Below are 140,882 nucleotides of genomic sequence, written 5' to 3' on the forward strand. Positions count from 1 at the left end.
CCCAGCCCTGGACCAATGGATCTCTACAGAGGCAGCTAAGATACCTCAGCCCTCATGGCCAGTTTACAGCTCCAGCCTGAAATGTGCACAACTTTGGAAGTATGAGCTGACAGCCTGTTTCTTTAGTGATGTAGGTGGCTATCCAATAAAATATGGGCAGACCCCATCAGCTAGTTTCAGATAATAAATGTACATCAGGCTTTCAGTCCAACACCGATCAGCTGATCAGGCCAGCTGATTTCTCTCAGCTTAAAATCAGGGGCATACAAGCAAAGAATTTGTAGCACAGTCCTCTGAGATTTGTCTCATACACAGCCTTGAGGCTTTTACAGAGCTCCCTAATTGTCTTTTGCTGTCTTGGAAATCTGTACTGCTACTAAGTAGCCAGCTATTGGAAAACATGGCTGGACACTGCTGTTGGCAGAATTAGGCTGGCTTGCACCAGTCTGTCATTGTCCTGCATGGCTCTAGAGATGGCAATTTGCTGTTGCTGGCTTATATGGTAGCAAGACGCTGAGGAACTTACAGCTCATCTTTTATATACTTAGAAAGGACTGTCAAGATGATGCAGTGTTGTCTCTCACTCCCCCTTTTCTTATTTTATGTAGAATTAGAGCCCACAAATGTGAGGAAAAACAGCCATGGCTGCAGTCAAGGCATTGTGCAAGTCTTCCTCCCACAGCAGTGCTGGTGCAACTCAGTCTACTTATATTTTTTTTCCCAAATGTGGCCTCCCACACTTTGTGCTAAAGTCCCTTTCCAAACCAGTTTTCAAATGTCTCCTTCTCAGCTCTGACATGTGACAGCACCTCAGGTGTGCTCTCACAGGCACTCTCAGTTAATACCTCAGCAATCCAGGTTAGTATTCATCTTTTGTGAATGCACTTCTCCACCTCCATTCCTAGATCTTCGCTAAAAGGTAGTTATAACCCCAACAGAGTGTGTAACAGCAACTCTCAGCTTGGTTTATTGAGCCAGGGTGGCAGATTGAACTAATCAGCCTGCTTTATACTTATGGTGAAGGCAGGAGAGAAAATTTGCTCAGGACAGAACAGGCAGCCCTTGCTCTTGTCTTACTAATGACTGATCTGCTATTGTCCTTTAGCCCTTCCTTTCTGCCTGCTTGGAACACATTTTCTGGAGAAGGAGATCACAGAGAGGTGACTAAAGTAATCTGTGGTTCTGGAAGGAGTCTAAAAGCAGCAATAGCAAGGACTTAAAAGCTCCTTATTGAAGTGACCATGCTGCACGTTAAGATGTACCAAAAGAGATGGACTAAAGCACTACGATGGCTACAGGTATCTCATCACTTTTTTTCTAGTCCAGCTTTGTAATTATTTTTTGTTAACTAACTATAACCACATAAAATACGAGGAGGTCTGTGAAAAGCAGTTGCTGTAGCAGACAAAATGACTTCTGAGGGGACAGTTTCAGCAGTGTTATTAAAGCCATACTTTTTTGCATTGTTTTGAAGTGAAACATGAAATCTGTGACATCCTTCTTTTGGTTTGACAGAACTGCAGGCATGGTGACAGCTGTATGTAATGGTGATCATTTGACACCTTGTTAGTCCTTTCCGACCTGTGCAGAATTAAAATTGTGTTTTACCAGCGATATGCACACAGGCAGTGGCATGAACAACTTCCAGGATAATAGCTGTACTGCTAGCACTGGCTTTAAATGTTAAGGGAATTGTGTATCTCTATTTAGGTAATTATTGAGTATCTATCACAGTGGCATTTCTGGAATTGCAGTCTGTGTTAATCAGGAGGCCATTATTAAACAGCCACAAATCACAGGCACAAGTAAGCAACCTTTCACTCAGCTTTGCTTCCCACTTAGTTTCCTGTATTTGGCCAGGCCTACACTGGGTCTGAAGCTGCACAGGCACACAGAGGTATCTAGCACAGAATCACAGGCAGGAACTGAACATGCCATTTCAATATCTGAGGGCTAGGGCTTCCTTAGCAGCAAGGTGGGAGATTGAGAGAGCAGCAGCAAAGGGGACAGCGAGACATGAAAGGACAGGAAAGGGAAAAAACTAAGGAGGGGCACCAGTTAAAAGAGAATAGATAATCACCTAGAGGAAGGAGCTAAACAGAAGCATGAATGTTTAAATGAGACAGGGAGAGAAGGATGGATAGAGGAAGAAGGATTAGAAGGTAAAAACTGGGAACGGAGAATTTCCAGAAGTAAAGCTAAAATAGAAAAGCATACAATAAAAAGAGAATTCCATTAAAAAGAAAGAAGGGAAATATCACAAAGCAGGCACAGAAATGAGCACCTGCTCTAAAGAAAGCCCCTGACTGCAATATTGCAAAGAGAACAATGAGGTGACCCATGGCCAAAAATTTGCACTGTTTCTCATTAATACTGAGATGCTAATGTCTACCTTCCCCAAATCTCCTCTTTCCTGGGGTACTCTTTCTTTTTGAAATGTTCTGCTTCAAATACAAAATTGAGGCAGTTTCACCAACAGGGAATCCATCCCTGCTGTGTTGAGCTTTCAGGTTGAGTTGGCTGTTCCAGACAAGTCTAAGTCTTTATCAGTCAACACCAGGCTCTTCCTTTAATGTATATTACCTGCTTTCCTATTATTGTTATTGCTATTATTATTACCACTACCATTTTGTTCCAAAAGTTCATTCAGACCTTGATCATGGTCAAATTCAACTGTGATAATCATTATTAAAAAAATTTCAAGTAGTAATAAGGAAAGGAAATAATGTTATCCTTCAGTCCAACAAAAAGATTATTTGAACAATGTACTTTTCATCAGGAAACTTCCATTTACTGAAGCTGTTCCTGGAAATTTTTGGATCAGCTAAGGAGACAAGATGGACATGTAGCAGTTCAGTAAAGCTGAGCTTTATCTGGAAGACTGTGGTTTTGCAGTGTCAGACAATCATGCAGTCTGATGGCTACAGGCAAAAAGAAAATTGGGCTTGTATCCCTGGAGAAGGATCATCTCTGATAGCACAGTGTTTCCTAATATACTGTGGAGGCATTAAAGGAGAAGTGCCTCCTACAGACTTCCTGCCTCCACAGCTCCAGGGGATTTTGAGCAACCAGAGAGGACTGCCTTGAAAGGCTGATCTGCTTCAGACCTACAGCCCTGTCAGATCTCAGCCATTGTCACAGAGCTGAAGTCCAGGGGCAGAGCAAGCAGCTCCCAATGATGCCAGCAGATAGAGAGCCCCTGTGTGCATGTGTTTGAGACGGAATGTGCTCTCTTGGGGTGTGTACAGTATCAGGATATGGATGTATGTTGCTACTGTAGTTTTTATTTAAGTTTTCCTGGTTGTTCGGCCTCTGCTCTTTTCAGTTCTTATTGTTCCCCCCTGACCCAACCAAACAAGGCCTTGGGTTCAGCTTTCCAAATCAGCCTCCACAAACTTGATTAGCCAGATCTCCACAGGGAACAAAGTCACATAGATTTCTGTGACAAAAACCCATTGATCTGACAGGGGTTGAGATAAATCTGCCTCAAAAAGTTAAAGCAATAGAAATCTGGATCCACAGTGCAAGATTTCTGTGACAAAAACAGGGAGCTGACAGGGACTCAGACAAATCCATCCATGCTGAGTGACTATGCATTCATTGCACACACAACTGCCTGCTTAAAGAGATAGTGATGAGAGATCCCCACACAGCATCTAACACAGCATCGGCATTTGTTAGGAGATTAGTGTCGGGAGGGAGAAATACCCAATTAAAGAGGTATTACTCTGTCATTGGGGGATTGGGAGTAAGTAGCAATAATCGTGCCAGCCACTGCCACAATAACAGTGCTGTGAAGGAAAAAAATGGAATGTAAAAGAGTTTGAAGAAGAAAGAGAAAAGCAGAGCATATTCACAGGTTTGGAACTGTGGCAATGAAATAGCTCCAAAGAAGATAACCAGCTCAGACTCTAATTTAAAAATGTATGGGATCAGGACAAAAAGCAGTCTACATAGCAAAATGGCAAGTAGATCCTTCAAGGTCCATGTGTTCCTGTCCAGCTGGGAGAGTTACAGCACAAAGAGTGACTGCAGGGTGGTAGAAGCTGGTGCTCAGAGCAGGCTATTGGTGCATTTATACTGCCACAGCACAGACTGCTTGAGACATAAGAACATGAGAGCATGAGGAATTGGTTCCTGGAGCAGAGCACTGGGCCATCTGGTCAAGTGTTCTGTCTCCCCCACAGTCAAAGCACATACTCTTCAGGGAGAACCTGGGAGCTGTGGCACTTCCTGCTCTTTCCCTCCACATTCAGAAATGCTGGTTCAGCAATGCTAATGAATACATCTCTGCCCTATTTTCAGTAGCCACTTGTAGATCTGTTCTTGAATTTGTCTAATAACTATTGAACCTGATGGTATCACATTTCTCCTTTGCAGGCTGGCTGATGACTTTTATTAAAAAAAAATTTTAAAAAAGGAAGGATTAAGAAGAGGATCTATGTCTAGAGCAGTAGCTTCATGCTTGGAAAACTCTGACTCCATTTCCTGCTATGTTCTAGGCAAGGTTCTGAAATTGAGGCTTTTGGGTTCTTAAAGATGATGACTTTCAGAAACAAACATATCTAATTCCCATTGATATCAATCAAAAGGAAATAGACTCCCCGGGGCTTTTCAATTCAGCGATTTGAATTGCAGTTATGCATTTCATGGTTTGAAAAGTGTATTAGCCAACTCTGCATCCCTAAATTTCTTAAGGACCTTTAAAAACTTGCCTTTAGTCCTTGTGCCCTAACCTCCAAGTTCTAAGGAGAAGGCTAGAGCTGCCCATCTCAGAGAGGTGTGATAAGGAGAAACACCTCAGAGACCGTGAAGGGTTCATCTGCTAAGGCCAAGGAACGGTCTAATGAAGATCAAGAACTGTCAGAGGTTCACATTTGCCAGGGGCACTCTGCTGAGGATCAGCCAGTGAAATGACCTTTCCACACTCACAGAGAAGCTCTGCACACACGACAGTGCAACCATGGTGTAGTTGGAGGGGAATGGAGGTGTGGAGGTGAACAGTGAAATATAGCTGCAGGGATGCTGCAGACAACTCTCCCTCTCTCCCTCTTTCTCTCTCTCTCTGAGTCTCAAATGCTCCCTAGCTAAAGGGAGTGCATGAGTGCTATATGGTCTTTACAAATTTCTCCAAGACCCACATCAGCTCTGGTGTTAGTGCCAGCTGACCTGAGACTGCTGAGGTGGAATGGATGCCAGTGGCAGAAGGCTACCATGCTAGTGAAGGTAACTCCATATCCTCAGGTGACAACAGATGTCACAAAACTTGTCACCAACTAGAACAACCCTGTTCACACATGCTTGCTGTGGAACCTGTCAGGGAGACACTGCCTGTGCAGTGGCAGAAGCTCCTGTTGGATTTCCCTCTGATTGCCCCTTCCAAAGGCGCAGGCATTTGTCCTGCTTGCTTGCTTTATCACTTGCTGTTCTATCTTCTAACCATTCCAACTGCCCATCTGCTTTCGAGTTGCTCATCAGTTTTCTTGCCTAGGAATGTGAAACAGCAAGAGCACTTCACGCACTGAAGTAATTTTTCTGTAATGGATAAAGAACCACTGCAGCCAGGTACTCTATTTCCAGCTTAGAACACAAACTCAGCATCCCATTGCTGTTACTGTAAGCACCAATCTCTGCAGATGAGCAAACTGAGAGTGACTTGGATATAGGGATTTGCCTTTCAGGGAGCATACGGTATTGGTTAAGGCAGCATAACCCACAGACCAGAACACTCCTATGGGATGAGTGATACACTTTTGGCTTGCCAGATGCTGGGTGAATCTGGGCCAAGTTGCTGAGCAAGCGATAGTTTTTCACTTTTGTCTTCCCAGCAGGTTTCAGTGCTAACTGGTTTAAACAACTCGGTGCCCTTAGACTCAGGCAGATCTGATGACTGAATAGAAATGCAACTGACGTGTAACTGTGTATCAGAAAAAGCCCTTCTGCTAATGCTGCCGTACAGGTGATTCCCCTTTTGACCTGGGCACCTGGGACTCTGGTTTTGTATCTAAAGGAGGTGTTTGTGATTCAACTATTAATAGTATCCACTTCTAGTGCCCTTCTTTGTGGCGGCATTTAATCCTTAGAAGCATCATGGAGCCATCCTGCTGCTGCAGCCCATCCATCAGAGTGACTGCGGATCCAGAGAATTATTGGAATGGCTGAACATCATCCAGAAAAGGTCCTGTCCCGAGGGCAAGCTCTGTGATCCAGAGTGTTTTGCTGCGGTGCAAAGCATGGTTCGGGCACAGCAGCCCCAGCTCCCTCCCCTCCCGGCCGCTGCCGGCACGGCTCGGGCACAGCAGCCCGATGCTCCCTCCCCTGCAGGCCGCTCCGGGCACAGCGATCCCGCGTGGTTCGGGCACAGAAGCTCCACGCTCCCTCCCCTCCCCTCCCCTCCCGGCCGCTGTCGGCACGGCTCGGGCACAGCAGCCCCAGCTCCCTCCCCTCCCGGCACGATTTGGGCACAGCAGCCCCACGCTCCCTCCCCTGCAGGCCGCTCCCGGCACGGCTCGGGCACAGCAGCCGCAGCCCCAGCTCCCTCCCCTGCAGGCCGCTGCCGGCACGGTTCGGGCACAGCAGCCCGAAGCTCCCTCCCCTCCCGGCCGCCGCACGGCACGGTTCGGGCACAGCAGCCCCAGCTCCCTCCCCTCCCGGCCGCTCCCCACACGGCGCTGCCCCACCCCGCCGCACGTGCCCGCGCTGGCCCTTTAAACGTGCCCCATCGCCGGCTAGGCCCAGGCCTCTGGGAGCCATTTGGCGACTCGCTTCCGGATCGCTCTGTGCCCTTCCTGTGCTGGTAAGCGACTTTAGCTGCTCTAATATCCTGCGTCTACTCGTCCTGAAAGAGTTGGTGTTTTGTTTCCCTGGTGGTTTTTGTGTTTTTGGCGTGCGCCAGAAACAATATCAAACAAAGAAAGGGCTGTGGAAAGGGAAGCTCTAAGGGCCCCAGCATGTAGTTCTCTGCCTTGAGGTGATGGAGGGTTTGCTAAGAGACATGTGCTTTAACCTAACATGTCTCCTGGGATTTGAGGGTTCTGGTTAATATTAAAAGGATTATTTTCGCAAAATATCTGCCCTGTGCCCTGATTTAAGTGAAAAAACTTCTGTAAAACCCCAATACTTGCCGCATTTATAATGCTCTTTATCAGTTCAGAATGTTCTCTGCGGTTGTATCCTATTTGCTTCATATCACCAAGTTTCTAAATTTGTGATAACTGGCACCTCTGTAATTATAGAAAATAAGTGTTTCACAGTGTCGGGCACCCCAGCAGAAAGAAGCTCTTAAGTTGTAGTCTTGGCTCCCCCACAAGTATTTTATCTTCTCCTCTCGGGTTGATTTGTGGAGGTGCCAGTGCTGCTTCAGCTCTACAGGCCGACTGCTGAGCTCCCTGAAAGGCCTGTGAGGTTCCAGAGCTGTATAAAGCATCATTATTATGTCTATTTTTATAGATAAGAAAAAGCATGTTTGCAGCAAACAACAAAAAAGTATTTCCTAGCTTTGAATGTGATGTATAGAAAAAGGTATATTGCTCAGCTATTACGGTACCTCATATCAGTGAAATATAGGGTGTTCCTCAAGTTGTATTACAGCTGCAAAATCTGTTTCCTGAAATATTAAGCATGCCAGCCAGTTTGGATGTAAATAATAAGCATGTCCATCGTTAGCTTTTTAGAGGCACAGGAAAGTGATTTATTCAAGCGCCATCTTGAACCTTCACTCTCTGGGAGTAACTGTTGGGTGTTTCTGTGTCCTGGAAATTTAATTTATCTGTAAACAGGTTTCCTTTGCTCACTTTGGGCTATTCTCTCAAGAGGGGTTAAGCTGTACTTCAGGCAGCAATGAGCCCTGAGAACAGAAAACAATTTATTGAGAGTTTTATAGCAATATTAATCTGGAGTGGGTGTCTGCTTCAAAACATCATAAGCCAGGTCTCCTAAAACTAAGGTACTGACTTAAAATCTGATATGTACTAAAACTGACATGTAAAGAAATCGCATTTAATTTTTTGAGCACAGGAGATGTATGTACACTCTCAGGTTTTTTCATGCTTTCCTTTTCAATGCAGTTATTCTAGCCATTTTATTTTAAATTAAATTACTGTTTAATTATGTAATCCAGAAACTGGTGCTTTAGTGAAAGGGTCAGGTATAGCTATATCCTTTATAAAATAGGTGAGATTTGACAGAGCCATTTTAGGAATTTGCCTGGATTGTTTTCTTAGGCTTCTTTTCTCCCCATTGAATTTATTGTAATTAAGAACTTGTGCTGTGGGTGCACTGTTGGATTGGTATCAGTGTTTAGCTGTACCCTAAAAATAAACATGTTCAGAAATGTGTTATTCTGACCAGCAGGTGGTTTGGTCTGAGGGAGGGAGCAGACTTTTGAGGACAGCAGATGAGCTGTGTTTTAATGGGGTTGGTTTTTGTTCAGGCTCTGTAGTTAAAAGTCTGGAGGCCACTGTCAAAAGCAATATCCTCTCTCATGCTCCAGTGGGATGGGATTTTATGCAGGAAACACTGCCATTTTCGACAAGCCAAGGAAACTGTTCTTGCCCCATTACAGATGGGACTACGTATAAAGGACTTACAGGAAGAAAAGGCATGGGCATCCAAGTGAAAAGATAGTTTTTTCATTCCCCATGTGAGACCTACAACTCTCAGGAACATGAGTTAATTGCAGAGTGGTCAAGAAATGAAGCAAATATGGAAATGCATAGTACTGTACAATCTGTAGTCTTCTCACTTCATCCACCCCCTTCCCTCAAGCCTGAGCACTGATCACAGCAGAGTACTTGGGGTTTTTTTCTCTCTTTGCTGATCCTGTCAAACCTTCCATGTCCCAAACCCCCTGTGTATAGCACAACACCCACTGGAGCTGGTGAAGGGCATTGGTGCCTACAGTCATAGGGGATACTCAGCAGCATCCTCACTACTCATCCTCTGCTACATGGGATGAAGAGACAAAAGTAAAAACTCAGGGGAGGAAAAGTATTGGGTTTATTTTAGTATCATGGTGCTGGTATGGCTGTCAGTGTTTCTTGGAATATGTGCGCATTACAAGATGTGTTCTGTATGAATTTTTTATTGATCTTGCCTCAGTGACGGTGATTAATAGTATTTTCATCCAAAACTGTCACCTCTGCCAGTAAATCTGAATTTTATCCTGTCCATGCTTCTGTTCCTTCAGTCCCTGGAGAGGATTGATATGAGAGGAAGCTGGAGCTGAGGGGGAACGTTCTGAAGGACCACACCATCACCATATGTGACTCCATTAACCCAATCAAGTTCCTTTATTATTACCTCTTACTGTGGTGGTATTTTGCATCTGCTTAGTGGGGGCTTCTGTGTTAGATCTGTACATGGATGACAGGAAAGGGTTTCTTATTTCAAAGATTTCAGTGCCTAATGAGCTGTGCACAGGGATTGTATGAAACTCTATTCAAAGATTATTAGGACTACAGTGCTTGGAGACTGAAGTATTTTACAGCTTTTAGAGGAATATATGAATGCCATGTTTATTTCAAAAGAACTCTGCCAGATTTCATCTCTTGGGCAGAGAGGCAATTACTTCCTAATCACTAATCAAACAAAAGGTGATGCAACAGCAATACATCACCTGCTACCTACAGCTTGCCCCTCCTAATTTGTGTGTTGAGATGTAGTGTCTACTGGTCTATCCCTTAGTATTAAAGCAAGAGGGAAGCTACAGTTCAGTGGTGGATTTTAACTCAAAGCAGATAATTCATTAGAACTGGAAGACTTGTTTTCCAATCACTTGCCAAAATTGCAAGAAGAATTTTTTTTTGTTATGTGCAAGTTCTGAGCTGTACAGTATTTAGCTGGCTACCTTCTTTATGGAGCTCAAGGTAAACTGAGGTACCTAAATGTCTTTGTGAGCTGTCTTAAACACCCACTGGAGAGGAAGAATAAGCAGAGTGTGCATTACTGCTCTGCTTGTGAGTCTGCAGCTAAACTATTAAAGCTGAATGCTGTGCAGGGTGAGGCTGTTTCTGGAGTGAGAAATTCTCTGAGCACTGTGTGGGATACCAAGAAAGGGGAACCAGCTGTTATCAAGTGAAATTATTTCCCTCCAATTTCTTGATTAGGAAAAAGTTTCAAGGAACAAAGCAGTTTGGCATTCTTTTGCCTCTGAAGCTGAGAGAATTTCTGGATATCAGTTGAGAGAACCAATCAATAAGTAAATTGATAGAAGATGAAATTGAGCACTTCTTGCTTTTGCCCATCAGAAAATGGGAATGTTGTGTGGCTCCATCTGCCTGCTGTGGACACAGTTCTTGGTGTCTGCCAGCAAGTTGGCAGTGCTGGATTTGTTGCTGTGTTTGAGAGGGGAATATCTGTATCTGTGGCTCCCAGTTGCTCTGTACACGCAGCTCATGTACAGCCAGCTGTTTTGTCTCTGCTCTGCCTGTGGCTCTCAGCCAGCAATCTTGAGGTGCTGAGGTCAGAATTAACACTCTGCATCAGTGGCTGTGCCCTCAGCAGGGATTTTTCTCATTAACTGATTATGAAGTTCTGTCTCCTAATAGATTTTCTCATGGTTGTGTGGAGTCTCCATGAATGATTGTATTCAGCATGTATCCCCAAAGGATGAGTATTTGTTATTTTTCAGTAGGTGTGTAAAACCATGCTGCCAATTTCACACAAAAATATTTACTTCAGATACATCTTCTGAGATTGAAAAGGCAAATTGGAAATATTTGTGTAATAATTACTCATGGAGGGCTAGCATCTGAACATGTCGGAAATTAGTTTGGTGGAATGTCTATGTGATTAGTCTGGATGCTGATGCTATCTTGATGAGTACTTTCCTTCATTTTTACTGATTCTTTTTCATGAGGAGTATACAACAACACTGTAATGTTGAGTTAATGAAGGTTGGGTTTTATTTTGGAGGACATATATATAATTGCAGGGAAATAAAACATCTGTGCAATGTATATTGCATATCTGTATCTGTCTTTAATTGTTACAGTTTTTATCCTTCCATTTTCAGAGCTGGAGACTGTGGAGTGTTATTGAATCTTTATTGCTTTTGAGATCCTAGATTGATATTTGGTAATAGTGAGCTATATAACATCACTGATCTGATTCTGCTTTCTGTGCAATGCTACTTTAAATTTCTAAAGAGTCAAAGCTGCATCTTAAAATAAGATGCGGGTGCAGACTCCACTTCCTGGATCCTTCACTTTTGTTCTTTCTTGTTTTTAGTTTAAAATAAGTCATTCGGAATAAAAGGCTATTTTTGTTCTTTGTGGGTGGAAAAAGACTTGGCTCCCTCAGTTCTCATCCTGTGCACATCAGCGTGATGTATGTACACCCAGCGTTAGTATCTGGGAGATACCAGATAAAGCCTTCAGTTACTTTGATCTACTAGTCATGTGTTAAAAGTAGGAATAAAAGTTCCTTTCTAAAATACAGAGATTTTGAGATATTTGCAGTATGGTGCTTTCCATCCCTCTGCATTTTAAAAGTGTAGAAAACTAATGTAGAGGGACCACTTGGACCATCGCATGGAGCAGGCCACCCTTACTGCAGAACAGAGATTTTGTAACACATGAACACGAAACATTAGGGCTTAGAAGGTGTGCTGCCCCCAGCTGAGGGGTCAAGTGGAATTTCTGTAGTCCCCAGAAGTCATATTTAAATTACAGAAACAGAAAATAAAGCTTATGAGGTAATTTCTTCCTTTCCCTCTGTTCCCCAAGGCAGGGTTTTTAATACTTAAACCATTTTTGACAGATGACTGTTTAGCCCGTTCAAAAAAAGTTTAAGTGATGGAGACTCCACAAATTCCCAAGGCAATCTATTCTAGTGCTCAACTGTCCCAATCATTATTTACATTTAATTTGTGGAGGACAAAGGCTGACATAGCTTCCATACAAAAGGAAAGGACTTTTAGAAAATACAGGATCTTTAATTTCAGCGGGCTTGTTTCCCTTAGGGCTTGTATGATGCTTCCTTTGAGCACACAGAGGTGTGGCACTGCTTGGGCATTTCCAGAGGGCCAGTTTGTGAGCCAGAGGGCTCAGGAACTCACCCCTCCTTATAGTGTAAGACCAGAGCGTGGGTGCCAACACATTCCTTGTTCTCCCAGAAATTTTGTATAGGTAGAACTTAGGAGTGTGGCCCATTTTTCTGGGATTCCTGGACATGTGCAGGACGTATGCAGTAAACATGAAACCCCTGAGGAGGGCAGGACAGCAGCTCGTGAAGAGTAACTGCAGCTGCAGGGATATTTAGCATCCACCTGTAATGTACGCAGGAAAGGGAGGGTGAAAAAGAGAGGAAGCGTATTAAAGAGGAGGGATATTAAAAACATTCACATAAGGAGGAGTTGGCAAAGATGCACAGGAAGGGATTTCAAGTCCTGGTAGCTGTGTGCTGGTGTCAGAGTAGAAATGCAGAAGCTCAGTATGCTTTGTGTTTGTGTCAGTTCCCCGGTGCAGAAGTGCTGCAATGTGAACTGGCTCTGCTGATGTGTAAGCTGTCACACAGGGCGTGTTTCAGCCACGAGTTAGGACTCTGTTACATTTGGGTAGGATGCTGGAGGAGTGGTCCAACAAGGTTCTTGGGGACCAGCAGCTGATAAGCTTGTTCTGCAGGGCAGGAACTGTCGCTTACTTTGTGCCACACTGATCCATGTGCTGCCACCAAACAAACTGAAAGAGGAATTACATTATTTGTTTTTTTTCTAGTGAAATGTATGCTGGCATGAAAAAATGCAGGTGTAGGAAGGTGTGCTGTTAAGGTTTGTACTGCCATAGATGGGGAGTGGCCAGAGCTCTTGACACAGCTTGGATGAAAAAAGAACTTGCTATGCTGCCTTGCTCTTTAGATAGTTGGATGTCTCAAAGAACAGTTGTGTGTCTTTGGACAGTGACATCTGGATATATTCAGATGCTGGGCTAGAGTGAATAGCTGGACTTGTGCTGTTTATCAAGGCATTAGTGGAGATTTGGAATCTGAAGCAAGCAAAGCCACATGTGAGACCCTGGCTTTTTCCACTGGCTGTGATTTTTTTTTTTTTTTTTTTTTTTTTAATTTTTTAAAAATTTTTTTTCCCTAGATGCACACTGGGTAGTTCAGGTGCTTCCACTGTGTGCCTAGTGTCTGTCCTAAAACATCCTCTCTTAGGTGGTCTGAAAGCTCTCCCTAGCTAGTACCTTTGGTTTTCTTGGTAGAGGAACAATGTATGTGAACATTCAGACCTTCTGCCCCTGCTGTACCTCATGCAAGGGGGATACTGAGTTGGGAGCAGCCTAGAGCTATGTTCAGCACAGTCTCTGACAGGTTGCTGGTTTTGTTAGTGGTTTCCTGGCATCTTGGACTAGCAAGCTGTTCTCAGCTTTCAAAACTTTATTGTCAGAATTTTAACTGATGACTGTTAAATTTCACTGTTGCATTTGGTTTGGATCTGCTGCAAATTAAATCTGACTTCCTGAACCACTCTTTACAATGCTGTCTGCTGGAAGGGATCCAAGAGCACCACCTGAGCCAATCTCTGGGTCAGCTTGCTTTCCCTGAGCTCTCTTTGTGGCTGAAGCAGATAAAATTTTCCCTGGGTTCTCATTCTGTCAGGTGTTTGAGAGCATCCATAATATTTTAATTAAAATGGCAAAATGGAGTAAATCTAATGGCTAGCTCTAGGTTATACAAATACCTTAGACCTGAGAGCATTTTTAGGCACAGAAGGGTTAACTGCACACAGTTTCATACTTGAATGGAAAAAGAATGACACCTTTTTGTTATCAGCCGTTTTGGTCCTGTCTTTTTTAATCATTTCAGGCTTTGAACTCCTGCTCTGAAAGGGAGTCTCTGTCTCTTCATCTTCAGCGGCTGCCAGGTCTGGAGGTCTAATCAATGCAGGTTATTGATAGCAAATCAATTAATGCAGACAAAAGATCAAAATTAAGGGGCTTTCACTAAATTAATAAGTGATTCCAAGTCTTTTAACAGAGTGCCTGAGATAAGGGCAGCTCAGTCTTCTGGGACAGTAGCCTCCAGTCCTGTTTCCAAAGACAATCAGCTGGAGAGAGTGAGCTGTGCTTTTTACATCTTTTCCCCCATTTAAATAACCTGTTTTGTTCAATAGGAAGTGTTTAAAATCTGAGTCCAGCAAGGTTGCCAGGAAGCAGGTCCTAGCTGAAAAGAGCAGATTTATCTGTGTAAGAGTGTCATGGTATCATTCAGGGTTGAGGGAGGACCAGTTATTTCAAAAGCCAAATTTATGTAAGATCCCAGCCAACACCAGAGTTAAGGTTTGTTTCAATAGCAGATACATGTGAAATTGAACTAGAGATACCCACAGAAGCAACTAGGTGCAGAATAACTAGAATAATTTGGAGCTCCTGCCAGACCCAGCCCTTCTCCCTGTGGCAGGCCCTCCTGGGAGAAGGTGGGTCAGGCTGAATCCAAACTTCTTGCAGTTGTTTTTCTTGCACAATTCCCTGCCAGAAATGTCAGACAAGATGCCTGACACCCCTAGTACTGCCAGTACATCCAGCCCCATGGCCTTCAGCCTCTCCCAGGAGACTGGGTGGAGACCTGGGGGTAGGAGTTGCCTACCAATTAAAGCAGCTTTTCTACCTTTCCTCCTGCTTTAACCAAAGGAAACAAATGAACTGTGCCACGCAGGAAGAAGAGAGCATCTCTGGCAGTTTTCATGTGTGTAGTGCTGTCTGCTATTTCTGCCTGTTTTCCTGCTGAATAAGAAGGACCATGCTTTGAAATGCCAGAAACTCTCCTGCTGTGACAGTAATTAACAGGCATGAAGATGGAGCTGGGAAGTGGATTACAGAAGCACAAATACAGTATAGCTCCCTGAGGATGAAGAGTGGCTCAAGTCACTCCATGTATCTCACTTGCAGTGTGGTGGAAGCACTGTCTCCCTGTCTGGGCTCTGTCAGGTCCTTGTGCCATTGGTGCACAATGTCCAGTGGGCCTGGATTCTGTTCCCAGGTGCTGAGCGGGCTCTGTGGGTTGGGAGCAGAGGTGACAGTGCTCTGCTGGCACTTTCAAGGTGCCACAAGAAGGGATCCAGTGGTCTGGCTTTCTCTATGCATTTGATCCTATGATGCCAGGGCAAATTTTGAATTAAATTCCTGTAGGTTTTGGTTGTAAGCCTAATTGCAAGCCACTATATGTTAAAGAATACTTTTTATACACGGTGTGAAAGATTTCTCATGACTGAAATGGCTGCAGCTTCCAAAACTTCTGACTAGAAGGTTATGCCAGAAGTGCTAATGTTTGGATGAATATATGGAGATTTACAAATGTAGCCCTTGTCACAGCCATGTCTGTGATAGCAGAATTGTACCTGAATGCCAAGCTCTACTGGGTCAAATTTCATGTAATCAAGGGTTCATCTTTGCTGCTTTCTGCTGCTTTGTGTACTGAGCTCTGCCTGGCTGTTGCCACTCATTCCCTGTTCTATTGCTGGTGCTGAAATCTAGTGTGTTATCTTCATCTGCTTTCCTCTGGACTTAAAACAGCAACACAGCTGATGTTTGTTGGTCTAATCCACCGGTGATGATCTGCTCCCATCACAGAGTTGTGGAGCTGGACTCAAGGTGGGGAACAATGGATATTGTAGTTGGCACTGCAGCCCAAAGCTTGGGTCACATCTGAGAGAAGGACTAAGTTAACTTCCTAGCCCAGATCGGACAGATGAATTGTAATACTGTGAACAGTGACTCCCTGAGGGTATAGTGCTGCTGTTCTTTGTTTCTGTGCCTGCTGGGAATGACTCTTTGCTATCCTGTGTCTTGCTTACTTCAGGCAGGGTTTGCAGCCCTCAGATGTGCAATCCTTTGCCTTTCTTCCACTGCTTTCAGTTTCCTCCTACAAACGCCCGCGCTGACTGCAGTTCTCTGCAGCCACATGTCTCAGTAACTGCTTAACCTAGAAATTCATTGCTAAAAAGATCTGACATCATAACACCCTGGAAAAAGAGTTCTAACTCCCCTTCCCCCTCTCTGGTCCTTCTCTTTTCCCAGGATATATGAAAAGCTGTAACTACTAAATCAAAATCTATTTGATTTTTGTACTCCCTTGATAACTGGGCAGCTGATCCCTATCACCCAGCTAAGGCTTATCTGCTGCCTCCAGTCTCCCTGCTGCAGCAATTGGTTCCTGCGGGGACAGTGCTGGGTTATAAAGTGAGACTGATATTGTGGTCAGGGCCTTTTGCTTTCTCACTGTGACCATTGTTGGCGATATGTTCCTGAGCAAGTGGCTTGGTTTTCTGGGAGGACTAGAAGGAAGAACTGGGCCTGTGGGATTTAGAGGTTCAGAGATATATTTTTAATCCCCTTATTACTTTTTTTAAGTTGTGAAGTGATGTCAGGTAATGTGCAGGGTCAACAGCATAGGCTAGAGCTAAGGTAATGGGTTGGTGGTTTTGCTTTAGCTCTTAAAGTTCCCAGATGAGATCCTGGCCTTGTTAGGGAAACACTGACCTACATGTGTGTTGTTCATTTCAGCCTGTTCTGAAAACAGTTCTAGTAGAAGGAAAAACTGCCAACTGCTGTGCTTGGTATATTACATGCTAATTTTTAAAGATAATTGTATTTTGTTATGAGTTTTCAATGAGCTTACCAGAGTGCTGAAGAGGCTGTAGATCCATATCTGCACAGCTGGTTGTAGGTAGCTCACTCCCAGCTACATAGCACTAGTAGGATGTGGGAATAAGAGCGTTCCCACCCCATCCCTTCTGGCTCAGTCATGTCCTAACTGCAGTGATTCAGCTATCTGGAGCCACTGGAAAGGCTGCAGTCATGTTAGCATCTTTTAATAAGCAAGATGGGAGATGAGGAAGCAGGGACTGTCACAGCTATAACCATGCTGGTATTATTTAACTTGCTCAGCCATCATGTGTAATTAGAGTTCTGTTACTCTAATTGGGCACTAGCTTGAGGTGAGAGGAAATAGAGTTAAAGCAAAGTGCCTTTCTTCCCTGAAACTGAGCAGTCTGGGCAGCACACAGAGCTTTCTTGGCAGTTTGGTTCAAGATTGGTTGGCAGCATAGATAAAACTGCATTTTGCAGTCCCAAGGAGAAGAGTGATGCAGGGTAGTTCCTGCAATGGGTGGTCTAAGAAAAATGCTGAGCTAAGGGCAGTGAGGCAGCTGGTGAGACTCAGCCAAGTGACAGAGATCAGCTGCAAGAAGTACGAAAATAAAAAATGAGATAGTAATTATAACAGCTTCTGGGAAAGGCCTTTCTTATACATGCTTATTCCCAGCAGAAATCATTGGCCTATATATCCCATCCCTGCTTTGGCAGCAGCCACTTGGGTTGTATAGGGCAAAATAGAGGGTCCACCGCCATCCTGCCCCTCAGCTCTCCTGATCAGCTGCTGCTTTGATGAAGTGTAAAGCCACCCCACACCTCTTTCATTTGTTTGGAGTTCTGGTTTTAAAACTAGCACAGCCGGGCTCACAATATGTTTGTATGGTCCTGCTTACAGGGGAAGGTGAAACAGAGACTTAACTCCTCACTTTTCAGTTTCTCCCTCTCCAGAATTGTAAGAGTGTTGATACTCTCCCCTCTTTGCTAAGAAAACCTCCTGGCATGGTGATAGCCATGGCAAGCTGCCCCAGTTGGATGACAGGAATATTGTCTGATCCTCTCCTTGCTGGGTTGGTCTGCCATCTACACGCAAGCAGATCAGTTCGCAAGTCAGCTCACTTCAAAACTCTCTTACTTGTGTCTAATAACTAATAAAAATGAAATAGTGGAAGAGCAAGTTGAGTATTCCTAGACTGGCTGCTTGCTGTATCAGGGTGTTTTCTGTGATGTGAACTTACACAGTTGAGTTATAAAACCTTCAGCTAGGCTGATAAATATTATTTGGCAGTGCTCCCAAGCACTTGCATTGACCACTGAGATAAATGTAGGATTTTCTTGCTTTCAAGTGGGTAAAACTGTTTCAGTTGGTGGTTTTTGCAACAGCCTAGAGCAAGCCAAAGTCCAGATGTCCTGTAGAGCTCCATAGTTTGGCTCTGCTGACATTTGTACATCCAACAGGATCAGCTGGGTTGTCTGAACTATTTCCTGCTACTGAGCAGGTTACAGGCCCCTTCTCTGTGCCCAGATCTTGGACAAGGAGGCATTGTGGTAACATTCTGATAAACCCTGGCAGTTTAATAGTTTGAAACAAATTCAGGAATAGGTGTTTGCAACAGTGCTGCACTCAGAAAAAAACAACTTCCTATGTAGGTAGTACTTTCCTGTAGTCTAGACAGATTATTTTACACTCCAAGACTATATAATTGTATGTGGTTAAGATACCAAAGCTCATCTCTGGCAGCAAATGGCCATGGACAGTGTTATCCTCACTGAGCAGAGAAGTGTCTTTCTTTGAACCACCCGAATGAAAAGCTACTGCCTTCCCAGTGATTTAAACCAAAATGCCTTGCTTTGCATTAGAGTTGAATTAAAAGGGAGTGTTGCCACAGCCCAGTGGACACACAGAAACTTGCCAAGCCAAGGAAACTTCACTGTTTGCAATCACATGGCCATGCCGTGGTTGAATTAAAGCAACTTGATCACAGCTGCACAAACACTTTAGTTTTAAAAAGGCTTTTAAAATGCATGTGCAGGTATTTGTCTGCATCTATCAGACCTCAGCACCCAAGTGCAGGAAGTGGATACGCAGACATGTTGGTTTCCCATCTGCAAAACAATGTGTGCCCATTCCAGTGCCATCTAGACACCAGGAGGGTGTCTTGGATTTGTGTTCTTCACCAGTGGATTTTTGTGGCACGAGTAGGAATGTAGTCCAGGAATTCCTTGCATTCATTTGTCTGATATTGCTGACTGGCAAAGTGTTATAGTGGTGACAACGGGAATCTTTTTTCCTGTAAGAAATGTTATGTATCTGCCTGTCTTATCCTGTCACCCAGTGCCTTCTAGGTCAAGTGTAGAGACCACTCAAAATCCAGAGAGCACCATGTGGAATTACAGTTCTGCAGGCCTTAGAGGGGCAGAGCTTGCTGTGTTACAACTGTGATTGAACTTTCCCTTTGTTCTACTTCTCCCTTCACACTGGTATAGGCATCCTTGTATTCACCACCCTAAAGCTTATGGAGAGCTGAGGCAGCCTGGTAGCCCAGACTTGCAATGAAAGGTCTGAAGTTCCACCTGTGTTTGGGTCAAGCGAGCAGAAGTGAGTCCTTGCTGGCTGTTTTCTTTTCTATCAGAAATGGCAACAATAAACTCTCCTGGGACTTTGTTCTGCAAGCGTTCCCTGGTGGTCAAAGGGTCAGCTGTTGGTGGAAGTCCCATATCTCGTGGCATGGCCCATTTCTGCAAAATGCAGTTAGATTCCAAATCTGGAATGGAAATACAGCTTGTATTATTCTACTCCTGGAAAGAGAAAACAAGGTCTAATAAGTGTGGTACAGAACACAGATGCATCCCACTATCATTTTCTTTCTGTTGTGGATACCCCAAACAATGTTGCCTTCCCATTAAGGCAATGAACTGAAGTCTGCAAGAGGCAGTAAAATGACTTCAGGACTGTTGGAATTTCTCTAGTGTGGCAGCAAGCCGTTGTAGAGCAGTTGACAGCAGTAAAACCATTTGTCCTTACAGTATGGAAGCATAGAGTGTGTCTAACCAAAATGCAAACTCCCATCAAATAGATGTGTTGGGTGAAGCAAGGAGGGGGAAGGATGGCACAGGGACAGTGGCAGAGCTAAAAGGAGACCAGCCTTGCTGACCACTGCCTGCTAGAGCCTTGTTCACTGGAAGGTACAGTTTTGGCATGTTTAGTGTGCAGGTGGGCATTATTTTATATCTAGTGTAATTTGAAACCAGTCAGGATCTAAAGAGTCTTCAAAAGCAGTGATACTGAGCAATTGGAACTGCTGCCAGCATTGATAGAAACACAGATTTGAGCTGGCACGAGAAACACAAATCTGTGCTTTAAAAAAATGTGTTTGACACTGGAAAATAAAGAGTTTGCCACCATTATCCTGGGTCAAGTAAGAACCCATCAGGAAACACTGGACACAGATGACTGCTACTGTCCAGTTTGTGGACACCACCCGCATTGCCTGTAATAGAAGTGGTTCTGATTTTTGCTTGTTTAGCAGTTCTCAGTTTTGCTTGCAGGAAAATGAACAAGATTCCTTCCCCAACCCAGGCAGTGAGTGATTCCACATATATCTGTCAAAAAAACCTGGTGTAGCAAGGGATTGGGTTGGGCTTGCCCAACTGGCTTGGGTTTCTATTTCTTAGGCCATGGAGAATGTTGCTGAAATTCTCAGCACTGGAAGTTCTTTGATTTCATTGGTAGCAGAGAGTGTGGCAGGGGACAGTCTGTTCCCTGTCCAGGGGAGGGGAGGGAGCTATTTGCAGGTGGGTAGGAGATGGTACTGGTGCAGTTAAAAAAATAATAAAAGCAGGGACAAAATTACTCCCCTGCATATGAGTACTTTATAGTGCCTGAATGGTACTCTTAGGGCTTTGAGACACAAGGAACTCACCGTTACACACCCTGCTTTTCTATGCATTAAGGCTTTTAAAAATACCACTTTCCTCCTCTTCCCACTCCTTGCAGAAACAGCGTCCCTTTATTCCTTGTAGAATACATACATACACACACACAATTCTTTTTTCAAAGTGCACAATCTCTCTTTCACCTTACTAAATTGAAATTCAAAATTTCAGCCTGACTTCCCAGAAAAGGTGGTGATGCTCAATGCAAGGCAGTTTATTCTATCTGATGACTTACCATCACTCACTTTTCCTCCTTTATCTCAAAGTGTTTGTTAATCAGTGCACCTATACAGGCCTAGTTAGCAAGAAAACTGATGTCTCTGTTTAGCAGCACAGGCTTTGCTAAGACTGTCCTTTTAGGCTGCATTTAGAAGAACTGGCCATGTCATTGATATTTACTGAACTGCTTGATATTTGCATTTAGTATAGTCTGAATAGCAGTAAAAAATGTGTAGTGTGTTTGCTTGGAACAGCTCTGCAGGGACATCCATGAGAGGAGGAAAAGACTGGGGTGGAAATGAAAGACCCTAAATGCAGACCAGCGCAATTTTGGGTGTAGGTTCCAGTTCTGACAGAGAAAGAGAAGGGAGTTGAAGCCTGAGAGAGGTGATGCTCTATTTCTGATCTGGATGAAGACATCCAGAACATGACTGTTCTCTTTTCATGCTGTACCTGTGCTCATTCCTACCTCCTGCAGTAGGATGAACTACTTGCATGGTGTTACTCTCTGTATGCATATGTATAAACACAATATCTTCCTTCCAGTTTAAGAAACAACAACAAAAAAAGTTACTCTGTGGTAGCAATGATGGATTCCAGAGTGCATAAATGGGGCTCAGTAGAGCCTGGTGAAGTATAACCTCCCCTTCTTCTTGGGGGGAAAACTGAGCAACAGCAATGGGATGACTTGACTGAGACAATGTGTGACAGAATTAGGAACAGGAATCAGGAATTTAGTACTTAAGACTATGGCTTTCTGACAAGATTATCTGTCTGTCATCAACAGAATGGAAACATACGAATTGTGGCTTTGTCTTTAGGAAGAGATTAAATGCAAGTGGGTTATTTCAGTTTGGTCTGAAAGGCTCAGTGGCAGGTGCGAACTTTCTGCTTCCTGTCATCCAGCTCTTAATTGCAAAATGTCGTTGGCGTTTGCAGTAGCATTCTGAATTGCTGTGGTACTGCGCTGCAGCAAGATGATGCAAGCCTTGCTTTGCTGCTGTCTAGTACCAGCTTTGCTGATGGGCAGGGAACAGAGCACTGACTCCTTGATATTACTGCCAGCAAGGTGTCTTGGAGCACAGGGCTACCAGAATGAGGTGCCTCACTTGTGCCCATCTGTGCTGGCTGCTCAGGATGCCTCTGTTTCTAATCTGGAATGCAGCAGTGAGGCTGGGCTCAGCTCCACATGAGTCAGGTTTTAGCACTGAGGCAGCTTGTTTTAAGGGAAAAGGGAGTTACCACAATCAGCAGCAAAAGTCCTGACTCCATGCCCTACTCTAGTGTAAGCTGGTGAAACTTTTTGTGGCTTCAGGAAAGCTTTGGACTGGTTGGCCTCTGGGGTCTGCCAGGATGCTGCTGTTGCTGTAGGCATGTGGCTACAAAGGAAAGGGGGGAGAAAAGCAGTGATAGAATGAGTGAGAAGAAAGGGTCAGAAATAGATATTGAATCCAGCTCCATATTCTACATGGGAAAATTAACATTTCTTTTAAGCCAGCAAGATGGCAGAGCCTGGCTGCATAGAGATAAGTGTGTACAGCAGCTGCCCAGTGGGGTTTTACAGGTTGACTGTGTTTAGCATGATGCATTTAACAATTTCATAGCAAACTTTTCTCAGTGATGTGACATCAGGCAAAAAAATCTGCAACAGGAAGGTGAGCTGCGTGTGCTGAATCCTACAAGAAATAGCTTCTCCCTTCTGTGGCCTAATGAATGCCTGGGTGAAAGAAGAGGTGAAGCAAGCATGTGTGAAGGACAGGTAGCTCACATCACCTCTGTCCGGTGAAGTGACAAGGGGTTTAATGAGGATACCCTGACAACAGACTGTGCTGTGCTGTTTGTACAGGCAGATCAATGCTTTCCTGAGGTGGCTGCTCAGAGTTTGCATGTCTTAATGAGGTCCACCCCATTGTTTGCAGTGGTGAAGCCAGCTTGCCTATTCCTGCCTTCCTGGCTATTTGTCACCATGCAGTAACTGGAGCACTGGTATGGTCTGCCTTAAAGGGAACTTTTTCTTCTGGGGGAAAGGGAAGAGTTGTTTTGATGTTATCTGTAACATCTGGAAAAAGGGGTTTTGTCTTGAACCTCAGGTGGTTCTGAACTTCTGCTTGGAGATTGGAATGAGGAGCCAGAGGGTAGATCCAACAGGATTGAGGTTAATATCTGAGTCCTGTTCCACTACCCCATCTCACATTCTGAATTTGGCTTGGGAAATGAGGACAGCTGAGATGATTGGCTAAGAGAGACCCAGTCTGGTAAGAGAGTGCTAAAAATCTGACTCAGTGTAGCTAGCAATAAAGAAAGTCTGACAGGTCTGTGAAAGTTGTTTACTAATGCATCTTAGGAAAAGGTACCAGGGAAGGAGCTGCCTTATTTAACTGAAGGGAAGTGCGAGCATACATAAGAATGTACAATCTAGTCTTCAACAAATGGAGGCTGCCAATGCAAAGATTGCTTCCAGCCATGAGAGTGAAGTTGTGAAGCATCCTTCCCATAGGAATATGGGAGAGAAAAAACTAATTGTCTAGGATATCGCTGATTAATTACAGGGCATGAGTACCAGCAGTAGCAGAGGCTGGTCTTGAAAACACAGAACATTGCTTCTGAGCCACACCCCAGATCATATATTTTTAAATTTTTCATGCTAAGCTCCCAGCCTGTGAAAAGTGGTGAGAAATAAGCATTGCTTCTATGCTCAGGTTTTCTACCAAGGAGCAGAACGAGACCACTTTGAGCATGTTGTCAGCAAAGTCCGAGAACTTAGCATGGAAGCTTTGGAAAGGAAGCAGTATTTAATAATAATCTGTAGCTTAAACCTGTTTTATCACCAGTGTCTTGCTGTGTAAGGAAATTTCAAGATGAACTATCTGCTCTAAGTACAAATAAGTATATTTTGCATGTACTTTTTTTACAGATCTGCAGGGCAATATTGACAAGCTGAAGTTAGTCTGGGCAGAGGAAATGAACCATCAAATCTCTGCAGAGAGTATGAAGACTATAATGCTGACTGCTGAGAGCAGTACAAGATCTCTCCTGAATACCAGGGGAAAATGATGATGAGAAATTTTCACAGGGTGGATATGCAAAACAAAATAGTGCATAGTGAAACACTGGCAGGAATACCTTGATATTGGGAATCATCTTCATGTCTTCTGGGATTTTCTGAAATTAAATAGCTGATGCTTTAGAAAATTGACCTGTGTTATTTCAGGGATGTATCCCCCAAGTTTGTATTAACACTCTGTTAGTAGAATGTTCTGATTTTCTGCAATTAAACAAAAATAAGTAGCTATTTAACATTCTGTGACTGAAGCCAGAAGCTGTATTAAATTACAGTATGTGCAGAGACAGATACCATCCAGAGAAATGGATTTGGCCAAAATGAGATAATTATGAAGAATGGAGCGATTTGCTGCCTTTAATAGATTAGCAGCCAAAACGTTTGAGAAAGGAAAAGACCAAATACCAGGTTTTGCTTTAACATTTTTGATGGCAGTACTTTTTCTCAGCATCTATTCCATCTCAAATCTTCTGACTTTTCTTTCAAATTGTTGCTGATAGTCTTCACATGTGAAAATGTCTTGTATGGTCAAAAACCTTGTTGCTCTTTAACAATGGGTACCATGTAAAAGGGACTTGTCAGACTGGTGCTCTGGTGCAGTTGTTAGTGCAGAAAATGTTGCATTGTGTTTCTGTAGTTGACAGTCTGGATGTTTCCCTGAGTCAAAAGCTCCCCCTGTGTTGTTACTCGGTGCCTCTGTGCAGAGCTAAAACCAGAGCTTAGCAAAGTCTAGCAGTGTTCTTCCATCGCAGGGCCTGCCTGAGTACATGATCACCAATAATCAGCTGCACAATAGCAGCTTGTTTTCTGCTCTCTGGCTTGTTGGAGATGATATATGAAGTATGAAGAATAATGTGAGATGTTTTTCTTAAGCTACGTTAAGCCCACTGTGCTGACAGCAGCAAAACAGAACTTGTTTTGACAAGGAGTTGAGTTAATGTGACATAAAAACTGAACACAGGAAAGATGAGGATCTCTGTCAGACCCTGGTGATTTTTTCTTTTTTCTCTGTTGTGGGTCACTTTAAAAGCCTCACACCAGTACTCCTAGCTTCCCAAGGTTTATTTTCTGAGCTGTTACCTTTTCCACAGTCTTTCAGACTCCTTGTTTTTTGTTGCTTCCAGCAAAAAGAGCGAAGTTTTATTTTGAGACTTATGGATCATTACAATATTGGTAGTGTTGCATCTTCATGTGGTTGTGACATGTCACTGTGAGTTGTTGCTTCCAAGGAGACAGATTCGGCTCGACAGGAGGAACACAGTGTCACATCTCATGACATGTTTTTTCTGCACCATGGGGCATATATGAGGAGTTGAGGACCTCAACACAGATGGCTTAAGCCTGTAATCCTTTTATGTCTTCTCTCAGGCAAGCATGGGGATTTCAGATCATCTTCGGGGCATGGATCAGACAGGACTTTCTGTTTCTGTAACCATCAAGGGGCAATTGCTATCCCAGTAGGTCATTGAACCAGCTCATTCTGCCACAGTCTGAGGGATGGATTGCTTGAGGTCTGGCATTATTCATGCTGGGATGGGTATGAATAAATCCTGTGCTCCAATGTGTAAACTGTTTGCATAGCAGAGGTTGGAAAGGTGGTGTTCACCCTCTCCCCCACAATGTTGCACGAAGGCTTTGCATTATTCTGAAGGTGGAAATAAATTTGAGCTTACAAAAACCAGGTGCTGAAGGTGAATGGATTCTGACAGTCAGTGACAAACAGCATGAATGTTTTTCCATTGATCACCTGTACTGTGGGACCCAATGGGTACATACTGGGGTTTCTCTGGGCTTGCCCAAGCTCTCTTGCTCGAGGAAGGGTGCATGTGCTCAGGTATCTCCCCAGCATGATGCCAGTAGGTTGAGGTGATCTACACCCAGTAACTAGGGTTGCAAAGCCAGTTATAAAGTTTCTGCTCCACAGTTTGGATTTATTGACTTAATCCTGCTGCTGGATATTTTAAATTTTTTTTACTATGGATATTTTCTGCTAGGTTCTCTCCTCTGGATAATGGGCTTGTACCAGTGGTCCACAGGAGCTGAACTCTACAGGAAGGGACCTTTCTGGTGTTGTCAGTAGGCAAAGGTGGCTTGAAAAGTGCTCACTCATAGAAGTGTGCTACCCTTGCTCCCTCAGTGCTTGTTCAGTTTTCACCAGTCACCAACATGCCGTAACTGAAAATCATTTTTTGCTGATGCCATGGGGTTTGGATGACAGTCCAGTTCCTGATGGCCAGGTCACAAATGGCTCCTCTGTCACTACTGGGAACCCTTCTCCAGGGCTACGTGAGCCAACGAGGGCTTGTTCCTTCCCAGGCCATCCTGACCAGATTGCAGTGAGCTGAGCTTGGAAAGTGCCTCCATCTGTTGCATCTCTTTTCAAACTGCTGGTCCTCAAACACAATATCGAGTAAAGTGGTAAATGTTGGTAAAATACTCTGGGATTGTGAGCTGGGAGCATTATTGAGGTTTATTAGAAGTGTGTAGCAGACTTTGACCTTCATAATGCTGATCCTCTTTCTGCTTTCACTGAAAGTGGCTGCAGAGCTCACACTGGCCTCATCTGGGGGTGTCACTTGTCTTGCTGCCTTGCCCAAAGTGGTGTCAACAGCATAGTTCTGGCAGGTAGATAAAGGAGGAGTCCCATAATATGCAGGAGAAATGATAAATCAGCTTTGTAGTGTGTTATTGTAACAACTAGCTGTTTGGGTTTTGCCTTTGTGTGTCCATGTGCAGGTGCTTTTTTATCTCCTCCTCGCCCTTCCTAGCTAAGGTAGCACAGACAGAGACATGCTTCTCAAATATGGAGAAGCTTTGGGGTTAACATTGGTGTACAATGCAGGAGTGGGGACTGAGGCCCATGGCAGTATTGCTCTAGGCTTTGCAAGAGCACACCGACAGGCCTGGATGAAAGAAAACATGTTCACTACAGTAGAGAAATCACACTAGCAACCACTTCTGAATGTCAGAGGAGCAGCTAATATTATAACAATTGCTAAAATTACAGTAGCATCTTTTCTGGTGGTGTAATGGCAGATGAATGTTGGGCAGCAGAGGTGCAATGGACCTGAATCATCTGCAGTGGGTGATTTGTTGAATAGAGCTCTGTGTGTGTGTGTGGTGAGCTGGATCTGCTCTGTGGTTTTCTAAAGGACTGCTGTGCCCATCAGTGGCCAGCATAATCTTATTGCTGCAGTGCCCACGCCAGCTCAATGCCCCATCCATCTAGAAGCCAGGTGATAAGAGAGGATGCTGTGGCCTCACTTTCAAAGGGACTTTAGCCCCTGTGAGAATCACTCCAATTGCCCTGGGCATTTTCAAGTAGCACCTGTGTGCAAGAACGCAGGTGCTGAGTTGCATTTCCAGCCTTGCTGAGAGCTACTAGCTGCACACTGGAGTTTGACACTGTAATAATAGATTTCTTTTGTCAGATGAAATTAATCTTGGATTATCTGCTTCACCAATCCAAATACAGGCTCCCACATTAGCATCCACTTTCCTTAGGCTTGAATCTTCCAGGAAATAGATGCAAATTGGAAAACCTGCGTTAAGTTAACTGAGGTTGTAAATCCCAGCCACATCACACGTGAGCCTGGGAGGTAGAGAATAGCTTTCAAGCCATTTCCCACAAATTGAGAGTGAGTGCTGCACTCTCATACATTTTATTAGAGGTGTGGTGAAAAACACACTTGCCAATTCAGTGCCCCTGTGCTTGAAGCAACCACTCCCATTTAAAGAACAGAATGCTGTCATCTACCTCCAGACAGTGGCATTGAGATTAACTTCTGCCCTCTGAATTAACACACAAAACTTCATAATGAGTTACTCCCGGCTCAGCATATCTGACCCAAGCTTGCTGTGTCAAGAACTCTACAGGGAATCAGAGGAGCACTTCGCTCTGCCTCTCCTTACCCCTGCCTCCATTGCCTGGAAAATTTTGCTTTTAATTGCCTGTAAAATTTGGCTAGTTGGTGAATCCAGAGGGAGAAGGTGTGAGTGGATGTGCAGTGAGGAGTGTCAACACTACATGCTGCAGTGCAGAAGTGTCTGAGCTACTGAAGAGTCATTCACAACTGGAAGCAGGATTGCCAATGTGAAATATTTTGAGGCCTTGACCATTTGGATGTGGAATGAGCTGGCACAGCTTTCTGGATCAGCTAAGATAGTCTGTCCTTTGCTCTGCTGTGTGGATGTTTAACCACAGTGTCTCTGCACTGTGTCGTTGCTAAGTGTCAGACATATCACAAGTGTCTGAGATTTAATTTCAGGAAGTGCTTATGTTTTCTTGGTCAGGTTGGTTGGGGTTTTTTTGCCTTTTTGCAGTTCAGATGACATCCTTTCAAGTGAAGCTGTAGAAACTCCAGAATAGTAGTCCAAGCATGATTTAAAAACATGCTAGGAGTGGAAATGCAATTAAGGTACCTTAACCTCCTTTACTCTGCCCTGCAGCAATGCAAAGGAAAACAATTTGGTTTTAAAGGTTATTGTAATCTAGAGCTTTAAACTCTAACATGCCTTAATCATTACTGAGTGGTTATTGAAGAAGTTTGCCTTCATCACAGCCATAAACAAGTGCTAAGTAAAATGTGCCTTTTACATTTTTATTAGACGAATAACACAGTAACAATGGTTGTGGCCATTTTGTGAAAGACTGAGGCAAGTATCAGTCAGCAAATGAAATTAAGTGAAGTCTCAGCTGTTGCTATTAAATGGAGACAGTCATACCAAGCACAGGTACTATGCTCCTTGCATTTTTTGGCTTCATCTGAAGAAGGAAAATTGTTATATTGTAAGGTACATTTCAATACAAAGTACATGTTTCAGCCTTGTTTCAGGGGCTGCTGCTCAGGTTGATGCTCCTGGGGGCTACTCACACATTTAATGTGAAGACTGATGTACCTGTTATTTTAGCATGAGGGCTGGGTCTGTATTCTCAAAGCTTCAGTTTCCTTCTGTTTTAAAGCACAGGCATGAAGGGCCAAGGAAGGGTTTTTGTCTGGTGTGCAGCAGGGCTGATTTGCTTGTCCCGCTTGTACCCTGGGTAGCTGCTGCCAGCCTGTCCTCACCTGATCCTGCTACTAATTTGCCAGTATGACTTGTAGGTTGTACAGGACCACACAAGAGAAGAATATATATGTTTAAGTTGATTTGTCTTAATGAGATGGAGAACTTGGACTACATGGTTTTTCCTTTTTTATAAAGATCTTGCAAGACAAAGAAGAACCTGCTATCTTTCTCCAAGGACAAGGTTTTTAATTTTTGGTTTAGTAAGGTGAAATTCTTCATGCAACATGAAGGCTTTTATCTCTGTGCCTTTGCTGTTATAGATCTTCCTGTGAGCCAGAGGATGAGGGTTTCAAAACCTGTCACTGTTGGTCTTCATTGTTATCTGTGCTGTTAGGAAAGCTGACTCAATTGCATGCTTGGAAATTTTCCACCTTTGTAGGAATGGAAGGACAGAATGCCAGGTGGGTCTGTGCTGCTGCAAAGCCCTGTGCTGGCTGTGTGTGAGCTGTGGTTGTACACCTGCAGCTCAGCCGTGCTGGGCAGGGGGTTCACTGCACATGGCCCTGCTTAGCAGGTGCACAGTCTTTTAGTGCCTGGTCTGACACTTCATTTGGAAAGCATTTGCTGTCCTCTCCTGACAGCATTCTGTGATCCATATTTTTTTATGGCTGGTATAATCTGAAAATCAAGTACTTTTGGCAGTTTTCATAGCTCCATACAGTACACTATATTTGTCTGAGCAACTGCCATTTGTCTTTAGTCTGTCCAGATCCAATTATTTTAAGTGTCCACAGGTGAAGCATTGGAGACCATGTGTTCTTTCTGTTTAAAAAAGGAAATTCTTTATCTGTTATGGCTGGAGGTGAGAGCTCAGCTCCTGGTCATCCAGTGGCATGTGATGTGACGAGCACTTCTCTGTGCCTTGGTTCTCTCCTATGGGCAGTAATACTCCACCATTCCTCCATTTGTAACAGGGCTGGAATTCTACAATGTGCTAAGGTGACCAGGAGAGATTCACGTCTGAACTCTGTCATTAGTTTGGTTCCACTGGAGAACAAAATTTATTCACTATTACCTTCATTTTGAAAGTAAAAGCAGTGATACTGGAGTCTCCTGTAGCAGGCATGGTCTGGGTAGGGACAGTGAGGAAAACAGGAAAAAATAAATTGTTTGTTGCTCAGTGTTTCTCAAATGATTCATGTTGGCAACACAACCCGAAGGGATGAAATTAATAAAGTCCAGGCTCTCTGTTCTTACACTTGCCATGCTGGTGCACAGAGGTAATAATGGGAATGGTGTTACATTGCTATAATTGCATTTTATGTTTGTTTTAGGAGGCTGGCAAAGACCTCTTGGCTATAAAGGGTTAGGATGTTCAAGGAATGCAAGAACAAGATTTCTTTTGCCTGAAGGTGTAGCTGCATATTCAGCATCTCTCTAATCCTCTTCTCCCTGGACTGTGTTTCTTGACTTCATTGGGCGATTTTGATCCACAAGTGGAAACCCCAAATCTATTCCTCGGCCATAACTGCCTCTGGGGGATATACCAGTTAGAAAATACAGGCGCTTCTCTATGGAAATGGGGCAATGTCTGGAGAGAGACACAGGTACTGGACTTTGTGGCATGAATGTCCCCACCATGAGCCACAGCCTGTGCTTGGCTGATAGAGGATTTCTCCTTTCAGGAATTTCTGAGCTAGCCAAAGTTATTATCATCTCTTTAAGGGCTATTTGGTGATACTTAGCAAAAAAGCTTGTGGTCTCAGCTGTAAACCAGGTAGCCACTGCTGTGAGGGGGTAAATACCCTACCTTGAGTAATCGTCCACTCAGTCACTGGTAGTCCCTCTCAGCCAGAGAGCTGAACTGAGGCCATGGAGACAGAACCATCTTCTTGCTCTGCATCAGTTGTGCCAGCTCAGCCTGGGAGCTCAGCGGCAGCAAGGTGGAGAGTAGGACTTGGGCTGTGTCCCTTGGTGCCAGCAGAGCCCTCAGCCAGACCCCGTTAGGCTGTTGGGACACTCCATAAAGGAAGAGGCAGTGGCTTTGCCTGCCTCTGAAGGAATGAGCAGAACCAGGCAGTTATGACACACTACCACCTCTGCTGGCTGCCTATGAGGAGACCAGAGTTGTGGGCACAGGGCTGGCTGAGGGAGGCACCTACCCACCCGGAACAGACTGGGCCCATTAAGAGTTAATGCCTGCAATTAGAAATGAGCAGCAGGAGTTGGAGGGTTCAGAAAAATGGCAGTGGGTGTGAAACACTGTAGCATTCCTATTAATTTGAAATGTCTCCTTTCTGGCCAGAAAGAAGTGCCCAGATTTTTTAGTCAATATTAATTTTACACTTGGCACCACAGGAGAGTGTGAACTGCTGAGTTCACAAAGGGCCCATCTAATAAACAGACAATAGAAAATCAGAAAGGCGAAGATTGAGCTCACTTGCCCAGGCGATGAGAGTATAATAACCATGAGGGCTGCAGAGGGCAATGGAAAATTCTGAGCCATAATGAGGAGTCACAGCAAGCCTCTGTGCCTGGGCTCACTGGGCACAGGTAGGAGCCAGGAGAGAAGGTGGGATGGTGCAGCATTGTGCAGGCGGGAGGAAGGCTTGGATCTGGAATGAGAGACAGATGAGGAGGAGGATATCACGTCACAGGTGTGCTGTAGGAATGGAGGGCCAGATTAGAAAAGCAAATTGTTCCCCTGCAAATGAATCCCAAGCCTGATCTCCATGTGATTTCCTTTAGAAGAGGGTTTGAAATTTTAGATGGGCTGCCATGTGCATGCTTGGTGCCTGGCCGCTCCCCTCTGTCCCTCCCTGTTTGATCAGCTTTCCTTTAAACCAACCTGTCCTGTCTCCTGGTGACCTGCAGGATAGAAGACATCAGGCTTTCAAAGCTGCCATGGTTAGCCAAGTGAATACTGCAGAAGTAAGGGATGAACTTGATTCCAAGGAGCCAGATGCTGCTAGCTTTCTAATAAACCCAGAGGAAACTCTCTGGGCAATGGAGATAATTGTAAGGAAAACAGATTGCAATGTTTGTCAGACATGCTTGCCTGTTTTCCTGCCTGTTTCAAGCAGTCTGCAAAACTAGTTTCTTTTATTCAATCTTGTTGCTAGCACAAGATTTTCCAAAACCAGAACTACTTTATTTCAAACTAATCCATGGGCACTTAAAGTATACCAAGGTCCTTGTGCTCCATGCCTTGGCCTCTCCTTTCTTCCTGGGATAGTAGGGTCCAAAGCTCGATAACAGGCTGAGGGCTTTGTTTCCTGCTGTGCCTGAGCCAGTGTTTCAAAACAGATTGATTTTTTTCTGCAGGATTGTTCTTTTAGTTCCCTTCCCTTTTCTTCTTAATGAATACTTTTCATATCTGTGGAATCTGAATTCTACCTCGATTGAAATGGCACCAGTTATCAAAATTCAAAGCCTGTATCTTAAACCCCAAGCCACTTAAATCCCTGGCAAACCTAGCACCTGGTTAATGAATACATCTTGAGGAGCCCAGATACTTTATTTTCATTTCTGTCACACAGTTAGTGTTTTTGATCTGCCCATTAAAGAAGCAAGGTGAAGGAGTAAGAACTTGCCTGTCTCTGCATTATCTGCCTGTGACAAGATGCCAGTGGCTGCTGCATCTGATCAGCTGTAATATTCGGGACTGATTTCTGGATAGAAAGCCCCTGATTTTGTTTAAGATCAGAAGAGGGAAAAGAGGCATGACTTTCCCAGCAGTTGTGATCCTGTCAGTGAGATGAAAAACAATGAAATGCACAGCATGTGAAGACCTTGGAAAGAGAAAAAAAATCAAAGCCCTGATAAAGAAACAGTGAAAACGAAGTGTGGTTAGACAAAGGAATAAGGGGATACACGTGAAGTGCATGTGTTGGAGAGATGGGGCAAATAAACTCCTTTGGAAAACGATGAATTCCCAGAGCCTCTGGTGTAAAAAAGGAAAGGCTTGTGGAGAATTCATAAAATACACTGGGAATGAGGGCAGGGATGGGAGATGGGGAACCTTACAGGGGTGTGGAAGTAGAGTAGCTGGATGCAGGTGCCTCCTGCAGCATGAGAGGTCCCTTCTCTCATGGGTGACACAGTGCCAAAGCTGGAGACCTGCACCTGGGCAAAGGCAGCAGTCTGTGGAAATGTCCTGGGCAGATGGCAAAGTAAATCACAGTGAGAGACCTGGGCCCAATCTCTCTGACACTGCAGTTCCTCAAGTCTGTTCCTTTTCAAGCCCCAGGTGTGTGGCTGAAGTTGTCCAGCTGACAGTGTGAGATGAACAAAGCCTTCATGCAGTCTGGAGGTTTTACTGGGTTTTCAGTCAAGCTGTAAATACTCTAACTGCAGCCATCTTTTGGCACTCAAGTTTGCAATGCTCATGAGTATAACCAAAACACATGTATTTTGAGGTGCAGCCCAGGAGACTCATGCTGGAACTCTTGGGGTGTGAAGTGAGAATTTGGACCCCAAGCAGCTGCGTGTTCTGAAGGGTCCATGAGGCTGGGGCTGCCACTCATGGCAGAGGAGTGCAGTACAGTGAGACTTTTTATTCTTTAACCTTTTCCCGTCCCGTTTACGAAATGTCTGCTTGAAGGTGACTGGCTGTGTTTGTACCACTGGACTGTGGTGCTGTCTGTGCTGATTGTGGCTGTATCTGGGGGTGATGGAGGGATGGGGAAGGCAAGTAAATCTCTCTCTGTCACAGCAACTGCTGCCCCAACTGTCTTGGCACACAAGTTGAAGTCATCTTCCCATCTGCATTTCTTCAGTGGAGTGACACCTTCTCTTTCAGCCCTTCATAACTTGAAGGCTTAATAAATGCAACCTCTGACTTCTCCCTTTTCTTTCATTAAATACCTTTGTCCGTCTGTTTTAGCACCTCCCTGTGGTACTAAAAGACCACACCAGGGCCCTGCTGTGTTACATTTTTTTGATTAGGCTAAAAGGGTTGAGGTGAATTCCAAGATAACCACCCACTTACTAACATGCTTCCTTTGGCCAAATGGCTGGACAATTAAATTACTTGAAAACATACCCCTTTTGTGACTGCTGCTGCTCTGTGATGGGGGGAGCACGAGGCTTGTTACAGATCAGCACTGAGTCGATGCCATGTAGTTCCATTGTTAGGTCTTGAGTGCAGTGATCACTGTTCCTCTTAAATTTGTAATGAGGTCCACTCTCCCACACAGGGCATGTGCAAGGGTTTTGTGTAGGAGGATGTCTGGGGCTTTATACCCAGCTCTCACTAGGCCTCCTTTCATTCTGAGCTCCCACTGGCTGCTTGCTGAGGGTGTTGATAGCACTTTCTTGCTCCCCCACTTTACCACAGAACATAAAATGCTGGCAAAACAGGTTTCTGATTTGGATCCAGAATCCAACATTTGAGCAGCTGTGAATGCTAACAGATTGCCAGGACTGGGAGGCTTCACCTGAGGTCTGAGGAATTCAAGTATGAAATAGCTGTATTGCCAAAGGCAGTGTTTAACATTGCTTTTAAAAATTTCTTGGCACCTGAAGCATGGAGGGTGGGTAAATATAACATTAATCTTTAAAAAAAGGTTTGAGAGGATCCAGGAAACCAAGAGCTTGTAATCCTGGCATCTGTAGTACACAAACTAGTAAAAGCTGTAATAGACAAAAACATGTTTGACAATGAGATAAACACAATCAGTTTGGGAAAAGTCAGTGTGGTTTATATGAAGGCAAAATGTTTGTCTTGCAAACCTCTTGGAGCTCTTTGAAAATAATGTAGATAAGAGTGAAAGAGCTGGTACTAGCTTTCTGTAAGACTTTTGATGAAGTTTTTACAAAATACCTTATTGGGAATCTGTACAGACACTGCAAAGGAGAGAAGGTCCTGAGATATACAAATAATTGGCAAAGAGAGTGGAAACAAGGTGGGAGAGTGTTGCCAGGGAGTTTGACAGCGCAGTGCTGGGATTTGTAATGTTGAACCTATTCAGGAATGACCACTGAAAACATTCAGGGAGAGTGAGACTTCAAACTTGCCTGTTAAAATAAAGCTTTTCAAGACAGCAAAGATGATGGTTAACAGTGCAGTATTGTTAAAAAATCCTGAGACTGAATGGCTTGCCAGTGAAATGGTGGATGAAATTTCACATGAATAAATGTGTAATGAGGAATGCAGAGAAACAGGGATTGCTGTGCATATAAAATCATGGGCTTCATGTTGACCAGGATCTTGGGGTTGTCAGATTACCTCATGAAACACCAGGTCAAGCTCAGGAGAAAGACAAATGAAATGCTAGAAGCTAATAAAGAAAAAAGAGAACAAACCCGAAACACTACTGCATGGTTCTAGAGGGAGTGGTGGTGGTTGGTTTTAGTGTTGGTTTGGTTTTTTTTTTTTTGGTTCGTTTGTTTGTTTTAGTTTAAAAAAGCATGATGTGCTTGCACCTTGAATACAACATGTGGTTCTGCTTTCTTTATGCTCAAGGAGTATTCTAGACATTGGAAAATTCCAGTAACACTTCTGTATAGGATTGAATGAGAATTTGTCCTCAGCTTGGAGTAGATATGTCTGAGAACTACAACAAAGGTGGAAGAGCTGTTGACTGCCTTCCCTTACACAAGAACAAGGGGTTTCCAAAAAAAACCCTTAAGTTGAACCATCATGACTGTTCTTACCTCTTCTATTGTAGGATGATTTTTTTCATGGACAGCAGAGTTGTCTCTCCTGAGGAATACTGCTTTCCTATCTGTGTTTCTTTGCTGAAAAGGGAAGACAAAGTCCCTCTAGGTAAAGTCTTGTGTGATAATTTATGCATTCATTATGCTGGCCCAGCCTCCAAATAGAGGTTTGGCTGTTGAGGGAGTTTCCTCGCCCAGATGAATCACTCACTGGTATTTATCCCATACATGCATGATAATCCTTTTGATCTCAGTAGGCATCTGGGATTCTTCTGCTTGGGTAACTGGCAGCCAGCCTGGCTCATCACAACTGGCAGCTGCAAAGGTGGAGAGTGGCTAGAAATAGCTGGAAATTGATAGGACCCTTTCTGGAGACCCCTCTTCCTTTTGCTTTGAAGATGTTGCACACTTGATTGCTGTGTTTGCACCATTGCCTGCAGACTCCTCTGTGTCATCTCTGTCACCCCAGCATAGAGCCTTCCGTAAGAGTTGGGTAAGGGAGCAGAGTGAGAACAGGGAGATTGGAAGGGGCAGGGCTCAGTGTGGACTTCAGAGCATCTGTCTATTCACACATAATCTCTTACTGGATGCTAAATACACTGGATTTACTGTCTGCAAATGCCTATCAATATGACTTAAAGAACCTGGGGAAAGTGTTGGGGTGGCAGTGTTTTATCACTAGCAAGCCAGCTCCCACCTGCATTAGCACATGGCCCTATCCAAAGGTCACTTGGCAGGGCTGAGCAGGACTTTTCTCATTGTGTAGGCTTCCTCTCTTTTATGTGCACCATTACAGACACGAGCTCTGCACCTTGTCTCTGTGCAAGTGTGTGTAATGTTTAGGTCATAAAGATTAAGGCTTGCATTTGCCCCTGGACTTGAGGAGAAAAATCAACACTTAGCAGGAAAGCTTGTATAAACAGCTCTTTTCTGACTCATTCCTGCTTTTCCGTCACTTTCCCCTTACCTGGTCCTGTTTCTCTGGCACAGTCTGATCAGCACACTATTATGGTCCACTTCAATAAATCCATGTATGAAGTGTGTCTAGCAGAGAGGTGTTTTGGTGGATGTGTATTTGCTTGGGAGTTCTTGGGGCTTTTCCTCTAAGGAAGTTATGGAGAATAAACTGTTTGCCAGAGTTTAGAGTGGTTCTGCTGGAATTCTGGGAGAGAGAAGTGGTGTGAAGTACCTGAGATCTCAAAATGGTATAGCCAGAATGTTGAAGTGCAATTGAAGCATGCAGAGAAGAGGGTGGAAGGAAAAGTGATCCTAGAATAGATTTACCAGCAATTTTAAAATCAGATTTTCCTAGTGTTTGGTTTCTAACAGTTTGTAATCAGCTAATGCTTGTGCTGTCAAAGCAGGTGCTTGACCATCTCTGCGGGTTCCACGTTGTGTGTTTCAGTGACTGGTGGCTTCTGAAAGCCCTGCCTGCTCAGCCATGAGCATAAATTCTCGTGGGTATCATGATAATGGGGAAAAATCCTGCAGGTTTCCCTCTGGGAAATGTGTGGGCAGAGTGCCGCTGTGTGGTGACACAGAGCACGGCGTGCTTGGCACGGGGGTTGAGGGTTGAGAGAGCATCTCTTTGAAGTTAGTGGAGGAATGCCTGATTTCTTCCCAGGATTTGGGTTAGGCCTGGTAAAGGAGCAGGAGCAACACTCCAGACTCTTACATTTTGGTTGTTTATTGTTTTTCCTTCCCTTCTCTGCCCAAAAGCCTTTTGACAAAGGTAAGGCAAAACATGTTATTTTTGAGTTGTGTTACCATCACTGTCTTTCCTCAGGGAACAGTGAAATAAAGAGGTAAAACCAGGACATATATAGATAATAGTCTGTGTTCTGAATTTTTGTCCAATCAATGTGTTGCAAATCGTCTCAGTTATAGACAACACAAATGGAGGCATTCAGGGCTGTGCTTTCTTGTACCTGTGCCAGCAATGCCAGGGCTGTACTGGGATCATACCTCTATTACAGTGGGCATTCTACACCCACAGTGCTTATACTGAGAATAAAGTTGTCTTAGTTGCTTGTCCTAGAATCCTTGTAACTTGGTCACTTGGCTTTACTAATAATTGGTCTCACACCTTAATTCTTGCTCTTCAGTGCCTTTTAGCTTAAATATGCTATGTGGATAATTTGCTTTGGGTTCTGCTCCAGGGAAGGGAAGGCTTCCTTCTGAAGTTGTTAGTTGTAAGATTGAATGGAAAAGAGAACAACAGTGAGCAGCAGCCACCTTGCCAGGGGCATAGCCTGCAGGCTTTCCCTGTGCTATAAACCAGGCACTGGCTCTGCAGGTGAGCCATTCATATGCTCAGTGGCTCTTTGCAGACATTCTTCCAGAACAGCCAGGCTTCATGAGCTCTTCAGCCCAATTATAAGAAATTTGGTAGCATTTAGAAGTAGATATGAGCTTCCCCTTTTCACTGTCCCTTTCACCCTTATAAGACTTAGGAAGATTGAACCAGTGGTGTCTTGAAATTGCACGTGGGATACACATTGTTAAATGAGGGTAGGGAGCTTAGCATTGCATTGTTGCACCTTTAAATACCCCACATTTGTGTGTGGCTGTTCCCCTCCCTTGGAGGGCAGCCTAAGGGATAATCATGGGCCTGAGCTGTCTCCCTCAGAAATACACATCTTCCTCCATATGTACACCAACCCCCAGTCTTCTAGTTTCCCATCTAGTCCACCTTCCTATTCAGCTATCTGCTGGTGGAAGGTTCATTTTGTGTTACAAAGGTCCTTCAAGGCCATCCCCAGGCCATCTTTCACAATGTGTCCACATGGCTTTATCGACAGAAGTGTGAGCTCGTTCTAATTCTAGCTGCACCTTTCTTGCCTGGAGCAAAGCTGTTCCCTCTTCACTTCACAGTCTCAGTTGTCCCACCTTCCTTGTCTGCACATTGTCAGGAACAGTAACTGTCTCTTGCTATAAAGGTAGAAAAAGGTCACTCTTCTTACCAGCTGACAGTGCTTATGGCATTACTTTGGCAAGGTTTATTCTTCCCATTGCAAGAAGCAAATTCTATCACCTCCTGTCATTAACTGACAGAACTTGGGGCCTGAAATTGTGAACTATTTAGTTTTCCCAATATGAATCGCAAACTTTGTAGCTGTAGAACCAGCTGGATTCTAAAGCCTCTGAAGTAATTCCTAGCCCGTTCAGGAGATTTTGCAGCCATGGAGAGCAGGTAAAAACTCATTCTGGTCCCCAGGAATCACCTGTTCTGGCCCTTTCATAGACAGTTCTGCATAAACACACTTTACAACTTGGTTAGGAACTTCACGTCACAGAAAAGAGGGATTGCCAGACACACTTCATTTCTCAGGGCATTATTATCATCCATGCCAATCCTAGAGTGTGTTTGTGACCCATTTGTAGTTTTTCCATGGGAAGAGGCTCCACAAGCTCATAACTTATTCTAGTGTTTTGCTGTCCTGACCATTAAGTCATTAGACTTTCCTCAGTGTTAAACTTAACTTCTGCATTTAAACTAACTCTTTATCCTAGCCACGTTATTACTTTCCTAGATGCTGCACTATTCTGTGTATTGCAAAGTAATTATCATGTCCTTTCTGCTCTCCTATCTCGAGGTTTAACAACCTAGTTTCTCAATCTTTCCTCACAGGCCGTGTTTTCTAAGCCTCTGATTTTTGGAGGCCTTCCAGCAAGTCCACAACTTTCTCAAAGTGAGATTTTGTAACCCTGTGTCATCTAAAGAGTTTGAATTGCTGATGAACATAATGTGAAAGAATTAAGAAATATAGTATTATGGGGCACACTTCCATTACAATGATAAAGTAGAGCATGGCAAATCTATTTCTTATCTTGTGGAAATCACACCTCAGCCTAATCTCCAGTTAAAATATTCATTAATACAGTCTGAATAATAAGCACATATAGAACAATTACCGTGAATCTAGCTTTCCTTACACTTAGGAGATACAGGTTTGTGCACATGAGAGGTCCTGACAAGATCAGGATAGCAGTGAATGAAGCTTTTTATACACACCTGTCTAACAGAAAGGGATTATACACAAATGAATCTACAGTTGGTGTTAGCTTACATATCTCACACTGTGCCACAGTGACCAGTCTGGTTTCTGGGAGAGTGAAGATAAGGAATAGGAATGCAGGCAGCGACTTGTGCTGCATTGTGGTAAAATCTGGATGCTTCCTAAAAGAAACTACTAAGTGTCTCGCAGGCACAAGCCAGCCCTTGTGTAGGTCAAGTCTTGCTGCAAGTACATAAAACTTTCTGGGGACACAAATGTCTTCGCAAGTTGCTCAGATCTTGCTGATTTGACCCTATTTTGTCTAAGGAGTCCTTGTACCCTAGGTTTGGCTGCTGCTGCTGCTTTCCTGCTGATTGGTCTAGGTCATGCTTGTTCCTCCCTCATGGGACCTCCAAAAGAGAGATTTCAACAGAAGGTGCAATGAAGACCAGGCTTCAGCCCTTGGCACAGGGATGTACAATTTCTATGCCTTCAAGAACACACTTTCTGGGACTGATGGTTCTGTCAAGTGTGAGGTTTTTGGGCTCAGTCCAAGAATAATGATGAAATGCCAGTCATTTCTATACAGAATGATCAAATAATTTCTCTTAGCCTTAAATACTAAAGTAATTATGAAGTGTGGAAATTAAATTAAAGACACTATTCTCCAATATGTGCCCAGTAAAAATTAAATAGGACTCCATGTTCCAATTTTGTATCTGACATTTTCTAACTGGGAGTTTAATTTCTAGAATATTAATAATGTTCTTTGGCACTTATGGACTGTCAACCATCTCTGGTTTAGTGTTGTAGAATCAAGTTTAATAGTTCCTTGCCAGGAAGTATTTGTATGACATGCAGATTTCTTCATTTCCTACCAAGTGTAACAATTCAAGTTCTGACTCAGTCATTATTGCACTGTGTTTATGAAGCATACTTACAGCTTTGTCTCTAGTGATATTAAAAAAAAAATAATTTAAAATAATGTAAAAATGAAAAAGTTTGCATATTTCCATATGAAACAGTAGTGCACATGCAGGAGGATATTTGATAAATAAGAGGGAGATATATATATATACATATATAAGCATTTAGATTAACAAATAATAATTTTCAGGTACTTGATTTCATACACTAATGATTTTTGGATTAGATATTGTGGTAGGGGTGATCAAAGGCCTTTCATGTATTTCGTGTTGATTTTACTTTATTAGTGTTTAGGAGCTTCAAATAAAATTTTGAGCCACTTTTCCCACTATGTAAATTAATGTCTTAGGCAATATATCTCTTCCCAAAGAAAATATTGTCTAAATAAGGCAGATATTACCTGGTTTGTGTGTTATCCCCACTTTACATGTGGGAAGCCAAGTAGAGAGAAAAGGCACTGTTCCTGAGGTCAGAGGAAGTACATGGCAGCCCCAAGGACTGGAACACACTCCCAGAGCCCCTGTGAACATCTTCAACCAGATCATTCCATTGTTTATAAGGTCAAGATCAGTATTTTTCCAGGTTGCAGTAAATTATTTAGATGCCATATTAAGATTTAGAGAAGTTACTGAGGAGCTCAAGTGATGCAAACGTTTTGCATAACAGAGGAATAACAGAGGAAAAAAATCATCTTTAGTTTATTCAGTGGTACTGTGACTGTAAGCAATTTACTATTTGACATAAAGAAAAGCCTCAGACTTTGTCTCTAAGATACTGCAGTGGGTTTTGCGCAGGTACAGATTGAGATATTTTAAGTCTATGGTTTTGTTAATGGTGATGTGTTGAAAAAACCCCAATATAGGTGTCTTGAGTACATCAAGGCAGTCATGAGAAGTCTGCATTTTCCTTTGCAACATACTTTTGGGGACTTTTTGCGAAATCTAATGGTTGTTCACAGAATTAGTACAAAATACCTGACTTAAAACCATGCAACATCTCCTTTCTAAATATGTTTATGCTCAACAGAACTCAGCTTCCCATTTTTATTTCTGGCTTATAGTAAATGCCCTGAGCACATTTTGCACTCAGATTAATAACCACTTTATCATCACAAGCCTTCCTGGGGCTACCCATTTGGGGTTTTTGTTTTGCTTTGGTTTTGTTTCTTTCATGAAACAGGGTCCGCCTGGTTCTCTCTAGCGTATGTAAAGAGGGAAGTGCCTGAATGATCTGTCCCCTTCATTCAGATCATTCATTTCACATTTGGAAACTGGCCTTATTTTCAGTAAGTGGGGCAGTGGTAGAAGCTGGCTGGTGTGAGTGGTCTGGTCGGGGATTTTTCTTGGTGTTGATTGTTATTTAGTGTGTGGTCCCAGGCGGGTCGAGGGGAGCTGGGTTTCACTTGGCGTCACTGCTCGGGGCTGCCATCAGAAGGAGATCTCCGGCAGTGCTTGCGCTGCTTTCCATATCACTAACTGGGAGTGCAACGCAGGGCGCTCGGCTCGGGGTGAGCCTCCTGAGATGAGTGTGTGCAGAGACCTGGGCTAGCCGCCTCTTACCACTGCAGGAGAGCTCCCAGCTGCTGGATACCTCTTTCTCTTCTGCCTTCACTGCTAGGTCTGCTGGGGCGAGGTCAAGTGGTGCTGCCCAACTTCTCAACAGGTAAATCTTGTTCCTTTCTTACTGTGTCATTTGAAATGTGTATGCAGAACCCATCTGCAAGATGCTGGGGTTTGTTAAGGTGTAGGGATTAATTAATTGCAGGTTGGTAATTGAGAAAACCTACTTTCAAACAGTCTAAGGTACAAAAACTTGCTGCCTTGTATGTCCCCATGCCAGGTGCCACAACGCCAGTCCTTGCCAGGAAGTGCAGAGAGCCATTTCTTGGCTTTGCACAAGTGGACAGTGTTTTCTAGATGTCAGTAGTTGAGCTATACAAGAGATTCCGCAGAGGAACGAGGCTTGATGCTATCTCAAATGAAATAACTGTGATTTTTAATTCTTAGTAAGCACAGATTTCTGCTTTTCCTGTTATTTTCCTGTAAATACTGTTGGGTTTTTCTCCACCGATTTAACTTTGCAATGCTTGGGGTGCTTTGTTTTTGATGAAAGTGTCTGGACAGAGACTTTGAGAAAAAGTCCTTTGGCAAACATTCGGGTCTTTGGACAAATTCCCTGAGGGGAGAATTTTAACAGTTCATAATGTTTAGTGCTAGGGAGTCTACAGTCCACACAGGAATCTCACTGACCTGGCATGATAATTTTGGGATAAGTGCTGGAAGCATCCCAGGCATGAATGAGAGGTGTCTCATACCCCAGGCCTCAAGACTTAGGGTCCTGGGTCTGGTCCAAGGGTTTCCTTGGATAGACACAGTGAGCAGAGCCATGTCCCCTGCCTGCTTGGGTTTGGGAGTGGGTGGGAAGTGCTGTGGGGCTCTGGGGAACCCCAGCTCCCACTCAAATGCTCTGTGCTAGGTTCCCAGGGCAAGGGAGCTCCAGCTGACAGCTTTGGGCCAAACTGGTCCCATGAGCCTTAAGCTTCCTGGGGAAGGAGGGTGAGGGTGTGTTTTGCTGCTCAGCAGGATGTGGCTAATCCTGAGCTGTATTTCAGTTGCGTCAGCCTTTCCTTTGTGCTCCCGAACATGTCATGGAGGAGGCTGCTGGTGCATTCCTCTAATGACGCCTCGCTCTGTTCTCTGCTGCTGGGGGTTCTTAGTGTCACTTAGTCCTCAGTCTCTCCACCCCAGGTTGAGAGAAGTGGTCATACTTCAGTGCTATTCCATAATTTTATTGAGAGAAAATGTGAGGTGTAGAAAGATTACATGACTTGCCAAGTTCAGAGTCAGGAAGAGATTCCAGATCTCTCATCCTTTCTGTTCTTTATATCCCTGCAGTGCTTTTCCATGGCTTTCTGGGATGGTTAAATTGCCTCCTTGCTTTGCCTGCTCTGACCAGAAGAAGCCTGGGGCTTTGGTAGGGCTTGGAAGCTGATGATGCCGAGGTAGGATTGAGGTTGAGCCCTTCACTGTTTAGTTCTGTGGCAACCTTCAGGGAAAGTCCTGTGCATGTGGACATGAACAGGATTTCAGAGTAGCCAGGACTGCACATGTGGCCTGTCTCACTGCCCAGTCAACTGAGGGAAAACTGGGAATTCTTTAGACTAGCTGCACCAGAGCCATGGTGATATTTCTGTTACTAGTTGTGGTATGGATTAGGGTGATGGCTCTGGGCTCTCAGGAGTTGGGAAAGAGGAAACAAAGACTGTTCATGTCCACATCATTGCTTGAAACTCAGTAATCGTCAGCCCTTTTCCCATGTAGCTGTGCAAGCCTCTAATGTTCAAAAAAAGCTCCTGGCACTGTTTCCTGGTAGCTCGGTCTCTAGTCCATAGGCTCATGTCCCAGCCTTGCCTGCCTTGCTGGCTGTGTCAGAACAGGCCCAGGCAGGATGGCCTTGGCCTGCCTCGCTCAGGCTCTTTGCCCTTGGCCCCATCCCCAGTGCAGGTCAGGAGTCAGGGAGCCACACACCAGTTTGTGGATGGAGAACTGAGACACACGAGGGCACTTTGATTAGGGTGGCACAGAGAAGTCTAGAACAAAGTTGAAAATGGAACTCTCTTAGTAGAGCTACAGAAATTCCCATTCAGACTTGAACAGTTCTCTAGAACTGATGTGAAATGCGGAAGCCCATATGGTTCCTGTATTTTTTGTCCTCTGTAAGCTTAGGTAGTTTCTGTCTTCTGACCTGGGTCTTTTATCAGTCAGGATACACTGGAGGTGGTGAAATAGCTTACTGGTTGAATAATCTTGGAAGCTGATGCTATCAACACGACCCAAGAACCAAGTTTTCCTCACTGAAGTGTTGCTTAGCCCATGCTTCTCAGGTTCATGTGAAGTTAAGTTAGTCAAGCTGTCCTCACTGAAAATAGTTTGGAGAGTTAAGAATCCTTATCATACTCAAGTGTTGAGATCAGATTGGAAAGGGTGTAAATGACAGCCAAAATGATCGAGAGACACAATCACATCCAAGAAACAAATGTGCTGGTTTATTCAGCCAGGCAAGATGAGGCAGATGTGTAATCTGGTAGACTTCAAAAATGGAGGAGAGAGAACTGTTGCTGCTGAAGAACTCTGGTGCAAGAACAAGTGACAATATATCACTCATTTAAAAAAAACCTAACAGGCAAGAAACTAGGAGACTTTTAAGCATGAGATCAAAGAAGCTTTAGACTTAGTCACTCAAAGTAGTCAGGGAAATCACCTGGAGAGGCTAGTTATGAATTTGAGAAGTGATTTATGAGACTGGTAGTTACCTGCTGTTGCCACATAGTTGATTTAGTAGCCCATACATTCCTCTTTTTACAGAAAAGTCTGGCAGAAAAGGCCCATTTGCCAGAGTGTTACTGCCACTGTTCTTTCCCAAGGGAGCTGTTCCAGTGCCTGGCTATCCTGCTTTTCTGGTAGAACAGTCCATGGGGACCTGCAACGAGCCGTGTTATATCTTGATCTGCTGTGAGATCTGAAAAGATGTGAGCATTTGATTTCTTGGAAGGTGAAAGTAATTTCTCATAATATGAGCGCAGATCGTTATTGCTGCAGTTATTGGAATGAGAGTTTTCTCCCTGCCTGGCCTTCTTAGTCCTCTCCTTTACATGTCTTGACTAACAAAGTCTTTTATCCTCCTCTGCTTGATGCAGGGCTTGGGCCAAGTTTTTCCCTCTGTCTTTTACCAGAGGGAATAAAGAGTGACCATGTTGACGCCAGTGAAGTTCCCCTGGGTTTGCTTTGTCACACATGACAGCAGCACAATGGTGCTGTGCTGCTAAGTGGGAGTTGTGCTTGGGAGATATATTTTCGTGTTATTACAGAGATAGCAACGGAGTTAGGGCTATAATGCAGGGTCTCTTATAATCACACTCCTATTATGCTTTGTAAAAGGCTTTGTGAGCTTTTATTTTGTAAGTGAGCACTGCAGCCACAGAAGTGTTTCTGGCAGCGCTGGCTGTGAATCGTGCACATGGATTGGGGGTTTAGTGCCATGTCTCAGGCATCCCTGTCTCATCCCATGTTTCTCCCAAGGACGCTGCCTAAAATCTAACCTCCCTGAGGAAACAAAGGGGTAGGGGCTCTGCCGTTTAATTTACCTGCCCAAGTTAGCAGCCTCATCCCCAAGGCTTGCTCCGTACTCTATGGAAAGGGAAAAGCCCCTCAAGAACACTGTTCAATACTCTGTGTTAGGCTACAGCTGCATTGCCCCCAGGAGGAGCTTTTCTTTCCTGAGAATTGTTTATGCGAGAAAAACTGTCTTTCTACAACTTAGGACTTAAAGCAGGTGTAAAGTGCTGCGACTGTGAGGATTCCCTGCCCTCTGCCAGGTGCCTCAGAACGCATTTGGGACATGAGGGGCTTTCTTTTAGGTGATGTTTCTGTGACACAGAGGCCTCAATATTGCCAAAACCATGCATTCACACACCTGTACGGTTTGCAAAGCTGTTTATATGACTGATAAAGGTGATCTAATGCCCACAAACATTTGCATAGGTTTTTTAGATCTTGTGGACAGAGTGTAGGCCTGGGATTCAGCCCTGCTGGCTCCAGTCCCAGCAGGGAATGCAGTGACCCTGGAAGGTATACTTGTTTTTTGGTATACAGCGTGACTCAATATTGATTTGGGGGTTTATATGTATACTTGGAAATTTGTTGAGAAATGGGTGCTCATTTCTCAGCAGAAATGAGTGCTTCTGCTTTGTCTGCATCTTGCATTGCATAGTGTAAAGTCTATAAAAGCCCTAAGGGCTGATTGTATAGCTTTGCTTGTGTGTTTTTCTTTTCACACCAGACTTTGAGAAGAATGTGCCTTTGGGTGGTGGGAAGGTGGAAGAGATATGTATAAGGACATTGCTATTCCCTGGCAGCCTCTGTGCATTTGTCTGCAGTCCTGCATGTAGAAAGCTTTCCAGATACATTAAAGGCATTGTAGAATGTATTATTTTAGCAAGGCTTAGCAAAAAATCATTGTGCAAGAACTGACTTCTTTGCATCTGGGGACAAATGAATTCTGTGCTCTGTGGTTGGTCCCATTTGAATAACAACATGCAAAATTTGGATTCCATGTGGGTGTCAGTTACCGTGAACTCATGAGAGAGGTTGTGTGAGTAGGAGCAATGGTCTCAGTGTCTGTCACAAACTGCACACATTGTGTTAAAATATGGAGTGAAGGTTGGAAGTTTCCTTGCTGCATCTGCAGTGTCAGTGATACTGTCAGATTCTGCATGTCCAGCCGGTGGTGACCAAGCAGAGAACACAAGCTGAAACTGAAAAATAGAATGAAAACACTAACTGCATCCTCCTATCAGCAGAGCCTCCCCCAGATAAGCAGCTGTAATCTCTGCTCAGGGATCTGGTTGGGACAGCACTTTCACACTTGTCCATTCCTATTGCCATGTCTGTTCCCTTTGCATAGGCAGCTGAGGGAAGGCTCAGGCTCTGGAGGCTGCAAGTCACCTTTGCAGCACACTGGGCTGATACAGGAGCAGATGTGCATGACATGAGCTGGGGCTGGATTAGATTTGCCTTTGGGAAGAGGCAAAAGGGCTTCAAGGAACTGTAGCTGGCCAGAGGGCAGAATATTTGTTGTCATCCTCGGTTAAGGTCCTCTCATCTTTGGAACTTCAACATCTGATCAGACTACAAAACTGACAGTAAAAGCACAGCTCTTCTCTGAAAGAGACTGCAAGTGTTTCATGCTTGTCTCTCAGGGACATGGTGGCAACTGTGTGTGGCTTGCAAGTACAAAGAAACTTTTCCCTAACTGTCTCTCCTCCAGATGCTGCCTGAACTCAGAGACCTGAGCTGTAGTCTTTCCATCACCCTCTGATCAGAGGGTTTGATAGAAAAGCAGAGTGTGCAGCAGCACCTGTGAGCTGGGGCCCAGCAGTGTGCACAAAGGGGCATCCAGGGAGTTCACTTGGTAGGGCTGCTCATGCGTGAACTGGAACTGAGCCCAGCTGCTGCCCTCCAGCATTATTTTGAACAAAAAAAGCCACACTCTTCTATGTGGTGCAGCTGTGCCCTTACTTGCAGTACTGCCTTTATTGCCTCAGGTAGAGCCTGCTGGAGGGACCTGGGGACCCAGCAGTGCTCAAGGCTGATGGGGCAAAGAGCTCTTTGAGCTTGCTGTTGTTATCTTTCATTTAGCAGGTGGAAAAGAAGAAATACAACAGGTAAAGTGAAGAGCTGCAAAACAAAAAAAAATTCTCAGGTGATGGTGTTGCAGAGAAGGTGGAAATGCATCATTCGTGTACTCCTGCTTTCTTAAGCAATAAATGATGCTGCTTTCCTGACTGCACTACGCTCAGCTATGTATTTCGTTATAAGAACTACTGATAAAAGAGGATTCAGCCAGTACTGTTGGCCTCTGTCCAGCCAAGCTCAGCCTCCTCATCCCCTCCCATCTTCTTGAGCCCTCCCTTGTGAGAAAGAAGGAAAGCCAAGGTCTGGAGGTGCTGCAAACGGACTGAGCTCAGATCCTTGGCTAAGTTTTGACTTGCACACAAGCAAGACCAGTGTGCCCACCTCTCTTAATGTGCTTGGGATTCAGGTTTCTGCTGAGATTCTGCTTAAGGTCTCCCTTCCTCTTCCTTTTTTGGGATGTGAGAGTGTACAGGCTCACAGTCAGAACACAGACATGCCAGAGGAGAAATCTCAAGCAGAAGTGAGGAAAGTCACTGGTTTTCTACGTACTCTCAACAGCTCATGATCTTGGTTATTTCTTAGAGCAGACAAGTTGGATCAGGGCTCATTACAACCACAGCAGGCACTAAGCAGAGCTTGGGGACAGGGAGGAGGCTGACAAGCCTGCTGATACAAACTTCCAGCAGACAAGCTAGTCCTCAAGATCCAGGTAAAATCCATGTCTGGGGTACTTGGGTTGTGCTGTAGGAAACAGAGCCTCATGTAGGACCAAAGGCTGAGTGCATTAAATGGGGTCTGGCTACCTCTCCAGACAGTGCCTGTTCAGTCAGTGACTAAGAACAAACTCTCAAGGGGCAGCTCCAGAGCCAGACTTCTTCGAGTTTGTACCCTGGGACTTGCTACCTCAGGCATCCTCCTGTAATCTCAGGATTAGTTTTGGTATCTGACAATACAGGAGCTCCAAATGAAGCTCTGTCCTTGACAGGTGCATTTATACCTCACCACCACCACCACTTTATCTCCCAACTCCTTCCTCTTTGGGCAGAGGAAGCCTCCAAAGAGTGGAGTTCAGAGAGCTGCAGACAGTGTCTTTGTTGGTTCAGATTAAACTGGCCAAGGTAGGGAAAGGTAGATGTGGGTACCAGCAAATTCCATGCCTGGACCAATCAACTCCTTTGGCCAAAAGCCTTGGAAAGCTGAGGAATAAGCCAGGTAAAAGAATGGTTCTAGAATATTTACAGAGCACAGTTATGTTTCTAAATGTCTGCTGGGTCCTGGACTCTTCCAGCTGATGAAAACAATAGCAAGCTGCCATGCATGATTCTTTCTCATCATTTCAGCCTTGCAGGTAGAGAAGACTCTATAACAAGATAAGAAAAAAAGAGGAGACAAGTTTTCTTTCCCAGTCCAGGAAAAACAACATGTTGGATTATAATCTGCCAACTGTGGAAAGTGACAGTATAAGCAACAAGGGACCAGAAAAACCCATCTCATCTGCACTGACTGAGGGCCTGAAGAAAAAGAGGGGAAGACCAAAGAAGCGGCCACAGGTGAGGGAACATCATCCCAAGAGGCTGCCTGAGGATGCTGTGGCAATAGCCTGATGGGATTTGCAGGTAGCCCTGGGAAGCTGCTTGCTAACAAGAATGATGGAAGAAGGGGTGTTCTGTGGTAAATGCTAGTGCTACCCAGGACAGTGGAGGATATGCACCCTGGGAAATCTCGGCTCCTGGCCTCAGAGGCACCTCTGCTGTGACAGGCAGTGACAGTTCAGCCAGAACACGTGTGAGAGGAGCTGACCAGGTCTCTGTTCTAGCCCAGAGACTGTAACATGTCATCACCCTCTGTTTCTGCAACAGTAATTGGATAGAACAGGGAAGGCCCCTTGGCCAGAGTTCTTGGAACTCATTCATTTCCCCAGCCCTAAAGACAAAAGGGTAGCAGTATTGCTGGTCATCTTGTAATGCACTTCACAGCTGGAAAAGCAGAGACAACCACCTATTTAGTGGTCTGGGTGCTATTACTAGGGTAAGAAAGACCTACCAGAACCTACCAAGACCTGCCAGAATGAAAGAATGTAAATTGTTTCATGGATCATCCTGCTTAAATGGTTTTCTCCTTCTATCCCAGGAGGATGCTGAAAACACAGCTATTATGCCACAGAATGCTGGGGAACCACAGCCAGCAAAGAAACCACGAGGAAGGCCAAAAGGAAACAAAAAAGTGACTGGGCAAACGGTAAGAGTAAATGGCTCAGATTAAGGGGGGCAGTAAGATAGACCTACCAGAATGAGAGAATGTAAATTGTTTCATGGATCATCCTATTTAAATGGTTTTCTCCTTCTATCCCAGGAGGATGCTGAAAACACAGCTATTATGCCACAGAATGCTGGGGAACCACAGCCAGTGAAGAAACCACGAGGAAGGCCAAAAGGAAACAAAAAAGTGACTGGGCAAACAGTAAGAGTAAATGGCTCAGATTAAGGGGGGCAGTAAGACAAACCTACCAGAATGACAGAATGTAAATTGGTTCATGGTGCTTAGATGATTTTCTGCTTTTATCCCCAGGAGGATGCTGAAAACACAGCTATTAAGCCACAGGATGCTGGGGAACCACAGCCAGTGAAGAAACGACGAGGAAGGCCAAAAGGAAACAAAAAAGTGACTGGGCAAACGGTAACAGTAAATGGCTCAGATTAAGGGGCAGAGAGAATCTGGCTGTCCCTTTTTGAAGCACTGCTAGAGAGACAAGCAGGGATGTTTCTCTTAACCTAAAGATAGTGAAAGTTGCCCCTAATTCAGTTCAGCTTTAATTGCCACTGTTGGATAAATCAGTTATTGTGGTTTTGGTCCTTACTCACCTCCCAGCCTTCCTGTGTTGCTACTGCCTGTTCAGCAGTTTCCTTTCAGTGTTTCTCTTCTCTTCCACCACTGCCAAATAATCACAACCAGTGCAGTCAGGCAGGTGTTTCCTCCTCAACTGTCTTTTATCCCCAGCTTTTACTTTTTCTGCCACAAGACTTCATACAAAGGTCATGTTGGCCATGTTCAGTGTTCTAGTCACAATGCCCAGCAAGTATGAGGGCTCACAATGTTTTTTCCCCCTTAGCTTTCAACAAAGGTAGAGCCTGCTGCTGGGAAAAGGCCAAGAGGGAGGCCCCGCAAGTGGGTGAGTACGGTGTTCAGTCCTTTTCCTCTTCTCCAGTCACAGATCCTGGGGAACTTTCAGCTGTATTTGCCCTTCTCAGACTCTGTCTGCCACATTCTTTCAGCCTTGGTAGCCTGGAAGTCATTAGGGACACTCTGACTGCCTTCCTGATGGCCTCCAAGATTCAGCTACTGAAGAATTCTGAGAGCCCAGGGGAGATGCTGTATTTAATTCAAGACATATTAGACTTCCACAGTATGACACTTTCCCAGGCTTGGAATATCAGACCAGAGAGTCTGCCCTTTCTTAGACAGAGGGATTGTCTTCCCAGGAGACTTGAAAGACTAAAGTGATTGCTTAACATGTCAGTTTGTCTCAGAAGAAGAAACTTAAAATTAAGCTAAAAGAGAAATTTGGTGAATGGACAAACTTTGAGTCCTGCCAGCAGGAGGCTCTTTTATGCAACAAACAAAGGACTAGTAAGAATCAATAGCTAAACATAAAAGTATTTCAGGTGTAAAAACAAGACAAAAGCTTTTAATCAATATGGATATTCAGTCCTGTGAACAATTAATGGTATGCCATCTATCATTAGGATATCCTTCTCTGCAATCCAGGTGAGAAGGTAACAGTCTAGTTCAGCACACTGTGCTTGCTCAAAGCCCTGTGCTTTTCCTAAGCCCATTTATGTTATTTACACACACTGATTAGGGAAGTCTGGTGTGTTACCAGTACATAAAGCAACCAGCTCTGCAAACTGGGATCCTCAAGCTCTGTGGAAAATCATCAGAGGCAGAAGTGTCCATGCCTTACAGAACAAAATCTTACCCAGTGAGTTCTGTCGTTTGTGGACTGACAAATCTCAAAGACAAGGAGGAGGACCTACAGTTTTTAACATTTCAAAATGTTCCATTTTAACTTTGGTTATTGAAGCATTCTGATGTTTCAGTTCAGAGTTAAACAGCTGAAAATTTTTGGGGGGCAGAACCAAAGCAGAAGAAAAATATCAACTATTTGGTTTTTAACTGATAATCAGGAAAATGTTTAGCTGGTTAGGACAGGGAAGTATCCTGAAATATAGAAAGTATTCTTGATGAAAAATTTCTCCACAGGTGCATAATGGGCAGATTTTTTGCAAATGTTGGGCTGTGTGTCTCACAAGCCTGATAATGGGATGGTTTATTATGCATTCTGACAATGATTCAGACACTTTATGAGTGTGAGTGAACACTATATGCCCTGGTGTGTTCTCTTGCCCATGGTTAGGTGTAGGAGTTGGGGACAAATGCATGTGCTATCAGGGCTGCACAGTCTTGTTTAAATAATAATCCGTCTACTTTCTGTATTTGCAATTTTGTCTTTTGATACCTAATTTTGAGGGTTGTTTATTTTTTGTTTTTCTTTGTAGCCTCAAGCAGCAGTCCAAGAAGGAGAGTCTCAGGGAGAAAATCCTCAGGAAGGCAGTGACTTGGATTCTAACTGAGTACCAGCCACACAAGGTTTGAAATTAGATAATCATAATTACATGAGACTTAACAGTGGAGCTGTGTTCTGGCAAACCATGCACATACCCACAAAGCTCTAGCACTGGCTGTAGTCTTTCTGGTAAATCCTACTAACAGAGGAGTATTTGGAAGGCTTCCAGCACATTCTTTCCATCTAATTCAGTTGTGACTACTTCAGCAGAAGTGGAGGTAGAAAAGAGGAATGGGAAGAAAATCTCTTGTTCGTCTTTCCAAGAAGTCACACATCTTAGGTTCTGGTCACTGTTACAGGCACAGCTCAGGGAAGTTGTCTGGCTGCTATGTACAAAGTGAAAAAAGTCTATTGTTAATGTTTTGCCTTACTTAAAAAAATTACAAATAGAAGATCCCTTGGTATTTGGGATATCTTAGTACTCTGGATTAACTCCAGAATGCTTCCTGGCTTGTGCTCTAGGGCAGAGCTCACTGGCAGTGGCTGGCACTGGCAGAGGTGCCTCAGCAGCACAGAGAATGATGGCACTGGCCAGTTTCTGTAGAAGGCTCCAATTTATCTAAGCTTCTCTGAGATGAGATGCGAGATAACAGTTATCACCATTGTAGGTGATATGTACGGATGCACCAGCCAGAGCCCCAACCTCACTTGAACCCTGTGAAAGTACAAATCTGAGTCTAGCCTGTAGTGTTCAGGGCTGTTTCTGAGGTAGATTCCAGGAAAACTTGTGTACATCTATGTCCTACCTTCAGTGAGCCTCGTAGGAAGCTATTAATGAAATACCTTCCGTGGAGGGAGAAGGGGCCAGGAGGCCAGGGCAGGCAGATGTTGCCTGGTTTGCCGTATGGCAGCACAGCTGCTCCCTCCTGCCGCCACCACTGGCGTGCGAAGTGAGAGAACCAAAACTGGGCAGCCGAGCCCAGCCCTGGGTTCTTAGAAAGTCCCTGGAAATGCCACATGATTAAATGCCAGGGGAGTTAACCTGAGTTGCTCAATTCAGTTTCCTCTGGGGCTCCTGCTCCTGTATCACTTCCTGCCATGGGGTTGTGCGCTGACATCAGCAGAGCCACAGGCTCAGGGGAGATGAGCTCACCTCCGGCCCAGCCGCCGCCGCCTTTGGTACAGTTGAGCATCGCCCCAAACCACAGCCAGTGCGGCTACTTTCTTCTTCCTTTCAGTTTGAGTGGGACCTGGGGCGGTGACAGGAGGAATGCGTTTCCCTGCTGTTGCCGTGAGGTAGAAGCAGATGTGACAGGATCAGCGGATGCTGCGGTTGCTGGGAGAGAGCTGTGCAGCACACGATAGTGCAGCCCCAACCACTGTGCTTGCTCTGTGCCGGGCATGGAGAAGGGACTTCTGCTCTTGGGGAAGGTCTGCACTTCTGTGAGAACACAAAAATGGCCAGGAAATCCGTGGGGCTAAGGATATACAGTATGAAACTGGGCAGTCATCTGGAAAACTTCTTAGGTTACTTGCTCAGGAGCTTGAGCTGGAGTGGTAATCCTGGCTTAAAACTTCTGACCGAAAAGGGAAAGGGAAAGCATGCTGTTCTGACTTACTGGAAGCTGTCAGTCCTGGGGCTTGTTTGCAAGCATGGTGCATCTGTAGCAGTTTGCAGACAGGTGGTTTCTGGATTAACCCATTCTATCAGTCTGGGTTTCACTGGGGTATTATATGCCTGCAAGTTTTTGTGCTACTCATGCAGGAGCCTACTGCTCTGAGACTTTTTAGCAGGAGTCTCTGATCACATAATGATCTTCTGCAGTAGATACAGCCAGAGCTGTGGACATTGTGAGCACTTTCTTACTTTGTTCCCTTTGCTGCCCCAGCGGTCACCTCGTCTCCTGAAAGCCAGGGGTGAGCCACAGATCAGAGCAAGCCTATGTAGCCAAAAAACATTCCCCACTCACTCAATTTTCAGACCTTTTGTGCATCTATTTTCTTGATGTTTAACATTGAATAGGGCACTTTGGGTACTTTGTTCCTCATGAGGATTCAAGGAAATACGTAATTGTTGTCAGCAGAAGTGGTTGATGAGTATTTGCAGAGCAGAAACCAGATGATTTCACACAGACTGTCACTTCTGGGCCATCAGTAGCCTCATGCTGAGCCCTGCTGCCAGGGAAGTTGTTTTTATCAGGAGCTCTATTTAGCCTGCAGCTGGTACAAGAACAATGGGAATGTTGTGAAGACCTTTGATTGTTTGGGAGTGGATCCTTGTCACCTCTCAGTCTTGCACTGTTCTGTAAGGGGATATTGGGCAGCAGGGCTCCTGGACCCAAAGCTCTAACCCTCTGTCTCCCATGATCTTTCCTTTAGGCATCACTGGAAAAGACGGTTCCATATCCAGCAAAACCACTGTTCTTAGGAGACCTCTGAGTAACATCCCTGCTACAGCTCAGTAGTGTCCAACCTGTTTGTGTCTTGCTGAAGCCAGAGGACTGGAAAACAAACAGGATTTTTAATGTTTTATTTGAGATCCTTCATATGTGATAATTTTAGCCAAGCTCTCTCTCTCCTGTTGCCTGTTGACTTGCTTACCCCAAACGTCTAAACAGGGATTTAGGGCAAGAAATCACAAATGCCCTGTTGGAGAGATGCCTTTTACAGTTTGTAGTATATCTTTTGTGAGTCTATTAATTTGTCTTTAAAACACTTAGATGACCTGGTGCCTTGCCCTGCCAGAGAGCAGTATTTCAACAGAAAGGTAGTGTTGACTTAGCAGTACAGATACAGGAAATAATTTACAAAGCTAATGGCTGAGCTTGTCTGCCATATCATTTCTGGCAGACTGATGAAGCAGTGCCAAGAGTTAAGTTTTGCTGCATTGCCCATAGGGACTGCATTTGAAAGACAGCCTTTGAGTTCTTTCTTGACTACTTTAGAAAGAAAAACCCTTCATTGCATTTCCAGCTTGCCCTGTGCTGCTGCCAGTTGTCAGTGACTTGGATGCTTTAGGGTATAGTTCACAACCTGATGTCTTAGGGATTGATTCTGAAATTTTTATCTTAACATGGTCAGCTCAGGACCTTCTCCTGTAACTTCTCCTGCCCTGGTGGCTCTGCCCCTGAGTTTGATAGCAAGTCCAAGTGAACAGTGCTTACAGGCTTAGTCACAGCCACTGGATTTCATCCCTTCAAAGGAGTGTCTCTAAAGAACCAGTTACACAACAGTTGCTTCCTTGCAGAGCCTAGGGATTCAGTTTAAATTAGTTTAAATTCAGTCCCTAACATGCGTGTGTGGGGTCCTCTAGTGTCACAACTATGTAAATAAAAGCTGGTGATAGTTTAGTTCTGGGAGACAGCAGTAGCCAGTTGGTTTGAGATTGTTGCTGGCTGCTCTCAGTCTCACATTGTTTGCAGATTTGTGCTTTTGGTGTCAGAGCTGAACTTGTTAAATTCTGAGGAATTGAGGGTATTTCCAATATCCAGTAGCAAACAGTAAAATCCCGGTGGTATTTTCCATCTTCTGGATGTTCTGCCTGCCTATTAAAGGGACAAAGTGGGTATTTCAATTATCTCTGACAGGATGTAAAATTGGCTAGCTTTACAGTGTTAAATATTTAAACAGGACATAATTGGCTTTAAATTTATGATGGTGCATAGCAGAAACGCATGAAATGGCTGTATATGTTGAACTCATTTATTATCATCAGAGTTCTGTTCCCTTGGCATGTATTTATTTAACACAAGAAAATGTATGCAGAAGTAAGAGGAAGGGCTGATTGGAGAGATAATAGAGGGAAGTGGGTTTTTTTCCCTTCTGGGTCATTTTGTCCAGTCCACTGAGTTTAGTACTGACGACTCCTGATCCTGTTAATTCTCCTTAGTAGGGATGAGAATCCTGGTCCTAATTCTGTGCGGTGTCTGGTTTGCCCTAAGGGTGCTCTTTTGTGTATGGAGCTTGGTGGTCACAGCAGAAAACTGCACCACAGATCCTTTGTGCTTCTGCTACCAAATAGCAAAGAAATCAAGCACTAAATGGATTAGATCACAGGGCCTGACCTAAATCCTGTGCTACAGCATGAGCCATGCTGCCAAATATAGGAAGAGTTTGACCCGCAGCTCCTGCTGTGTCAATAAATCCAGGTGGGACATGACACAAGTGAATCTGTACTGTTCGTGGTTACATGAGAAGATGCAACTGGTGTTCCCCTGAATTCTTCTGCTCTTCAGTGGATGTACAAGTTCAGCTGCAGTTCATATCTGCATTCAAAGGCCACTCCAGCAGCAAACCAAAATATTTTACCAACTTCCGTACCTGATTTTCAGTTGAATTGGCAGGTTCAGTTCTCTGTTTGCAAGGCTTGCTTATTTCATTAACCCCTGCTGCCTGAGAGCAATAGCTGTTACAGTGTGAGACTGGAACTTCAGCTTCTACATGGATTAGAGATTACATCTGTAAGAGACTCAAGCTCTTCCTGTGACATCATTCAGTCCTTTTTCAGCTGGTGGCATGGAATAGGGGTGCAAACTGCCTTGGCTAGATAGTAAATCCTCTTGCTTTAGGTCAGCAGTATTCCTCTGGGATGTGCATGCAAAGTACTTCTAAAATTAAAAAAAACAAAACACATCTAGTCTTTGCTACCTCTTAACACTCTGCTGGGAAACCACAGGAGAGAACTTGTTTCCATAAAAATGCAAGTGCTCAAGGAGAACAAGCAGAATTCCTCTCTTTCAGGAGCTCTTCTGTGTGTCGTTGAAATCCCAATCCATAACTTCCGCTCCCATGTTTATGCAGAGACTTAGAATGGAAGTCAATGCCTATGAAAGGTGGACAGAATTCCAGACATCTTCAGAGAGCTAGGACATCACAGTGGATCACCTGCATGATCTTTTTTGAAATTAAAAACATTTTTGCTTCCCATATAGTCAATTACCTTTTCTGTGTAGCCAAATTCTGCCTCTAAGCAAATGCATGTCAAGCAGTCTTTAAGCTCAGGCAATCTTGGTCTGACTTGGCCGATTATTAGAGTTGATTAAACCACAGGAGCTCAGTGAGGTTTGTTATCTAGCAAAGTTTGGAAGTTTCTCAAAAATGGTTTTGGTGAAGGCATAGAGTGTTGGCAACTTGCAAATTAGCCTTGAAGTTTGTTTCAAATAAAACGAATTAAACAAAAGCTTCTCAGGCTCCTGCTTTGCCTCCTCCTTGTGCAACACCCTCAGCACACATATGCATGTGCCTGGACAAGGTGTCTCTTGACTTGGCGTTTTGGGGATTATAAACAAAAATTTGCTCATTCAGAAGCAACCCTAGATTGATGTGAAAACAAAAAAATAATGTGTGTGAGGAATCACACATGGAGAAAACCAGACAGGCTCTTAAGCCCAAATGTGAGTGCCTAATTCCATCCTCTTGTGTGTCTTGGAGGCTTGACTGGAACACAAACCAGTTCTGCTTCATGTGTACACCCAGAAGCCTCCACAATCCAGTCTGTTTCTCCCCCACATTGTTCTGTGGGCTATACAGCTATTTAGTTTTCCATACAATGAGTTCTTTGCCTGTGCATTGCCTCTTCAGTTTATTTGACAGCTTTCCTAACTAGTCCCAAGTTTTGGGCTGTGGGCCAGAAGATAAGGCAGAAGCAAATCTGAAATACACCAACATCATGTTCTGTTCCCCTCAGTGTGGGCAGAGTTGCAGGTGAGCTGATAAACCCTGGTTTGTGCAGGAATACAGCTGCTTAAAGGATGATTTGGAATTTGTCTTTTTGTACTCTGGATGTCCAGGACTGGCAGCTGGAAGCTCCTGCCCTCCTGACTTCTCCAGCAAGCCTTTCTGAGTTTCTGTGCTGTAGAACACTAAACTTTGACCCCTACAGAGCTTCCCCTTCCAAGTTTTTCACACTTAGTTCATTTTTTGAAAGAGGAGGGGAATTCACTGCACACAAATTACCAGCAGATATTCCGATGGGGTAACACTCCAGCAGTTTCTGTGGGAAAATGGAAATGATGGGGGAAAGACAATCACACTAGATTTTCATGTAAATAGTTTAATTATATTTCAATGCTTTAAAACACAGAAACACTTGAATTAAATTACATCATAATGCTTCTGCTAAATTATACATACACTTTGGAGAATGGTGAGAGGAGGCGCTATGGAACTAAAAAAATACTCCAGTAGGAGCCCAGCAATTACCCATAATATTTTTAGTCTTATCTGTACTTTACTCTAAGGGCAGTCATCACAGGACAAAGCCTACCATCACAGGGAGAATGGTTCAAGAGAACTCCTCTCTAGCTGTGTTTGTTGTACACGATTTATCTCAGTACTAATGTGGACCAAGCTGCTGGGCAGCTCCCACTGCAGCACACAGAGCTGGGAGAAGAGCACACAGTGTAGTGAGACACTGAGGAAACAGCTCAGCTCACACTTGCCTTTTGTTGAGTTTAAAACAACCACTGAAGTTCCAATCCTAGGAGTTCCAGGGAAAATGCTGCAATTTAGGACAGCCATGCACCGCTGCTGCCACTTGCATCCAAGTGCTGCTGCAGAGCCTGGAAAGCTGACAGGCAGTGATGTGCCAGCTGCTGAAGGGAGAAATCCAATGTGAGGCTGCTCTCAGCAAGCACTTTGAGGAGATGGTAAGTATGTGTGTGTGTAGGGATGTATTTGTCTCTCAGCTGATGACTGGGAATACCCACAGCCAGACTCCAAATTCTCATCTGCATTACACTGAGTATTTTTACCCATACACCTTCCTTCCAGCAGCATCCCTGGGAGCAAACAGCAGCAGCCTGGGAGTGCCTCCTGCCAGATCTCCTGGCTATGAGGGCTAGGCTGTTTTCCACACTCTAATCCCTAATATACTCCCAGAACTCCCTAGTTCTAAAAAGACAGCTGGATACTGAAAAAGTAAAGCAACTTAGCCCTGCAAAGCTGCCGTGAGGGAAGCTGTGTCAGTGGAAGAGGGAGGGTTGGTAAGGAGGTGTGCGCTGCAGGGTCAGTGGCATGTGCCCAGGAAAGAGTGCATTTAATGAATATGGGAAAAACAATCACACTGGGGAAGAAAATATTTGGAAAACAAAAACTAACTGGCAGGTCCAAACTTTGAAAAAAGCACGATACCTGAATTGCCACTCTGAAACATCCCCTTGCATAAAGCTTTAGCTCTGCATTCAAATCTTGGCTTGCCCTGATTCCCTTTTAAAAGGTGCTGTGGATGGAATACAATCTGATTGACAAATGCCTGTAGCACACAAAGATCAGGAGGTGATCAGTGCGTGGCTGGGCACTGATGCTGGTCCCTGGCTGCTATGCTGGTCTGCAGCACTGGGGGACAGTGCCCACCAAAAGGCTTGCAGAGAACAGGTCCCCCCACACTGCACTGCCATGTGCCAAGGTGGCCAGAGACCCCTTTGCACTCTCTTTCTCCTGCAGCCCTGAAGGATGCACAGGCAGAGAGATGCTTCAGGGATACAGGGAAACTCCTGGCTTACCTGTCTAGTCCCACCTACCTGTTCCTAGCAGGTAACTCGAGCAGATGCTAACACAAAGCTCTCTGTGTTCCCTTCAGCAGGAAGAAGAGAAGGTTCTGACTGCAGGTCCTGGCAGGTAAGGAAGTACAAACCAGCTGTTAGTTGTCTCTGGGGCAGACACTGGGCTGTTGTTGAGCCAATATGTGTTTTGCCTTATTTAAAAGGAAGTATTTGAAAGCTTAATCTTTTTTTCTAGATCACATTGCACTGTAGAAACTTCCCTGAGCCAAAGCAGGAGGGGTTGTGTGGTATTGGAACCCCAGTTCTGCTCAACTCCTCTTTGTGGCCCAAGCACTGTTATTCCTAGCTCAGCAGCAGGGAATCACATAGCCAGTGATTGTCCCTGCCTCTAGCTGTGTGAAATTCCCTCTGTCTGTACAGTAGCTCTGATTTGGGATATTCAGCTACTTCCTCACTTAAGAAGAAATCAGCCAAAAGTGGACTGTTGCACTTTTTAAAGCCAGTGAATTTCCCATGTTTCAATGCTACTTTGGCACATGTTTATCAGCAGCCACGTGCCTGGGAGCAGATAATCCCGTGGTTGTGTTTTCCCTGGGGTGCCCCAGGTCACCACTCTGCTGGGGCACTCAGCTCTCCTGGCTCAAAGAGGCTTTGCCACCAGTCCCCTCCCAGGACCAGCCAGAGCTGCAGTCACTGCACAGAGAGGCTCATCCATCACTTTCCTTGGGGTCACTCAAAACTAATGGAGGAGGTTTCTGAAACATGCACCTCTCTCCTTCCCCGACCCAGAGAGCACAGGCCTGTGCTCTGACAGGTTAATCTACACAAAGCAGGCACTGTTCCTAAGCACAAAGCTTGATAGGTGGTATCAGCCAGTGCCAGCCCAGAAACTGGAGCTCAGGACCTTTTAGTGGTAACTAAACAGACACACCAGAAAATCACCACTGCCCTTACAAAGGCTTTGCTTCCCAGAGTGATGGCACTTCCTGTGCCCATTTGTTACACAAACCAACAGGTGACCAGCTGGGCTCAGTGGATCAGCCATGCTTGAGGGAAGTCACTGCTTTGTTGGCTTCATCCTCCTTGTTGTCAGCAGGATCCCAGTGCAGGGCAGGTCCTGGTCATGCATTGATGGCGTTGGCCACGTCTGTGAACACGAGGCGGCTGGGTCTCTGCAGGGCTCCCTGACTCGGCAGCAGCACCTGCAGGGGAGCAGCAAGAGGTGAGAGCCAGCACGGCTGCCTTGGCTCAGGGCTGTGCTTGGGCACAGGCTGCACACTTGGAACTGCATTCACCCCTGCCAGGGGAGGCTGCCTGGTGAACAAGGCATTAACAAGGCTGTAACAGGAAAATACAAGAGGCTGGAGAGTAAGTCAGCACATCCATGCCACTTTAAAATCCCCACATCATTGGATTACTGGGTCTCACTATTTATATACACAAGGCAGTATGAAAAGGCTTGAGATATCAAGAAGGCCTGGAAGTGTGCCATTGCCTGAACTTGAGCTGTTGTTTTAGACTCTCTTTTCACATTAAATCTTTAAACTCTTGTACTTTCCAAGCATTAGTAAGAAGGATCTGAGGTATCCTGCTGGCCAGTCCCTGGAGAGGATAGATCTGGTTTTACTGTGCTAAGGTTAACTCTGGCCTTACAGTTTCCCCCTTTAATACCTCCAGGGAAGTCCTCTATGTGGACTAATAGAGCAATCTGATGTTCTCCTAGTTTGTGCTACTCAGATGACAAAATCCTTTGCTTTTATACACCACCTTTCCCTTTCTGCCCACACCAAGCTTGCTATAGATTATCTGACAGTGTAAAGTGTGTGGAAACTGAGAACTGTTTGGGACAAATCCTGCTCCTGGATGGGAAAAGCATGGGATGACATGGGCAATACAGAGCAGCTGGAAAGGAATTAATGAAAGGAGAGATGTCTACTCTAGGGACAGGTTGTGTCACTGGGTAAGAGACATACCTGTTCCACCCATTCCTGCTGGCTCTCTGTTAAAAAGGTGTTTTGTGTAGTGGTGGTGATGATAAAGGAACAGAAAATACTGTGAAGCTGCACCCAGACAGTGGTGATAAGCCCTTCTTTCCTATTTCTTCTACCTCTTTTTACACTGGGAAGGAGAGAGCCTCTTGTCAAAGACCTGTCTAACTCCTCAGTCCACCCTAAGCACTCCAAAATGCTCACACTCATATCTCCAGGGCTGGCACTGATGGGGAGGTCCTCCTGAGGTCTGACATGGTTTCCCTACCCTACGGCCCCACAAAATCTCCTTGGCCCTGTAACAAAAGCAGTGCAGGTAGCAGTGGCTGCAGTGACATGCTCATGGCGGTTGCTGCCTACCTTGCCCTGTGATGCCTGGGAAGATGCTGCATCTCGCCCATGTTCCAGCAGCTCCTGCTCCAGCTCGTCCTGTTCCTCGGTGGGATCAAAGTTGTACATGGGCATGAGCTGGTGCCGTAGCTTCTCCAACCTGCTCATGGGAGGGGAGGGAAAGGCTTGGTTGAGAAGGACAGAGCTCAGGCTGCTTCCCTACCCCACTGCTGAGGCTTTCTGCAGGTTGCTTCTCCTGCTACACAGGGATTCTCCTCCTGTGGTTCTAGCTGGCTGAGGGTAAGAACTTACTAGATGCAGCTGGCAGGAGTGGATGACACCCAGAGTGCAGTTACAGGGATTAACTGCCATCACTAATCTACGTTGGCAGGCACTTACACACAGAGGAATCAGGATTTAAGTTCCTGCAGACCTTAAAAGATTAGGCTTTATGTGGAGGGACAAAAGAAACAGTGGAACGTACTGGCTTGGCATTTTGTGACTTCTACCCTTGTCCCTCTGTCCAAGCCAGCCCATCCTGCCATGTCAGTCTGCCAGCAGCAATTCACTTCAAGCTCCAGTGGTCTGAGAGTACTTTAACTGGGGCTGAAGTACATAAAATTAAATAGAAAATAATAAGCAATAAATAAATGCTATTAAATAGGAAAGAGAGAGATTCTCACAAGGGGGCTGATGCCTGTGGACAGACTGTTCTTACTCTTGTATCATTGCTCCAAGAGACAGCTATGAATTATTACCCAAGGGGTCTTCTCAGAGATGGATGATAGATGGGTGTCTCCTGGGAAAACACTGAGCCCTGCCTTAGGCTATAGCTGAGTTTTGGAGGGTGGTAGAAGGAAACACACAAGCAGTTACTGGTAATGTCACCACAAATATCTATTTTGGCAAGTGTTAGGATGACACATTCTTCCCCTGCTTCTCTGTGGGTCTGCCAGCACCAGCATTATCTCCAGCAGTGCTGTTTTCACAGGCCAAGCATTGGTTTCTCCTGTGCCACCACCCAGACCTGGGCTTGGAAATTTTACAGTGGGCAGCAGCACTTTCTGAAAGTGCCAGGGCTGGCCCAAGGAGTCAGCTAGGGAGGAGGTACCACAGCTAATGGATCTTCACCAGAGTCCCTGCTGTGAGACGGAAGAATCAAGATGTGTTTCTCCCTGCATGCTGCTCTCCTCTCTATTTTCAGCCAGGAGCTTAGCAAGGAAATTAAGACATTAACTCTTGGGCTGACACTGCATCTCTGCACTGTGCTGCTGCCAGTTGCTCTCACTGCCTGAGCTGCTGGAAAACATAGAAATGTGGGAATGGCTGAAACCTGAGATCCACACCTTTCATGGTGGGAGTTCCCAGCTTCTTTCTATGCCCATAACCACCTCTGTTTTGGTGCATCCCATAGGTGAAGTGTGACGAGTTTGCAGATCCCTGACCTCCTCCTGCTCAGCCTTATTTTCCTTCCAGAGCTCTGGAGGAGTCTTCGACACTCGGGTGTCAGAGGTGGGCCAGTCCCAGGAATGCAGTGTCCCTGCCTCAGTCACACACAGCTGCTCCCTGTAGCCTTCTTCTCACACAGCCATTGCTTACACTCTCCCCATCTCCTTCCAAGCTCACCCTGGGTTTTGAAGCACTGAGTTTCCTTCAGCCAACAAGAGATGTTACTTACCTCTTCCTCTTCCTGATATACAGAACCTGAAGGAGAAAGAGAACCATCATTACAGCAGTTCCAGTAGGATAAGGAACAGCTGAGAAGAGAAATTTTGGGCACACAGAAGAGAGGTAGAGAAGGTTGGTGTCGTTGTGCACCAGAGTGGAGGAAGGGAGAAGTGATAATGAAAATGACATTTCATATGCATCAGTTTAAGCTTGGCAGCAGATCATGTCTGACACTAAGTGCTCAGTGGCCTGTTATTAGGTGTGTTAGTAGGAGTAAGAGTATTAGGTGTATTATCAAGTGTAGCTCAGCACATTTCTGTAGCTGCAGGACATATATTGCAATTTAAGAGTGGATGGAAAAGGCTCTCTTTATGGTTTTTGTGTGTAGATTTCCTACAGCGCAGAAGTGCTGCTACCCCCTCCCCAGTACAAAGGGAAGAAGCAAAGAGGGAGGGCATGCTCAGGGACTTGCCTCTGTCAGCCTGTGCTGGGAAGAAAGGGAGGCTTTCGGCCTCCACAGCCTTGTTCTGAGAACTATGAACGCTGGATGTTGCTCTTGGGAACTTTTGACCGTTTCCAGGTTTTCTTAGGGGCTTTTGGAAAAACTCCTCCTGGGGCCTGCAATGAAATTTTGCAGTAGGCTCCTCTGATGGCTGTATTAGTGAAGCCCTTCCTCGTACGAGGAATGGGAGCTTGCTGCTACCTTCTGTTCTCTGTTGGCAGGGAAACGATCTGGTTACATAACAAAAGGAGAGCTGCAGCTCTTGCACTGCCCGTGCTGGGCCCAGAACTAGGGTTTCTGAAAGCTTTTGCCCACTGCATTAATGGCAAGGTTAGTGACACACCAAACCCTTATGGACTGATACCCAGCAAGCAGAACCTTGGAAATGCAGTCCAGGGTGAGTCTTGCTGAGATGGATTCAGGCCACTTCAATTCAAAAATAATTACCTCATGTCCACAGGGGAGACTAACATGGTTTCAACAGTCTGCTTGAAAGGTTAATGTGGATGAACTTTCTTGTGGGGCCCAAGAGAAGGTTTACATCAATGCAGCTGTTCCAGGTAACAAATCAAAACAGAATCTGCTTTGTTTTCTTTTAACTGAACTTCCTACTGCTATTAAAAACAAGTACTGACACTACATATTGCTGCTCCTAGGCCTGCTGAGCATCCTATTTGGACTAGACCTCAGGGAGACTGCAGAAATACTGGAGCATTAGATAAAGGCCTTAAAAAAAAAAGGAATCTCAGGAACTATCAGTTCCCAGCAGTTCTGGGAGAGACTTTATTAGAATGCAAATAAATTGTTCAATGCAAATCTATCCTAGAATCCCTTGCCACCATCCACCCTCTAGAGACAGGAATTTTAGCTGGGCTCTCTTACCATTGCTACAGCCAAGCCAATCACAGTAATGATCCCAAAGGAGAGCAGCATGGTGCTCATGCCTGGTCCAGTGCTGGCCACATCTGGGATTTTGGTGCTGTTGAAACTGGTAGTCTCAGGGCTTACAGTGGCTGTTTCTGGTACAGTCACGTCCAGAGCTGTCCCTGGGTCTGGCTTGGCCGTGGTGGGGGTGCTGTGATGCAAGTCATGCATAGAGGGTGAGCTGTAACTCATCCTGCCAGCTCTTGGTAGCTCCTGTTACCAAGCTGTTGTCCTTTCCCATCAGCTACAGAAGTGTAGAGCTGCCCTTCCTATTGAGGGCCCTCACGTGAGACCTCTCCTGTAGCATCACCACTGATGGGTTTTCCTCAGGGTACAAATCACACTGGACTCTGCCTAGGAGAGAACAAGAACAAATGAACAGTGCAGAGCTCTTGGAGACAGGCACAACCTTTCCCACAGTTTTCCAATTCACAAGCACAGTTTTTGAATGCCCATTCAAAATGAGAAAAAGGTTTTTTGGGAGTACTGAGAGCCCCCGAAGTCATGCCTGATTCAACTGAATGCACTTGAAGTCACTGCTTCAGCTCTGCCTGCTTGCCATCACTTGGAGATCTGTGTGGGGACAGCCTCAAAACCCTTCTCTCTGGTCTGCCCCAGTGGTCTCTGTACACCCTTCTGTCTCTTCCTCTTATTTTTGGAAAGTTCCAGGGATTTCTTTATCAGTGGGAACATATCCAATAATATGACACTCAGCTGAGAGGCATCCCTATCTGAGGATACTGTTTATTGAATCCAAAGCAGGAGTTCCCTGTTGTGGTAATCACTGATGACTGGTGGGTCCCTGTACTATCTATTGCCCCACAGCTCCTCATCCTGTGTTCTCTGGAAAGGATGGGTTGCACCAGTCCTCCATCTAAAGACACTGAGTATTTCTCAATCCTTCGTGAGCACCCACTCAAGCTTAGTCATGCGCTGGCAATTATCACTATTAATTTTAAAATTAGTCCAATTTTGGATTGGAGTTGTGAAATTTGATAGATCTATTCATGCTGAGAACATGAAAGGCTTTAATTGCTTCATACTTCTATTGTGCAAATGATCGAGAGTTGCAAAACATCATGGGATGAGCCCATGGAAAGTATTTGCACACTTTGTTTATTACAGCACTGTATGTAACTAGTTCATCAGTTGCTTCCCTGAAAATGCAGTTACCTCTGGAGCTGAGCTGAGAACTACTGTAGCAATTCTCTGGTAATTTTCCTGCAGTTTAGCAGACATTACATCTCTGTGCTGGAATGCAGCTGGGACAGAGGGGTTAATGAGCTCTGAATAGAAAACGATGTGCCTGCAAAGAGAAATGAGCTATTGTTCTGCTGCACTCTGTTCTATTCCAAGCAAGGTTACTGTGCAGTTCCCATACTGTGATGCCTTACTGTTGTCCACAACTGCATTAAGCAGCGTGATCAACATCTGCCACTAACCACTGGAACAGAGAAAACACCCTAGACAAGCAGCACCACAGGCTGTCCTGTGGTTAGTCAGCAGCTGGAGCAGTCACCTCAACTTGTCCTGCATCTCTCTGAGCAGGTAAATTCCTTCCCACACATGCAGGGTCTGTCTCAGCTCCCTGGAAACAACTTTGTGAAGCAAAGGGGAAATTTGAAATGCCTGGGAGGCTGTGGGAGCTGTCAAACTCCCAAGAGTTTCCACAGAAATGTAATAACAGTTTGGGTCTGTCCCTGGTAACATTGCATTCAGTCACAAGTTCATTGCAGTTGAAGGGGACCATGTCCTTCACTGACCACCCAACCATGCAATCCTGCTTAAACCATGGGGCACCTGGACTTCCCCAGCCATTACTGACCACAGCAGAGCTCAGAGCTTGGGCAAAAAATTGGCAAATTTGTAATCAGTGTCACAATAACAGCAGCAGCAGCAGCTACAGCCCGGCAGGGAAAGGGAAAGAATTATTGAGCAAATCGAGCAGCTGCTCAGGCAGAATCCATCAGTTTGTGCTATTCAAGGAAACTTTCCATAATGATAATACCCATTCTTTAAAAAAGCCACTATCAAGGGAAGAAAAAGTGGAAAAAGAGCCTAAGTGAAAGGAATGAAGCAGGCCTAAGGGCCTTGCAGAGTATGGCTCTAGATCTTGAACAGCTCCTATATTTTGGAAACAAAATGGGCAAAGCCTTCAGCTGAATGTGGTGTCAATTTTGGAAAACCAAAGAAGTTAGGCTGGGTTAAAACATGCCAGCTGAAAATCTGGTCTAGGGAGAATGGGGGCCCTTGTTCTTGCTCTCAGGGTCCTGTTCCTGCTGAAGGATTCCCATGCCCATTGACCTAGCTGTAAACGCAGTCCTGTGTGAAAGGTTTCTGACATGGCTTAGACAACCACTTCCCTGTCCAGATAGGGCTATTTCTGCTCCAGGCTGCAGAAAGACAGTGCAAGGATGGCCCAGAGTCCACAGCTTACATGGTAGAGCTAGGGGGTGGATCATCTTTCCCACCACCTTCCTTTCCCAGAATGACATCCTGGTGCTGGAAGTTCAATCTGCAGGCTGGGCACACTCCAAGTCTCTCATGGCAGCTGTTGGGCCAGGGACAGCTACTACCTATCACTGGCAGGTTCCAGCATAGTCCATGCACAAATAGAACAGAAGAGGAACCAGATCCTCAGCTGCTGCCAGCCAGCTGGCATTGTTCCATTGCCTGCACCAAGAGAGCTCCTCACACAGCCAGGACTGCTCTGTGCTGGGCTCTGCTGGGTCTGGGAATAAAGAGAACACGTTTGTTTTTAAGTCAGCATTTCTAAACTGATCTCTGATAGGTGCTGCTCACTTGTGAGATGCAGAAAATAGTTTTGGGCACCACCTTGAGCCTTTCTGAGTCTTGGTCGTAATCACTCTGTGCTGCTGTTTCATTTTGGGTGTGACAGAACAGAGGTTTGTGTCACAGGGACGAAGCTGAGTCAGGGGGTCTCTGGGTGCAGAATAGTAACTAGTACATTTTCTGCATTACTTCTCAAAGATTAATTCTCTCTAGTAATTCAGCAATGCAAGCGGCACTGTGTTGCTGCTGGCAACGGGATGTGGCTTCTCCGTAGGTAAACTTTTTGGCTTCCCCCACGTCTGCTCCAGAGCTGACCAGGGCAGGGGCGAAGCCCCGACCGTGTGCCCGCTGCCCCGGAGCTCCTCAGCCGCCACCCTTCCGCCGTCTGAGAGGGGCACTGTCCCATCTCACCCTGGCCCAGGCGCGGGGACCCTCTCCAGCCATGTCGCCGGTCCTCTGCCCCGCGCTGACAGACCCTGAATAGCAGCGCCCACCCTGTCCCTGTGCGGGCAGTGTCACCCCACCGCTGCCCGGGGGTTCCAGCCCTGCGGCAAGTCCCTCCTGCCCCATCCCGAGAAGTTTCCAAGCGGATAACGGCTTACAGGGCCCTTCCCGCTGCCCAGGCGGCGCCGGCTCAGCAGGCGGCTCCTCGCGCGGCGCTGCCGCCTCTCCGCCGGGCCCGCCCGGGACACAGCCGGGGCTGGCCCCCGAGAAGCCGCGGCAGCCCCGCAGAGCCCGCGGGAGGGACGGGACGGCGCGGCCGGACACCCCCGCGGCACGGCCCAGCCCGGCCCGGCCCAGCCCAGCCCGGCCCGCCCCTCCCCGGAGACGCCCCCCGCGCCGGGGCGGCCGGGGCCGGCACTTACTGCGCGCTCCCGCCGAGGCATCCGGTCCCCCCGGGGCGCAGGCGGAGCGGCCGCCGGGGGCCGCGCCCGGGGCCGGGCCGAGCCGGGCCGCGCCGCTGGGCACCGCGCGCACCGCCGCTGGCCCCGCCCCGCCGCGCGCCGCCCCAGGCCATTGGCCGACGCTCGCGGGGCTCGGCTTGCGATTGGTCAGCGCGGCTGTCACTCATGCGCGCGGCGGCGGCGGGCCGGCGGTGCGCTCGGGGAGCGGCGGGAGCGGCTCGGCTGTGTGGCGGCTGCCTCAGCGCGCTGCTGCGGGACGGGAAGCAGCCGGCTGAACCCCCAGCTCCGCTGGGAGCTGGCTGTGCTCCCGGCTCCTGAGGCAGCCGGCTGTGTCCCCAGCAGCGCTGGGAGCTGGTTGTGCTCCCGACCCCGAGGGAGCCGGCTGTGCCCCCAGCCCCGCCGGGAGCCATGAGGTGAGGCGTCGCTGCGCGCGCTCGCCTCAGAGGAGCCCCGGGGCACTGTCGCCCCTCAGGCAAAGGGACCCGCGGGCCGTGGGCAGGGTGTTGTGTGCGCAGGGAAGGCCGAGAGGCTGAAAGAGGAGCCGGGCCCCGGTGCCGGCGGTGCTTATAGGGCAGCTCCTGGCTGCCATCCCCGATGTGGCCGCGGGGCTGTGCGCGGCTCGCTCAGCCGACCACTGACCAGCGGCCGGAACGGGACTTGCACAGTGCGAGCTGCAGCCCTTGCCCAAGCCTGGGTAGGGCAGGGCCGAGAGTGCGAGTGGCCGGGCCTTTCCACAGCCACCTGTGCTGGTGAGGCTACAGGGAGTGGGAGCTGAGGCTGAAAGGACCAAACCACGGAACTGCAGGGGGGGAAGGAAAATCTGTTCCTTACCTGTGTGCAGAGAGATATTTGAACCAAAAAGTAGAATGCAGGAACATCACATCAGTAGCTTGTCTCCATTACTATGAGAGACAAGGCAAGGAGCCATTGGAGAGGGTCTAGTAGAGGGCAACAAAGATGATGAAGGGTCTGGAGTATCTGTCTTACGAGGAGAGACTGCAGGAGTTTGTTCTGTGTAGTCCAGACTAGAGAAAAGTGAGAGGGGATCTCATTAATGCATATAAATATTTTAAAGGAGGTTGTCAAGAGGATGGTGCCCAGAACAGGATGAGGAATAACGTCCATAAAATAAAACACAGGAAGTTTCACCTTAATATTAGGAAGAACTTCTTTATGCTGAGGGTGGCAGTGGAGCGTAGTAGGCTGCTCAGGGGGGCCATGGAGTCTCCCTCTGGAGACATTCCAAACCTGCCTGGCCAATTCTGTGTCACCTGCCTTGGTTGGGAAGTTGGACTGGATGATCTCCAGAGGTCCCTTCTAACCCCAGCAATTCTGTGATTCTGTGCAAATTGTTCCAGCCAAGGCTAATTAAGGTCTTCTCTGCCTCCCTAACAATGCTAATGGTTGTAAATGTTTTATTCCTTTCTTGTTTCTCTAGTGGCAGTAAACAGGGCCATGGAGTGGGAAGCTTCCTGGATAAATACTGTAGCTGACAGACTTAACATAAAGGCAGGTTTTCATAGAGGCTGTTTGTCTCTCTGCTGAGAGTAATGCATGTGGTAGGAAGGAGATCCTTGGGCCCTTAGAGTGCCCACCCCTTTGCCAGGAGGTAGCAGGTAAGACAATCTGGAGATCTTTGCTGCAGGGTATTCCTTCTGCTGCTTCCCTGGGCGGTGTTTGGTTTGATTTTACCAATTTTACCAAAGGAGGGTAGTGGAGGCCTGCCTGTTCCAGGGCTTCCCTGTGCAGCAGGAACATGGCAGGTGCCTCATGGAGCAGGGCTGCTGCAGGACCATGGCGCCAGTGTCTGCCAGGCTGGAGCTGAGCCGGTCTCCCTGGCCCTCCCTGCAGCCAAGGAGACTGGCTTTAGCATTTCTAAAGGGCAGCTGTGAGCTGCTCAGGAGAGGCATTTAGTTGTTAGTGTGGTGATTTTGTGAAGGAATTGGAGTAGAGGAGGTTGTGGCCTTTCTGAGACAGTGTTGAAAAGCAGCCATCAATAAAGAAATGGGAATGGGTGCTCGGGGAAACCCATAGTTCCTCCAGGGACTGTGAGTCAGAAAGGAGAGGGGCCCTCATTTCTGATGGATCACAGCAGGAAAATGTAGTTGTTGTTCTGTTTGTCTCACACAGTTCCAAGTGTGATATGCAGCAGCTGTTTTGTAAAGTTTCATTCCCTTTGTCTCTTGCAGTCATCTTGTTTGTTTTTATTCCCTTTCTTTATTCCCTCAGAAGAGGCTCTGTCTCTTCTCTCCTTTAAGAGGCTGACTTCCCTCTGGCAGGGTTTGCCCTTTCTGGCCTTTCCATCTTCCAAGCATTTCTCTTCCCTCTAGTTGCAAGGTTTTTCTCCTTCCTCTGCTCTTAGCGGCTCAGCTCTAGCTCTCTGACCCCTTGTTTGCCCTCTGAGGATGGTGACGGTGTGGAAGAGCCTTGATCCATGAAGTCCAGGTCTTCTGTGAGCATCCATGCTAACCTAGGACTTGTGGTTTATGATCAGAGAGAGGCATAAAAGAAATAATTTAGGAGAGACTAAAAGTCTCCCTGCAGGGAATGAGGAGGCTGAAGGTTGGTATGTCAGTGGTGTTCTGGGACCAAGGGCAGGCAGGAGTGCTGTGCCTGTGTGTAGGAACCTCACTTCTGCCCTGCCGTGGGTATGGACTGGCCTCTGACCTCTGGAGATGGGCAGCTCTGGGAAGAAGGGGATTGCAGTGGCTGAGCTGGGTGGCTGTCACATGAGTGTTTTTTGGGGGTAGTCCTTTGTTACTTGTAGGGTGTGAGTAACTTGGTTTGTGCTTGTGGGCTGGGATTAGGGTAAGCAGTCTGCATTCTGTAAGAGGGGAACCTGTGATTAGGCCTAAGAGATTCAGGCTGTTTTCTTGCCTTGTTTTCTAGCCTAGACGAAGAGCTGCAAATGCTGCCCTGAGGAGACCCCATTGACTATGGTCAGCTGGTGCTTAACCACAGTGACTTGTGGTAGCACCAGGTGAATCTCAGCACTGACAGATCAATAGGTGGCAACAAGGAACACAAGAACACGTGTGGAAGCCAGAAACGTCACTACAATGAGGTGCCTCACCCATCCACTGCTCAGGAAGTTGTTGAGCCCCTCACCTCAGTGTGTGCCAGGGCGATTGAGTCCAAGTAAAGGTGCTGTCCTCAGTCCAAAGCAGTTGTCTTTGAGGCAGAGCTGCAGTGCAAGACCTGGGCTCGTGACTGCCACTGATATGGTCAACTGCTGGCAGAAGGTGTTTGAGACAAATGAGATCCCTGAAGCACGAGAATCCAGTCAATATATTGTGTCATTTGTCCTGGGAGCAAAAACAGTTAAGTAATAGGAAAAGAATAAGGTCTGTGCATGCTTCTCACTTTTTCATTTTGATTGAATCTCTTACCTTTTTATCTCACTTATATGGCATGGAACAACTTATCCTCTCTTAGATGGCAGAGAGGGTGAGGTGGAGTGTATTATTGCCAGTAGAACACTCAGGGGGGCTTTTAAATGCTTTCCTTTGCAGTCTGAAACATAATGTAAACACTCATCCTGACTTACCTGATGAAGTGATTCTTAGTTTTACTTATTCTTGTGAGTCCCAAAAAGTAGCAAAAGAGCAGTTGTTACCAGTCTGTTTCTAAACATGCAGATAGGTTTTTCTGATCACTTTACAGCTGCTTTTCAGCAGTTCCAGGCAATTGTCTTTGTCAGCATCCTCTGTCACCCTGGAGGATGCCCTTGGCAGGGTGGCAGAGGACACCCCAGTGGCATAAGTGGGCAGGTTTTAAAGTGACCTTGTCTTCAGTTTCAGAGCCTGGATTCCAAAAGCCTCCACACTCCACTTACAGCAGTGCAGCAGGAGCAAATCCAGCAGCTGAGCAACAAGCGGCTACAAAGGTAGGAATGTCTTCTTATATTTGTTCATTTGGAGTGCTTTCAGCATAAAAGCAGCCTGGAGAGTGGCAGCAGAGAGAAGGCAGCTCAGATGTCATGTAACTGTGCTGTGTTGGTCTCTCATGGTGATTCAAGTGAGAGGCACAACTTGTCCACCTGCAAGGCCACTGTCCAGCCAGTCAGGCTGCAGCCTTTACTGGTGCATGGGGTTATTCCTCCCCAGTTTATATGGTTTGATATTACTCCTTGCTGAGTTTTATGAGATTCCTGTCAGCCCATTTCTCCAGAGGTCTCTCTGAAAAGTTGCACACCCATCTAGTCTGTTAACTACTCCTCCCAATTAATTCTCTGTCACTGCAGGCATGCTATGGGTGCTATCTCTTCCTTCACCTAGATCATAAGGTGTTACAGCATATTGATCCTGGGGTACTCCACTAGCAATCAGCCTTCAGCTGAGCCTTGTGCTGCTGAAATCAGCCTTCCAAGCCTGACAGTTCAGTCAGTTTTCAGCCCATCTCATTTATCCAGTCTGTTCTTCATCAGCTTTTATATGAGGATGTTATGGGAGACAGTATCAGAGCCCTTGGGAAAGTCAAGACACATGGTTTTGATGCACTGAGCTGGTCACTGTGTCATGGATGACTATCAGGTGACTCAGGAACGACTTTCCCTTTGTAAATCCATGCTGACTACTCCCAGTCACCTTCCTGCAGTTGGCATGCTTGGACACAACCTCTAGTACTCTATTCTGTCACTTGCCCCACTATCAAGGTGAGGCTGACTGACCTGTAGTTTCCAATTACAGTGCTTGATAACAGACTCAGCTGTGGGAAGGGAGTTCTCCAGCTTCCTCAGTGTGCACATGCACATTGCTCATGCAGTTGCTGGCCCTCAGCAGGGGGATATTGTTAACAATGAGGTAAGCATGGCACCAGAGCTCCTCTGGCTCACTGAGTCAGTCCCAAAGCATTCACACTCCTTTTGCCTGCCACAGGATGCCAGTGCAATATGTGCTTGGAGAGTGGGACTTCCAGGACCTGACCCTGAAGATGAGACCCCCAGTATTTATTCCACGGCCTGAAACAGAGGTATGAATGTGGGGAATGTGGTGGGGATTGGCTTGGATGTGTGAGTTATATGACATGATACAATCAGAGCATTGCTATGAAGGCATCCTGTACATTGTGAGGCTGCAGTGACGAGGAAGTCAGATCACTCCACTTCTTTTAGAATGGGAGTAATTCAAAGCTTGTGATCTGGAACTGATACTGGTGACCTTTGCCTCCTGCCTCAGAGCAAGGAATGTTTTGCAAGCTGATGTATCACTTTATTACACAGAGACCAGTTGCCATTGATAGAAGGACGTGGCTTTGCTTTCCTTAGTTCTGCTACAGTAAGGACTTGTGAGAAGTTCAAAACCTCTACTCCTGTATCCCAGTGGCTTAGTGCATACAAGAATCTAAACATTGTCCAGAGGTTGCCAGCAGAGCCCTGCAGTAGTAGGAAAAATGTAATGCCCTCCAGGGAGCCTGTGTATCCATGTGCAGGCTGGTAGGAAATGGCACCTACCACCTGTCTCGTGGCTCCACAGTGGTTTCTGGACAAGTATAGGAAATTGAAAAATAAGTTCTGACCTGGGCTGGAATTAAATATGACTGTCAGTCATAAGAAAGTAAAGGACAGCCATACATGACCAAGTTAAAACTCCATGTTCCCTAGCATTCCTACTGCTCTGGAAGAGCTTAAGACCTATGTGGTGACACTTGCCCTGACAGTAGCCTAGCTTTCAGCACATGGGCCATCCTAGCAAGGAAACTTTCTGCTTACAAGTCCTCAGCAGGGTCTAGAACCCGGGTGGGTTTTTTGGTTTTCTTTTTGTTTGGATTGACTTTTTGTGGGATTTTTTTCCTTCTGAGAATTTGTTTTCTTTTGGAGTCTGTGTTAGGTGTTGGAGATGAAGTAGTCTCTAGCTTGTCCATTTATGAGTCCCAGAAAAAAAAGCCCTGTTTCAGTCTAATAGTAATTTCTTTAATTGATTGCCTGTTGTAATGGGCAAAAATTAAACAAAAATTGAAAAGACAAAGCCTAGGCTTCTGTTGTGCCCTTTGAGGAAGAGGGTGCTACTGAAATCCATGAGAGGGTTCCAGAGCATTTAGAGGGAATCAGCACAGCTACAACATAGACATCCTCTCAAGTCAGCCTGTTGAAGAATATTTGGAACCAGAGTCTTGGTTTGGTGTGGGGCATCAGCAGCACCTCATGGAGAATCTGCTGGGCCCTAAATCATAATGCTGACACTTGTGTCCAGAGAAGCTGGGAGCTCTTTGCTGGGTCTGAGTTGATCACTCTGTGATGATTGAGTTTGGAGATGGAGCTCCAAGGAAGAGTTTTGCTAGTTGGAGCCAGCTTTGGTTTGCTTTGTTATTGCTAACATTTCTTCTGCTCTGATAGATGCAAGAGAGTATCTCCAACCTGCAAGCCCCCATTCATTCATTAATGCCGTGTGAACATTAAAATCAGGGAGAACCTGTATGTTCTGCAAGTCAAAGTATCTGCTGGCAAGGCTTCCTCTGGAGCTGTGCTTTGATTGTCCCCATGCAGTGTCAGGCTCCAAACAAAGGCCTATTGTGTGGAGTGGAAGCTGGGCTGGCCACTGCTTGAGAATGTTGTTAATTGTGCCCACATGCCTGATTTTGGTAAAAGCATCTCTGCTGGCCCAAACTGAAGTGCACTGCTGTGTTTGAAACCACTTACCACACCCTGGTGCAAAAAATGTGGTGTAAACAGCTTAACCCAAACCTTTTCTCTGGCAAAACTTTATTTGTTGTGTCACTTATTATGAAGGCACATTTTTAGCACATTACAGAAAACCAGAAGTTTATGATGATGATTCAGGAATGGAGCTCTGTGGGCAATGGAGAGTTTGCTTGTGATGTGCTGGGCAGGTTCCTGTGACAGGAAAAGCCATGGGGACAAGATCCAGCTATTCAGCAGCACCTGGCAGGACATGGCTGTAGACCAGTGCTGCTTCCAGGAACTGTGTTCTGTAACCTATGCACAAAGTGCACTGGTGTCCAGATCCTTTCCTTCTTCTGGAGGGAAAGGTTGGTCATCTGTGACTGGGAACTTGGTGTGATGTGTTTGGGTTGGGCTTTGTGTATGTTTTGTTTCATCAGAGTAATTTTTTTCAGCCTTCACTGGACTTTAAAACTGCAGTGGAAATAACTGCTTTCAGAAAGGTTAAAGTTCATTGCATCTCTTCCTTTCCTTTTCTTTAGAATTTGTCTGCAGTGCTCTTAAAACCAGGAGTGCTGAAACTTTTCAACAAATAATTTCTGTAAATAATCCTTGTTCTTTAGGAAGCAGCTAAATTGTTATCCCAAGTTCAAGTTGACCTCTGGCTGCACACACAAGCCACGTGTCTTGTTTTGGCTGAGAATATGTGACTCCTAAATTGACTCCTTAGTGCAGATACACAGGCAGCTTCAAAATTTGCTTCCTAATTGTATTTATGTAGCTTCCACAGGTGCTGCTGTATGTTGTTTCAAGTCTGAGAAGAAAGGGAGACATGTTTATGACACACATGCTGTTCTCTGGTTGCGACAGAAGGGTTATGACTCTTGCTCCCAGCACTGTGGTAATGGCATGAAATTAAACACAGCACGACACAAACCACCAGCATTGTTTCAGGCCTGGGGACAGAGACACATGCAGAGAGAGAAGCTCCCTTGTCCGTGTAATTCTATCCTGTGTGAAATTTGCCCCCATGTCATCTGGTTAGCTCTCTCTGGTAGCTGAACCCTCTCCTGTTCTCTCCTTCTGGAAATATTTTTTCAGCACATGTGGCTTCGTTCTTCTGTTCCATGGGAATCCGGGTGGGGAGGGGACAGGCAGCCAAAAGCAGGGAGCTAGCAGGTCCTGTTTAAGCTCTGGCCTGCTGGGGTCAAAGCTTTGGACTTGCTGCTGCAAGTGCTGAGTGGGTTTGTGAGGGCCTGTGGAACTCAGCATCCTCCCAGCTTTCCTCTGTGGCACCAGAGCCAGGCTTCTGTACTGGAACAAAGTTATGGGATGTGCACAATGAATTGTCTTTGTTAGGTGATTATTGTTGTAATATCAAGGCATCCCTGTCTCAACACTGCTTCTTCCTCACTGCTAATGGAGAAGAAAGACCTTTTCCCAAAGCAAGTATTTTTTTTAACTTCTAAAATTTTGGAAGGCCTTGTTTTGGGCTAAACAGGACAAAGAGGAGGAGAATTGAGCCAGCCATGGATATGTAATGCCTTTTCTGTCCAGGTGACTGTAGGCTCTATGAAGCCTCACCATGGCCTCTTTTTGGTCCAGGCCTTCTCCGAGGCGGTGGTGTGGGGTACGCGGCCTACCCGCCCGTTACCCCTAGAGGGCGCTCCAGGCTTAGGCTCGCCGTGTTCCTGACGGTTCGATTTCCCATCAGTTATTCCAGGATTTCTGGTTGTTCTGAGAAGGCTCATTTGTTGAGTGAAAACAAAAATGGCCATCTTTTGTGCCTCGCAGCTATTGATCCGGACTCCTAGCAGATGGTGGGAGCAAAATGACAGGAGAAAAGGTGGGTGTGGAAGGGTTCTCTCTTCTCTTGATGGTCAGCACCTAAGGACTGTTCCTAGCCAAAGCTGGATTTGGAGCCATCCTGCTTCATAATTGCCAATGGATCTGTCCCCCACCAGTTTGTTTAATCGTCTTTGGAGTCTGGCTGTGTCTAACCTTCCTGGCATCTTGTGACAGCAAATCTTGTATTGTAGGTGAGAAAAGTGTATTCTTTGCTTCCGGTGCTCATTAAAGCATAAAGGAAAACCTTTAGTTTTTACTGCATAACATTTAAATCATTCCCTACAGCATTTGTAATTTTTAGTTATGTCTCTGTCTATTCTTTTTCCACCTGTGATTTTTAAGCTCTTTTGCTTGTTTCCCAAAGTAGTTTGTTTCTTTCCCATGATAACATGCTGAACCTGTACCAAGTTGATAAACCTGAAGTCAAGGCTGTTTACTTGCACCTTCCCATGGAATGCCAGTCATGGTGTGGGGTGCTCTGTGAAAGCACTTGAGTCAATTATTGGCTCAGAGAAACCTTTCATGAAATTTAACTTCTAGCTAAACATAATCATTCACCTTTCAAGAAGGTCCAGCACACAGAGAAGGGAAGATTTTCCCTTTCTGACCTGTATATGCAAATGAACAGATTGCAAGGTGGGCTCTTTCTCTCTCCAGTGCTTTATGTCAAAGCAGTAACATATTTTCTGTTCCAATCAGTGCTGAAAGGAAGCCTTTGATGCAGAAATGTCCTTTCATTTCCCTAATTTCTTTACCACAGATGGGTACTTTTTGGAAGGGTGTAAAGGTCACACTCTCTAGTGAGTACAGCCATTAATCAAGAGTCTGGAGATTGGCATTTTTTCATAGTTTTGCCTCTGACCAGTTATCTCTTCAAGGCAAGGCTGCTTCCCCTTTCTGTGTCATGGGCTTCCCAGTTTGGGTAATGAAAAGGCTAACAGTGCCCTGTCTTGGTATTTGTGTAGACTTGTATAAGGTATATTAAACATGAATGCAGTAGAGCGTTATTAAGTAAATCAAAAATCAACTGCTATCTGTCAAAATACAGCTGTAAGCAAATGTGGTAAAGATGGAGCATTGCTGTTGTGGCCTCATAGATCAGGTTTTGCCCATATGATAGGCAATACTTTATGGGTGTGTTGGAGGAGAGCAATATTTTCTGCAAATGGGTTGTGGCACAAAGGATGGGGAATGGGAATTGTGAAGGGAGCCTGTTGTTGCTGCAGAGCAATTGGAATTGCCCTTTGAGCTAGGCACAAGTGTTTAATAGGATCATATAGAGAAAGACAAATAGAGCAGCCTGTGCCTTGTGCCTGAGGGACTTGTGTTGGCAGAAGGACTTGGAGAAAGATTTGGGATCTCCAGTATCCTAGGGATATTGGCTGACCACAAGCACCCACATGCTGCTGCCCAGTGGGCTGATGGGATCCGTGCATGTGGGACAGGGGAGTGCCACATGCATGTAGCAGCATTAAATAATGAGTATTGCAGTAGTGGAATAGCTGCAGAACTATTGTGTCCAGTTATGCTACTGACTGCTGGAGGAGGAAGTGGAAAATTAGGTTTGGAGAAAAAACAATGTGTGGATTAATAGCTTGAAAAAATCTCCCTTCTTATTAAAGACTGTCTAGCTCATCAAAGACAAGCTTAGGGGTAAATTACCTGGCACAGAGGGCAAAAATTTGAAAACTTAAGTCTCGCTGGTTTCACAGACAAGTGTATAATAAGCACTATAAATGCTGGCCAGAAGAAAAGATGTACATCTCAACAGAGAATGCAATTAAATGCTAAAACAGCATAGCAAGGGTCTATTGCTGGCCACTTGAAAATCAGGATGATGTTTTCCCCAGACAGATTTCTTCTTGTTCAAAGGAAAACGATGGAAGAAACAGGGTTGTTCCTGGCTGACTGGCCAAGATGAACTGTTATGGTAGTTTCTGCTGGATTCCTGTGCAAGAAAACAAGACTCTGCTAGTGCAGAGAACTACTTCCGAACTGGTGATGTTCAGGACAGACTGCAAAATGGAAATTTAAAGCTAAAATTTGTGCTGAAGGCGGGGAAAGCAGCAGCTGTTCTTTTAAATCATTCACAAACCTGTTTCCTAGGTTAACTTATATAGACTTTCCTAACATTTTCTAACAGATCTCTCTGTTGTTAATGCCTGTATTTTTTGGGGGTTTTAATCTCCCTGTTGTGATTGAAAGAGGCTCCTGTTTCTATGCATTTCAGCCGAGTACTGTAACTCATCAGCAGTGAAAGCAGGATGTAGGACTAGAACTGGAGAAAAACAAGCTGTAAAATGGCTGTAACAGATGGGACTCAAGGAGATTCCCACGTGAGGGGGGAAAGAAATCCATTTCCTCCCGCAAGCTTTTTTCAAACATCCAAGTAACTAGAGCAAGGGATTAGCAAGCTGGACTAGTGCATCTGTCCAGATGCTATGTCTGGCAGTGGTCAATACCAGAATCTGCAGAGAGAGAAAATACCTTGCTTCTGGAGAGGTGTGCCTGGATAGAGCTCTGTGCTGCACACCTGAGGTATGGCCAGTGATTCGGATTCACTCTTGCCCCTCGGGCACAGCTAAATTTAGACATGACAGCCATGGTAATTTCTCTTGGGCACGAGCACATATGGGTTGCTGCCTGTTGGTAAAGTAATTTTTGGGTGCTGTAACAGCCTCTGGTCCAACAGATGAAGCAGCACATGGCATGTACCCTGACACATCAGGAGTTTCTGTTGTGTGACCAAAACCAAACCCCTTCCTCAGTATCAGGTAGGCTTTGACATGTTTATCTGCTATTGCTAATGCCTAAAGCCACCCTTTCTTTCAGGATCAGTGGCTCCTCTGGAGTTATTCAGGTGCTTTGATTCCCATACATTTATAGTGGGAGTTCCATGGGCTTTGTGCAACATTGGGTTCAATCCCCATATGGGCTATTCACTTAAGAGTTGGACTAAATGATCCATGTGGGTCCCTTGCAATTCATAATATTCTGTAATTCTGTGATTTTTCTCTTTCCTACTGCGGTGCCAGGCAGAAAAGCCCAGGGCAAAACCCCCGCCTGCCCATGAAGCACTGGGCTGGCTTTGTGGCTTCGTTTTGGAAGTGGGGTATATGGCAGGGATCTTTTAGGACCATTGCCATGGAGTTGGGTTTCCAGCTTGGCTTCCTGGTGTTTGTCATGTGCTGATTGGCAGCCAAGTGGACAAACAAGAGGGGACGGGTGATTGGGTTAATATCAGATCAGGCTCTATGGAAAATCCCGGATTCTGAGAACAGAAGTTTCTGGAAAGCACACAAATAACTAAAACATTCCCAGGAAGCGTGCAAGAGCAGAGAGAAGGTTACTGGGCTTTTCCTGGGTTTTTTGCTTTCCTTGTCCAGTTGGCTAACCTGGGAATTCAGAGTCTCCTGCCACCCTGGCTCATACCCCTGGAGCCTTGTCTTCCCTGCTTTCCCCACGGTGTGGAAAAAGGGCGCTTGTAGGGAATGCACTGGGAGTTTGTGAGCTTCACCCTTGCCTTTCCTGTTCCTTCCCTCCTCTTGTTTTTCTTAGCCCTGTCGCAAAAGCACCTGCTGGTCATTCCCTGGTGCTGGGCTGTAGCACAGGATCCCCTCAGCTCTGTCCCTGTGCTCAGCTCTGCAGCCAGCCTTGAGCACAGGAATCTCTGCTGCTTCTTGCTGTCTGTCTCGGTGCTGGAAACCAGCTGACCCTGTGCTGGTTCTGCCTGGCCTGCAGCTGTGAGGCCTCTGTGGTTTGGGTGCTGGCAGCCCCTGGCCTCAAGCTTGCTTTGTGCAGCTGTAGTTCCAAGAAATGTAATGAACCAGAGCCCTGGCCACAGGGCAGGGGTGACACCGAGGGCCTGTGAGAAGAGAGGGGGTGCTGGGGGCCTTGGGGAACCGCAGTTGTGGGTGGAAGGGAGAGGCAGAGGTTCAGGGGAAGCTGGAGGTGTTGGCAAAGTTTTGCATTTGTTGCACTCAACAGAGAAGATGGGGGGGTGGAACCCAAATAAATGACAGTTTGAACTTAGGGTGAATCTAGCAGTGAAGCAAGACTTCCTGGAATCACAAGGTGAGAGCAGCCTGTGAGTGGCTTGGCTAAGAGACAAAAAGTTGAAAGCCTATTGAGTGCTGGAAATTAAGTAGCATGAGAAGCAAATATTTGTGTCCACTGTACATGTAAGCACAAGGTAATCACAGAATAGTTTGGGTTGGAAGGGACCTCTGCAGATCATCCAGTGCGATCCCCATGCTAAGTCAGGGTCACCCAGAGCACAAGATGCAGGAATACATCCAGGTGAGTTTCGGATGCCTCCAGGGGAGCACTCCGTGCCCTCCCTGGGCAGCTGTTTCACTGCTCTGCCAGCATCAATGTAAAGAAGTTCTTCCTCGTGTTGAGGTCTTGTGTGTTATTTTATGGTCTACCTAAAATTTGCTCCAAGGAACAGCAGGGGCTACTGAGTTCGCTTTTCCATATGACTTCTGCTCACCTATCCATGGAATGAAATCTGCTGTCTGCCCCTGCATGCAGGTGTTAGCAGCTCTGTTGTGGGGGCTGCCCAAGCCATGTGCAGGACCTTCCTTCCCATCCACCTTGCTGCCATTGCTAACAAAAGCAGGCAGAGGATTTTAGATTCTTTCTGGTTCTGTCTGTTTGCCATTCAATCCCTTCACTCCTTCCAAAACTGGCTTTTGCTGTAGGAAGGAGCTTCTTGCACAGACTAGGGTAGAAAAATTCTTCAAAATGTTCCGTTTCCCCATTCTGACACAAACACCACACTGATACCGACATGTGTGTACACCAGGCTCCAGGATAAGTAGTTTTGCCAGTACCTGTAGCAGTGGTTAGCAGATTTTTTAGTGTATATTGGGTTGTAACTGACAATGACTCATACTGTAAGCAATAACTTGAATGTTAATAACTCCAGAATTGGGCTGGATAATAAATCCAGAATTCTACCCAGTGGTTGGCATGCTGTGGGGAAATACAGAATTGGGTCACAAAGTGTTTTCTTTCATTTCCCAGTGGAATTTTTGTAATTTGATCACCAGCTTTGAAGGCTGAGATATGAAACGGATGGTTAAAATGGCTTTTGGCAATGTTGGCATATTAGCTGGTGTTTGGGCTCTGACTGTTCAGTCTGAGAAGACATGGGGTTTCCTACCCAATAAAAACCCCAGCCTTAGGCTAGTTACTGTTGTCCTAGTCCCAGTTTCTCTGTGCCAGTCCCAGGCACCTCTTTTTAGCACCATTGGCCTCTTTGTTGCTTTTTCCCAGCTGTGGTTCCAGTCAGATTCTTGTGTAGTCTTTGTATGAACACTAATACTTGGCCAGAAATACTTCATCTCCCAAGATGAGATTTGAAAAGGGCTCTGCTGTGTTCTGCAAAATGCTGTAATTTATCAATTTCCAGTGGTGATATTTTGGAGATGATAGTATGATTGGAGAAGCACAGATTTTGGCTGTATCTTTTGCTAGAAGATGAAAAACACTGAGTGACAAATATGGTTTCAAAACAATTTTCGATAATTTAATCATTCCTGAAGCCTAGTGGCAATGGGAGTGGAATGACTGGACATACTCTGTGTCATGGTTGCTGGATTTTCCTGATTCTTTGCCTGTTAGAATACATCTTCTGTGCTTATCAGTCAAGTTTAAAATAATTATTAAACCTTTTCTTGTGGGGAGATACTAATGACTGGGAAAATATGTAATTTCTTTAGGTTGTCGCATTATTTACGTCCTTTTAATTTTGTAGTATTATGGTAAATGTGTATTATGAGAAAACCCACCTTTGCCTCAGTAAAACATATAATGAAATAACCAAGACAATGAGGTAGGGCAGTCAGAATGCAGGATACAAAGCCTAAGTAATATCAACATCCTATTTTATTTATATTTTATGTGGCAAAACCTTAAATTGGTCATGTTTAAATAGGAGCTTTGGCAAGCACACTAAAGTGCTTTCGCTGTGGAATGTGTAAAGTAGGCATTCCATTGAAAACCATCAAGCATGAAATTATTAATGATAAACTTTGAGGAAGTTAATAAATGGTTAGAATAGTTCTAGTGTATGGAAGTCACATTTGGACATTTGTAATCAGTAACTTGTGCTTCTCTGGGAACAGATGATTCTGAGCTACTGTGGAGATTTCCAGGAAATGTTTTTAAGTGTCCAGAAATGGCTGGTATTTAAAGGAGTGAGTCAATAGCCAAGCAGAATTTTTTGGGTGCTTTTTCTTCTGTGGTCTTGGAATCCTCAGCACCTCACCTGCTTCGCCAGAGCAGCTGTGGTTACAATCCCTGGCTGTCTGCAGTGCCCAAGTGTTTTCAGACTGATTCATCTGGAGCTGTTGGCTGAATGACCAAAGCCACTTCTCGCCAAAATGGGTAGATAAAGTGTTTATTTTTCCCTTTTGCTGTCTGAGCCCTATAATAATTTCCTCCAGGTTGGGAGCCTGGGAAGGCTGTTTTCATCCATAATTGTCTAGGAAAGGAATCCCAGAGCAGCAGTGTGGAATTTGTGATATTGGAGGCTGTTAGTGAAACTCCCATATGAGGACAGTGTCAGTAATGTCATGGTGACCAGGGCAGGGCATTGTGGTGTGGCTTCTCACCCTGGCTGAGGCTATTTAGATATCAGTCCCCAAACTCGCCTGCTCCAGGGATGGTTCATCAAAGCTCACCTACTGAACACTTCATTTTTATACCTGTTTGCATCTCCCTTCCCACTTCCTGCAGATGTGGAGTGGCTTGTCATGAAGGATGACCAGCAGCTCTGAATCTTTTCAGAGATACTGCAGCTTTGCACAAGGCATCTCTTATGCTGCATCTCAGTTAGGGATTAGCTAGCCAAGAAAGGGCTTCTGCCCTTATGTACAGGCCTGCCCAGTTCAGACACCTGACAAAAGCCACTGTAAAATAAAAGGGAAGCTGACCTGCCTGCCAGAACTTGTTACTTTCAAATATTCCATCTTACACCAGTTATTTTTTGTAAATTTTGTTAAACTTTCTGGATTTACAGGAAAGATCCAAGAGCAGCCCTCTCAAGTAGAGTATCCTAACCATGGCGGGAGTGCCTTGGGCAGCAAGGCACTTTGTGCACTGTTGTGCTCTGAAAGCACAAGGATGAGAGGTAGCTGGGAGCACCTGCTGAGAGGCTGATTCAATCAAGGTCTTCATAACATTTCCATCCTAAAGTTTTCTTCAGTGAATAACAAAGGAAGTTCATGCTGCAGTCTGAGGGAGCCACATGTGTGCTTTCTCTTACAGCTCATTTTCACAAACCTTAGAAGTCTTTGAGACCTCTCCTGCTGTGTTGGATTTTATATAACGTGGCAAAGGGATTTGAAAAAGAAGAGAGTGATGGGGGGAGGAGGCAGCAGTGGCAGAGCTGCATACAGATCCAGGAGCATGGATGAAAATCTTTTCCATGTTACTTTGTAGCAACAAAATGTAGTAGGAGTCCACAATCTGAAATCCATGCAGGGAGCTGCTCATTTGGATCATTTAGTAACTCATTCCCTTAGCTTTTCATCTGCAGGTTGGATTATTGGTTTAGATGCTGTTAGCAGCTGTGCAACTGCTTCCACGTCAGCTATCCTGCTGAGGAGACTGTGTAGAAATATTGAGTTTTGAAGCTTAGAAATTCTGAAAGCTTAAATTTTGGAGTAAATAAAATGGTGTTGCAGAAGATAATGTGCTCCAGCTGTCTGGTTATTGTTTTTCCCAACATTGCTAGAAGATTTCGGAGGATCTGTGGGAGATTGTATCCTGAGGATCTGGTTACTAATAAAAGCACCCTGTGGGGCAGATGGAGCTGAAGTGACTTCGGGCATGTCAGTTCCATTGCTACCATCTGTGTTTTTAAAATTAGCAACGAAAATACATTTCATTGGGTACAGAGTCAAGAAATTTAAACTTCGGTCCTCAGATCACAAAGGTGTGAGTCAAAACAGCTCCCTTTGTACTTTTGTTTGTTTTTTTAGGATCTCGTCTCTTTAGTTGTGGAGGAAGAATTTCAGAAATGTGAGAATTCAGCCCTGTGTTTCCCAGTTCCTGCTCCTCATCCTGTGATCCTGGAAATTGGCTGTGGCTCTGGAGCAATTGCTCTGAGTCTGCTCTGCAAACTGCCACAGGTGAGCTCCCTTCAGTGTTCCTGGTGCCATGGATGCCTGTGTTAGAGGACAATCCCACTCTGCTCATCTTTATTGAGATGTTACAAACTTCTCTGATGGGACTTTGGCAGCTCAGGTCTCTGACAGTCGGGTTCTGTAAGTTCATGGTAGGTAGAGGAGGGATATTTGGGAATTGCTGCCTCTTCCCATCTGTCTGCAGGAATAGCAGAGACATAATCAGAATGAAAGAAGTGAATGTGCTCATTGTGGAGCTGCTGCAGCTCCCTGTTAATCGCCTTAGCTTGAAGCATTGGTGAGTGCTGGTTTAAGATACTAACCTGAGCTGAGGACAGGAGGGACTGAGGCATGGGCACACACTCTATTAGTTGAATTTATGGGGCAGTCATCTCGAAAAATCACCTTGCTGTGAATCAAAAGATCTTGTCTCTAGGAAACTGAAGATAAAATGATACAGGAAAGGGATTACCATAGCGGTGTCAATACTTGGGATCAATGACTAGCATATCTCATTGCCACAACTGCCAGACCATGATTTTGAAGTCTTTTGTTTCCTAGTAACAACCCACAGCTTCTGAAGAGAGTGAAAAGAGCAGGGAGGGGACTGAGATCTGGGTGTCCAAAGCCCTTCTTGCACCTGATTCTTGTGGTGTGTAACATGTTTATGGAGATACTCTTGGTAAAGAAAATGAGAAATAAATCCAGGATCTCATTGCATGTGGTTAAGGGAAAAGTATTCCACTTTCCTCAGAACTGCAGACCAGCCAGTTCCTTCTCAGGAATGAGAATTGCTGTGGCCAGCCCCTCCTCTTGTAGAAGTATAAGCCTTGCTATGTAAGAATTAGAGGTTGATGCCTCTAATGGAAGGGGTGTTCCTCCTCCCAGTGACCTGAGAAGGTTAATACTTGAGCTTCTTTAGTTCAGAGTATAATTGCTCTGATTTCCTGAGCTAGGAGAAGAGCTTCATGCTCTTTTCTTTGCTTATTAACTTAGAGCTGTGTCAGTCTGTCCCTGTAACTCATAACAGTCCTTTCCCAGCCCAAACTGCTGTGCCCAGGGAAATAGGAACCTTGACTAATTAGAATTAGTGGTAGCCACACTGACAGCTAAGTGGAGTTACACTCTGGGTAATCTCCTCAGTATTTGAGACAGAATTTGGCACTCAGGCTACTGAGAAAGCAGCAGCAACTTTTCATTTATGGTTTCAGCTGTGTCCTTCACCTTAAGAGTGAGCTTCATGTGTGGGGGTGCTGGCCTGACACCATGAAATTAATCCCCTTAGGAGTGATGGCCAATCATCTTCAAATGCAAAGCAGTTTCTTCAAGCATGTGTTCTCTGTGTAAATCCTTACCAACATCTGCACTCAAAAAAACATTGAGCAAAGCAAAACCCTGTTAGGCCTTTGCCTGTGGTTTTCCCAAGGTGGAATGGAAGGTCAAACAAGTCTTCAGCTGTGCAGCCCTGTCTCCTTCTGTTATGCTGGAGAACTCTGAAATACTTGACACATAGTCAAATACGTGCAGTCAATACAGGCAGTGAATGTGGTGTAAGGACTGCAGGGGAGTAACTGGGTAAAAGGTGTCTGCATAACAGATGGGAAATGCCAGAATCTCTGTCCAAGTGGTTGTGTTAGTGTTGGGAAGGATCCTGTCTGCATTAGGGAGGATAAATCCAACAGCATGACTTTCCTCCAGCCTGTGCCTAGCCCAAACTAGCCAGAGTGTTGAGTCTCACCCTGCCAGGAGCTGTGAGGGATCAGGTGGTGTGAATCACTGTGACTCTGTTGTTGTCTGTTCTGGTGGGCTACTGGCTGTGCTGCAGAGTGCCTTCAGTCAGTCACCTTAGTGCCTTAGCACATCACTCGTTATCCCAGCTGTGCCCTACATGGATTCCTCAGGAGCTGTTCATTTCAGAAGCCCAGAGTGAGCAGTTTCCTGTCAGTTTTGATCTTGCATGTTTGGCAGAGCATGTCTGCTCGGGAATCGTGACGTTGTAACGCCTGCTTGATGGGGTTTGTTGGTTTTTTCTGTTCCAGAGCAGGGTCATAGCCATGGATAAAGAGGAAGCTGCTGTGGATCTCACCAGGGAGAATGCACATAGGTATAAGACCACATATTACTCATTTTTTTGTAAATTGTTGCTTGAGAAAGATCAAGAGTCCTCGGTACTTGTACATGGGGTTCATGTTTATCACCACTGGAAACCAGAGAATGTTGAGTTGTTGAGCTCCGACAGCATGTAACAATTAAAGAAAAACACTCTGGTAAGCATAGGCATTTTTTTTCTTGACTTATGAATGTGCTTTGCAAAGGCAGCAGCCTAAATAAAGCAATGGTACTCACATGCTGTTTGTCAAGGGTTTTCAAAGTATTTCTTGGTAGCTACTCTTATCCCTTTCTGTGAACTCAGGAAGCCCAGGAATATTTATGTCACTTAGGAGGTTAAGGACAAGTGTAGCCTGATCCTTTCTCTCTCTGGCTCCCCTAATCGTTACTGTTGTGCTTGTTTCTGTCCTTGCTCCTCTAGAAATGTTTGCACAGTCAAGTAGCACCTTTCCTCTAATGTGCTGTGTGGTGTCCCTCAGCATCCTCTCTGCAATCTTGGTTTGGTGGGAATGGTGCAGGTGGATCCCATGCTGTTCAGACACCTGTGCTGTGGCTGGATGGATGTTCAGAGCTGCTGGTTCAAGCACCTTGTGCTGAAGTCAGAGAGATGTCTGTCAGGTTGTCCTTGTCCTTCCTAGTGGCTCTACTTCCTCAGCTGATTCTTTTGTCAGGTTGTTCTGGACTGTCAGTACCACAGGGAACCCCAGAGCTGGAATCCCAGTATGCTTCTGAGTCTCTGTAGGCTTTGTGAAATGAGCTCCAGATTGCATCCATGACCTCAGTAACTGCTGGGCCCTAAGCATTAATTAGAGCCATCTCAGAAAGAATTCCTGTTGCTATTTCTCATGGAGTCCAGTACAACTGTGAGTCTCAAGAGATGCTCATTAACTGGGATTTCTGTCCATAGGCTCTTTTTTCCCAAGCTGCTGCCAGCATTGGGGCTACAGAGACAGGCTGCTTCTGGTGCTGGCTGCACTGGGCTGCATCTCTTCACTCCTTGCAGCCAGTGCCAGCTTGTATGTGAGTCCAAAGAGCTGAGTAAGAACAAGCCCTTCCCATACTTGTCACCTCACTGTTACCCTTCACCTCCTAGCCCACTTACAGGGAACGGGGAGCAGAGGTTTCCTCCTAATGTGTCAGTGTCCAGCCAAATTCTGTTGCAATTTTTCATAGATACAATAAAAGCTGGCCAGATCTTTGACTCCTTGATAAACTATAACTCTGGCCTCTGGGGAAAATTGTCTTGCTTATTAACATTGCTTGTTGGCTCAAGAGTGGATTAGGGAGTATAAATGCCATGTCAGAGAACTTCATATTTCTCCATGGATATTTTCATTGCATCTTTATGATCTTGTCCCTGGCATGGTGCCCTGTAGCTCTTGGGAGAGAAGCCAGCAGGATAAGCTGTGTTACTGCTTGAGTGAACCCAGCTTGGATCCTGCCTGCTTTTCAGAGCTCCCCTGTCTCAGCTGTGTTCTCTAGATGCTTAGGTGAGTCTTACTGGATCAATGCCAGCACTACATCCATCTGGACACAGAGCACACAGTGCAGGAATTCCTCACTTTCCTGATGCCTGTGTATCCTGACAGGACAGGACGCTAGGCACTCAGCAAAGGGAGTAGAATTTGGGTGAAAGGCCACTGTGGTGGGAGGAGAGAATATGCTGGGAAGATCTTGGCAGTTGTGAATGTATGTGGATCAGATAAGAGATACAATATTTAATGATTTGTTTGTAGAATGTACTATTCATGAATCCACACAAACACAGCTCCTAACCATTCTTCTTTCTGTTCTTGCATCTGGAATTTTGCAGGCTGCAACTCCAGGAAAGGATTCACATCATCCACCAAGATGTTTCACACAGTAACTCTTTTCAGTGTTATAATCCCCTTTGTCTTTTTCCCTTTTTTTGCTTTGATGGGTGGAGGGAGGCATGAGAGACACCCAAGGGACCCCTCTGAGATGCAGGCAGCAGAAGAGTGTTGAAGTTAAAAGAGAAAAAGGTTGGAAAGAAGTGAGCCAGTGAAGCTTTTCCCTTCAGAGATTTCCAGGGCAGATGATCAGCTGAGAAAAGTCCCTGACTACGTCAGAAGGTGAATTGGGTTTAGGTGTCCCAAGGTTGTGTCTGAGCTGGGAGTCCAGGTGCTCTTTTCTGTTACTGGGGAGGGGCAAATATATACAGAATGTAATTCATTCTATGCTGATATGGATGTTTTTGATAAACATCTACATGCCTGTCTCTCCATTGATGTTAGAGGGAGCCCAGATATTTAGCTTACATTAAATGCCCTACCTTATTCACCTGAAATTAGATTAGTTAAACCAGGAAAGGATACTTGTGTTTCCCAGAGCCAGCTGAAACCAGTTAAAACTGATAATTTGGTGGGGCCTATCCAGTTAGGCTGATAGTGCTTAGCTGTTTGTTATCAGCTGTGGAGCAAGGAGCTGTAGCCCTGTGGGTTCAGTAGCACACCTTTCTTACACTGGTTTTTGACACTGTGCTACCTCTTAGAGGTGAAAGCCCTGTGCCAGGAGGCTGCCTGAGGACAGTGCCACGCTCACATGGTTACACAAGGTCTGGTTCAGGGCTGGCCTGTGTCAGACAGCAGCAGGAGTGCAGTGAGCTGCTCCTGGTCTACAGAAGAGCAGCCCATTGTTGTTATTGCTGAGGCACCCTGCCTCTGCAGTTTGTTGGAAGTCCTGCTGCAGCTTTGTAAGAGGACGAATCTGGATAGCAAGTCTGAGCTCCCACTTAGGTCTTTGTGGGCTCTCTGATTTCTCGTTGTTGCTTTAGATCCAGGTGGGCACAGAGCTCCAGGGCATCAAGCTCCTGTGCTTTTTAACATGTTCTGCTAAGCAGGCTCTTAATATGAAAAAAATATACTTTGCCTGTGCTTAGCTTTGTATCACACTTGCACTCCTGGGAGAGGGAACAGGGCAGGCTATTGCAGCAAGAAATAGGATAAAATTTTATTATCACGAAGCAGAGCCAAACACATTTACATGTGCCTGGAGACAGTTTCCTGGGGAGGGTGTTGACATTGAGCTTTTAGGGACGGTGCTGTGGTTGAGAGCTGGTTGTGACTCTTTTTCTTTTCCAGGTTCTGCCAAAGAGCTGCTGCTCTGGGGCCCCATAGATGTCATAGTCAGTAACCCCCCATATGTCTTCCATGAAGACATGGCTTCCTTGGACACAGAAATCCTCCGGTAATCAGACAAAGATTTTTCCTCTCCTGTTCCTTGCAGCAAAGTTCTCTGTCTGCTTCCTTATACTACACACAATTGCACACAAAACATGCAAATGTAATATACATGTTTATTGTAGGTGTGTAAGTGTAGGTGTGTTTATTTGGAATATAATAATACAGGCTTACTTTGATACTGCTTACAGGCTTGGAGAAGTGTTTTAAAGGCTTTAAAGGCTTGGAAGTGTTTTAAAGATTTATTAAAATGGAAAAAGCACACGGTTTGAAATTAGCAAGTTCTCAATCCAAAATTGATTGTCATGCATGTGAGGAGAAAGTCCTGCCCCCACAAGATATGCACTAGAACAGGTTCTGATAGCTGAGCTTTCTGCATCCCAGCTGGCTCTGCAGGGTTAGCCACAGCCTGAGCTGATGGTTGGCATGGTTGAAATCAAGCAGTGACCCTTGCTGCACAAGCCCCTATCTCCCTGGCCAGCTTAGAGAGAACAGACCTATGTATTGGAACTGTGAGATCCCACCTACAGTTGGCTCCTAATTATCCAAAACTCTTCAGGGGATGTTTTCTGCTTGTGCTAAATACGGAGTTTCTCAGCCCAGTGGTGGCTGCCTTCTCCCTCCCTGTATTTCCCATAAAAGGGGTGAGTGCTGTCACCTGCTCTGGGAACGCTGGAGTTCAGGTGTGTTAAGTGCACCTTTCTTTGTGGGGTGATGCATTCTCAAGGGCCACAGGAATTGCTGTCAAATGTCTTTTTCTTCCCACACTCCAGTTATGAGGACCTTGATGCACTGGATGGAGGAGACGATGGCATGAGAGTCATCAAAATAATTCTGGCTTTGGCTCCTTCTCTTCTGAAAGTTTCTGGGTAAGCACTGCCCTCTTTTGAATTTCATGTCTTTTATCCATCCACTTCTGTAAGTTCTGTACTTCCCTGTATGAAGACAAAACAGAGGGAAAATATTTGCAAAATTGTCCCCTCATTGCCCCACTTAATAATAGCAGTTTACAAAATGTCATGTGTGAAGCGAAATTAGCTTGAAATTGGTTAATAAAGGGATATGAGCCTTCCTTGGCTGTTGGTGGTGTTTCCTGATCATTATTGAAATGGGAATCTTTAAAGGGCAAAGTGCAACAAAAAGAACATGGAAGAGACCAGTTGAGGAAGAGTACAAAAAGCAGGGGACTTTAAGGTGAACAACTGATTGAAGAAGCAATGTAGAACTCTTTAAGGATGGATGTAGATCTCTGCTTCCTTCCTGTTCTTTAATTAGGGGAAATTTGGTTGTTGTGCCAGTATACAGCGGTGAATATCCCAGGAGAAAAAAGATCAGTCAAGGATAGTTTCTTTAATGTTAAATTTCTCCATAATTAATATTCAAGACTGATTGTTCCTATTCTCTGTCATGTGGGATCCATTTTGAAGATCAACGTGCTGATACCCAAAAGTCTGAGTGTACTGTTCATGTGCCAGGGCATTCACACATCCTGTTGAATGTTCCTGACATTTGGCCAGCATAAGAGAGGTTGTTGAAAATCTGCTGTTTTGAGAAGAAGAATGGGAATATTGAGAGGCATACTGCATGCAGAATTCATTCCTCATGCTTTGCATGACCACAAGAGCAGAAGATGCTCCTCAGATTTTCCCAGCAATAGAGACTGGTCCTGTGGGCTTGTTTGTTAAGATTGTTTCTTTTCCTTCTCTTTTTGCTTGTTTAATAAGGTGGAGCCCCCATTGAGGAATGGAAGTTTTTTAAGGTCAGAAATGAGATCCACACCCAGCTTATAGTTAGCCTGGTGAATTTGTAGGGAGTATTCAGTGTGGGATGTTTTAAGAGCTCTCAGGAGAGCATTTGATGGGGTTTGGCCTGTGTCCTTTGCCTGCTAGACTTGTCTCTTGCTGTGCTGTCCCAGGCTGTAACCAGCTCCATCACTGCCTGTGCCTGTCAGCTGGGGTGGTTCTGCTTTGTCATGGGAGGGGACATGAAGAATGAGCCAGTGTAATAAAGCCTGGCAGAGCTGGAAATAGCCCTGCAGTGTCCAGGCCTGGTCCTGGTGCCCTAACTGGGGTTATTTGATTAGTTCTGTGTAGGCCTGAATGCTGGTGGTGTTTTCATAACTGATTTATGGAGACATTTACTGTGGGAAAATGTGTGTACTGACTTTTTCTTTGTGTCTCTTGCTGCTTCTACACAGAGGGACTTCAGGCTGCCAGGCTGCTATGCTCAGTATTCCTGCAGCATAAAAGCTGCCTTCTGCCCTTAAATCTTCAGGGTTTCAGAAACACATTGCTGGTGGTATCTCTAGCTGGGCTTCAAAAGGGCTCATCACATCTTGATAGGAGGTTTTAACTGTTCACAAAGAGGAGTACCATGAGAATTCCCCCCAGCATCAACACTTTCTTCCCTGAAGGAGGCAGCTGGGATCTGCATGCCAAATGGACAGCTATTGTCTGGTTCAGGATTGTTGGACTGCGGCATATTTACTGACTTTTTAATTTTCTGTACTGGTCAGAGTAATCTAGAATGAAAGATCTTAATTTTTATCCATTTAGCAACCTAAATGTGCATCTCCCCACTTCTGCTCCCAAATGTGTCTTTTCAGGAGTGTGTTTCTGGAAGTTGATCCCAGGCATCCAGATATGGTGGCGCACTGGCTACAAGCACACCCAGACTTACTGCTCACCCTTCATGCCATTCACAAGGACTTCTGTGGCAAGTAAGTCTTTTGTTGCCTTCAGATTTTTGCAGGGTTGTGTCCTTTGTAGAATATGTCCCTACCCCTTTATGTATTGAATGAACTCAGCCAGAGAAGCTCCAGAGCTGAGGACAGCCTTTGACAAAATAGGGGCTCCCTATTCAGCCTATCTCAGCCTTCTGATAACCTGAAACAGCCTGGCAAGTGTTTCTGAGTCAGAAATTCTGACACAGATGAGCATTTCTGATGAGGTGACTGGCTCTGGTAGGGTTATTGCCACTGGAAAATTGCTGTTTTTATAGGATGGAAGTAGACACATCTTGTCCTTAGACTTAAAGCTCTGGTCTTTCTTTTTTCCACAGGCCCAGGTTTCTGCACATACAGAAACAAAGGAGCTGACAACTGTACCAGACATAACTCTCCTTGCAGGACTCTTCTTGCTCCTGAGCCCGGCTGAACAGCTTGTGGAAAACTCCTTTTGCCTTGTGAAAGGAGTCTGCACTTCCTTCCCCAGTGTGTTGGACTCTCCGTGCAGTGGCAGACCTCTCATTTCCTGACACAGACTTCATCCAGAGATGCAGGAGTTCAGCTGAGCATGTGGAAGTGTTTCACCTTCCTGAGGGAGCTGCATGAAACCTTTTCGTCTGCTCTGCTAAAGTGACTCATTAATCTCAGGACCCAAGACAGGAGAATTCACAGCTCCAGATTAAAAATACAACTACTCAAGGTGCCAGATCACCCACTTGGCCTAGAAAGAATTTAGGGGTTTTTTTTTAACTGTCTTTGAGACATATTTATGGAGAATGTGACCAGATGGGATGATGAGTCCAAATTCTGGTTTATTTTGGCTCATGGATTTGCAGGTATAACAGGACATAACTGATGTGCATATTTCAAATGCAGTTCTGTTCCAGGATCCTGATGCTCCAATAGCAAAGCAGCCTTTGTTTCCCACTCCAGCTGAGAGATTGTCACTGAAGGATCAGTGCACATATTACAGCACCTGAATTTACAGCCCTTGACACTTGGTGGATGCTTCCAGAAACAAGCAAAGCATTTTAATAAAGATAGTGCTTCAGATCAGGGTCCTTAAAAGAATTGCACTGCAATTTTTCAGAGATGCTGGCAGGCTTGAATAAACATCTGGCACCCACACATTGCTCTGACAGTAATAGAAATGCCTAAATTCCACATGAAGCATTTAATTGCAAGACTTTGTAGAGAAGACCAGAGTCACTACTCTGGTTTTGCAGATGGAGAAGTTGAAAAACAGGAGGTGAAATTACCTGTACAAAATTCAACACTCTGAGTTTGGAGTAGGACCCAGTCTCTTGACAGGCATGGGAATAGCTGAGGTCTGTCTCTTTGGGAAAGATGACTCAGACTAGGGCTGCCTGAAACAGCACTGAGAGAAGTCCCTGAAGTGGACAGTCAACATCATGTCAGTATAAATAATGGCAGGATTAAATTCAAGCTGCTGCTTGCTGGTGCTGCTGTTTCCAGTGGTGCAAGTTCCCTTCTGGATCAGAGCTAGCCAGGGAAGGAAGGGAAGTGAGCCAAGGAAAGGATCCAGTCTGCTAGTCCAGATGGAAGCAGTTGCTGGGCCTGTGGAGGTGAGCACTCAGGAAGGGTGGGAGTGGCCAGACAGGGCCTTGCAGTGTGTGTGCCAGGCTCTGTCCAGGGTGACCTGGGACTGCACAGCCAGAGACATCAGGCAGGACATGCAGCAGCAAACTGAGTGTTGGAAGGCTGCAGCAGATTCAGAGGGTGTTACATGAGCACTGATCTGCTCCCTTTCCCCTGTGCCTCTCCCACACTCTCACTCCCCAAATGAGTCTTTCCTTCACCCCCTTAACTCCTGAACATCAGCCCTGCTTTCTCTCAGACACCTGAGGTCTCTCTGATGAACCAGCTCTTGGGGTTACAGCTAGAACTCTTTCCTACCCACAACTCTGTTCACAGATTGGCCTTTCATCTGTTGTACATCTCACACTGCATTTACCCACCCCAGTAGTTTACCATGTCCTGTACACTCTTTACTTGAATTTGGGAGTCTTCTCTGGCCTGCAGTACATGCCCTGGTCAAACATGGTATAGGAAATCTAGGGAAAGAAACAACAAAAATAGGTCAGTCAAAATGTACTTGAGCCTAGGGTTGGAAATACAGTTTCAGCACAGCTGATTTCTGGCCTCCTAGAGCTATGAGTACAAAGTGTAGTCAAAGTGTTATTTTGTGTGCTTGTGGGGGTTTTCTTAATAGTAATTTAGGGATATTTTTTAAGATCAGTTTGTCAGACTCTGTTTAAAAATGAAATTTAAAGAAATGAGTTCTCAGATTTCTTCCGGATGTTAGCAGTGTTTGTGTATGAAACACAGCATTATGCACAGCCTGCTTCTGCCAGATGCCTTAAAAGCTGGGCAGTCCATGGGAATGTTAAACAGCATCATGCTGCATTCTTCAGGGGTGGGCTGGCTCCCTGCAGTAGGGTGGAGTTAGGTGGCCCTCTGAGAGTGCCAGTGGCTGGGCTGCAGAAGGCAGTGTATTTTTTCTTGGAAGCATCAGTCAATCCGAGCTCTGAGCAGGACAAATCCCCTGTGAGACAGGCTATTGGTCTAGTCCAGTAGGACAAGTGTTAAATTCCTATATTTATAGCTAAAACACTGGTAAAAATGTTTGCATTTCTATGTATTTGCGTTGCATAGTGGTTATATCTTGGAAAATCTCGTGGTGCTGCTGACCTTTTCATAAAAAGAAAAATTGCTGTTCCTCCCAGGAGGCTGGATGTTCTGTCGGACTCTCATCTGAGGGAGTGTGCTGGTGTAGGACAGTGTGTTCCTCTGTGATTTACACAGATTGGCCCGGGCTCCTTTTGGTACAGCAGCACTGCAGAGCTCTGTGGAAGTGGTGGTTTTAAGGAGCCTGGCTGGGGCACTGGGCCGTGGCTGTGCTGCCGGAGGGCAGGAGGCTGAGCTGCCACTGGCAGAGCCCTGCGCACGTGAGCTCTGCAGAGGCACCGCTGCTCCCTGGAGCCACGGGAGGCTGATGCTTCACTCGGCATTCTGCATGATCTAGTATCTGACATACACTAAATTTTCGGGGGGTTTACTGGGTCTTGGGAACTGTGTCAAGATGGTGATTTGATTCCTGAGGTGATGCTTTCAGAGGGGGGCTTTGTTTGCCTTCAGGACCCTGAGGAGCATGGTTGTGTGTCTGCTCACATCTGTGTTTTGGGGGTTACTGGGTGTGTGGGATCTGCTGGGGCGGCACTGCCCTTCCACGACGAGGAGCCGCTTTGGCAGAGCCCTGCAGATGGAGCTGCGCTCCCAGTTTAGCTGTATCCATGCTGGAGAGACTCCTGCCTCAGCCTTCCTTCTTTGGGCAAGGCTCAGGCCCCAGGGAGAGTGAGATCTGGGGTCAACAGAGAGCTGAAGTGTAGGTGCAGCTGTAAATGGGGCTTTCAGCTCAATTCCTCTGACGGGAAACGCGACTTCCACACTGGACAGGTGTCAGGAGGCTGGAAGGGGACTCACAGCTGTGACACAGGACTGGGGTTGTACCTCATGCTGTGAATGAGAGGCCCAAAGTCCCCCTAGGCTGGAGGTCAGAGATGAATACCATTCTTATTCTGGTGTAATGTCCATGTGAGCACCCCAAAGTGCAAGTAGTGACCATGCTTTCAGTCTCCACCCAAGATATGGGTGAAAGGGACCTGCACAGGGATCTTAGACAAAGAAATATGCTTATCTTCACAATGCTCTGCTGAGCCTGGGCTAAGACTGCTTTCCATGGGAAGAACTGACAGAGTGACTGCATTAGGGTGACACAGGAGATCTCTGGGGACCCACATGACCCCCACACACAGTGTGTATGCATTACTGGCCAGCACTCAATTCCTCAAAGTAGGGTCATAGATCAAAATGGCTTGGAAGAGAACTTGACAGTCATCTAGCCCAATTTCCCCATCCAAGTAAGCATGAACTTGCCTTACATCATTCATGACAAATGTTTGCCCAGTCTGACCTAAAAGGCTCCCAGTGCTGATAAGGACTTTAGCATGCAATCTGTCCTGGTCCTTTGTGTTCTATCTGCTAGAAAGTTTTCCTCTGTCAGGCAGCTCTGCTGCAACTAAAGCTGAGCACTTCTGTCCTCAGCTGAGAATAGCTGACTCTCCTTCGAGCACTTTCCATGTAGTACTCTGTTCCCGTATTTCCTCACAGTCTGTATTTCTGAGGGAAAGAACTCCTGATACTTATTACTGTAGACTCCTTGCACATCCTTCCCTCCCTGCTTGGGATACACAAGGGGAACCATGTGTAGAGATGATACTATGATACTTGTTCTTCTAGTGCGTGGGATAAAGCTGCTAGAGCTCACCCTGTTACAGAGCACTCATTTCCCAAGTGAACACCAAGCAAAAACTTGTATTAACTTTTTTTTTTTTGGTCTGGGAAAGTTACCAAAAACTGTATTTAAGTTTTAATAAACGACAATTTTTCACTCCAGCCTGCATCCTGAGGAACAAGTACCCACTGAAAGAAGGCTTCTTTCTCACACTCAAGAACATAATGAAGTGCCAAGAGAGACTTAATCCGGTTTCTAGGCTATTTCCTCTTCCATAGATCTTTTGATATGCTTTGAATTCTGTGTCAAGTTCCAGATGTTGTTCTGTGGAGGGTCATGTCACAGTCCTTCTCTTGTTTCTTTTCCCTGGCAGCTGCTGACAATTCTCAGTGTGTTCCATCCAGTCTCTGGTGAACATGGGCACTTTTATGAAATTCATCTCATCTGCTCCTTGGTGACAGGACCCAGCACCCTGCTGCAGCTGATAAACCAGATTGGCTTTGCTACTTTTCAGTGCAAACCCAGAGGATGTGGGAGTGAGCAGAACACCAGCACTTGCTTTTCTGCAGCAAGTGCATCTCTGTGCACAATTAGAGCATGGCAGAGGCTGCTGCAGAGGGCTGGGAACATACATCCTGTGCACAGCAGCAACTGCTGCTCTGACAGTGCACGAGAGCCAAACGTGCTGTGTGCAGACAGGTGCAGAGGAGTGCTGCCACATATTATGGTTTGTCTCCTTAGTCTGGTTGATGTCACAACTGTAGCTTTGTTTAAGTGGCAACTTCTAGCTCTAGAGATCTGTTTCATCTGCTCCCTTCACCAGCACACCTGGATGGTCACCCTTTGGTGACCACACACCTCTTGTGTGCCCATCTCAGCATTTTGGCATCAGTGGGCAGAGTGGGCATCAGTGTGATTTCAGTGGTGGCTGCCCTGTCAGCACTACAATGATAACCATGGGCAAGGTTCCCTCAGGGTAGAAGGCCTTTGAACCACAGCATGTGAACAAACTTCTGTCTGGGGAGGAAGGGTTCTTGGCATCATTAAATATTCACTCTGGGTTCAGCTTGCTTCAAAGGTCTACATAAGTAGTTTCCCACTTCATCCTTTCTTTTGTGACAGCTGGGATGTTCTGAGCTCATCCTGTCCATGGCAGGGATTCTCAGCTCCTGGGCTGAAATTTGCAGCATGGCAAAGAAGAGTTTGCCATCCAAATATCCAGTGGCAACAGGTGTGGTGAAAAACTGAAGCACAGCAAGAGCTCAAATGCTCTTAATGGCAGTTCTGGCAAACCCAGCTGTAGCTGTACTTGTTCCTCCCTTTACTGGTATTTTAAATAGTGTACATCCCAGCTGTTCCTTGGAAGGATGACTGTGCCTTGAGAGCAGAAAGCAGTGATTGTTATTCCTTGGTGGAGAGTGTTACCAGAGAAATGTTTAATTTTGAGAGCCTTGGTGTTGGCATGTGACAGGAGGGTAATTTTCACAGTGTGTTACTGGCACAGCCATTGCTAAACTCTGCAGGACCTGGAGGCACACAAATGGCAGACTGTTTGGAGGAAGGGAGAGGTGAAGAAACCATTACATGAACCTAGATTCATCTAGGGAATACAAGATTCTTGAGAAAGGGTGTGTTAAAATGAAGCTGAGGTTTTAGGAGGGAAGGTCTCTGCTGCCACATTCCTGCTTTGCCAATCTGAAATCATAATTGTGGGACTGAGTCTCTATAAAGTGCAAGTTGTATATAGGAGGCAAGCTGAGCATTTCTACTCAATGTCTGCACTTCAGTAGGCGAGTGGAGTTCCTTCTCCAGTGTGAATCCTGGGGACCACAGGGGATGGGCAAGCAACAGTAGCTAGAGCACAGCACTCTTGATCAAGAGCAGAACACTCTCAGTGTGTCACAAAGATGCCACTGGTCTGAGTTTCTATAAACACAGTTTCTAGAGAGGTTGCCCAGCTGGGTGTGAGTGTAGGGAAGGCAGAACCCTGCTTCTAATGGGATGTCCTCTGTCCTCAGCAATGGAAGATTTTGATTTCCACAAAAATGCTAGCTGCTGCCTATAGTTTTAGCTCCCCACCTGCTGCTTCTTCCTTTCTTGGTGGTCAGCTTGTCTCCTGTGTTTTGTGCATGCACACAGTGGGACATGTCCATCAGCTTGGTAGCACAGTGCTTGTAGCCATGGAGACCTTACCTGGCAGCCATACCTGGCACTCCTTACCTGGAGCTGCAGTACCCAGCAGTGCTGGTGGGAGAGTGGCTTCTGCCATCAAAATCCTCAGTTCTTACTGGAATACTCATGCAGGATTGTCTGGAATCTGAACACAGTTGCTTAGGTTGTTGAAAGAGGCTTGGATTATTATAAAATTCCTGGCCTGGCATTTGGCTGATGATTAATTACTTAGGTTTGTGTAGTGCTTTGATGTTCCAGATGTAAACCCAGGGCAAGCTGTTACAACTCTGTTGACCTCAGTGGGGTCATCCCTGTCATTCCAGCTGGCACACCTGGTGCTCTGTGGTATTTGTATTCTGTGGAACAAACGTCCAGTCATTGATTTAAGTCTTTCCAGGGACTGCAGGCTGTTAAGCTGTTAATCTTTTTTCCTCTCCTGTATTGATTGCTGTGCCACTTACCAGCAGTGACCTTCTCACCACACCTTTTGACTTTGAGCTGCTTCTCTGGAGTCCTTCTCTGAGCCTTTGCAGTTGGTGGTGTGTTTGTATTGCCACAGTGCTTAGAAATTCCTCACAGGTTGCTCCATTTCTCTCTGAGTTTTCACTGCTCTCCTCCCCTGCCAGTATCTTGTTGTGTAACTCCACCAACCAATGTTGTTGGCTTGCATGGATAAATTGCTTTATGCTGGATAATTTGGAGCAACCTTGTGATAAAAAAATACCCATCTAAAATACAGTTGAGTCTTGCATTGTCCTTCAGTGATTTGGCAGCTGGGTAGGGTTTGCTGGGTGGAGTCCTGGTGCTGACATGTGCTCTCTCTGCTTGAGAAGAGCAGATTAAGTTCATACTTCATTCAAACAAGGCTTCTTAATTTAATGTGTATGGGCAGCAGGCATTCAGGCAGAAAGTAGATTTTGTACTTTAATTTCCAGGTCAGTGGATTTTTTTGTCTTGTTTGTGTCAGCAGACAGTAGCCCTTTGTTCAGCAGCACAACTTTTTGCACCTCAGCAACGCACACATGCACGTGATGCAGGTCCTGAGTTGTGCAATAAACTCCAGCAAATATATTGTCTGTTCCCCTTCAGGGCTTGATTGTGTGCCCTATTGACCAGCAATAAAGCTAAGAGTATGGAGGTAGTTCCTTATTCATTTATTTTAGCTTCCCCATCCACTGTTGCCTATGTGGAGAAGAAAAAGGGCATAAGTACTTTGAGAGAGAAAATGTTGTCTTTAGAGAGGTGGTCTTTCTAACTTGTGCAAGCTGGATAATTTAATCACATTAGTCAAGTATTAAATTAAGTAATTAATTTAGTAATTATGTTATTTTGTTGCTAAGTAGGGCCAGGGTTAAGGTCAGGGTAGTCATGAGCACAAAAATTAAAAGGTGAAGGTGTCCAGATGAATGTCCTGTAGCCTCTTGGAGTCCTGCTCACAAAGTAGATGCTTGGAATGCTATCTTTGCAGGGGCTGGTGCTTGCTGGCACCTTCCTGTACAGAGTTTGGAAAAGCAGGAAGGGAAGCCCCATCCCACTCTGATGCTGTGCCTTTTCCTGAGGCCCTCTGCAAGGTGTGGCACTTGCCAGGGCTGTGAGCATTCTCGGATGGATACATCCCACACAGAGCATGGCACTTCTCCCTTTCCAGGTGTGCCCTGCTGCTCTCTTCAGCCAGTGGGCAGAGGGGTGAAGGGAACCCCCTTTTTCTTTCCTCTTCTAGTCTGGCAGTGCCTCACTGCTCCACCAAGGCTCTGCTCAGCCTGGGGCCAGCTGTGCCTGCCCTGCCATGACCTCCCTATTCGTGCTCTGGATCCCTGCAGAATTCCCTCCCTCCAGATCCTCTTGGACTTTGTTCCTAGCAAAAAGTCCTACTCGGGCTTCTTGGAATTAAGGCACATTAGCTTAGAATTGCTGTTTCCTGGGAAGTTCTGATGCTGTAAAGTTTGTTTGGCTTTTCCCTGTAATCAGAATGAAATAATGTTTAAAATTTCATATGAGGACACTGTGTCCTGGATTTTGAGCTTTAGAAATGTTTTGCTCTGGGATCTCTGAATTTTTGTTTTGAGTTATATCCATTTTAAGTTGCTGTACTGCTTATGCTTCCTGTTGATTTGCTAAGTAAAGCCTAGTAGCAGGTCACAGTATGTGTTTTATATAAAAAAACCTTAGTTACTTTTTTTTTAATCAATAGGAACAGCAGCTGCTTAATATGACTGAAACATCTTATTCCCTAGAACAAGAACTCCCTTGTTTGCAATGTAATGAGAATCTGGCACTGCCATTACAACACCCAGCAAGGCCTTAATCTAGAACACTGGGTAACGTTTCATTATGGAGTAAAGAGCAGTTAATCTTAATGATCTGAAAAAAAAATAAAATACTTCACTGTTTTTGTCATGTTGGGACAAGGTAATAATGATGCATTTGGGATAAAGACCTCTTAAAATAAAATTTGGAAGTTCTGGAATAGAGTTTCTGAGCTGCCAGAAGCAATTCTGTTCCAAGGAGCTTTGGCAGGAACTTTTATCAATGTTCTTTCAAAAAACAAATTAAAGAAAAGGTCTGTTCTTATAAGAAGTTTTTCCCAAGAAGTTGTTTTGCTGGGGTTTTTCTGCTGTCCTGTCCCAGCAAAGGCCTCTTCATTGCTCTCCTGAGCGCTGTCAGTAGAGAAATCTTGCATGTTCTCACGAGGACTTAAACCTGAATCTCCATAGTGAAAGTCCTGAAAATCCCTTCACTGTACCAGCTGCCCTTCCCTGTACCAGCTGCCCTTCCCTGGCTCTGCACTGCTTGTAATACATCATGTCAGGTGTGAAGGAATTCCGGTAATCCTCCTTCTCCTGAGGCAGGAATGTGCTGCTCCACTGCTGTCCCTCCTGCCCCTTGCAGGGAACAGGACAGCCTGCTCCTCCACCTGGAGGAAATGCCAAATGGGGTTACTTTTCAGCCTTGGTCACTGCAGACACTGCTGGGAATCCACGGTTTGGGAAACCAAATTCCAGTGTGGATCCCAGCACAGGTGAAGGGTGTATCAGTCTTTAATTAAATTCATGCAACTATTGCACTATATAGTTATAAGAAAATGAACTGATACTGCAGAAGCAGCTTGTTGTTATAAACAAGTATGTTGAGTTTGGGAGTAACATCCACAGTGGAGGAGCAGACCTGGGCTGTGGAAGAATTCTTTATTCTCTAGGTTCAGATCTGGGTCTAAATGTGTCCAGACTGATTCTTTAAGCATGTATGAGAATGCCTTTTCTTGGTTTTAAATGGTGTTTTGTATGTCATTGTTCCCAGTCTGGGTTTATACTGAAACTGGATCTTGGAAAGGCAAGGCAAAGGCTGGCTCTGGGAGACAGCTCAGCTACATATATGATATTAAAAGCTACAGGAAAACCCCAGTGAAATGCAAGCAGCAGGAATTTTGCCCACAAGCAGGGAACGGATGTTGTACTAGCAGGGAAGACTGAGGGAGACTGAGCCTTGTTAGAAGAATGTTCCCATTGTTCGTGGCAGCAGAGAGGGTTCAGTGGCTGTATCTGTTTGGCTGCATTTTAGAATTTGCAGAGTCCAGATAAGGGCTGTGAACTTCTGAGTCGGACAGGTCTGAGATTTGAGGGTCTAATGGAGACTTTGTCCTTCTGTCACCACTGCCTGAGCCAGAGAAGCTCCAGATTGGGAGGGAATGTAGGGTGTAGAAGAGTCAGGGCTCACATGGCTGTAGGATGGTTTCAAAGGAACAGTCCTGCTGCAAACAGGGAGGTTTAAACTGAGCTGCAGGAGTGTGCCAAGAGCTCTGCATGTTGTTCAGCCCAAAAAATGAGCAGGTGCAGAACAGGGCTGGGAGGAGGAATGAGGAACAGAAAGCTTGACGTATGAGGGAAAACCAAAAGAGAGGAGTTTGTTTTGCCTACAAAACAAAGCCAGGGAGAGATGGGGATGTTTCTCTGTAAACATTTCATTGCCAAGTACATACTAGAGAGGAGGATAAGTCCTTTGTAATAAAGATCAATGCTGGCACAAGGACAAAGTGGTACAAATTTGCTATTAATAAACTTAGCTTGGAAATTAGATTTTCAACCACTGGAGCAGTGTCTCAAAGGGAGAAATGGAAACCAAAAGAGCACTTCATAGAGGAGCCTGAGGAGCCTGCAGTAGCAAGTTTTCTCTGTGGCACAGTCTCATTTCATGCATGCAGGTGCCTCAGACAGCCTGACCCAGCAGTGCAGGCAGGAGGGTGACTTGCACAAGCAGGTGAAGCAGCTGTAATTAGGAATCAATAGCTGAGGTACAAATCAGCTGCAGGAGAGGAGAGTTTCAGGACAGCTGAGCTCTGCAGGCATCCAGTTTTGACTGTATCTAGTGGTTGGATTCTGTGAGTCCTTTATCTGTAGTCTGCAGGGAGAAGGGATTTTCTTTCACTTTTCTTTTTCTGCAGTAATTGAAAAATGGAGTTGGAGACTTATTATTCTGCAGAGACAAAAGTTTTCTCTTTGGTTGTCCAAACAATGCCTGTTCAGCTATGACAAGAATATCTTTATTCTAAGCTGTCGTAGGATGTGTGCTTTAGTAACACAAGAGGCATTTGGAGAAGCTGCCTACATACAGTCTTCTCTCTTTGCAAATAGAAGAGGGAATGCAACAAATGCTCCTCACTCAGAAGTTGAAAGCCTTGAGAAATCATAACTAAGAAGAATCTATTTCTCCAAAATTCTTGTGTACTTTCTTCAATTTAACATAGAGAGTAGTCCATAGAGAGGATAGTCAACACAAATTTCTGTATTTCTTTCCATGTTTTGTTTTTTTCTTCTGCCACTCCATTCTTTCTCTTCTTTCCCTCACATCTTAAATAGACCCAAGAAAGGTGCATGTGTTGTACTGGTCTCATTTGTTTTCTTTGTAATTCTCTTAGTTACTGTAAGAAGCTTTTGCTCATTGAGGAGCTATTTTTATTATATTAGTTCCAGCAAACAGCAATAACAGAAACAAAGGGCTCAAATCTCATTTGCCTTCCCTTTTTTAGTTACTGTTTACTCCAACCCAGAGCAGTGGATATAATCAATGGTAGTAGATGTAAGACAGGACAGAAAGAATTCTGCAAAATGTTGTAAACTCGGAGTTTTACCTTGAATGCACACTCAGTTTTGAAACTTTCAGAGGTTTGCAGGGTATTTAAGCTTAGAACAGTGGATCCTCCAGAGTTTGTGTATTTATGTAGATCATATTGAGAATCCCCCAGCTGTGGACATTCCAGAATGGCAGCACCCTCAGAAAAAATGGAAAATGCTTGGAAAATGTTTTCCATGTCTCTTTCTGTTGTGTCACTACCACATCTCTCTGCTGCCTGTAAGACACAGCCACAAAATCCTGTTTAGCCTGGTTTACACAACCACAGGGCTGCCCTACAGACCTGGAGCTTGTGAAAGAGAACAGTTGGTGTCAGACCCACCCTCAGCTGGATGGACAGGCAGCTGTGGAGCAACCCAGGCAGACTTCTCCAGCAAAAAAAAGGAAGGTGAATGGTGTTTGCTGGTTCGCAGCCATAATGGGGTTAAAAGAAATTTCAGGGTGTTTTTCCAATTAAGGGGTCCTTTTACCACACACAAGTGCACTTCCTGCTTATCTGTCAGAATGACCTGCTCAGATCCTTCCTCAAGCTGAGTTTCAGTCTTTCCAGTGGTGCCAGGAGTGAGGGTCATTGCAATGAGTTCTCCTCAAACCTGTCCAGCTCTGGTTGCATCAGCCTCAGTTGGACAGTAAGTAATGCAGGGTGGAGTACATGGATGCCCAAAGGTGTGTTCATAAATCTCATTGAAGCAACTCGAAACAGTTTCTTCAGTCAAAACAAACTGACTTTGGTGTGTTGCACAAGATAAATTAAAACACAGAGCCACTGTTGCCCTGTTATCTGAATTTTCCTACTTACGATTGTCACAATGTTTCCATTAAAGGGATAAAATCCCTGCACTGAATGATAAAGGGCCTTTATCATAGAAGTTATTTCCCTTGTTTGTGTCTCAGTTAGGACATTAGTGCAGCTCTGGTGGACAGGACACCCCATCTCCTGTCCTGTGCTCCCGCCAGCTGTTCCTGTCTCCACACTCAGCTTGGTAGCTGGGGCTGTTCTTTGTGCCAGTGCAGTTGTTCATTTGTGCTCAGATGGTTTCTTCCTGCTGTGAAGTAAAGGTGAAGAACTAAAATGAGCTCTGCCATTATCCATAAGGCATTAGGAGCCTGGTGCTACTTCTGCAATGCAGAATTCCAACACCCAATGGACTGGACCTTGCCACTGTCTCTGAAAGACAAGCCAGCCATGGGGCTTTGTAAACACCCTTCCATATGGCAGATGGGGAGTGTGGCAGGAGGGAACTTGGCACAGCTCTCTGACTGGGTTCAGATTCAAGTGATGTGAGCCTGTTCTTGAAATATGTCAGTTATAACCAGTGTCATGCCATTGGATTATGTACTACTTGGTTGTAGAAATACCTGAGGGGACAAATCTTGGTCACTGTGGATGTGGAGGTCTCATGCTTATTTCAGTCACCCCTTGCAGTCTCAGTGTGAGGATGTAGCGGATCAAAGGAGGAGCAGATGGCATTAGAAGGTGGATTAATGAAATGAGGAAGAAGGCAGCAGGCAGTGGGGATTACCCCCATCTTTGCTTTTCCTGGCTAGGCCTGAGCTTCTACAGTCTTTGTAATACAGAGCTCAGTGCCCAGCTGGTAAGTATGGCCCAAATATTAAGGAGGAAGTAAATTTTAATGTCCCGTTCTCTGTCTAGGATTGTGGATCCTGACACTTCATCTGTGTGTGAGAGGATCTGGGCAGCAGTCAGTAAGGTGCAGAGGTTGGAGTTAAATGGAGCTGAACAGTCAGGAAGGATGAGAAGGAAGGGATGTTTGTATGATGCTGCAATCTGTGTTCAAGGCAGTGGTGCCAGACCCTGGAGAGGAAATCCCCTCGAGGAAATGAACTAACATGATGTAATGCTCTGAAAAGAACTGTACTCCAGCCTCAGTGTTGTGCCTTTTGTTCTGACTCCTCTGTGCTGCTGCTGACAGAGAAGAGCAGTGCTGGGCAGTCCCTGCAGACATTTGCATTTCTTTTCACTGGCTCAGAGTAAGGGATATCACACAGAGACAAGCCATCATCTGGTAGAAGTTAAGTGCAGCTGCAAATGTCATGGAACATCACAGTGATATTTGTGTGAGGTGCTTCTAGTGTGGTACTTCTTGTTTTATCCATTCTCTGAGGTGCTTTACACCTTTGCCGTGGTGCAGACATTAACTTTGGCACCTGGTGAAGTATCTGCAGCACAACCACTCTGAGTGACCTCCCACACAGCCTTGATCTGCATTACACCTGTAATTTTCCACCTTCAATCCCGATGCTGCTGGGAGGGGTTAATGGTAGGTGACTCATGCCAAGTGACTCAGGCCCTGCCTGGTGCCTACTCAGCTCTGATAAAATCTCTGCCAAACCATTTGGAGGACGCCTTGCTCCGATCATGTCAGCTCTGTGGGTGCTTGTCTCCACATCCCTGGCTCTGCTGGCAGGCATCTCACTGGAAGCTGACAGCTCACATCAAGCTCCTGGCCTTTTCAGGGACTTTACCAGAATGAGATCCAAGAGCTGTATTTATGATGTAACACACAGTGTCATAGGTTGTGGAGCATCAAAGAGTTTGGTGGTTTTTTCATTCTCTTTGAAGTGACACCAGAAACAGTGACCAGATTATTTGGGTTTTGGTTTATTTATTATTGGGTTCCGTCAGTGCTCTGTGCTGAGCTTGGTCCATGTTGGAGATGGCTAACCTCTGTGAAGTATTTAATGACTTGACTTGCTAAGTGGGAACACCTGTGACCAGTGGCCTTTTCCTGGCCAGTGAGGGCTCTTAAGTTCTTGCCCTTGGTGCAGGTGTTACTCAGGTGCTGGGTGTAAATCAGGAGTTTGTTTCCTGCAGGGGGTGTGTGGAGTACCTTGGGCACAGGACTGGTTTGCAGAAGTGCTTATTCATGTCTCTATGGCAGAGTAAAGGTATCTCAAAGCAGGTTGATTTTTTTCATTGATTAATTTTTCATCTGTTTGACCTTTCCTCTCTGACAGAGTGATAGAGAGACACTGTGGCAGGATCAGTGCTGCTCAGCACAGAGTGGGAATGAGGCTGCAGCAGTTTGCAGTAGAATGGTGCTGTATTGACTTTGTGTTGATTCATTCCAAGTATTTATTCCTTAATAGCACTGTTTGTTTCGGTCTGGAAACAAACAAGAAAAGAAGTGGAGAATTGTGCTTGATATTAATTTTCAGTGTTGCAGTTAGTTGTAAAGTTCTCTGAAAAGTTAATATATTCCCTGTTCTAGTGTTCCTTCCTCCATTAACCTAAGCTTAGGTGAAAGCTTTGGCTTCCCAAGATAACTGTATAAGGACAGGGTTGTTGCTGTCTGAGTTACTTGTGTATCAAAACAAATCTGGCCTTACCTGTGTGTCTGAAACATGAGGGTTGGTCAAAAGAGAGCAAGAAAAACAAGAAAGAGCAAGAAAAACAGAAGCTCCTTGGTTTCCTCAAAGAGGTTTCCAGTTATGCCAAGCATTCTCACTCCTCCTCCTCCAAGTTCTCTCTGCATGAAAGGGAGCCTAATAGAGCACTGAATTGCCTTTCTCCTGAATGGAGGGTCAGGGTGCTGCTCTGGAAAAACTTACCCACAAAGACACATTTTTACTCTGGGCATCAGCACAGAATCCCCTGATCACTGTCAATAGCGAGTCGTTCCTGGAAACCTCTGGAGTACACCACCAGGCATGGGCAGTGAGGGGAAGGGGAAGGGAAGGTGCCTTGTGGGTTTGTGGGGAAGGTGACAAGTGGTGAGAGTGGCTCTTCACCCCTTACGGAGTGATGGCCTTGCAAGTAAGGACATAGCATGGGTGAGGTGTCAGCTAGACTGACCTCAGTGCTAAAGCCAGGCTGCCACCAGAGTCTCAGGGATGAGAGGGCTTGGTTTTTTAGGGCTCTGGAACAGACTTTTCTCAGGTGAGAGGACCTAAGTGAGACCCAAAGGACAGAAGGTTTCCTGGTACCACAGCCCTGAGACCACTGGTCCTGTTCATTTGTAGCTAGAAGACGTGGATGTCTTCCTAGACATGAGGCTATTAGACATGGGGCTGCTTGCCACAGTTACCCAGCTCTGGTCTCTCCTCTGCAAAGCACTGATTGTGGGACTGTACACAGCAATCACTCTGAAAGTGAAGCCAGCACTGAGTAAGAGCTGCTTGCTAAGCAGTGCGTCATGGAGGGAACATGTGGCAGCAGTTTCTCAGAACTCCTCCTGGCTTAAGTGGTATCAAAGAGGAATTCTGCCTGTGGTTGTAACTGTGCCAGGGGTTCCTAGATTTGTGTTGCTTTAGTGCACAGGCAGCAGGAACAGCCACTGTAGCTCCTGGTGACAGCTGTCATCAGTCGTGGAGTCAAGGGCAGAACTGCAAAGGGGCTGTTTCATACCTCTAGGAAGCTGTGCCTTTAGTGGCATTTGCTTCCTCCCATCATGTGCTTTTCTAATCCTTGATGGGCCTGACTGCAGCCTGCTGGAGGTGTCTTGTGCAGTTGGCACTGGCCACCCCAGGGAGGTTTGTCTTTGTCTTTGCACAGGATGGTTCAGTGAAGGTGCCAGGAGGGAACAGTTGGACCAAACACTTCACCAGACAACTGAGAGCAATGATTTCTTGTTGGGGTGGCATGGGATAGCCATGGTCCTAGGAATTAAAAGCTTTTCAGGAAATGCTGTTGTTAATGTGGTCCTTTTCCATTCTTATTTTCTCTTCTTGCCTCTGCCTAGAAAGGTTTAGTGCCAAGAGAGACCCAAGAAGATATTTCAACTCCTTTCACTGATGATCTCTTCCCTTGCCTTTCCTTTTGTCTTTGCTGAAGTCCCCCTGAGGCAGTGGGATCTCAATCCCCTGCAGCCAGCCTGCATCAGGATCAGCACTGTGCAGAATTCAGGCTCTTGCTTTGTTCCTTTCTGCAATTTTCCAGCCATGACATTTTAATTCCCTTCCTTCACGCCCATTTTGGGAGCACACTTTTAAGGTCTAACTCTAAGCCCAGCACCAGTGAGAGCAGTGGGAGGATGCTCTGTATGCCCAGGAGAGCAGAAACGTCCTTGCCCAGTGCTGGGGGTGAAGGTACATGTCAGTCCCTGGTGCCACATTGACTTAGTGACAACAGGAGTTCAAGAATATGCATCCAGAGAAGAGTAATGTGTGGTGGTTGGTTACATAAATCAGCAGGTGCAGCTTCTCTGAGTGGAAGGATTGATGTGCTTTGTGGACTTCCTAGAAATCATTAAATAGTGTTTTAACAGACCCAGCACATCCAGGAGCAAAGGATTTCAGAACTGGATTGGAAGCTGGTAGTGGCTGCATGACTGTGACCTTGTTAAAGGTAAACCTAAATAAAAAGATTCTCCCAACTAATACTGCAGCATATAACTTACCCAAAGTTAAAAGACTTCTTAAATTAGACTTGGCAAGTGTTTTATAAGAAAACAATATTAGAATTAGGTATTCTTTAAAAACAGTGCAACAAAGTGTGATTCTGCCCTCAGGAAAGAGTTATCTTCATAAAAGCTGATCATTGTTCAGTGATGAATACAGCATTAGGAAAAAAATGTGAAAGCAATGTGGGAGGGGAGGGCGAGCTGGGCACAGTTAATATAAATTAGAAATGAAGTGCAGGAAGCTAGAAATGAAAAGGAAAATGGAAAATTATCCTTGGCTGCTATCTTCAAGGGCGCTAAAGAATTTAAACATTCTTCTTGAAACAGAAAAAGAATTGTGTAAGGTCTCTTTGAAATGGAAATGCTGCAATTGTTAATGATGATGAAAATAAGTAGAAGCATTTAGTAAGTATTTCTGATCCATGTTTGGATGACAGCAGAATAATACACTAGATTCACCAGAGGACAGCGAATTAATTTCTCAATTATTAGGCACCAGGGAAGAAAAAGTATTATAAAATACTTGCTAGTAATAGGCGTTTTAGAAAGTACATGTTCAGATAACCTGCAGGCAAGAGCCCCAGCGGAGGTGTTGAGAGGATAGGTGGTGTGCACGTGGCACTTCTTAATACTGGGGAAATCCAGGATGCTGTGGTTTGAATGCCAAAAAGAAAACTGGATTAGTCAAGCAAAACAATCATGAGTGGAGTTTAGAGTGAAGGGCTCCTTCCCTGTCTCCCTCTTTCTCTGTGGGCTTAGGGAGAAGCCCTGAGGGAGATGACCCCTTTGTGTAGTTGCTGGATTCAAGGCCTCTCATGACTCTTACAGGACAAGTCAGCTTCTTTAGGAACAGGTTGTTTGGAGGCATTGAATCAAATAAATTTAAAAAAGGCTCTGGATCAAAAAAGGCCCCGGAGTGCTGCTGACTTGAGAGAGAAGTGGGCTGGCTGAGGTTCCAGGCACCATTCCCCAAAGCAATATGGATTTTGGATTCCCTGTCAGTGAGGGTGGTTCCATGCTGCTTATTCTTGGATATTCTGTCCAGCATGAGTTAAGCTCCTGCTTACATAGGAATTTATTTCCTGTGCAAGTGTTGTGAATGATGATGCAGATGCTGAAAACAGTAATTCTTCCTTGATGGGCGAGGAAGGGGGGAATGGAATCTGAACATCTTGGAGCCTCAGTCTAATGGAAGGCTGTGCTTGCAGCTGAGCTTTTGGGATTTGTCCAGCTGCAGGGCTTGGATGCTCTGTAGAGCTGCCTGTGGCCTGAGGGGGTTTTCCCACCTTTGCACCTGCCCCAGAAGAGGATTTTCAAGATTAACTAACAGGAAGGTTGTTCTGTGTGCTGGCTGTGTCTCCACTGGGGCTCTACCAGGGGCTTACCTGCTATGAGCTCAAGGCCTGGATGAGATCTGGCATCCCAGACTGCACCTGCATAACAAATTGGAGCATAAAAGGATGAGATGCTGCCCAAGGAAGTTCTTCAAAGATACAAGACAGATGTGCCTGGGTGCCACTTCCCAGCCAAGGCAGTTGAATTTCTCACTGCAAAAGGGTGGAGCAGGAAAGGAAAGGCTCAGGAAAGGAACAGCCTTTGGGGAGGAAAAGAAGGCAAAGCTAAGGGTGAAACATTACACCAGTTCACGTGCTCATTCTGCTTTGAATTGTATGACAAAAGATATTTATTGTATTTTTGGTTTATGTATCTATATCTGCACAGTCCCCCACCTTCCCATCAGCTTTGTCTTGCAGCTTCTCGTACACCTTCTGCTACAGCTCTGTTCTCCTCAACTTGGATGGGTTCACCACAATGGCAGAGGTGGTAATTCAACTTTATGTCCTTACTGTTGCCATGCTAGGAAGGTAACTTGGTTTTTTTTAAACCAATTTCCCTGAATTGTTATTTAACATGTTTTTTTCAGATGTACTGACATCTCCAGTGAGTGTTTCATAATTTAATGGTAAATTATTTCTTCTCAGTCTTCTAGGAAATGCCAGTACCTGTGAATATCAGAATAGAGAGGTCTTTGTGCGTTCAGTTAGCTCAGAGATAGGGGCATTCAGTTTCTGCACTTAGCACCTGATATTATTCATCACCATTCATTACAAATGAGCTTCTCAGCCTAATCTTTTGTTCCTATTATCAGGCTGGTATCTGTAATGCTGATGTAAAAGCAATATTAATTATTGGATGAATAGTAGGAACTAGAAATTGAATTACAAATGGAATTATTAATATTTATGGAAGCTTAATTATGCTGTGATGTTTTGTAGACCTGCACTGAAAAAGGTCTGCACCATACAAGGAATGCTTTCCCTGGTGCAGCTTTACATAATCAATTCTCGATATCTGGAGCTTTCAGTGAGTGATTTTCAGATGCAGCTTTACAGCCCAGTTCTGCTTTTCCTCTGCAGGGTGAGGGAGGGGAGTGAGCTTGGGGCCCTGCTTGTCCTTATCTTCTGGGGGTGGGAATGCAGTATATGAAACCAATTCAGGGAAACTCTTAATCTTTCTACATTATCTGATCTAGTAGTGATCCCATGTTATGCAGGAAAAATTTTCCAGGAATCCATAGCTTCTACATCTGGGAAGTAACTTCAGTTCTAAAACTTCTTTGGCAAAAGCTGCTTGGAGGATGTTTCTAGGGGCATATTGTGAGCATGACAGGCTGTTCCATCTGTTTGCAGAACAGTTGCAGGCTGTGAGCAGAAGAGATGGGGAGGTCCAACTGACCTCTTCAAGGTTATTGCCAAAGCTGGAAAATACAGCTCAGAAATACGTTTTAAAAGACATTAGGCATGAGCTCTGCATCAGCCTTTGCATGTCCTAACCGGTACGGTGATGCTTGAGGTGCTGATATTGCAGAAATACATAAAAACAAAGCTCCAGATGTCAGCCACAAGCTTTGCAGTTTCTGAAGCATTTCAGCATTTCTTAAATGTCTGTGTTTCTGCTTACAGAATATTTTGTCTTATTCTTTTGGCAGTTGTTAGATTAGAATGTGAAGAGGATATTTTTCCTAATAATCACATGAAAACTGGTAACAGAAAATTATTCTTTTAAAATGTAATTCTATTTAGCACCATTGCCCCAATAAAAACTATAAAGAAGAAAAGGCCAGAAAATGAAGTCTTCTAGTTTATCGTCTAAGATCTGTTGTTAGTGAATCTGAATGAGTGCAGTGCTGCAGGCTCCTGCCTGTTCTCCTGCTGCAGTGTGATTGCTGCGTGGTTTATACATTTTGTGGTTTGCATGCTGGGTTTGTCTTTTAGTCGTTTCTTTCATTACCTGTTGCTGTTCACAAACTGAAAGGACTGACTGATTAGCATTGCTGTAGAGGTACCTCTTATTGCAGAGGTACCTTGGAGCTGTTGTTTCCTTCATCCATTAGAGATGGGGGCTCCAAGGACATTCTTATTGTTCAGTGACTTGCAGCCCATGATTTGTATCTGCTCACTAATTCCCTGTACGTGGGCTGTGCATTCTCAAGTGGTTCATGCAGTGTGACCCTGGCCTGGGTCACTGTAAAGCCACATTTAATTTAAACAAGGGTACATTCAGCTGGCCAGAGTGTGTGTTTGGAGTTTAAATTCATGGTGGTTTCCTCCTGCCTCCATGGGGCTGATTACCACACATTCCTTTCTTTTAATTTCAGCCCTCTGCAGTTCTAGGAAAAGGTCCTTGATTAAGTACTGAGAAACCAGTCTATTTGTGGGTCTAATTTTATTGCTTCAATTACATTACTGTATGCTAAATATAGGAAGGCACCAAGCAGATCGCAGATCCGGGGCAGAACAGGGTGTTCAAGAGCACTGTTCAAATTTAAATGGCTTGGTTTGGGTCTCTGTTTAATTCTAGCTAATGAACCAATTTCTCATAGAGTGTAAATGAGCACATCTACATTGATTTATAGGCAAGGAGCTGGGTCATCAGTTTGGCACAGCTAAAAATGAGCCCAGTGCCCAATTCTCTGCTTCCTGCTCCTAATTGAAGGGAGCAGAGATATAAATGGTGTGTCATGCTGGGGAGTTCAGAAGTCCTGGAAGGACAGCAGGGTGCTTCAGTCTCTAAGCTGGTGCTTGAGAACCTGGAAACCAGCAAGGGGGAAATGTTCAACAGCCTGTAAACTGGTTTTGTGGTTTACTGCTCACTCTACATTGCTTTCTGTGCTATTCCCTACATGGGTTTTTTTAATATCCCTAAAATCCATGTAAGATAGCTATGAAGCCTGCTTGCCTCCCACACCTGGGCATGTGGCCTTGACATGGCAGGGACCTCCAGCATCCTGTGTAACCAGACAGGCTGGAATTTTCCTTCTGTCCAGCAGCTGAAGGAAACACCCAGCAGACGGAAAACCAGAGCATGGAGCACTTGCAGTAGGTGAGAGACTGATTGCAGTGGAGACAGAGCCTTATCTGTGAGCTGAGCAGCCCCTGTGTATCTCAGGGAGCAGCTCCTGGGGCAGCCCTGCGGTGGCAGCCAGCCAGGCCCTGTCCCGGGTGGCCAGTGCTGCTTGGAGCCACTGCCAGGCAGATCAGTTCCCAGCCCCTGGAGGCTGGAGCAGGAAGCTGGGCTGCTGGCTGCCCATTGAGGCCCACAGACAGGCACACAGGAGTCTAGCACAGCTGGCACAGGATTTCTTGTATTTCCCAGCAAGTCCAGGTTTGAATTTTATAAAAGCTGTGTGAATTCTCACCCAGCTGTGCCAGTGACTGCAAACTCTGCAGCAGGATTTCTCCCTCTGTTCATAGCTTTGTGCTGCTGCCTTGTATTTCTACGGCAGCTTGTGGGGAACCCTGAAACAATCTCCTTCTGGTTCCTGTTTTCCTTTTTTCTGTGCCTCAAGGCCATTCGCACATTCCTCACAGCTGGTGACTGCTGCATTTCCCTGAGTCTCATTCAGAGTGCTATACCTACAAGCCAGATACTTGTCATCTCTAAAAGATGTTTGTTTCCACAGAAGAATAGCAATGAGGTTACTGTCTGCTCCCTTCACAGTCAGCCAGGCTGGGAGAAGTCCAAATATCCAATCATCCCTTGGAATTCTTAATGCTTGAAGATAAAGCAGCCAAAAATAGTTTCTATGAGCTGGATGGTTCTATAACTTTCTGTGTTTATCTAACAGGAAAATGTTAAGAAGTACAGTAGGTCGTGCACTAAACTGAGCAAGATCATGGGGCATGGGGGAGCTCATGGAGATGAGCTTATTGGTTATTTATTTGATTAACTTAACCTCTCTCTGCTTGAGAATTACCTTCATGCATTGCTCTTATGTTTGATGATAAAAGGAAAACCAACCCAGCTGTACTGTGAGGCATTAAGAGATGCTGAAAAGAATCTTTTGGGGAGAGGAGGAGGGAGAGAGAATAGTTTGCACAGCTCTGCCAGAGCCTTATTTTTTCCTGCCTTCCAAGAACAGGCTGTGTTCCATCCCCTGCCGCCCCCTCAGCTGGTGCTGGGAAGAGCAGCTGAGTTTAGCTCACTGTTCCTGGAAGTCACTGAGACATAGAGCATCGAGAAACCAGCATTTTCTGTAGCACTCTCTGCTTCAATGGAAAAGATGAGCTGATCTTGATCCTGCTTGTTCACTAGCCAGGATTAACCCTCACTGCACCAAAGCAGGCTGCAAAATGTGCCCTTTTAGAAAGGGGACATTTGTCTTGAAGCCACTCAGAAATGCAGTGTCACATCATCAGCAAATGTATCCCTGATGTAACTCAAGCTGTTCAGGTTTGTGCTGGGACCCCCTTTTATTGGTTTTTTTGCCCGTCAGAGTTGAAGCAGAGCAGCTGTTCAGCCAGGCTGTGCCAGTGGCCATGTCCTCCTCTGTGCTCAGTGAGGGAAGTGCCTTTTGCAGAGCAAAGCACTCAGCCACAGACTTCCCCAGAACTGCCCTAGTTAAGAAAAACCTTGAGAGGGCAGTTACAGCTTGGTGCTGTGCACTAATGCACAGAATGTTTGATTATGTGCTTTTAGAGCCATATAACAACTGTGCCATCAGGGAAATTCCAGTCAGTTAAATGAAATTACTTTTATGAGGGTTACAGATAGGGAGGAGGAGTTTACTGTTTATGTTCCTGTAATTTGTATTCTGTTTCTTGCTGCATAGTGGGTTCTCCAGTGCCTCAGTTCCCCTGTGTAGTGTAGAATATATTGATACTGTGGTTTAGCTGGGCATCCTGACTGTTTATTAATGCCCACGGGGTTCCCATGCAGAGAGATCTCTAGAAACACCATCTATTACTAGACCACTGGAAATGCACTGCTTCCTTTGCTTCTTTACTGAGATTGATTCAAAGCTTGTTATTCCCTGGCTGTGAATGTCACAGCCATAGCCCCAGTGCCAAATTTAGCTGAGTCTGATGAGATCAGGAAACAGCTTAAAGTGACCAGAACAGGCAGATGTAGGCATGTCTAGTGTTATTTCCATGGATGCAGTTGATCAAAGAGAAGTAGTCCAGAGGTTTTTCTCTTTCAATGTTTTTGGCTTTCTTTTTTCAAGGGAGAAAGAAAATTCGTTTCTTTCCTTTTGTGGTTGCAATTGGCTTAGATTTCTCGATTGACACAGGTCATCATTGACACATTCTCAGTGGAGCTCTGATGAGGGCTGGCCCCTTATTTCAGCTCATCATTGCAGTAACAGGGGAAAGAAAACAAAAACTCACCATGGGTGCCAGCATGAGCATCTGTCACAGCCACACAGAGAAGGTGTTGGGGTAAGCTGGGGGCGTCAAAACCACCCCTTATGGTAGCTGGCACTGGTAGCTGCATGTAATGAGACAACTTCTTGAGATGATCTTTGTGCCTGTGCGGAGTTCATGGAAGTGACTGATTTTTTTTTTTTTCTTCCCTAATTTTTTTTTTTTTCTGGCATGGGAAGTGAAGAAAAACGGGCAGACACAATTGGATCCTACAAGACTCTGCTTTGCCCTGTCCTGTCCCCTAAAGGGATTTCACTGCTATTCAGTTGAGTTTCAGGCTTCAGAGTCAGCATCTCATAGTACTGTGAGGCAGGGAAAAGGCTGTGGGGTGTGATCTGGGGGGTCTGTGGGGTCTGAGGGTCTGGCCTCTTGGGAAGGAGCTGAGTGACCAAGCCTATCTGCAGCCTTCCCCCATCACTGCTGTGGTTAGGGCAGCTGCCTGGACCAGCAGTGCTGGGGAAGGCTTTCTCCAGGAGCATGTATTGCAGGGAAGTGTAAGGGGCTGGAGCTGGGGTGTGCAGAGGGGCTGGAGGTGCTATCGCTGGCAGTTCCCTGAGTGCAGTGCTCAGCCCTTCTGTTGCGTGTGGTCTTATTTTGGTTTGTGCTCATTCTTGTTACAGCGTGGGAAGTTGCCAGAGCAGTGATGCTCATGCTGCTGATCAGCCTGCAAAAGTTTCTTTGTTTGTCTGCCTCAGTTCTTGGAATTGATCTAGGCCAGGCAGCATCTTGAAAAACATTAACTAGAAAAATAGCTTCCACCTGATATTTTCCTTTTAGCATAGATTCAAAGGGAAAAACAGAGCTGCTGCAAAAGACTGCAGGCATCCTGTGTGGTGAGGAGGTGTCAGCAGCTGAGTCAGGCTGACAAAACATCATTTAAACAGAAATCTGTGTGTCTGCTTGTCTGGACACAGCTCCATCCCTGTGCTGAGCTCACAAGGTGGGTGAGTGTTTGCAGGGTGCAGAACAGTTAACACACACTTACCAGGCATGATACTGATGGGTTTGGTCCTTGCACTGTGCCCTTACAGATACCACCTGCAAGAATAAAATACAGTTATCCTATTTCTGAGTAACAGGCTGATCACAGTGAAATACAAAATGAACCCATGATAACACTCACAAATTTCCAACAAATTTGGTTTCCAGCAGCCTTGAATTTTCATGGGTAAAGAAAGAGAATTTTCTTTGATTTACATTTTATGATAAAAATGTTCCTCTTTTGTTTGCAGAACTTGCAGGGTTGGTTGTTCCCCTGCACGCAGGTCCTAAACCACAGTTCTTGCCAGGCTTGCTAGCCCTGGGATGTTCAGTCATACAAGCTCTGACAATTGTCCTAGAAATAGGAGGCTTGAAACCTAAAGTGCTCATTATCATTTCCTTTACAGACCCATTCAGCAGTTTGCAATCTGGGATGCATCTAATGTTACAGGAAGCCAACTCCCAGGAAGCTTGTATTTGATATTAGCAAGGCAAATAAAGGGGGAAAGGAGGCCTGGAAGCCCAGGATGCACAAGTGGTTTGTCTCAGGATAGCTGACTGCTTGGGGCAGAAAGGGAAAGAGGATTTAGGTCTGAGTCTCAGCCAGCAGGTTTGCTGCCCCTCACTTGCAGGTAAAAGTCTCTGAAATGGATGGTTTGACCACTGCTGCCTCCTGCTTCCTTCTCTCTTCACTCATATTCACTAACTTGTTGCCAGATACTTTTGTAGAGTCTGCAGGAAGCAGAGGGTTGGACTTTGAGAGTTCAGTTGGCATCAAGCTCCCAGAGGTGCCTGGGAGCTTTACTTGTACAGCAGAAATTTCCAGAACCCTAATTGTGTCCTAGGCCCTTTGTACCAGGTGCTGTACTGGCACAGCTTGTGAGTGTTGGCACTGCTTGTGCCAGGAGGGAAGAAAGAGAATCCTATGGCTGGAAAAGGGTGATGGTTTGTATCTTGTTCCATCCCCTGGCTTTAGGGCCTTAGTTGTTTTTCAGGAATGGCACTTATAGAGGTGAGCAAAGACCCAGAAATGCGAGCTCTGGCTCTGCTGTGTACTGAGAACTCAGAGGGGATGGAGGCCTCTTTCCCTCAGTGTAAGGTTGCTTTGCTCTCTCCATCCCAGGGGCATTTTGTTATCACTGCACTATCCTCATCACTCCTGAGTGACTCTCCCTGTGATCTTATCTCTGTCCTCCCTGCCCTCCTCTCTTCCTTTGCTTGGCCTGCACTCTTGGCTTCTTTCCTCTGGTCTCTTGTGCTCCTGAATGTCCCCTCCCAGTCCTGACCAGCACAGACTGCCTCCTCCCCTCCTGTGTTCACCACATTTGTCTTCTTCTTTCTTAAATTCTCTCTTTGTTATCCTTCCCTCCACTTTATAGCTGGTTCCTCTGTGGCTGGCAAGTACTCATGTCCCTACACCGTGTGTTGAAGAACAGACCAAACAAGGTTTGCCAGGTCTTTGCTGTGCTCTTGATAAATTCAGTGTTTCTGTTGCTCCTGGTTCTTCTGAGAGTGCAGGCAGGGAGCCCAGCACCCCCTCCCACGTGATGAGCTCACAGGGAGCTGTCACAGTTTATTCTAAGAAATCAGCTAATGTACAGTACTCGGCAGAAGCACCCCTCCCCTGGGAGGATCAGCAGAATTAGGATGTGCAGCAAGTTATCTTGGGGATTACACAATTTTATCACCTCCTCCAGGGCACCAGGGAGAGGCCGAGCTCTGCTCTGAGCGCTCTGAGTCACACTTCCCCTGAAACATGTACAGGTTTCCTGACTCACTTCCTCCCAGGACTTTTGTTTCCTTAGGTCTTTTCACCAACATCACAAGCAAAAAAAAAAAAAAAAAGAAAAGTGACAGAGAAAGAGAAGTCGAGGCAGCCATGGTCTCCAAACCATGGCAGTGCCTGCCCTGCTTGTCTGTTATGCATTGGGGTAGGAAGGCAGTGCTGCTCAGCAGGCAGTGCGTGGAGAGCCACTCGCTGCTCAGGAGATGGTAAGGATTTTGTTTGGCTCCCTGAGACAGCTGGGATGTAGCTAAGCGCTTTCAGTTACATGGCTGGTTTCTATTATTTAACTTGGAAACACCCCATCATATATCTACCAATTAAATGCGCCAGTGATCATCCTCCTGTGACTGCAGCTTGTTCTTGCATCATCTGAGTCTGAAATGGAGAGAAGGGGTAGGAGCTGGGAGTGGACAGAGCTGCTGTGGCACACATCCTGCCCAGGAGCCAGGTGATTACTAAAACCAGATATTCTAAGGAATGATGGTGGGCTTGCTTTTCTGCTGGCTCTTATTTTAGGCTGGTGCCAGCTCTCAGTCTCCAGCATCAGGGCATCCTCTCTGCATACTTGCTGTTTTTCTTCAAGCCTCTAGATTTATAAGTCTCTCATGATGAGGTAGTCTAGGATGTGATTTCTTTCTTCTTTTATTTTTTTTTTCAGCCCTTGTAAGGACAGGGAGAGCTTGGAAAGTATGACTCTGTGAGGGATCAGCAGCCTGAAAGCCAATAACCAGTCCCATGCAGCTGTTCCACCCTGATGCCCCAACTAAGAGCATTTGTTCTATTGTTTTCTTGAGAGCTGACTCCTGCATTGAGAGCACTTGGAATAAGCCTTGTGCACTTGCTCACATACTTCAGTGGAGTGGGAGGGGATTGCTGAGTTACTGAAATAGCTGCCTCTTCAGTACCTGGAAATATTCTCTCTGAATCACAGCTAGAACTCTAGTTCTAGAGTGCATTTGTGACATGAATAAGTTCAGGTTGCCAGTCATCCCCAGGGCTCAATTTTGTCAAGCTTTTATAATAAACAAAGAGTCCATATGAGGTCTAAGAAGTCCTGCTTATCTCCACGGTGACCTGCCTGGCAGTGTAGGTTTCCAGGACACATTGATAGAAAGTCAGAGCCTGGTTTGGTGTAGCACTCTTGCAGAGCTCTGGACCAGTCTGTAGCTGCTGGGGGACTTCTGACATCTGCCCCCAATACCATCTGTGTGTCAGTAGTAGGAAGTCATCCTCCTGACCTCTGGCTTGTGTCTCCCTGCTGGAAATGAGCAGGCCTTTCTATTCTGTGTAGGATGACTTCTCTGAAAACACTGGAAGGAGCTGAAGAGAGAATAAATGTGACACCCTGATCCTGTGTTTATTTGTGTGTTTATAGCTTGGCTGAGAGACAGGGAGGGGAAGTGTGACTGTGTGAGGTTCCACTCGGGACTCTCTCCTCCTGCCCAGGATGTGTCTTGTTGAATGAAGATTTACTCACGCTAGGCAGTGAATAGCTTGTCCCAGGGAGCTGGATGTGGCTTAGTTCTTCAGGAAGTTTGGCTTTCTGTGCAAGTCAGAATGACAACATGGACAACCAGACGCTGTTGAGGTGCCAGGAACTTGTATTCTGCCTCCCGAAACAACACTTTACAAGAGATAAAACACTTTGGCCTGGGTTGAGCATAGAATTTTGTGTTGTTCTGACAGTAGAGATCATAGAAAGTATTTTGTTCTTTGGTGTTCATTAGCAGGAGCATATGCTGCTCATCTTGTTAGCTACTAATAGCCCAGGAATGCTGCATCCAGCAGTGCTGGCCCTGTGCCTGAGCCAGAGATAATAGTCATGTTTTTCACTCAGTTACAGGTGCACAAAAGCAGCAACAGTACTCCTGCAAGAATCACAACGTACCAGTTGGAGTGTCTTACAAGATTGAGACATACCAAATATGCCCCAGCTTTCAGAAAGGGGAACAAGGAGAGCCTACAAGCACATCTGTGTTTTGAAAACAGGAGTAAGAGCTTTGGCCTCTGCTTCTCGGTGGAGGGAGATGGTCTGGAGATGCTCCGTGGCAGGGGAATAGGAGAGCTATGTATGTGGAATGTCCCAGCCAATGTCAGGTTCATTGCTGTCAAAAGGAGGGATTACAAACGTGGTCAGATTTTAACTGTGAGCATGTGGGGTGACTGGCATCTCCTCTTGGAAATCCATAGCATGTGATTACTGTGCCCATTTCTATGTGCATTATGTGACTACTCCTTTTTGTCTCCTGTTTATTGCCCTTAAAAAAAACCAAACTACAGGTTTTATTAGAGTGTCAAATTTATATTAGGAATGTTGTCATCTTACAGTGACTGCTATAGGTGTATTTTAAGGGGCCTCTTTAGCAGGGAAAGCCTGACCTACCACAGCAGGTACTACTGCAGGTCCCTCTTCCCCTGTGCTCCCACTGGGTAGCTTCTGTTTGGGGACAGGGAGTCAGGTGGATGGAAAGGATAAGGAATAGTTTTTGTGTGTCCAGGTCACCATGATTAGTAGAGAGGCTCCTCTACTAACTTTGGAAAACCAATTTGGCTCCAGCTGTCCCAAATTTGGAGAGGTGGAAGGATTTTGTAATAGAACCTGGTCTTATTCTTTCTTCCCCCCTGACATCCCTGAGCACTCTCCTGGAACACTGGGAGTTTATCCCCAATCTCTGCAAAGATTTTCTCCTAATGTATCTGATAGCTAAGGAAGTAGTTTTACAGCCTTGTCTTACGGTAAGAGTCCTTGCTTGGCATCACTTGCAATCTAAATAATGCAAGATAAAACCACAGCTGATAAAACCCAGGGCACAAATTGAACAAAAGGTTAGCAAAAGGGCAGCTCAGGCGTAAAAGAAATTAGACATACTGAACTATTTTTTTTTCCACTGGAATGGTTCACATTAGTAATGTGGGGAGGGGACTTTCCTTGAAGGCCTGTGTTGAGTCTGCAGATCTGGTCAGAGTGGAGATCTCTGCCCATCTGCTCCCATGCCTTGCTCTGCTAAACCTGCACAAGGGGAGAGTCTGTGCAGCAAACAAAAGGCAGCTTTGACGTCAAGACCTGGGACCGTTGCCCTGACACTGGGAGGTGGAGCCCAGAAAGGAATCTGCAGCTAATAGGCTCTGGACTGGAGTGCACTTTGGCAGAGGGACAGCTACTATCCCATCTTTCCAGGAATAATATTGTTTATTTCTATCTCACTCTCTGGCTAGAGTTACCCTACTCAAGTTTCACTTCACCTGTCTCTACCACAAAGTCATCAGAGCTCAGGAAAAATTGAATCTGCAGACTCCCTGTTCTCCAGACCCTCTCCCTGAAGAGGGATACACCAATACTGCATATTTATTTTATTTCTTTGCTTTGATGAGTCCATGACTGCAACTTGCTCTTACTGAAGCTTTTGCTGGTACAATTCAGCATATGCAGTGTGCTCTGTTTGTGTGTGGCTGCACCCGTGTGCAGGTGCTTGAGCAAGTACCATCCCTGCCCGCTGAGGAGCAGTGGTGGCTCTGGCTGTGTGAGTGTGTACAATTCACTGTGAGACAGCAGTGGGTGTTTCTGCCTTGCGCAAGTGGCTCTGTCCTGGGCACAAAAGCTTTGTTCTGGGAAGTTCCAAAATGTTGCAATACAGTGCAGTGACAACCTGAAGTTCAATGGATTTGTTGCATGGGTTTGATTGGCTCTGGAATTATTAGAAAAGGAGCTATTTTTGCATCAGTTTCAGGTTGCCAGCCTTTCCTGGGCAGACTGTACAAACTGTTGAGTCATAGATCAAACCTATGGTAAACTGTTCCATATTTTCTGTTTTATTCATCTTTCCCTGAAGCTCAGGTCAGTGTGTGTTTGCCCCCTGTGTACCTGGGGACACTGTGTGGCCTTTGAAAGTTAGGAGCTGAATCCCAGCCTATGGACAGGATGGCAAAACCACTCTCAGGTGTAGCAGTATTTGGCTGCATATGATCCCCTTCATCTCCAGGGGGAGATGAAGGGGAATTTTATGACCAGCTTTGGAATGCTTCACTCAATAAATCGAATTGAGTTTGCCAGAGTCCTGTGAGTTGTAATCCCTGATCACTTGTTCTTTAGGTTGGTTGCAGGAAGCAACTTGTAAATAAGCATTCCCACTGCTGCACAAGGCAGTACTGCTACCCAGACTACAGAGACTTTTTCACCAGCTCTTGTGTAACCCTTCCAAGATTAATGCTCACAAAAGTATATTGCCCCTCTTTTTATGTACACAAATCATATGGATGAGAAGTATTGAAAATAAGCCCACGAGATGTTAATGGCATAAGAGTTTAGAGCTCTGTCTGGGTTTGAGATTTTTTTCTAATGAAAGTCACCCATTTAGAATATCTGAGTTCATTTTTTCCATTTGGGATCAGTTACTCAGGATTGTACCTGGTGAGATCTGACTTGCTTTGCTATGTTGGCAAAGCTGCTTCATCCTCACACCCCCATCTGCTTCATCCTCCCACCCCAAATTCAGTTATGGAGATTGTTTGTGTCAACAAAACCCCAGCAGTTTAAACCTAGTTTTCAGCAGCTCCTCAAGTAGGAACATTTAACAGAGGTTGTTTTTTCCCATCTAGTTCCTAGTACAAGCCTGTTGAGGATCTGCAAGTTTTCAAGCTTGGTTCAGAGCTGTCTCCACTTCTCTCTGTACTTCCCTAATCTGAATTCCTCACTGTGTGTGTTGTAAGAGTTTCTTTGTGTGTCATTCTACACAGAAGCCAGATCCCAAGAAACAGTAAAAAGTTTCTTTTTTAAACAGTGAGTTTCCTCTTGCAATCTCTTGCCCCACTGTCTGATGGAGTGGTTGGCAGATGAAGGATTCCACTCTTCCCTGATTTCCTGGAAGAGCTTGGCTGCTGGCTGAAGTGACCACAGGAAGGAGGATGGGAGGGACTGCTTTGCAAAAAAGGTGGTGATGGATGAGTGTTAATGGAGAAGAAAGAGTTCTTGGACCTGATTTATTTCGCCAGCCTTCCTAGGAAAGGGAGGAGAATGAATGCATTTCTCCAATGCTGCACTGTTCCAGCTGCCTCCTACCCTTCCATGTAGGCACTAGCTCCATGTTTCTATGTTGAACAACAGAGAAGATGCTCCAGTCTGGACCTAAAGCAATCTTAACACACCACGGTTTCTCATTCTGTTTCCCACTGCGTTTTAATTACAGCCTGTTACTCAGAGCCCTTGTTGTCTCTGTAAAGTGTGCTGTGAGAAGAGAGGGTGCTGCCCAGATGTTTCAGCAGGGGAGGAAGGAAAGGTGGAGCACTTGGAGACACAGGAGAGGACTGGAAAGATGAGCACACTGGCTGGGTGCTTCTGATGAACTGATTGGCAGTGAAGTAATTAGCACTGGCACACTGCCGTCGCTGAGCATTGATGCAATTTGCTTGGATCAGGCTTTCAAGGTTTTTTGCCCAAGTCTTGCTTCCAGCAACCCTAGTAGAGAGCTGCAGTTCATCACAGTAGAGGGCTGATAGACTGGTGTGATAAATCTCATGGCTGTCCAGCTGTGATAGTTGTAGCTGGGGGATGAAAACAGGCAAGTGGAGAATTTCTGAGTATCGATAAAGTCAAATCCTGGCAATCCAAACCCTGTTTGGAAACCAGCTCTGTGGGGAATGACTCTACATTTTATGCTGTCTGGGCAGAAAGACCTGCTGGGAATGTATATAGAATTAAAGTCCTGTGAGGCGAGCTTGGGACACAAGTGGTTTGCTGGAGAAATTCAGCAGTTACCTGAGTGCTGACTGAAGGAGTTCACTGGGAAATGGGCTATGGCTGTTTGGATGGACTTCGAGCTGGTGTTGTGCTTAAACTCTGAGGAACAGAGAATGGAGAACAGCTCTTATTTCCTAGATGCTTCCATTCTTACACTCCCATCTATGGTACATAGGGTACAAGGCAGGTATCTGATGCTGTAGCAGTGATGGGCAACTTTAAGCACTATCTTGAGGAGTAAATATTATCTATAGTTGTGCCTTGATGACTGCAGAAAAAGTACATCCAGAATGAAGAAGTAAAGACGGAACATCTTGTTCAGCTGTTTGTCTTTTCTCAGAAAAGGTGGAAGCTCTGAGGTCCTGTCAAAGGAAGGGAAAGCAGCAGCACAAAGTGGTGGAGAAGGAATTAAGGACAGCCCTTTATCAGGCTTGAGTACACTGCACTGCAAATTGGCAGCAGTGATGGTACGCACTGTATTAAGAAGTATTAAGTATTACGAAGTTAAAATGTAAAGGCAGGGTTATGTTCTCAGTTTGTGCATTGCTTAAAGGGTGGAAGCACATATGGGACTGTTTTTCTGGGATTCAGAATTGTACTGTTTTGGCTAGCAGAATTGGAGTGAAGAGTAAGGAAAAATAATGGCTGGTTTTGTAAATAGAAAGAAAAAAGGATGGTGGTTTTATTTTTTGGAGTGCTTCCTGCATCTTTTTTCTCCCATATCAGTAAAATCACCTCATGTGCTCTGCCTGAGTGAGAGTTAAATTTGCTGTGTTGTCTGTAACTTAATAGCAGTTTGAGCTACAGCAGCTGTAACTTACATAGATTTAATACATTTTCTGTGCAACTGTTTATTACATTTTTATCCCACATATACCATACATTAATACCTAACAGGTAGGTTTCTCCTAGGATCCTCATAGTAGAGCTGATGAGGCCCAGCTCCCACCTCCAAAGATTTTCCTTAAAGCTGTTGTTCAGCTCATCTGATGCTGCCATTCTGCCACTTGAAAACGTGGTTCTGCTCTACCTGATGTTGATGCAGAGGGAGTTACAAATGGGGTTAACCTTTTCACATATCTGGCAGGAATCTGTAACCTATTTCACATTTCTGAACCTGCTATATTGTAGTCTCAGTTTTAGAGATGACTGCTCAGGGAAGCTGCTTGGAATTTAAGAGGAGGAGCTAAATTAGGAAGGAGTGAGTATAACTCAGTGTATGGGTGGAGGAAGAAGAGCATCTCCAGTCAGCTCCCACCTCAGGCATTCAAAGACTCAGGGAAACTGTTTGCCACTCATCGCTAGGGGACTGGTTGTCAACACATTAAACATGAGTAACTCAAGACTTGCCACCAGAAAGTCCTTCTGACAGTAGGCATCCTCTAGTTAACCATCTGTGGTGGATGGCAGCAGTAATCCATGGAAACCTCCCTGTCCTAAGAGCTGCATCTTGAAAACCACTGGTTAAGACAGCTCAATGGTGCCTCTGGTGATATTGGTGTGTATTTTATCATGTCTTTTCTTCTCTTTCTGTGTCAGAAAGAGGCTTGGATCTGAGGGAAGTCATGCTCTGCATTGGCATTGGGTCACTGTAGACATTGTGCTGCTGGGGCAAAGCCAGTGCAGGCTTGTCCAGAGTCAGTGTGGGTGGGTTTTCAGCAAGAGCTCCTGGCCTTCCCCATTTGGCATGTTCTGACCTCTCGAGGTGCCTCAGGGGTGTGGATTTTTGCTGTTTGTTCTCCACTTGTGTAGCAGGGGATGTTTCCTTCTGCAGTTGTTCATTCTGCAAAAGTGAAACCAAATTGTGGACCAGTGTCAGGCTCATGATCCTCTGAATTTCTGGTTGTTTCCTTGGCTACTACAAGCAGGAAAGGGAGTGTCACCAGATAGACCATGGAGACCATGGGGCTGTGAAGAGTAAGCCAAAGTGCCTTTTGGGTATTGTGTGTGCTCAGTAACCTAGTTTTACAAACCACATCTCAGTGTGTGCAAGTATGTGAAGTTCCAGCTGAGGTTTCCAATGAAAGTAAGATGATAAGCCAAGCCAGTGTTTCTTTGCATGCCATGGAAAAGGCAGTATTGCACATCCCTTGGTTGCTGCAGCTCCTGCCTGCCCATTTAAACTGCTGTGTGAGCACAGTGGCCCCAGGTACCTGCTCTAACAACAGTACTCATTGCTGGAATTCTTCCACACAGACCTGTGTGAGTAACTCCCTGGATGTGCCTCACTTGTCTGTGATTGGTGGCTTGAAAGGATCAGCAGTGTGTTCTGGGATCATTGTACAGTCTAAATCTTGACATCTTCTTCTTTTTCCTCTTATGTGTAATAAATAATATTTAAGGAAGCTGTTGAGAAGATGTGGGATTGAAAGCCTTCTTTCTTCCAAAAGCATCCCCCCCCAATATATGTAGACAGCTGTAAATATTATTCATTGCAGTTGTCACACTTGGTTTAAGATCATGAAGGTGAAAGTCCATAGTAAACTTTCTGTTTTACCCAAATATGCTTCTTTGACCTTATGAAAAACCAAATAAACACACAGTATTGTGGCCTTGGGGGCAGGCCAGGAAAACCTCAGTAAATGGAGCAGTATCATCACCCTTCATGGCAGTGCAGATGATTGAAGGAAAAGTATGTGCTGTCAACAGCAGGGAAATCCATTTAGTTTATTTACTTTCTTTCAGCTCCTAATTCTCATCCACCATGTTCTGGGTTTTTCTAGCTGTTACTTGTCAGCCAGGTGCTCAGAGAGCTTCCTTCTGAAAACCCTAAATCTGTCTGCAGCTAAATGCTGTGCTGGGGCAACCCAGACTGTGGCCAGGTTCTTTCTCTATCAGCTTGGCACAGTTTTCTTGAAGCAGAGAAATCGCATGGGATTAGCTAAGAACTTGGTCCCAGCCATGTCTGGCTCAAGCTGTAGACATCTATTTATCTAGAAATAAATTTTATAGCTAGGTGTGTGCTGGGCAGTGCACACAGCTGCTTGGAGCAGAATTAGGAGCTGAGGTGGCTCCTGAAAAAGCCTGAGGTAGAAAGGATTCTCCGTAAAATAAGGGCACAGGACCACCCTGGTGTGTGGTCTTTGTGCACAGCTACCATAATGGTACTGGAGATCATGGCCAGCCTGGATTGCCTGCGTTAGGCTCAGCCTAGTTCAGACCTCGCTGTTGTACGGCAGATTTCCATCTTGGTGATATTTATTATCGCCAGTGTTTCCTGGTGTAATGTGTGCTGATGCTGGCAAGGATTTGATACCCAGGCGTGGCTGCTGCCTTTGGCAGAGTCGTTTTCAATTCCAGGGGCTGGAATTACTGAAAGCAAAGCTGGGATATGGCAGGAGCAGGGAAGGCAGCGCCGGGCAGGGGAGCTGGGAGAGAGGTGGGAGCTGCTGCTGCCAGCTGCCTGTCCAGACAGGCTGCAGCTGGGTCATTCCACACTGCCAGCACGGAGAAAAGAAGGTCAAAACAATCCTTCTGGGACTCACATGAAGAAGAAGAGGGGGATGTCTGGAGAGCTGAAGGGCTGGTGCAATGTTTGCTGCCATCCTTCGCCCTGCTGCCATGCCCTGGTCCCCCATCCCCCATTCCCGGGGGAGCGCAGCCCCGGCGGTTCTAGGAATAGCTCGGACCGAGTCAGCAGCCGCCAGTTCCGGGAACCGCGGCCCTGGGCCCTGCGGGACGCTTCACGGAATTCTCGCTGCCATTCCAAGCATGGCAAAAGAGCTCAGCCACTGACCTGCTGCTCCCCCGTGGCTGGGGGCAAAAGTTTGGAGTCAGGCCACGGGACTGGGAAGATTACCAGAGGCTGGAGGGGCTGGAGATTTATGCCCCGCTCAGCTCTTTACTACAGAATGTTGTTTGGCTTCTTGAGGGATCGAGAGAAGGAATTTGCTACGTAAGAGACAGCAGTAGTGACCACAGGAATTTAGAAAAGGGATATGGAGTTAAAAGGTCAAAATTTCCCGCCATCAGTCATCGTCTCCATGGTAGAAGTAGAAGTCTGATAGGGTGCCAGGAGCTCAGACAGAGATTTTGGGACCCTGAAACCTGCCACAACCACATGACCTTGAAAAAATGAAGCAAGACAGATTGAGCGCCAGTGCCTGGTGCTCCTGTCCCGCCTGGTGCTGCTGTCCTGCACTTTGTGCTTCCCAGTGCCACGGCTCTCATCACGCCTTGGCCTGTCCCTGGTTCAGGCCTCTGCTGCATGTTCCCTCCTTCCAAAGCAGGAGATGATGGGAACTTTTCTCCCAAGCCCAGCAGAGCTTCTAAGGAAAACACTCAGCATGACACTGACAAATTAATGTTATTTTTACTGCCCACTTAGAAGTTGAAATTATTTCACATGCTGCTGGCAGCCTTGGGAGGAGTGAATTTCTCACAGCACTTGGCTTTAAACACATCTTTTACATGCAGTTACTGAGTTGCTCTGGGCCGACTTTAAATTAGCAGGGAATTGAGGAAGTCTTTAAGTTACATGTTGGCTTCCAAGGTACTTTTCTCAGTCACCACAGTGATGCTGCAGACAGTGCCTGCCTTTCCAGTTTTTGGATAGGGCACACGAGGAGAGGTTTCTCTCCTGGGAGAGGTGGGCTAGCCTACCATGAGTTACTCCAAGACAGGAGGGAAGGACTTGCATTTTCTGGCCATACTGGATGAGTCCCCTAGGCCTTGACATCATCAGTGCCATGAATTTTATCGGCATATTACCATTTTGCACACTATTTCCAGTCTAGTCCTACTCTTTGAAAAGTCTTCTGAACTCTGTTCCAACTTTGACCCTGAATTTTGCTGCCCTTTTTTTATTTGAGCTGACAACCACAGCTCTGTCACACTGTGCTCCAGCCAGCACATGTGTTGTCTTCTGAGGCTGTTTCTTTAATGCCATCAGCTTTCCCCTAGACTTCAGAGCAGATTGTTTCTCTACTTTCACATTTAATGCCTTTCTCAGGTACCAGTCAGCCCCCAAACATCTTTCTCCCCTTGTATTTATTGTAATTCTGCTTCAATGTTTGATCAGACTTTCTGATACAGCTTTTGAGCCTTTCCTCCTCTTCATTCTTTATTTCCTCTGTATTTTTCCACTGCGGAGAAACTTTCGTAAAATGAGAGCCAACAAAGTCTTTTCAGCTCATGTATGCCCTGGGTTTGGGAAGAAGCATATGCTTGTGTTTGTGGGGGAGGCAGCTGTTCTTGCTCTTCATGTGAAAGACCTTAATGCATTCACAGGATTATGCTGCTGCAGTAGCTGTTTCATCAAAGCCATAGCAACTTCCTTGTTGCCTTTCATTTTCTTAGGCTATTATATGTGTTTGGTTTCTATGAATAACTCATTAAAATGCAGAAGAGTAGCTCTTTATTAAGGTTTTATTAACATTTAATTTGCTTTTCAGTTTTTGGTAGGAGATCAAAAGGCTTAGCTCTTTCCAAGAAAGATAACAAAAGAGTTGCAGTGCTGTGCTAAGATAATGGCCCTCTAACAACTTCATGTGCTCAGTGGGGAGGTGGGCAGAGACCCCCTGCCATGAGGGATATGTGGGAGGAGGGCACAGTGGGGTGTTCACCAGGACTTGGGGTCTCCAGGTGCCACAGGCAGGAGCAGCTCTGCCAGCTGCACTCAGAGCATCCTTCCTGCCTGTGCTCTGCAGGGGGTTCTGCATGCTTCTCACCTGGACACACCTGAGATCCTGAATTCAGGCCCTCCACTCCACCCTCCCTCAACCCCCTGCCTGCTGTGCTTTCATACCATGAGTGCTGGATTGAGGGTGATTCCTCCTCACGACTTCTTCCTGCTCTCCCCAGTTTTTGCTGGTGTGTAGTCGATGCAGGTGCTGTTGAATAAAGCTGTTGAAGAAAAGATTGTCTGTGGACACTTCAGCTGTAGTCTTCCTTTTTACCCATACAGGTTCAGTTCTCTTTTTGTTACTTTGCTGTGCAAAGTTCTTGAGGAACTGGGAGATCAGTTATATTTGCTTGTTTTGTAGATGCTCTGGTCTAATGGAGTTATTCCCATGTCTTTCAGAGCATCTCCACTGTGCCTGAATGTAGCTAAAACAGCAGAAGTAGCTTTTCTTTCATGTTTACATTTTTCCTTTGTTCACTGAATATTCTCCTTTTGGATGCAGGCATCTGTTTAAAATACACTCCTTGGTTTTGTGACTTGCTGCTTTGCTGCACCAAAGAGACAGGATGAAGCTGAGGGTAACCAGAAAATTCAATATGAAGATGGGGGGAAAAAAAAAAAAAAGATTTCTTTCTTCTCTCTTTTCCCTTTCTGCAGCTGGTGAGGGTGCCCCATATCATTATTATCTCTGTTATCAGCTGCTGCTTATGTGGATAGACCCTGCATTTCAGCTGTTGCTGACTGCCAAGAGAGGTGGTTTGATGACAGAAACTTCTTGCTGCTGTTGTAGATCAGTGGCACAGAAGTAGAGCAATTATCTTGGTTGTTTGTGAAATTCTGAGGGATTTTTGATCCATCCATTGTTGCATTTTCTATTGAATTTCTTTCTAGCAAAGGTTTGCTTTGAAGTTTGCATGTAACTCGTTTGTTACATGCGTCTGCAAAGGGTGAAACAAGTCTCAACTTTTCCAGCTGCTCACTTTCAAATGAGCTGTGCAATGATTCCTCAAAGGAGCTGTCAAGGAGTTAACTTTTTATGAATTTGTTACCTAATCTGAAGGGTAAGGAAGATGTTCAGCTTACTTTTCCTATGGGAAACTGGAATCTTAAAGCAGACATCCTCCCCCTCCCTAAACACACAGGTTTATTGCTATAATACTTCCTTTGTCCTGTAAGAGAAACCCCTTTCTTTCAGATATTAAATGCAGAGGAAGTTCCTGCCTGATGAAGTTTCCTTGTGAGTTATGAGCAATGCCTGGGATTGGGGATCTGAGCATGGCTGTGTCCCCTGCTGTGTCCCCTGGCCTGGCTACCCATGGCCCTTTGGCTAACCAGCTTGTGCCATGGGCCGTTTTGGCTCCTAGAGTAAGGCAGCTTTTGCCCTTCCTCCTCTGGAGCGTTCTCTGTGCCACGTTGTCATGGCAGGAGTTGCAGTGGAAAATCCCACTTGCTGGACTCCTTGGATCTGCCAGCTGACAGCAGGGCCTGGCATTGCAAGGAGTGTGGAGCAGCTGGAGAGAAGTGGGAATAGTTGCAGTGTAATGATTAAAGACTCTCCTGGTCTCTTTGTTGGGTCCTAAGGAGGGTGCAGAAGGTATGAGACTTTCTGCCTCATCAGGCGGGGGAGACATCTGTCCAGCCTGAAATTAGTGCTGTCCTTGGAAGAGGGTTTTCCCTGTGAACTGGCTCCTGGGCGGGGTTTGGGGAAGGCCTGTGCAGATTTCTTGCCCAGCAGTGGATAGGAAGCTTCCGGAGATATTCACAGCACCATATGGCTGCAAAGTGATGCAGTGCCAGTGTATTAATTCCCTCCTGAGATTGCATATCTCCCTCTTTGTTTGCCTTCTCATTTGTAGTTTATTCTCCTGTTGCACGAGACTGTCTAGGAGGAGGTTGGAGGGAGCAGAGACAGGTGAAACGTTTAGAAACGTTTAGAAACAGTGCAGTTTCCTCGAATAAGGCATTAGCAGTTGTCTTTATTGGTGCTTCTCAGTCCCAAGGGGACGTTTAAGCAGTTCAAAGGCTGTACAGACCATCTGTGATAACAACAAAGGGCAATGCAGGGGCTGATTCCCCACTGGCACAGCCCTCCCTGACCCCACAGCTGGAGACATTGAGTCCCTAAAGCTGCCAGGATGCAAATGGGGGACGTTTGCATGATTTGCTTTCCCCAGTTTGGCAAGAGGACCCACTGGTGCTGCAGTGCCAGAGCTCAGAGCCATCTGCTCCTGCAGCCTGGAGCAGGAGAGCACACACCACTGGAGCTCCACAAATACAGTGTGTGTGCTTGGTGTCCTTGGCCTTACTTCCCCCACTTTGCTGTGTGATCACTGGGGATTGGTTTGCACAGGGAGCAGCAATTCCTGTCACAGGGTGAAGTCTGAGTGAATTTTTGCCCTGCAGCTCACACTAAAGGTGTGTGTGAGGCTTCCATTTTACCTCTTTTTTAGGCATTGCTTCCCAAACTGAGACACCCTTGTCAGTGTAAGGTGCAGGCCAGGTGTGGGTCTTTATGTCCTTTCCTGACTGCAGGGAAAGTTAATTTTCAGCTTTGTGTGCTTCCCTAGGTAATGTTTCCAGCTGATCCATCTTCCTTTCTGGGTTTTCTATGTTTTATAGAATTCGCTCGTAGAGCAAAACAGTGGGTTTTGGTTGTGGGTTTGGTTCCACCCCCCCTTTTTTTCTTTTTCTTTGTGATAAAGCTGTTCAATTACCGTCCTTAGCAATCCCTCCCTCGGTGTGCTGATTGGGCATGCGGCAGAGGAGGGACTGCTGTCAGCATGGCTCAGTTCCTGGAAGAGCTGAAGCTCAATGGAAATGACCCCAGGGAGCAATGGGCTTTCCACAGAAACCTGATGGGGGAAGGGCTGCCTGAGCCTGGATGGCTTTAAGAGCTCATTTAGTTTGCTTTCTGCAGCCTGACAGGGAAAGGGAGGGAGGGACAATGCTGCACACAGCTTCAGTCACATCAGTGGGGTGTTAATGCAGCATCCTGCACAGTAAAGACATTGGGCCATCCTTTTGTGGATCTGTGCCCCAGGGCACCCTGTGGGTGCTGTCAGCATCCTTCTCATCTCCAGAGACCCAAAGGCTCAGGAGATAAATTTGTCCCCTCCTTCCTTACACTGTAGATTTGTAACTCATCATACCAATTCCTTCACCTTTCACTATTTTACTTGCACTGTTCCTGCCTCTCTGCTTTTAAAGGAGCAAACATGAATTGCAAATTTTGTAGCTGCAATTTAACCTTTTTCCTTGCTTGTACTTCTGGGCCAGGCTGGTGATAGGGCTTGGACTGATCTTTTTGGATCAGTCATCCCACAGATATTTTGATATTTACAGAATCACTGGTATCTTCTTATCTGGACCAAATATCTGTTGCCTGTTGCTTGAGGGCAATGAGGGAAGGAAGGAAAAATACCACCTCAGTCCTTATGGCAGAGGCATAAGGGAGTTAATATTAAATGAAAAATCTGCCTGTGCCACAATCTGGAAATAAGACAGCAGTGGAAAGATCTGGAAGTTTCTTCTCATCCCAGCTTGCTTTGAGTGCAGAGAGCCATATCCTGTGGGTGCAGCCTGAGGTGCGAGCAGGCACAGGAAGGTGCTGCTGCCTTGGTGCTGTCAGACTGAACCTGCCATGTAGGAGAATGGTGCTTTGCAAGACAGCAGTCTTGAAGGCTGCAAACCCGTGGAGCCTATGGCTTCAGCTGCCCTGAGCTCAGAAGTTGTCAGGAAGTCAGAGTGAACTAAGGCAGTGCCTGGATTTAAAGTGCTTGTGCTCTCTGTGTACTCGATGTCTTCCAAGAGGTTGATTTTATGTAACTCACTGAAATTATTTAATTACCTCATGTCTGAAACTGAGACCAGACCATGGGGGACTTAGGATACTCTGAGGTGCAGGGTTATGCCACCCTCCTGCAGGTTCTCAGCAGGACAGGCTATTTCTCTGAGAAGTTATCTGCTGGGGGTTGATTCCCACTCCTGTAGTGTGGGGTGGACATTGTCTCAGACTGCAGGTGCCACTGGCACCAAGATCTAAAGTTTTCTTGCCTGCACGAGCGGCCCTTCAAAGTTTAAGTAGGAGAAAGAGATACTGCTATTGAAGTCACACTTGATCCATGGATGGATCCTGCTCAACCAGCAGCAATTATAACCCTGCTTCTTGGCTAGTGAAAGGTCAGAAAGGACTTTGCTTTTGTTTCCTGCCCCGGGAACATGAATTTCTGCCACTGGCTCCTTCATTCCCACATCAAAGTCTTTTGTTAAACTGTCTGCAGCCCCTGCTGCACAGAGTGGGTGTGACTGCCCTTTTCCCACAGGCTTGGGTGACTTAGCTGAGAGCTGCACCACATTTTCCACGAGACGGGAGGAATTCTTTGTAAGCTACAAAGTGTTAGAAGAGGCAGAAAGTACTTTTACAAGCAGTTAATTGAGAACAACTAAAAATTTATTTTTCCAAGCTCCTTTGGTCTGTGTTGGGGACTCAAAAAAAGATAGTATTTCTTATATATGTGTGTGTGTATATATATATATATAAGTCAGTCTAGTATTCATAACAAAAGGACTTGACATTTAACAGCACAGGGAAGTGAAACTAATCAGATCCATTGTATGAAGACAGCATGAGGAAATGCTGGTTTGCAGTTGGTTGCTTTCCAAGCAAATCCTCTTAACCATCTTCTGTCAAGTAAACACAGGGTGGAAGAGGTGTTTGTCACAAGAAGGGTGTAGCTAGATGTAATTAGTAACAGAATCCAACTTTCCATGAAAAGCTTATTAGTGAGGAGTCAGACCTGTTCAGGTACTCCAGTACTGCACTGCTCCTGCTCCGTCGGGCTGAGCTCCCAGGGAGCAGCCGTGATTCCTTGGTCAGCAGAGCTGCCTCCACCACACTGGGGAGAAAGGGCTGGGCAGTGCTGAGCACAGCATTGGGGTTTGTGCAAGAGCAACAGAGCACAGGGTGCGAGCTCTGGGATCAGAGGTCAAGCCAAAGCATTTGTTCTTTGAGAGGGAAAGGACCAAGGGAAGACTTTATATGGTGAGGAGCCTAGAGACAGCTTTGCCTCCCGACCATCTAAAGCCAGGATCAGAAATGTGGGGTTGATTGTGGTAGGCACAAGAGGAGCCACTTGTGCTTTCCTTTATGGTCCTACCCCTCCACTGCTCTTGTCTCCTGTGGCAGTGCAGGGAAGGAGGGAGGTTGGGTCACTTACAAATGGCTCTTGCTCAGATTTGAGGCAGCGATGCAAGGGCAAGAAAGAGTCACCTTTGCACAGAGTAACTTTGGGCCTGACTTGCTTTGTGTCGCGGTTGCTGGTGCAGGGCTGAGCTCAGCGGAGGCGGCGGCACGGACAACCAACCCCTTAGCGTGCTGCCATAAGCATTTCTCCAGGATTGCTGGCGGGGCATTTGGAAGCTGCCCTGGGTGAGACTCTTCAAGTCTCAAGGCCTGGGTTGAGCCCTGCTTGCCTTGGCGCCGGGCGCTTTGCCCACTGTCCGTAAAGGCCGTTCCTGCAGCGGCGGCGCCAGCCGGGCGCCAGCTGAGGTTCTGGGTCAGAGGAGGCAGTCTGGGGGACTTGAGCTCACTTTGGTCCCCTGGCTCCTCACCCGGGGTCCTCCCCAGGCCACCCCTGGGCAGCCCCTGTCTCCATGCTATCTGTAAATCCACTGACCCAATGTGAAGTGATTGTGTAGCCCTGTGTCATCCCTGGGGATAAAGGAATGATTCGAACTCTGTTCTTGGGTGGTTCAAAGGATTTTTCATAAGGTGCACAGAATTGCTTTTAGTGTAAGATTGCAGTAGAAACTGTCTGGTATAGGCAGAATAACTGGTTTGAGTGAACGCAGCTATTGTTGGTCTGGTTTGACTTTGACGTAGAAGAAGTGACCCACTTTTAGCAGGGACAGCTGTGCTTTGGAAAACAAGCACAGAAGTTAAATTGTTACTTGGTAACTGCATAGGGTTTGAAGTGCCTGTAATATCCGAGTTTGTCCTCAGCTGCTGAACCTTGTGGTTGCCTTTGTGTGTCTCAAGGTCAGGTTGGTCACCACTGATAATTTGGTATCACTCAGATATTTTCTGATCATGTAGAAGAAGATCACCAGCACAGGGAGCAGAAACATGGAGTAACATGAAAACTTCACCCAATTCAAGCACTTTTGTCAAGTATCATGTAGGAGATGTACACTGAGTCCTTGCATCCTCAGGCTTTTTGTTCCTGCCTCCCCACTGGAGGTCATGTGGAGGACACACAAAGGCCCAACATCCCTCTGCAAAAGAAAAAGAGGAACCAAAGAGGAAACTTCCTCTATTTGCCAGTCTTCTTTATGTTCCCTGAACATGCACATAGTTCAAGTGGGAAAGGAGGAGAAAAGAAGAAAATAAGTGTTGCTGAGGTTCATAGATCTAAACAATCAAATTAAAAAATAAAAAAATGAAGAGACTTTTCAGTGCAGATTGTCAAGTGTCTGACATTCTGTTGTTATGATACTCATTGCTTTAACTATTTACAGGTTTGCTTGTATCCTTGTACCACCCTCCTTTTCTTTGTTGCTGCTGGAAGGTATCCCAGCCATGGTTCTTTCAGGATAAGGGTCAAGTTAAGAGGTTTCCATGGAGCAGGAATTTAGAACACATTTCATATCGATTTTTAACAGTCATCTTGGCATATGTGCTGGTCCCAAGGTTTAAAACTAGGCCTGGGAGATGGAGCTGAAGAGAATCTGTGTGAACCATCTTTGCTCACTGGCATTCTTCACACAGGTGAAGTTTTGGGGATGTCTTCCACAGTACTGAGTTGGGCTCTTTCTTTGGCAGTAATTCCAACTGGCATGAATACCTAATGGCAGAGAGGCTAAAGGGCCTGGGTTTTCCCCTTTTCCTTTGGCTGGCAGCATACCATATAAATCTCATCTGACTTCCCTTTGCATCAAAAAGCCATCTCTACAAGGCAAAAGAGACATGAAAAGTCTGTGTTCCCTGACAGAACTTGAATTGCTTCCCTTTGTAGGCTTTAATCATCAACTGCCTCCAAACAAGCATTGCTGCACTGATTGTATCAGCCTTAGGAAGGCTTGAGGGAAAGGGTAAGAAATGATTGCTTTATACTTTGGTTTCCATGATACCATCGTTTGAAGTGCCCATCTTGGAAAGCAAACACCCTGGAAGAGCCAAGCACTGGGCATATTTATATCTCTGGAGCTGGGCAAGGTAAACCCAGTGAGGAGTGTGACCTCAGCTGGCTACGTCACACAGTGTTTGTTGGGCTGTTCCATGAGATCCAGGGCTACCTGGAATCACCGCTGCCTGTAACATGTTCCCTTTGTGTTAGGTCATTTGTTTTGTCAATAACTGAGAATTTTGAGAGCTTTCTGTTTCTGCTTCAGTAAGAACTGATGATGCAAGTTATAGGGATCACTATAGAATATACAGTATTTCCTGTATTTGGGCTTTTAACTCAAGTAATAGGCTGAAGAGGAATGCTGCTGGTGAGAATATGGGAAGAATATCCAGCTTCTTTGACAGTTTCCTATTGCACTTAAGCATAAGAAAAGTATGTTTCTTATGGCTCACAGGACAAAGATTGTCCTTGGTTTAGGAAGTTCTTTGACAGAAGTGTTGTTCTTCCATCAGCTAATTCCTCTAAGAAGAGCTGAGACTAAAGTGGTGATTATTGGCGTAATAATATGCCAAAAGGCAAATACAAAATAAACTGCAAAATGAACATCCAAAATCCTTCTTGTAGCCTCCTGCAAACTGGGTAGAGAAGCATAAGGAGGATAATACATTATTTTTATTGTTTAATAGTCAAATAGGTCTGGATTGATAATATGTGTTGGGCTTGTCTGGTTGAGTTCTGGAGTATACTTTGCTGAAGCCACCTCTCTTCCCATACAAGACTAGTGGAATATTTCCACTTCTAGTAGCTGTGCTGAACCATCCCTTTGGAATGATGGTTTGTATAAGCAGTAATACCAACGTGATGATCAATGCATATTTGCTTTTAAAATGCCAATGCATTTCTAAGTTAGGAAACAGCAGAAGCCAGCATGTGACACCTTCACTTACTGCGCCAGTCAGTGTTACACTGTCACTTGACACTGGCAAAAGTTATTTTGTTATCAGCTGAGTGCCTGATTTGTTCTGGCTTATGTAGTGAAGTTTCCTCTTTCAGGCTGTGCTATACAGCCAGGCAGGAGAGAGCTAAGGGATGTAAAAACTGCCTTCAGGTGCCTTCTTCATGTGGTACTTGCAGACAGGAGGGACCCAGGCACTGGGGCTGGTGTGGATCAGGCCTCCTTCCCGCCTGCCGTGGGGCGGCGAGGCATAGGGAGATGCCTCTCTTAACCCAGAACCAAGCTAGAAGGTTAAATGCAGCCTGGGGTGCATGAGCATGTCAGATGGAAGCTGGTTTGGATGGAGGGAGATGACTGAAGGAGTAGTGGGGACCACAGGAGTGAGAGGCCAGTCTGGTTTGTGTCATCGCAGGGCTCTGCACTGGGAGTGGAGAGTGCAGCGCTTCCCTGTGTAACACAACGAACACCTTCTGCACCAAAGTGTTTCCCTGCAAGCTCCACGACAAAGTCTTCCTCCCAACTGATTTTCAGTATCCTGGGGCACAGAGGATGTTGCAACATCTGCACACTGGCTTGGAAAGGTTGTTAGCAGATAGCCCTGTGTCAGCTGCCTGGCAGGTCACGCTAACCCCGCTTCAAAGGATTTAATCAGCAACAAAAGGTTTTGCATGCACAGGGAAGCCTTCCATCTCCTGTATTCTTGGAAAGGAGAGAGTAATATGGAGTCTCCATGTCGGCCTGTAGCAGGATTGTTCAGCCCCTGCTGATCCATCCCCAGCCTTGCAGTGCTGTTTTGTCCATGTTCTTCCCCAGTGCCTCTCAGCCAAGATGATTTCCATAGCACAGCACTGGAGGGAACAGAACTAAAGGGGTTGAATTACAAAGAGTCTTAAAAGAACATAAGGAGTATTTCAAAACCAAGGGCTTAGAAAAGAGTGAGGTATTTTCAAAAAGTTACAGAGATTTTCCAAAAAGTTCCCTGGAAATAATAAATAATATTAGATCATGCTTTAGGCTATTTCAGATTTATGTTTTAATCATAACACCTTTTATTAGTGCTGAGCACTTTCAGACAAGTGCAAACATATAGCATGTGCACTGGGCAACATATTTCTTCATCATATTTACAGGCTTGGAGGTAGTGTTTTGAACTCTGCCTCTGCAGCATTTGGCAACCCCTGTGATGACACTTGCATGATGGGAAGAATCCTTGCCAAATTGGGTAACTTCTGACAAGTATAAACACAGCTCTGCCTTCTGTAAGCTAAATTTTGAACCATATTGCTGTTCTAGAGAGGAAACAGCCCTGACATTAAAGACTCTGCAGTCTCCGATCAGCTATTAAAACTCTGCTGCTTTGCACTGAGTGAGCCCACAAAGAACAGGCAGCGAGAGAAGGGCATCCCCGGAGATGAGCAGTGGGTCTTGCTGTCTCTTTGTCCCAGATATAAACCAGATCTGTTGTTTTTAGGAGTTGTAATCACAGAAAGCTCTGTCTTAGCCAAGGTGAAACGAGTTTGCTGAGATCAATCCAGGTTTGGCTGCTCAGTTTTCCACGGGCTGATGTTTACATCCTGAAGTGGCATTGCACATGTT

General features: G+C 45.6%; 3 protein-coding genes and 2 long non-coding RNA genes across 14 annotated transcripts; 3 read left to right on the plus strand and 2 right to left on the minus strand.

The window, feature by feature from the left end:
* Nucleotides 1-6,111: 6,111 nt before the first annotated feature.
* Nucleotides 6,112-6,532, minus strand: LOC146431826 (uncharacterized). Its single transcript, XR_014854775.1, has 2 exons — nucleotides 6,477-6,532; nucleotides 6,112-6,257 (listed from the first exon to the last, which is right to left on the minus strand). It is a non-coding gene; the product is annotated as an uncharacterized LOC146431826 (long non-coding RNA).
* A 119-nt stretch (nucleotides 6,533-6,651) lies between these two features.
* On the plus strand, nucleotides 6,652-57,333 carry LOC146431827 (uncharacterized). 5 transcript variants are annotated; one of them, XM_085072911.1, is made up of 8 exons: nucleotides 6,656-6,796; nucleotides 48,931-49,140; nucleotides 49,721-49,828; nucleotides 49,943-50,050; nucleotides 50,159-50,251; nucleotides 50,700-50,759; nucleotides 52,147-52,237; nucleotides 54,534-57,333. In XM_085072911.1, the coding sequence occupies exons 2-7, from the start codon at nucleotides 49,012-49,014 to the stop codon at nucleotides 52,219-52,221; spliced, it is 573 nt and encodes a 190-aa protein (XP_084929037.1). In that variant the 5' UTR covers nucleotides 6,656-6,796; nucleotides 48,931-49,011; the 3' UTR covers nucleotides 52,222-52,237; nucleotides 54,534-57,333. The 5 variants fall into 5 exon arrangements, with proteins under 5 accessions (XP_084929038.1, XP_084929037.1, XP_084929039.1 ...); XM_085072909.1 differs by having other exon boundaries at nucleotides 6,658-6,796; nucleotides 50,159-50,266; XM_085072910.1 differs by lacking the exon at nucleotides 6,656-6,796 and adding an exon at nucleotides 41,823-42,059 and having other exon boundaries at nucleotides 50,159-50,266.
* Nucleotides 57,334-58,190: 857 nt separating this feature from the next.
* On the minus strand, nucleotides 58,191-68,832 carry C12H3orf18 (chromosome 12 C3orf18 homolog). The gene is made up of 6 exons (XM_085072914.1): nucleotides 68,728-68,832; nucleotides 66,242-66,374; nucleotides 65,027-65,422; nucleotides 63,653-63,678; nucleotides 62,005-62,134; nucleotides 58,191-60,858 (listed from the first exon to the last, which is right to left on the minus strand). The coding sequence occupies exons 3-6, from the start codon at nucleotides 65,258-65,260 to the stop codon at nucleotides 60,778-60,780; spliced, it is 471 nt and encodes a 156-aa protein (XP_084929040.1). The 5' UTR covers nucleotides 65,261-65,422; nucleotides 66,242-66,374; nucleotides 68,728-68,832; the 3' UTR covers nucleotides 58,191-60,777.
* Nucleotides 68,833-68,936: 104 nt separating this feature from the next.
* HEMK1 (HemK methyltransferase 1, mitochondrial release factors N(5)-glutamine) lies at nucleotides 68,937-96,151 on the plus strand. Of its 6 annotated transcripts, XM_085072915.1 has the most exons (11): nucleotides 68,947-69,179; nucleotides 71,656-72,086; nucleotides 72,561-72,652; nucleotides 73,644-73,737; nucleotides 85,225-85,374; nucleotides 87,408-87,472; nucleotides 89,291-89,340; nucleotides 90,579-90,684; nucleotides 91,451-91,546; nucleotides 93,283-93,396; nucleotides 93,738-96,151. In XM_085072915.1, exons 2-11 carry the CDS (start codon nucleotides 71,826-71,828, stop codon nucleotides 93,772-93,774), a joined length of 1,065 nt encoding a protein of 354 aa, XP_084929041.1. In that variant the 5' UTR covers nucleotides 68,947-69,179; nucleotides 71,656-71,825; the 3' UTR covers nucleotides 93,775-96,151. The 6 variants fall into 6 exon arrangements, 3 of the variants coding, with proteins under 3 accessions (XP_084929042.1, XP_084929043.1, XP_084929041.1); XR_014854779.1 differs by lacking the exons at nucleotides 93,283-93,396; nucleotides 93,738-96,151 and adding an exon at nucleotides 88,385-88,515 and having other exon boundaries at nucleotides 68,938-69,179; XM_085072917.1 differs by lacking the exon at nucleotides 85,225-85,374 and having other exon boundaries at nucleotides 68,946-69,179.
* LOC146431830 (uncharacterized) lies at nucleotides 83,463-84,934 on the plus strand. The gene is made up of 2 exons (XR_014854780.1): nucleotides 83,463-83,626; nucleotides 84,261-84,934. It is a non-coding gene; the product is annotated as an uncharacterized LOC146431830 (long non-coding RNA).
* Nucleotides 96,152-140,882: the final 44,731 nt, after the last annotated feature.

The sequence above is a fragment of the Lichenostomus cassidix genome, chromosome 12 (assembly GCF_008360975.1).
Source record: "Lichenostomus cassidix isolate B80296 chromosome 12, HeHo_3.0, whole genome shotgun sequence".
Lineage (NCBI taxonomy): Eukaryota > Metazoa > Chordata > Aves > Passeriformes > Meliphagidae > Lichenostomus > Lichenostomus cassidix.

Coding starts and splice junctions, on each gene's coding strand:
- HEMK1 (XM_085072915.1), top strand. CDS start 71,826: ATGAGGTGCCTCACCCATCCACTGCTCAGGAAGTTGTTGAGCCCCTCA. Junction 90,685..91,450: donor TTGGACACAGAAATCCTCCG/GTAATCAGACAA, acceptor CCCACACTCCAG/TTATGAGGACCTTGATGCAC. Junction 93,397..93,737: donor CACAAGGACTTCTGTGGCAA/GTAAGTCTTTTG, acceptor TTTTTTCCACAG/GCCCAGGTTTCTGCACATAC.
- C12H3orf18 (XM_085072914.1), bottom strand. CDS start 65,260: ATGAGTTACAGCTCACCCTCTATGCATGACTTGCATCACAGCACCCCC. Junction 63,679..65,026: donor TTGGCTTGGCTGTAGCAATG/GTAAGAGAGCCC, acceptor TTTCTCCTTCAG/GTTCTGTATATCAGGAAGAG. Junction 62,135..63,652: donor TATATCAGGAAGAGGAAGAG/GTAAGTAACATC, acceptor TCCCATGAGCAG/GTTGGAGAAGCTACGGCACC.
- LOC146431827 (XM_085072909.1), top strand. CDS start 49,012: ATGTTGGATTATAATCTGCCAACTGTGGAAAGTGACAGTATAAGCAAC. Junction 50,051..50,158: donor AAAAAGTGACTGGGCAAACA/GTAAGAGTAAAT, acceptor TTTTATCCCCAG/GAGGATGCTGAAAACACAGC. Junction 50,760..52,146: donor GAGGGAGGCCCCGCAAGTGG/GTGAGTACGGTG, acceptor TTTTCTTTGTAG/CCTCAAGCAGCAGTCCAAGA.